Source organism: Gobio gobio (genome assembly GCF_949357685.1).
Source record: "Gobio gobio genome assembly, chromosome: 23".
Taxonomy (NCBI): domain Eukaryota; kingdom Metazoa; phylum Chordata; class Actinopteri; order Cypriniformes; family Gobionidae; genus Gobio; species Gobio gobio.
Window position 1 is genome coordinate 29,618,886 of NC_137119.1, and position 144,179 is coordinate 29,763,064.

Consider the following 144,179-nt stretch of genomic DNA (forward strand, 5'->3'; position numbering starts at 1 on the left):
AATTTACACCGTTTAAGAATAAGTAGTAGATTTAGCAGGCAAATATGGGAATATTACATCAAAGTTTTGCATACATTGAGACGTTTAAACAAAACCCTTCCCAGTGTCTCTACAGTTTGCATTCACGTCAAACACTTAAGTTATTTAAAAGTAACCAAATATGTGACACTCTGGTGATTATGCTTTATAATGACAGCTAGTGAGTAAACGAAACCCTAAAACCCGCTTATAGGTCCTCACAACACAAGAACGTGTTTTTAGAAACAATTACCTGCGATTTGCAGGCCCCAGGTAGGCCTATTTATTTGTGAAACAGCGGAAAATCCCGTTCGACGGCCTCGATCATCACAGCGCATCCTTCCAATTCTCGCGAGAACTTTCGGTTCATGAGCGCCACTGAGCGCAGTGATGATGGCAAGCTGGAGTTCGTAAAGCGACGGAGGCAAAACTGTAGTGAAGCGCCTTACGGCTGGGGCAACATCCACATCATCTCTTCCCCCTCTTACATTGTTGCCCCTGCCTTTTTTTACTCTTTTTAAGGAGGGGTAGGATCATTTGTCAGAAATATGCGTAGAAGCCGCGTTCCTCTTTCATTTTAAGTGATTATTTGAGGTATTTCCGACCCAGTGTGCTGCATCTCCGAAAGTAGCGGATTTCTCTTGTTTCCCCTCTGCGTTGAAAACATCCTAGACAAACACGCCGCGTAAACAAGTTCATAAATGGGTGAGTACAACGCATTTGGGGCAAGTCCGTTCATTGTTATGCTAGATTTTGAGCTCTGTGTGCTATTGATGTGTCATATAAAACATTAATGAAACTGATATCATTAGTGTTTGCATGATGCGTCCGTCGCACTATTATAACTATAGAAAGATCTGATCATTTCAAGATGTGGACACGTTTGCATGTTTCCCCCTCTTTGCTGCTCAAATATCATGAAGAGTTAAAAGCGGAATTTCATTTCCCTCCGAGGTTTCCTGCTCTCCTCCAGCTGTCCGTTATGTTTCTCTTTACAGATGTGGCTTTTACTACATTGTTTCATAAGGATGTAAAGGAACGCTCTTTTCATTATGCATATTATTTTATGCAATGCAACATTGCACTGCTTATCACATTTGGTCTGTTTCCTTTTTTAGATTACCTTGAATAGTTCTGAATAGGCTACATATCCACCCGATATGGTTTCTTTATGGCTAATACAGATTATTGTATATAGATTTATGTTGGAATGTCTGTTAATCAGCGAATTATTACACAACGATAATAGTTTACAAAAAACATTTAATATAGTAATCGACTCAGATAGTGGCAGACTGATTAATTGGTTGATATTACATTGTCAGTATCTGGCATTAACTGTATCTGAAGGAACTATGAAGATTAGCATCCACACCAGCTGATGATATCGTTCTGTTTATTTCAAGCTTGCTTGTCTGTCACTTTAAATACTTGAGCTTGTTAAAGCAAGATGGATTCTGATTGGCTGTCAGTGTTTTTATCATTCACCAGCTGTATAAAATCGTGAAAGTGATTCCAACGATATTGTTTCTCTGTTATCGTTATAGTTGTGGTGATAACTATAACAATAAAACTATATTAGCGTCCATACCAGCGGACAATATTGTTCTGTTTATTCTAAGCGCGTGCTTGTCTGTCACTTTAAATGCTCGAGTTGAAGCAGGGTGGATTCTGATTGGCTGTCAATGTTTTTTATCGTTCATCAGATGGATAAAAGCGTTCTGAGAGTGATTCCAACGAGATTGTGTCTCCGTTATCGTTATAGTTATGGTGGGAACTCTGCTATTCTTATATATTGAGAAAGATATTTAGAACAATATATTTATCGTTATCTTTATAGTTATTCTCCTTGGTGGGAACGGGCCTTTTAGCATCCACATCAATGCTATTTATTATAAGCAGCTGTAGTTTTGTTGTCTGCCCTTTTAAATCCTCAAGCTCTTTGAGCAGGATAGATTCTGATTGGCTGTCAATCAACTGGAATTAAAAAAAAAAAAAAAAGCTATTCCAATAATATCTTTTCACTGTGTTGTTATAGTTGTGATGTGGACTCTGCTATTATTTTAAATTTAGAATGATTTTTAAAGCGATATCTTTATCGTTATAGTTTTATCGTCTTTGGTGTGAACGGGACTTCGGTGTTGTTAATGGACAATGCACATTTTTTTATTTTCATATATTTCAGTGAATATTAAGTTAGTAAGTGTTCAATTAAGTTCAGTGGAATGTTTCCAAAAGGAAACTGGCAAAGTTTATTGCAATAAAAATGTTTTTTGAGATGATTCACCTAGAGTTTTCACTCCGATATACATCACAATACAGAGGAAAATATCTTGCTACTTGAATTTCATTGTGTTTTTAGGAAGAAAAGTGGGAATATCTGTAAATAACTTTGGTCAAACAGATTTTCTTTAGTTATTAAAGGCCACAAATGCTTCTTACATTGGGTTGCATCGGGTAACATCACAGTATGTCCTTTAAGTTGACTTGTTTGTACATTTGTTATTTCAACAGACGGCATCCCTTGACGCCCACAATCTCATCACAGTCAGTAACTGGGCAGCTGCAGCCAAAACTGTTTTCAGCATCTCAAAAAATAGTCATTGGTGGTGTTTTCTTATACTGCACTGATGATAAAACAGGGTGACAGACATTTTTGAGGAATGCCACACTATTGTGGGCTGATAGTCATAACTGCAGAGTCATCACTGTAGAGTAATCTCATATGTAAGACTATCGTACTGAGCCTATCATTGGCATTGGATTACAACCATTTATGGTTTACATTTAACAAACTAAAAGCAACTTCTTATCGAGTGAAGCTCTAACAGATGTACAATCCTCTTATGATCCGTTCTGTTTTAAGCACTCTCCCGTGATGAGCTCATCAAAACGGGGGCGTCTTTGACAAAACACCAGCGTGAGACAGTCACACACGTGTCTCTGATCTTTTGGCAAGATTCATCAAAGCGTTTAGATCAACAGGAATACGTGTTGAAAATTTAAACGGCGCAATCCAGGTTTTGAGCGCATCGCACATCACATTTGGTTACATTCTTTAGTGACTAAAGCCATCCGTGTACAAACCCACCAGAGTGTTTGTTAGGAAAAGGTTTGTTCATTTATGCCTAAACATAAACGGTAACGATATTAATGACCCAGGGCCAGCTGTGTGTACCAACTATTTCAAAACACAAATCAATGACACAAACAGGGCCGCAGGACTGATATGATCTAAAATCAATCTGATAAATGATCCACGCTCTGCACTAAATGTGGAAAAAATGTAAAACATGCAAAAAGTTTGTACCTTTTCTACACCTAAAGGGTGCATATTAGTAGGGGTAGTTTGCTCAAAAATGATTATTTGCTCACCTTCATGTTTTTTCAAACCTTTCTTCTGTGGAACATAAAAGAATATATTAAACCGAAACATCATTGACGTTCATTGTATAGGGACAAAAAACAACTGTCAAACATCTTCTTCTTTTGTGTTCTGCAAAATAAAGAAAGCTATGTAAGTTTGGAATGACTTGAGGGCAAATTGGTGATCCCTTTACTGTAAGATCCACCCTTTAAGGGGAAAATGTACAAAAGGTTTACTTTTGTAAACTGTAAACCCGAATAAGTTGTCAAAACTCAACAAATCTGAGGTAATTAGTTAAAAAAAAAATGTAAGTTAAGAAATTCAAAGTAAAAGTAAGCAGAACTGGCAGCTTTTAATTTTGTACTCATACATTTGAATTGCTTTTAACTTATAATTATTATATAATAAAATATTTTTGTAGTGGAAATTTAGCTAGCTATAACTAGCTAATTCAGCAAATGCTAGTTGGTACCAGTGCTTTGTTTCAGGTAAATTTAAGTTTGTCTAAATTAAAAGAAACCAAGTTTATGCAACTCGAAACAATTCAGATTACTTAAATAAAAGTTAATTTGATTGAACTAATTTGTTTAATTTGAGTTTGCCCTACTCAAACCAATTAATTATTTTGAACAGTAAGGCTTGTTCACACTGGGATTAACCTGGAGCTGCTGAAGTAACAGTAAAACACGACTTGGTGGCGATCAAGCACAAAACGGTCTTGACAAGCACACATTGATACCTAAGAAGGCGACGACGAAGAGGATGTGAGTAGACGAAGAAGATGATGCAATGAGGCAAGATGAATGTGGAGCTGCTGGTCTGAACACAAATAACTTTATTACGAACACCACAGCGACTACAAAAATCTTAAAAAGAGGGAGTTGTTATGGAGAGGAATTGCAGATCCAATAGGATTCGATGAGTTTGCATCGAATCCTATTTGATCTGCAATCAAATCAAAAGCGCCATCTACTGTCAGGAAGTGAATTTGCGCGTTCACTCGGCGAATCGCCAGTGAAAAGCGTGTGGGTATGAACACAAAAAAAGTCTCAAAACGCTGGTGATAAGTGCGCGCGATAATCGTCCCTGTGTGCACGAGGCTTTAGGGTTTACATTTTGAAATCGGCTATTTCTCGACACTCCCAAAGACACACATGTAAATATTTGGTTGATTTAAAGAACCCTGTTAAAAGGCCAAGCCTAAAAATAAATTATTTTCAGAATATTACCCACCCGTTATTTCTGATTCAGCAGTGATCATCCTGACTGACAGCATTTTTGAACCACAACCCATATTCTTAAAAACAAATGTTCCAACTTGGGTTTTTTTTTTTCAACTCTCAGTGAACAGTTCTTAAAAGAGCCATTTTGTATTTAAGGTTCTTCATGGACCCATAACTGCCAATAGAGAACCTTTATTTTTAAGAGTGCAGGAATTTATTTTCCCCTGTTTTGAATTAAACATGCTATCAGTAAGTGAATTCATAGTGATCAAGGGCTCCCTGTGAATCCTCATATCGCATGCAAGTTAATGAAGCCCTGGCTTCCTCTGTTACTGTTTTGGCCGCAAGCTCCAGCTTTGCTTTTCCTCTCAAGTGATGTGGTTTGCTTTGGATTCTGGGAAGTGTTGCACTGTACTCCTTCTTCAGTCTCTTTACTATCATGGCTGCTGTGTCATGCTCATTCATTGCCCTTTGGCAGAGAACAGGGAAGTGGTAAGAGAGGCATGTTTCTGTGTATGACAAGTTCCCGTTACAGAGGAGCATTTACACATCTACCACAAGTTCCTCCATGTTATGATGGTTGCTCTTTTTGTGCCAGTGGAAACATTGTAGTTGTTGACCAGTTGTTGATATATCACACTTTTCTGGCTAAAAGTGGCGGGTTTGGAAGATCTACACACATCCAATTTTTTAGTTTTTTGGTTAATAAATATTTCAGCTAACTGGCTAATTCTTTCCAATAAGAGTACTTTATGCTCCGTTAAACACATCTTACCATATTTAAATTCATTACTGCCCCCCCCCCCCCCCCTCCCCCTGCCCCCCAAGAGAAGCACAGAAACTGCTAATTCTGCAGATGCCTTCTAGGCATGCCTATGTTGAAAAATAGTATTCATTAATTCAGAAGAGTTATTTTGGATGGCATGGATGTAAAAATTGTCATTGTACCAGAGGGAAATACACAATATGCAGTAATAAAAAACATTAGGCTTTGTATCAGATGGAAAAATAATAAAGTTTTCCTCGTATAAACATAAGAAAGAAAGAAAGAATTATGTGTTTTGGAGCATGAGTAATCATTGGTTTCTTAAGTCTAAAGGAGATTGCTCCATAAAAGAATTTAAGTGCAAGACAGGCTTAAAGTGTCATGCGGTACTAGAAAAGATCCACCACAGCCAGTATAAGAGTTTTGTACAATATTGTGCAATAGCTTTATTCATCACATACAGTCAAAAACATCTGCTGAAAGAGCTTTTGGAGATGAATAATTTAAGTTGTGTTACACTCGCTGAACATTTCACTTTTAAATCATGCATTTAAGCTACGATGAAACTGTGCCTCTGCAGTATGCCCTAATATATCCGCATCAGGACATGCAAACAACCAAGTGCTTTGTAATGACAAGTACCTTCATGACTTATTAATGTGTTTGACTTTGGAGCAGTAAGTTTAAAAGAGAGATGTAAAATTGTTGTGTGTTAGCTTTAAGTAGTCTTATTTGTGCTCAGGCATTGAGCACAAGAGTGTTTGTCCTACATACTACTTCATTTAATGGCATGTTTTATGCTTCTGAGAAAAGTGCGTCATTTTGTGTCTTGCACCAATCGTATGTTAGTTTCTCTGAATTTCTGCATATGACCCAAGTATAACCCACATAATAAGTGGCTTGGCTGGCACATTTGGGAAGCTTGAACATGTGGTGAGCCACATGTGGTCATGCGTTTAAGTGGACCTTCCCCTTTTCTTCAAATATATAAAAATTTTAAGGGTCAAATCCCAAGCCTAGCAAACAAGAGTGTATGTGTCCATATTATTAAATAAAATATTATTTGTTTAAATCAATTACTTTTACAACTATATAGGCTATACTTCTTTATTCCCTTAAATCCCCTTTAATCCTTTATATATATTTACACTCACCTAAAGGATTATTAGGAACACCTGTTCAATTTCTCACTAATGCAATGATCTAATCAACCAATCACATGGCAGTTGCTTCAATGCATTTAGCGGTGTGGTCCTGGTCAAGACAATCTCCTGAACTCCAAACTGAATGTCAGAATGGGAAAGAAAGGTGATTTTAAGCAATTTTGAGCGTGGCATGGTTGTTGGTGCCAGACGGGCCAGTCTGAGTATTTCACAATCTGCTCAGTTACTGGGATTGTCACGCACAACCATTTCTAGGGTTTACAAAGAATGGTGTGAAAAGGGAAAAACATCCAGTATGCGGCAGTCCTGTGGGCGAAAATGCCTTGTTGATGCTAGAGGTCAGAGGAGAATGGGCCGACTGATTCAAGCTGATAGAAGAGCAACTTTGACTGAAATAACCACTCGTTACAACCGAGGTATGCAGCAAAACATTTGTGAAGCTACAACACGCACAACCTTGAGACGGATGGGCTACAACAGCAGAAGACCCCACCTTGAGGGTGCCACTCATCTCCACTACAAATAGGAAAAAGAGGCTACAATTTGCACGAGCTCACCAAAATTGGACAGTTGAAGACTGGAAAAATGTTGCCTGGTCTGATGAGTCTCGATTTCTGTTGAGACATTCAGATGGTAGAGTCAGAATTTGGCGTAAACAGAATGAGAACATGCATCCATCATGCCTTGGTACCACTTTGCAGGCTGGTGTTGGTGGTGTAATGGTGTGGGGGATGTTTTCTTGGCACACTTTAGGCCCCTTAGTGCCAATTGGGCATTGTTTAAATGCCACGGCCTACCTGAGCATTGTTTCTGACCATGTCCATCCCTTTATGACCACCATGTACCATCCTCTGATGGCTACTTCCACCAGGATAATGCACCATGTCACAAAGCTTGAATCATTTCAAATTGGTTTCTTGAACATGACAATGAGTTCACTGTACTAAAATGGCCCCCACAGTCACCAGATCTCAACCCAATAGAGCATCTTTGGGATGTGGTGGAACGGGAGCTTCGTGCCCTGGATGTGCATCCCACAAATCTCATTCAACTGCAAGATGCTATCCTATCAATATGGGCCAACATTTCTAAAGAATGCTTTCAGCACCTTGTTGAATCAATGCCACGTAGAATTAAGGCAGTTCTGAAGGCAAAAGGGGGTCAAACACAGTATTAGTATGGTGTTCCTAATAATCCTTTAGATGAGTGTATATACAAAATATATTTACAGGTTTTTTTTGATGATTTTGAGAATATAGTTTAAGCATCACTAAGAATATTGCAGTGATTTTAATGTTTATTTGGTCAGTTCAGATGTTTGAAGAACGTCATAGGTCTAGGTTCTTAGTTTCAAATGTCAATTTAACATTTAACAGTGTAAGTATTTAACAGAAATATTTTCTTTGAATGTTTGGATTTAATCTCAGTAGCAAAAAGTGTGATGCATATAGGAGGTTTGATTCATTTTTTAGATTAAATTCTTTCAAAGAGTTTTTTTTTGTGAATTGGTTCAAAACACTGATTTGTTTGTCATCAGTGTTCAGAAATGTCCTGAACACTTAAATGTAATCATGGATTTTCATAATGTACATTATAGGGCCCTATCATACACTTGACGCAATGCAGCGCCAGGCACGACGCAAGTGTTTTTTGCTAGTTTCAGCCCCGACGCAGTTTTAATTTTCACGTCCAGCGCCACGTTGTTCAATTAGGAATTGCACTCACGCCCATCTGTTCGCCCATGGGTGTGCTGGTCTGAAAACGAGGTGTGTTCAGGTGCATTGTTGGCGTGTTGCTATTTTGAGGCAACTGAAAACTATTTTTTGTGTTATTTAAAGGGCGCTTTAGTAATCTGCTCCTATAGGCGGGTCCACAATGCTCCTACACTCTGCTTATTACACACACAGGGATGCGTAGCAGCACACAAACATTTATAAATATTAAAAATAAAAGGATTCCTCTCTGGAGAAGCGTTCAGTCTTTCCGCTGGCTTTTAAAGGGAATGGGAGATGAGACTCAGATAGGTTTATTGCACGCTATGCCCAAAGCACACCCATGACTCATTAATACCACTTTTCCACCAAGGCAGTTTGAGTGCTGGCTCGGAGCCAGAGCCTAGTTTCAAATTGGTTCTTTGTCTTTCGACACCCAAAGCACCAGCCCTGAACCAGGAAAACTGGTTCTTAAGTAGCACCAAAACATTGCTGGTCTAGAAGTAAGAACCGCTTGTGTCAGGGGCTGGGGGCGGGGTTACCGTGACCAATAAGACGAACACAAATTTGTAACCACCATTTTTGAAATAGCAGCTAATCGAGCTAATAGCTGCTCATTTGTAATCTCCGTCTATACAAATTATGGCGAGCTGCACGAATGCGTTGAATTCGCTGTTTTTTTGATACCGATGTAGGATCGTAAAGCCATGTGCATCAATAGTAACGCAACGTTCACCATTGTTGATGGAAGGCTTGTTCGAGATGCATCGGCGCTGTGCAGACAGATCGCCATATGACAACAAAGTACAACAAGAGCATACGACTCCTTATGCTTTTGAATCGCTCTTGCGGTACTTTGATATAATACGCTGATCGATCTGCGCAGCACTGATGCATCTCGAACAAGCCTGGTGTGTTTGGGTTTCCCGCTGCCTCGCTAGCGTTGCTGAGAAAGATGAGACATATATACAGTGATGTAAGACCTGGCTCTGTGGTGGCTCTCTAGCATGTGGAAAGGCAAACCGGTTCTTAGAAAGGTTGTCAGTTGAACCGGCAAGCACTAGCTCTAGTCTTAACTAGCACCCGGTTCCAGCTGGTGGAAAAGGGGTATAAGATACTAGGTACAACCTTTTTAGACCATGCGCCGGGCGTGTAATAGGTCAGGGTGGCATGAAATGGTTTGTTCTGTGAAGGATATCAGCTTTGTCATGTTGGAGTCATTTTGAGCCGTTCATTGCTGTATAAAAATACTTTTGCCAATCTAATTAATTTAGTTCATCTCTGTTCCATTTAATGCAATCTAATACTGTAAATTTGATTAACCTTCAGGGAGCACATGAAGGGGCACACAGGGATGTGCAGCAGCACACAAACATTTTTAAATATTAAAAATAAAAGGTGTGTTCAGTCTTTCTGCTTACAAATTCCATGTAAATAGCGAAGCTGCCATGGTGCAAGTGCAACCGGCTTTTAAAGGGAATGGGAGATGAGACTCGGACAAGCCCTAAGTGCACCTATGCCATGCACTTCAGACCATGCGCTCAGATCGTTAAAATAGGGCCCATAAAGTTGTGATGTTTTTTTTCCCCTAATTTATGCAAATTGTGTAGACTTTGTATTAAGCACCGGGGTTCCAATGGCAGTGGTGATAGACGGTTGTGTACTTCAATAGTAATGTCTCTGGTCAGGTGTGGTTGAGAGTCAACTACACCCAACCCAACCATGTCGAATCAGCTGATTAATGTATATTCATTAGTGTTGTAGTACTCGAGACTGGTCTTGGTCTCGAGACCGGTCTTAAGACCATTTTTTTGAAGGTCTTGGTCTTGTCTTGGTCTCGGACTTGGAGGACTCTGGATTTTATCTCAAAGCCAGTCAAGACCACAACTGCAAGGATATCACTAAGTTGCCGGTGCATTGTCTGATTTAACATCATTAATGTGATTTGATGTAAAATTTACAGCTTAAAATGCAATCAAAAACTTCTTTGAAATATGATTTCTTTTGTTACTGTGCTGCCGGGTTCAAAATCAATGCAGCATTGTCTCAAAAATGCCCAAAATTAGATTGAGATTTAGTTTTTTTTATATAACATACAATATAATTAAGCAATATCGCAAGAGAGCTATTTTCATGAATATAAGCGTGATTGCAAATGATATTGATTTATAACAACTGCTTTGAACAAATCGGTTGAATAAAGGATTCTGTGACTGTTAAATAATGTTAATGTTTTAATGTTAAATTAATCAGAACATTATTTATGCAGGTGTAATTGTACCAATTCAGATGCAACTTCTGTGGCATGAATTTTATTGTTAGTAATTAGATTGGTAACAGCGCTATAGTGTCTTACTATTGTAATTGTATTTATTCATTAAATATAAGTCATTTCTCAGACAGTAGATATGGATCTTTTAGATGAATTTAAGGAGTGCTGGTCTGGTCTTGGTCTTGACTCGGTCTCAACCCCACAAAGTCTTGGTCTCGACTTGGTCTTTTTTAGGTGGTCTTGACTACAACACTAATACTCATATCAGTGTTACTTCCTCTGTTGCCCTGACAAATGCTAATGCAGTTGGTGAAATGGGTCAGGACTACGCCCGTGATCACAGCACCGCTCTGAATGTAGTGTGCTTGTGTTATGAGTCCGCCACATTTCGCAATGTTCTTTGTATCTGGGTCGTTTTCTACAGTTATATTTGGTCTCCGTTCCTTCCATCCACATTCTGAGGTGTGTAATAGGTCAGGGTGGCATGAAATGGTTTGGCTGTGAAGGATATCAGCTGTGTGATGTTGGAGTCATTTTGAGCTGATCAACTGAGCCAGTCCCACAGACTTGAGCATGAGCTCTTTGCTGTATAAAAATACTTTTGCCAATGTAATTAATTTAGTTCATGTCCGTTCCATTTAATGCAATCTAATACTGTAAATTTGATTAACCTTCTGGGAGTACATGAAGGAAAGGCAGACATCCTGCGTCAGTATGCGAGATTTACCAATTAAAATCTGCTATAAGTCACAAGCTCCCCATAGACTAGAAACAATGAGGGATTTTAGTTCAGTTCAATCACATCATTAGCCTAAAAGGTTGTTTGTACAATGTTGGAACCTTATTTTTCTTGTTCTGAATCAATGCAACCTAACAATAATGCGTGTATCTCTTAACGTTAACGATTTATGCAAATGGAGGGCAGTGGATTATGTGTATAACGCTTGTGACATGGGAATGGATCAGGCATACATGAATTCAGTGAGTATTACACATCGACTGTTTTGATGTTTAATGCATAAGCTCAGAGTTGTGCTGCTGTGAAAAGCGCGTCACATGCTTTCACTGAGGTCCTCTAAAGCAGACACTTGACTCACATCCGTGCAAATCAGTTGAGTCCAGACACACAGGCTAAAGGAGCTACTTAAGATGATGAGTATTTATAGCTGCTCAGGGAGATGACTAGCATGCAATGACGCTGGTAAACAATACCTCTAATCTTTAATGCACACACGTGGTGCAGAGGTCGTTTTGGATCATTCTGTGAATGGTGTTTGCTGCCACAATATGTTGTAGGTGGTTGCCAGGGTGTTGCTATGCAGTTGCTAAGGTGTTCAGAGTTGTTTTAGTGCTTGCTATTCAGGTGCTGTTGGTTGGTTACTAGTGAATTGCTATGTGTTTGCTTGGTTGTTGCTGGCTCAAGTGTCTATTATATTAGATATTATGTGAAATCTATCTGAATTTTTGTTTTAATCACCACCATGTGATAACTGTGCAGTTGAGTAGAATATATGGCCTGGTATTGGCAACTATCTTATGATATGATGCATATTGTGATTGTATATGTCACAAATCATTCCAGTGTGCTTCCAGTGTAAGAAATGAACTTTTCTATTAAGAGGCTAAATTAAGAGACAAAATTAAAAAATATATATTTTTTATTTATTATTATTTGTTTTAATTTTTTTTGGTGCATTTTTAATTTCATGGGGATTTTTTTTTTTGTGTTGAGTTAAATATTTTATTTAAAAAAATATTTTATATATTATTATATGATATTATATTTTAAAGAATATATGTTATATAAAATATTTGTTATACTTAATCAGATACTTTAATCAATAAGACGTTCCCAATAAATAGATTAAGATTTTTTCCTTTTACAGATAAAATTAAACCAACAAAAATCAAAGGAATCAAATGAATGTTTTCTTTATGGGGATTGTTTATTTTAAAATATTTTATCAAAAATATATATTGTATGAATTATATTTCAAATATAGTTTAAATAATATATTTAATTTTATTAAAAAAATATATTCTTCATTCTGAGAATGTCTCTCACAGATCATATTAAATCAACAAAAAGCAGAGGAAGTGTTTTTTACCCTCATATTTTGCATTTCTTACCCTGGATGTCACTAATAACTGAATCCTGATCCAGTCTCTCTTCTGACCAATAAAAAGAAAGACAAGAATCAACAGGAAACAGCTTTGTTGTTTCATTTCCATCATTCTAGTGTGTTGCTCTGTGTGAGTGTGTTTGTTTAGGTCAGTTGAAGAAAGGTCATGCTAAAAAGTCTGACAGAGACTGACATTTGTGGGTGTGACGAAGATTGAAGACAAACTCAAGTATTCTTGGTGTGGGGGTGTAAGTGTGTGTGGGAGGTTTTTTTTTTGGAAGAGGTTTCACCATAAACATAATAGCTGTGCTTTATTTCACATCTTTAGTTCTAATCCAAATTTCTAACAGCTGGAAGATGAGAGAGAGAGGATTGTGCTCAAAAGAAAAACAGAGATGGCCCGACTTGATGGTCATCATTCAGGATGTCATCAATGTCTAGCACAAAGTATCAGCTGTGCTAACTGATCGATTCATATGGATTAGTTTTAAAAGGGTCCTTGATTATGATTTCACTTTTTGAACTTTAGTTAGTGTGTAATGTTGCCGTTTGAGCATAAACAACATCTGGGTTGTTGATGTGACATGGCATTTTCACACAAGATAAAAATAAATATAATTAGTATTGTCATCATTTAAAATGCAGTAAATGGTTACACATTTCTTTGTCTTGCATGGACCCGTTGTTATAAAAAAACTGCTTTGTTATTAGATTGTGTACATGTTTGAGCCAAATCGCAAAACTGTCCTTTGGTGTGACTGTCTCAAGCATGGTTCAATAAATTACAACTTTTATTAATTAAAAAGAAAATCATACAAATGTTAAAGGTCCCATGGCATGGCATTTTTCTATTATTTTATAATGTTTCCTGAGGTGTACTTATATTGTTAGTATGATTTTTACATCATAAAATGTCATAATTTAGAAATAAAAGGCATTTCTTCTATACTGCTGTTTGCCCTGTGGCTGAATGCCCTGTTTCAAGAGGCGTGTCTGCTGTGAGACTTCAGTAAAAACGCCCACTGTTGTGATTGGCTGACATCTTTGCATTTGAAATGAGCGGAGGGGGCGTGGTTTAACGAGGTCTACAACGCACAAGCTGCTGCCAGAGAGACGGATGGACCTGAGTTCACTTCACATCAGTTCTCAGCATGTCTCAGTTCAGTGAACTGTTGTAGTTACTAGAATATACTTCAGGTTATTAGTTTATTTCTAGTCGGAAGGGCTGTCACTCATGTCAGAAAGTTAGTAACTTTAGTAAATCAGCGCTGACTGGAGACGCGAACCGTTTAGAATGATTCAGTCCGATTTGGTGAACTGGTTCGGGTTAACTAAAAAGAACCGATTCAAAAGAATGATTCGTTCGCGAACCGGACATCACGGAGACGGAGCGATTGCTAACAAAGTTATTTATAGTAACTACTGAGTTATGAGAGCGCTTTCTGTCAGCGCGAGTTTATTGTGTTTGTATCTGAGAGTTCTGAATAAACACGAGTCCCAGTCACGCCGAGTCCGTCTTCATCATTATTCTACCAACTTTGTAACACATGCAATGTACCATTACAGCGAGATGAACGAGTTAGTAAGTGTTGATTATAGCATTATTTTTAGATATGTTCTAATCATATGAAAAGCGTCAGTGACGCGCATTGAGTACACAGCGCAAACAAAGACACAACAGCAGTAATCGAATGTAATCCAGTTTATTGTGGGGAAAGCTGGCTAGCCTAGCCCGGATATGCTCACGCTTACCCCCCTTCTGCTTAATCTCGCGCCGCGTTTGATGCCTTCGCTGTGGGCCAGATGCAGTACTGGGGGTCGGTGATGTTGAAGGCCGACCAGTCAGTGCAGCCCGAGCCCAGCCTCGTTTATCTCTAAAGAGATGTGACTCTGCCGATGTTGAGCAGAAACTCATGACTGTATGCACATTGTAGAACAGATAGACGCGACGAGGACGTACAAAAACACTGACTCACAAGATAGAAAACACGAAAACACCGTTCTGTCGGGAGAGAGAGAAGCCGCAGTGTGTGCACGAATAATAAATAATTAGCTACACATAAGAAATCACTGATCACAGATCAGAAGGAAAAGACTTCTGTTTTCATTTGTACATCCAAACACTGAGAAACTGCCAGCATTTACTCGTTCACAAGCAATGATCTCTCGAGCGCTTGCATGGGCGTGCCAGATTCTCTGGGTGGAGGAAAGGGAGGTAACCGTTCCTGCTTGGACATCAAACCAGGAGACTTCAGGATTGGCTCGTCTGGCCTGTCATTTTCTCAAAGGCACAGAAAGACAGAAATGTTGAAGAGTAGCTATATACTTAAAAAATAAATAAAAAATAAATCACATTTTTTAATGTTGTTGATTTAACTCCTTAAAGTTCATGAGCGCGTGCACGGGTTGAGGCGCTATTTTTAGCACGAGTGTAATGTTTGTTAATAGATTTAACGTAAAAAAACATCATTAATCTTGACAAACTATATATCATTCTAAAGGTCTAACCCTCAAGCATTGAGGACAGACCACTGTTTTTCAGTGAAAAGCTTATAACGGCTGTATTTTTGCATCAATGTAAGCAATACACATCAACGATTTTATAAATAAAAACAGAGCACATACCTTTTGTGTCCTAATTACGAGCCACACACGCATCCACTGCAAACAATTCCAGAATGAATGGAAAGGTGAGGGTCCACTGAATAACATCCCATAGAGCATTTTTAATCCAACGAAACCATAATGGTGTAATATTGATGGTTAATCCTTTGTTTACATCGCATTTCTGCGGAGCGGAGTATCATACTAGACTGTTATGCAATAAAATAATGCACCAAAAACAGTCTCCCGGTAGCATAAAGTGGCATGGGTTTAAAGCTTAGAATGTTACGAACATTCTACAACTAACCCCACTCAAAAACATGCAAAGATAGCCGCGATATAGTCAAAAATATCCAACCATTGTACTCGTTTTGGCTGATGTCATGATGTGCTCATCCAATGATATTGTCTGTTTATCTGGAGCCAATAAAAGCATTGAATCGTCATGACTGACAGAAAATGTAGCCAATGAGCACACGATTCCAACGAGACCTCTCATGTGTGTATTTGTCACATGGGCGTGAATATTTATTCATTTGAATGTGCCAATGTGGCGCTATCTCCCACGAGATGCTCCGATTCTGACACCCCCCCATTTGACAGCTAAAAGCTAACGGGCTAGTAAACAAACTGAGGTCTCTTTGTAGTAACTGTTTGCTAATCTTACTAACTGGACGGAATTTATTATCCAATGGATCGTCAAAAGAAGTTTTTATTGTGCTGAAGATGTTTTATTTGAGCTCACTCGAAGCAGCTATGTGGAAAACCATTGAGGAGAGTCAAGACAGCGATGACGGTGCTTGTTGACAGAGAACTTGATCCAATAACATACCGGTGAGTTGCTATGTGTAGTTGTTTATGTATATTGAGAATGTGTGTGAGAATGTATTTATTTTATTGTTTCTGTGTGCTAGAAAAAATGCAATATACCAGTATGCATTATACATATGCTGATATTTTGCATTTTTCCTAGCACACATGGGGAAAAAGTATAAATAATTTTTCCCCATGTGTGTGTAAATAAAACATATATATATATAACACATGTAATTGTTTATATATATATATATATATATATATATATATATATATATATATATATATATATATATATATATATATATATATATATATATATATATATATATATATATATATATATATATATATATATATATATATATATATATATATATATATATATATATATTGAGACTGTATTTATTTTATGTTTTTCCTGTGTGCTAGAAAAATTACAATATACCAGTATAGATTATATATATACTGATATTTAGCATTTTTTCTAGCACACACAGAAAAAAAAAATATATATATATATATAATATATAAAATGCATTTTTTCCCCTATGCTACAAAAAACAAATTGACGAAAAAAGAAAAGTTCTGGACGGCCGACCATCTGTGTGATTGTTGAATGCTCACTGTATCACCGGCCATTAGATTGATTGTAGGACTGTGTGAGAATGTATGGGCCGCCGTCAATATGAATGCTCACTGTATAGCTGGCCGTTAGATTGATGCTTGGGCTGTGTGAGAATGTATGGGCCGCCGTCAATATGAATGCTGTCTAACCGACTGCCCATCAGTTTCATTGTTCATGGGATGGCCTGTAATTAGAGTGAATGATGACAGTGTGATTGTTGATTGAATGGGCAAACTATACAGAAATAGGACATGCAGTGCTAATTCTCTTTCCTTTCCTTGCCATTCTACAGGCATCAGGTTGAGTCTTCAGATGAGCTATGGCATCCAAGCACCAGCCAACCAGCAGAAAAGAGAAGAAAGCTTTCAGATTCTTCAAGATCTGCACTTGCTGTTGTAGACCTGAATCGGCCAGTAAAAGGCCAGTAAATGTTTTTTTTTTTACATTTGCAAATTGTGTGTGTTTTTATAGCTATATATTTATATTATATTGTTATTTATATTACTAGTTATATTTATAGTTATTATACTTATATTACTTGTTGTATTTTCAGTTGCAAAGAAGTTTAGCTCTTTTTTATTAATATTTCATTTTTATTATATTTTTATAAGTTCTGTTGTACAAATAAATCACTAATACAAAGTCTTATGGTTCTGCCTATTATTTTATAGTTGAAAAAGCATTCAAGCATCATATATGATGGCTAAAACAGCTTGCAGTACACTTCATAACATTAGGTTATCAAGTCTCCTGTAGGTTTCTTGGCACCTGGACATATTCTTAGAAAAAAGCATGCAGGAACCCCATTTTTCATGATATCTTCGTCAAATTTTAAATATAAACTGATGAGACTTTTGCCTTTCAATTCATTAACTAACTGGATTCCTCCAGGCTTATTTTCATATATTTTTACATCAAATAATAAAGTGTTCATTGTAGCACAAATCATCTTCAAGACACTTCAACTTCTATAACTGTTTGTCTTTCTAAGTTTTTTTCTACTTTAATGTTTGGGTAATAAACTCTAAAGTGTCTTCTTTTTAAAGATGTCTAAATTGTGCATGTAGTGCAAATTGTTCAGCAACTGCAATTGTTTTAGTTGGGAGATGTCATTTCTGGGGATGTGCCTCAAGCAGGCGGAGGGAGAAATGGAACAGACATAGTCTTGGAAAAAAGCTTGCAGGAACCACATTTTTCATTATATCTTCCTCAAACTTGAAATATAAACTGATAAGTCGTGTGGCTTTCAATCCATAACTGAACTGGATTCCTCCAGGTCTATTTTCATATATTTTTACATGAAATAATACAACATTCTGTGTAGTGCAAATAATTTTTGAGGCATTTCAACTATTATAATTTTTTATCTGTTTGAGAATTATCAACTCTGATTGCTTTTTAGTAGAGTCCCAAGTGTCTTCTTTCCAAAGATACCTTAATTGTGCCTGTAGCACACTGTTCTCAGGAGCTATAATTGTTTTAATTCAGGTAGGTCGTTTTCAGCTGTGAGCCCCAAAGTGGGGTTGCAGTTTAACAGGTTAAAGGAACACTCCACCGTTTTTAGAAATAGGGCTTATTCAACATCTTTCCTACATTTAGATATGTGGGCAAATGCATTTTTGTCTCAGTGCATGCATTGTTTTAGTTTGGCAGGGTCGCCGCTAGCTTAGCTTAGCATAATGAATGGAATCCTATGTTGCCAGCTAGCATGTCCCGAGTAAAAGTGATCAAAAAAAAAAAAAACAACCCCACCTAATTACTTCTTGTGGCCTGCGTATTCACAACGAGTACAAATAGCGATGCAGATTATTAGGCGATTTCCTAGGCAGATATTAACTTGGGACTATATTATGGGGAAGCACAGGCGAAGCACTGCTACTTGGGCGCAGAGATATCACGCCACAGTCCCACTCGCCACAGCACAGACACTCTATTTCAGTCGGCAGAGTGACATTTTCCACCACACTCACACCACCAGTTCGTGTTGGCTCTCATCCTCACGTCCTCCGGCTGTTGAGCGATCGCAACCTCCTCCTCCTGTCGTTCTATTTCCAAAGCACGCAGGCGTAGCTCCTCTTCTGAAAACTCTGGTTCATAGAGGTATGGTTCTGGATCTTGACTGTCTAAGAAGTAACCCTCTCTCACAAAATCAGCCATGTTCATCGCCATTCATGCCCTGTATGAAAAATAGCCAGCTACTATTCACGGATGTTGAATAGTATGTTGACGGAAGTTGTGGGATTTCATGTGTTGCGTGATATCTCTGCGCCCAAGTAGCAGTGCTTCGCCTGTGCTTCCCCATAATATAGTTATGATGAATGAAAATTTGACATTTATCTGCTTACCCCCAGGCCATCCAAGGTGTAGGTGTCTTTGTTTCTTCAGTAGAACACAAATGGAGATTTTTAACTTCAACCGTTGCTGTGTGTCACTTATAGAATGCATGTCAATGTCTCAAATATCAGACTTGTCACTACATAACTATGTATTTTTTCTTCAAAAATGGTGTTTTACAAAAAAAGCATTTTTTGGCTGCCTAAATGTCAACTACCCATCTGCAGATTAACGATGCAAAATTCAATGCAAAGGGAGATATTTTCTTTTACAGAAATAGTTTTTAAAGAACCACACAAACCCTAAAATTTACATAAACCCTGCCCCCGGGACCATGCAACAAAGGGGGCGAGGCCATGTTGGGCTGCTTTAGAAAAGAGGAAGAGTTGTTGTAGTAGAGCACATTTAGGAGTTTGCTCAAGCTGTCGCCCGTCTTTTCACATTTGTTGCAATACAGTACGTTAGGGCTGCATGATTATGACAAAAATTATAATTGTCGATTATTCCCTTAAAGTTGTAATTGCAATTGTTAAATATGATTATCACAATTTACATTGAATGATGTTTTGAATAGCTTTATACCTTTGTTTGAAGCAACTGCATGCCATATTTTATATAAAAATAAAAAAGCAAGCTGAAAACTCTTCCATTGCTTTTCTGTAGCATTAATCCTCAAATGTCAACTATACATTGGTTTGACTTTGAAAAAAAAAAAGTTAAAACATCCATGGTTCAATAATAGGGGCTTTTGCACCGGGTAGTTCTAGGAACTTAAGCATCAAGGTGGTTCCCAGAGAACTAAATGTTCCCCTAGAGTCATTTTCCTGGTTGCATTCGCACCGGCAGTAGGAACTCTAGCCGTGCTTGTTGTTTTGACTCATATTTTGACGCCGTGGTGGACATTTGCTTTGAGTCTATACACACCACACTCCCATTCTCCTTCTTCATTCGTTTATGATCTGTTTAACAGTCCTGTCTAATACAGAATGTTATTATGTCGAACTGTTATACAAAGAAAATAGACATTATATGAAAAAGTATTAGCGTTTGATGTTTGACATGCATGGTTGATGTCCAGTGTCACTAGCTGAGCAGAAATACATAATCATGTTTCGCTTGCTCCACTCAAAGTTGCGTTGGATTTTCTCCTTAGCATAAAGGTTACGAGGTCCATCTATCACTGTTTTCCATGTTAGTTACACTGCTTTTTAAAAATGGCGGGTGCTGGTGTTTCGCGTGTGTTCGACCAGTCAGTGTACACTTACGTCACTCGTAGTTCCTTTTGTGCTGGGTTAGTCCCTACTCTGAAGTAGTCATGATTCACCTCTCACAATGTAACGTGCTCTAAACACACCTCTTAAGCACACAGAATGTGTAAGTGGATTTTTTTTTTTTTTTGTAATTGCGGCTTCCGTGATCGTGATTAGAAATTAGATTAATTGTGCAGCCCTACAGTACGTAACACAAATGCAATAGCATGTCATAAAAGCAAGATGACAATATAAGTTATAACTGTAATTAAACTAAACTATATCTGTTTTATCTTCATGCAGCATATATTAGCTGCCTCAGTAGGCATCTTACAACAGTTCCCACACTGATTTATAGATTATCATGACAGAACATGCTAATCAATGACTTGAAGATAGTTAACTTCACATCTGCTACAAAAATTCATCAACTAGTTATTCAGAAACGTCCTGTTGCATTCTACATGTTGTCACTTCTTAGTGAGTCTCTCCATCATTGCCCGACTCTGGTTTGAACATAAAAGGCATAAAAGTTTCTGACATAATCAGAGTTTCCTTCTGGTAATTGGAGCTGCTAACACAAGCTCTTGAAGCTCCGCCCTTTTCTAGAAAGGGGGCCGGGGAGCATCAGCTCATTTGCATTTAAAGGGACACACAAAAAGGGTGTGTTTTTGCTCACCCTCAAAAGGTGACAATTTTAACATGTTATAAAAATAATCTGTGGGGTATTTTGAGCTGAAACTTCACATACACACTCTGGGGTCATCAGAGACTTATTTTACATCTTGTAAAAAGGGGCATAATAGGACCCCTTTAAGATCTCTTTATGAACTTTTCAAAGAGTCAAAGTGGTAGTTGTGTATAGCTGTCAATGGAGAGTACAGAACTGGCTCAGATTTTATTAAATATATCTTCATTTGTGTTCCGAAGATTAACGAAAGTCTTACGGGTTTGGAACAACACAAGGGTGAGTAAATGATGACAGAATTTTAATTTGTTTGGGGGAATTAACCACTATTTTAAACCAAATTTACAGTTTTTCCCAACAAAACAATGGCAAGAAAAGTCTGCAGAGATTCTATCTGGGCCTGATCAGCCATTAGAGATGATAAATTTCCATATAACACAGACTGTAGCATTTCTGTATTGTGTGTGGGTTTGTGCCGGTAGGTTTTTTATATCTGTCCATATGCGTAGGCGCGTTCCACCAGATGTTTGGAAGTATTCGGTACCTTTGTGTTTGTTATGGCTGCGGGCTGACCGATTTCTTTTATACTACCTCATGCTTTTCCCCCTTCCCAGCTCAGCAGAAAGTTCTACAGGGTCATCTGAGGGATCATATAGAATCATTTTATATATTTTTTGAATACCTAATGGTATCAAAAATACCATTATAATACCATCAAAAATACCCTTGTGCATGAAGAGATCATCCGGGTGGGTGGTATCCAAAATGAAACCTATAGTCAGAGTTGCCATATACACTCAAAAAAAAAAAGTACTATATGGCAATAAAAGTGGTTCTTCGTCGTAATCATAGAGGAACCACTTTTGGTGCTATATAGCACCATATCTTAACATGTTCTGTATATGGTAGCGGTGCTATATAGCACCTTAGTCAGTGGTGCTATATAGCACCTTATCAAAAGAATCGCTGAAGAACCACTGAAGCACCAAAATTGGTGCTATACAGCACTTAAAAAGGTTCCCCTATGATTACGAGCCAAGAACCATTTTTAGTGCCATATAGAACCTATTTTTTTTTTAGAGTGTAGAGAATTTTTTTTATAAAAGTCACAAAGGATGTTTGCAATGTCCTGCTGTTTGTGTCTGTGCAACATGCATTGCATTCAAGTGAAGCGTGGGTGTGATCTCGTCTTGTGTGGCATGGCTTGATGACTCATAAATGCATTATTGTGATGTTCTATCTCCATCTTTCACCCCCATCCTCACGGTAACCCCTTCTCACCATCATGACCTCATGCAAACACACAATTCAATTCAAACCCACTGGGAGGATGACATGCTCATCCTGCTCTTCCTTAACAGAAATGGCGCCTCTGTTGTTCAGTAGAGTTCAAAAAGCTTCCTTTAAATATTACAAGCTATAACACAAAAATATCTTGTCACTTTAATTTCTCGGTTCCATGTATTGTTGCTTTTGTTCCTGCTTTAATCTTACATAGAGGAATCTTCCTATCTGCAGTGAAAACATGATGCCTTCTCATGCTCCAGGGACCTATCAGCTCTTATCCTTACGGAAGGACTCTTTATCTCTATCTTTCACTCGCTATCTCAGTAAATGTGTTATTACTGTATATATATGATTATGTGATAAAGATATGAAATTATGATGTTGTCAGAGCACAAATGACTAATTAGCTTCTCTGGTAAGCATCACTATTTGTATTGCTCAATTGGGAATTTTTATGGTGCGGTATGTAATTTCTACTTCTAGTGGCACCAAATGGAATTGCAATAATAATAAATCTTTTGGAAGCGATTACACTGATATTCTCCAACAGGACAATAAAGCGGATTTAAAAAATGCTTTTACATTTATTTAAAGGAAAGGCCCGAGCCATATCTAGAGACCAGAATATTATAGAGACTTCGGAATAGGCTCTTGACTTTTTTGACAGTAAGCACCCACTAGATTCTTACATAGAAACCACCCAGAACATCCTAGAATCACCTAGCAATGCCCTAGAAACTATCCATAATAATTTACTATAACATCCTAGAAACAACCCAGAACACGTAACAGCATAGCAACACACTAAAAAAACATTCTAAAAACCTTAATCCCCACATAGCGATGCACTGGCAACCACACAGAACACCCTACAATTACCTAGCAACACCCTATCAACCATCCAGGATACCCTAGAATCACCTAGGAACAACCAGAACATGCAGAGCAGTATAGAAACGCACTCCAAAACACTCCAAGCACCTTAGTACCAACATAGCAATGCCCTGGCAACCACCCAGGACACCCTACAATTAGGGATGCACCAGTTGACCGGCCAAAAATCGGTTTTCTTTGTATTTTTCTGCCGATTTTTCCGGAAGTGTGCCCGTGTGCACATACGCCTATATTGCAATAATTCGCGAACATGTCACTTGTGTGTTACAAACGGAAACTGGAGAACTGAGGGAAGAGACTAGATACGCTGAAGGGAATGAAGATCCGCTTTCCTGCGCGAGCTGAAGTTGCGCAAGCTTACCTCTCCGCGCCCTGCACAAGCGTAGATAGTGAGCGTTTGTTCAGCTCAGCTTCTCACGTGTTGGATCGGATGAGAACGAAACAGACTAACTTGTGACAAAGCTGAAATACTTCTTTTTGTATTCTAAAGAAGAACATGCATGCACTTTTGAAATGAAATACTATCAGTTCTGTAGCCTATAGGATGATCATTTTTATTTTAACTTAAAATTAAATTTGATTAAAACTTAATTTAAAACTTAAAAACTTTATTTGATTTAAAAAGCACCTGCTGTAGCATCTTAGTTTTTTTCGTTGCACTAAACATTATTTGATTTTTGGGACAATTATATACTTTGGTTTTATTTAATTTCACTGGTAAAGACTTTTCTTCTTTACACTGAATTTAAAAACAAATGCTGATTTGAGTAACATCTTTGTTTGGTTTGCAGAGTATGCAGTTGTTGCCTTTAATTTCACCTTTCAGCCTTTTAATTTCCAATTCAATTTCCCGTTAATTTCAGATTGCGGACTTGTTTTCATTAGCCAAAAGCCAATTTAGCCTGTTAAATGCCAAATAAACATCTTGTTCATATATACTTTCATTCTTTTATTGTGTAAAAAAAAAAAAAAAAACGGAAATCCGTATCGGAATCGGACAGTTTTCTTGAAAAAATCGGTATCGGAATCGGCCATGTAAAATCATGATCGGTGCATCACTACCTACAATCACCTAGCAACACCCTAGAAAACATCCAGAATACAAAAGAATCCCCTATAAACAACCAGAACATGCAGAGCAGCATAGAAACACACAGAACACCCTAGAATCACCTAGCAACACCATTGAAAACATCAAGAACACCTTATACTCGCCTATCAAAGCATCAAAGCAAACCATCCAGTAAGCCATATAATCACCAACACCCTAGATAACATCAAGAACACCCTATTTTCACCTATCAATGCACTTCAAATCATCAGCCCTAGCAACACCCTAGAAACAAGCCAGGACACATAGCAGCATAGCAACATGCTACCAAAACTCCAAACATATTGCACACGCATGGAAATGCCCTGGCAACCGCCCATAACAGCATAGATTTGTTGCAGCAACTTAGGCAAGCACCACTACAAAAATCTAGTTTAACATTACTACATGGCAACAGTACCAAAAACAAGACTTTTGTGGGTTGCGTATGCTGAATTACAAGTCATATAAAAAGTATTTCCATCTCCTATAAGGTCATTGAGCTTTCTTTTTCATTGAATGGAGAAAGTTTGTGTCTACGTGAGTCTTGTACAGTAATACTGTATATCCTGCTTCCTGTGTGTAACTAAGACCTCTAAATCTCTCTGTTTGCTTTCCTCTCTCTCAGTGGAAGCCATTGTGGAGTTTGATTACCAGGCCCAGCATGATGACGAGTTGACCATCGCTGTCGGTGACATCATCAGTAACATCAGGAAGGATGAGGGGGGCTGGTGGGAGGGAGAGTTGGACGGTCGGAGGGGGCTCTTTCCCGACAACTTTGTCAGGGTAAGTGCTGAGCTCAGTAATTTGCTTTTGACCTTTCACTGCAGGAGGCAGTTGATGAATTCACAGCAAGTCTCATCCCAGGCCATCAGTTCTTTGCCCTAATTTAGCATGACCAAGCTATTAACACTAAATGTGTAAATGGGTGTGAGTGTGTTAGGACTGAGTGTAATAGAAAAAGCAATTATCTTGAAATCTTTCACACTTTTGGCAAAAACCAATACATATGTCTATATTTATATACGTACGTGTTCTGAAAAGATTAATTTCAGTGCAACCAATATTTCAATCAAACACCAATTACGACCAAATACACTACAGGTTTTTTTTTTTTTAAAGACATTATTAATTTTAAACATCAAGGATGCACTCAATTGATTAAAAGTGTCACAAATAAATGTTGTTCTTTTAAACTAATCAAAGATTAGTCAGCGTATTAGTATGATTTCTGAATGATAATGTGACCCTGAAGACTGGAGTAATGCTGAATAAATTACATTTTAAAAGATATTCAAATAGAAAACAGGTAATAATAGTAATAATATTCACAATATTACTGTTTTTACTGTAGATCAAATAAATGCAGTCTTATTGAGCATAAGATGCTTATAAAAATAAAAAAATCGTACAGAGCCAAAGCTTCAAAATGTAGTGTAGATGTTTAATGAAAGAAGCAATCGTAATAATCTAGTAATCTAATAATCAAGAAATGTTTTCCAGTTGTTTTACTAAATTAAAAGAATGGATTATATAAAATTATTTTTATTATATGAAGAAAAATAAATCAGAGAAATACACCTTTTAAACATGTAAATCTTTCAAATTAAAATAAGTATGATTTTTTTTCTATTAAATAAGTGATGCCATTTTTTTTTACATTGTTTTGAGTGATGATACAAATTATTTTTGAATCAGAGTTTTTAACATATTTACTTGATTCTCAGAAAATAATTTGAGCTTAACAATTCTTGGTAATTTTCTTATTCACAGTGTCACTTTTTTTATCCTGAGTAAAGTCATTGTGTATATTAGGGATGCTCTGATCATTCGTCCGCAGATCAGTATGGACCGATAATGACTTGTAGTGACTCAATTTGGCCGATCTCACAAACTGATTGCAATTTGATGATGAAAAACCATAAAAAAGTCACCGCCGACACACATGCTTAACTGTATACAGATGAGGCTTTTGCGCCATGTTTTGCTTTGTAACTTCACAAAACCACAGTAAATCGCAAATCTTTATTAAGAGCATTTCAAATGAGCCCACACACAATATAACATGATGCGTAGATCTTCAGAAAACCCTCACGGAGCGACATGACATGCTGCTTGGCTAAAGCCATAGGATTTCCGGGATCCTCTCATATCACGATCATGACGCAGTATTTTTCAACGCCTCTTGAAAGTTCAACCAATGAAAACTGGACCTCGGGTATGGTGGGTAGGGATGATGTGTCGATGAATGAATATTCGTTATATATCACCCAGCACTAGGTGTGTTCGCAAGTGTGTATGTTTGTGTTGACCTGGACTCAGCAGGCAACAATGAATGCCGACTGTCAGAGGATGGCGAGGTTGTTTGTGTCAGTGTGTGTGCATTGGTCACACTGAGCTGTAGCACTGCAGACGAACAGTAAGCTAATGTTGATATGGAGATAAAGAGATAGTATCTCTGTGACTTGTGTGTGCGCTCTCTCTCTCTCTCTCTCTCTCTCTCTCTCTCTCTCTCTCTCTCTCTCTCTCTCTCTCTCTCTCATCTCTCTCTCTCTCTCTCTCTCTCTCTCTCTCTCTCTCTCTCTCTCTCTCTCTCTCTCTCTCTCTCTCTCTCTCTCTCTCTCTCTCTCTCTCTCTCTCTCTCTCTCTCTCTCTCTCTCTCTCTCTCTCGACATCAATACATCAGGGGCATATTGCAGCAGGACACCTAGCAGGTTGTCATGAGCTCAGGTGTGAGAGTCCATGAAAGCTTGTTAGCATAGTAGCGCTATATACTTGTTAGCATATACTTGTTAGTGATGTGAGATCTAGTCACGCTAAGTTTTTTTTATTTATGCTTTATTGTAAACACACTACTGCAAATGTTGGTGTGAACATTAGTGAAAGTCACGTGGTTAGCAGAGATTCTCAAAGCTCGTGTTAGCAGGTATAGTTTTTATAACCGTGTTGCAAGATGAATCATTTTCTTGTTCTTTTAGTTTTAGTTCTTTGTTTATTTGTTCATTATGATATGCTCATAAATGATAGCATCTGAAGTTTGACTTTATCAAAGTTGGAAACTGTTCATCAAAAAAAACATAATTTTAATTAATTTTAAAAATCTTTTCTTTCTCTCTAAAAGCTCACTCAAGTTTGAGCCCACTAAAGACTATCAAGAGTCATTTGAAGTCTGAATCAAAACAGTCTAAATTTAGTCTCAAATCAATTAAAGGTAGGGTAAGTAGGATTTGGGTAAAAAACTTTTTTTACAAATTTGTTTAAACTTTCTTTATATATCAATACATAATTAAAATGTAAGTACTCTGAAAAAGAAAGTATGAAAATTGAGTGTCTGTAGACCTCTCACGACTGTTTTAAAGACAGCTCATTATTTCCATTCACTCCACCTTCTCCCTTCTGGGCTCTTTCCAAAGCCACGCCCCCAAAACACATGAACGCGCTACGCCGACCGCTCAGCTGAAAGACGCATTATTTACCTGAGACGAGCGGAGAAGAAGTGCATGTAGTGACATCATGTCAGAATCACATGTAATAAAAAATCTAACTTTATCATTATGAATATAAACAAATAAGATGTCTTTTAGTACTCACTCTCAAGCTAGAATACCGATACTGGTAAAGTTCTAAATACACACACAACACAGTGTCTACGACACACACAGATACAAGATAAAAACATCAGTAAACATAGGTAGAGAATATAAAAACAAACCAAGGGCCGAAATAAACGTGCAGGTAAAGTTCCTGGTGAACATGGTAAAAGAGTTTAGACAGAGGGTAGTAGCTAAAGCTAACTTAGTTCTAAAAAAAGTTCCTGGATGCGGTGTACTAGCTTTTACACATGCATTTTGTTATCTAAAGTTACATTTTGCGAAATTCAACACGACAGCGATCAACTTGAGCTAAGCATATTGAGTATTTATCATCTCTACTAATGGCTCGCTAGGTGTATAACATTGTAACTTTATGCTAAGTAATGTTATGTTGGCTATATTAGGCAGCTACGTGTGCTAGTGAGACATGCTTCATGAAAACATAAACCAAAAAAATGTATAATCAAAATGAAAGATTACCTGTCCAGCAGAAATACAGCCTCTTGAACTCAAACGGGTGCGCCAGGGTTGCCAGGTTTTCACAACAAAATCCGCCCAATTGCTACTCAAAACTAGCCCAAAACAAGCCCAATAGTGTTTCTCCGGTAAAAATCGCGTTTGGGGGGTAAAATATGTGTCTTTTTGGTAGGGCTGCCTGCTAAAATTCGCAAATCCCGGGGCAAAACACCACATAATTGGGGTCGCTTCAACCCGTGGACATGAAAAACAGCCCGCGGCAACAGTGTTTGAAGTAGCCCGACTTGGCAACAGTGGGGTGCGCGCATGTGGGCAGATCCTGGAGCAAAAGCGGCGGTAGCCATGGTAGCGAGAGAGAGTGACAGGCGCCCAAGCCAATCACTTGATTCGGCCCGAACTAAAATAATGAGCGGTGTTTATTGCAGATTAAAAAGTCTAGAGTCACTCGATTTTTATACTCTCTTTTTCAGAGTACTTAAATTTTAATTATGTATTGACATATAAAGACAGTTTAAACAAATTTGGACAAAAGTGTTTTAGATCATACTTACCTATCCCACCTTTAAATAAGAATTTGAATCAGATTTTATTTTGATTGATACAAATTAATCATTGAATCAGAGTTTTGAATTGAATAATTGAGCTTAACAACCAGACACTTTTCTGTTGTGTGAAAAGAAAAGATTGCAAAAGTAGTTGGAAGACAGTCTTAAGGAAACTAAATGGCCAAATAAAAAGTGCTTTACAATATCCATAATGTTGCTTTAGTCTTCTTTTAGTGTTTGTTTATTTGTTCATTATTATATGCTCATGCAAATTAAAGCATAAATCAAATTTGGCTAGGAACCATTCATCATCATCATCAAAGAAAAAAGAAAAGAAGTAGCACCAAACTCTTTTAGGAAAGTTTTTTTTTTCTGTCCATAACTTGTGTTGTTTGAGTCATTTGATGCATGAATCATCTAAATTTAGTTTCACAAATTGAGACCGTTGACTGTAATTTAAAAAAAAAAATGTTTTATATTGATTAAAGAGGACAAGATACTGTAGCTTGGAAGAAAATTTATTTTATTTTGATCCTACGACCTTTAACTTGTCTGTATAGGCCTATAAATGATGCAGTTATGCAGTGAGACTGCTTCGTAAGGTCACTTCCTCTTCTATGGTTAGAGGGAAGTATATACTTCCTCTGATGGCACTGGGGAGAATAGATGCAGTGAGGTGGTGAGAAAGTCTACCGGTGCAATTTACACACGCTTTTCTCAGCTTGAGCTTGACCAATGGGCGTTTCAGACAGCACTCAATCTAAATACATTAAAACAATCCTCATAGAAAGTTATTCCTTAAAAACTATTTCAAGATTTTCTGCACAGACTAGAAGCTGATTATAAAAAGTACGTAGAGAGAGATAGTTCTCCCAAAAACGAAAACTCTTAGAATGTCTTTCTAAATTTGTATGACTTTTCATATATTATTCAATATTTTTTTCATAAAATTAAAGTCAGTGGGGTACAGTGTTGCATTGACTTTCATTATATACAGTCAAACCAAAATGTATTCAGACACCTTCAACATTTCTCACATTATCACAGTTTATTTGCTATAGTTTAGAAAATGGTAATAAAATATGACAAGAGTGTCAGAGAGTGTCAGAACAAATTCATCTTGATAATGTCAGATAACTTTGATAGAAAGGTATGTAATGGATTACAATCAACCAATCAGCTGTCAGCTGTTCAATTTAAGTACACAATTAGATAATACCACTTTAGGTCAACCAATGACCAAACAATGCTGAATTTTGTTCAGTCTGTGGTGTAAAAGGTTGCATTAGCAAGGAAAGAAAAAACACTTGAGCAAAACATGGTCAGGTCAAAGTGTCTTAATAATTTTGGTCCCAAATTTCAATGTATGAAGAATTTTTGGGAAAATGTCAGTTTATTTTGCTATCCTCACTTACATAAATGAACTATAGTGTCCTGCACCTACTAGTAAAACATTATATCTGGTGTCTGAATAAGAACCATTCTTTAAAATATCTTCTTTTGTGTTTCACAGAATAACGTCATACAGGTTTAAGTTTGTCAAATAAAAGGCTACTAAATAAGCTAGATTGACGTTTCCAGTCTAAGACTGGTTTGCATAGTAACCATACACCCACATATCATGCGTTTTTTTTTTTTTTTTGTTTGTTTTTTTTATAAACACAATCTGACCTTCAAATGGATGCTCAAGAGTATTTGCACATTCCACACCCATTTTCAGAACAATAACACTAACGCAAAACGCTGATTTTGGCAGTGTTTCAGAAGCGATTCACGGTGTCTGCATACTAAAGCAGGGCCGGTTTTGTTATGTTCCCTCTGTGGGTTTGGATTGTGCTGAGTTGGGCTATCAGTAAAACGGTGCGTGAGTCAGATTTCCACCTGAACAGCTCAGAGCACACGCACATCATACGGCTCACAGTGGTCTTGGAGCAGCCGAGCGAGGTTGGAACATTTGCACTATCGTTATGTTTACGCTATTGTAAATTCATGCTCCGTGTTCACAGTTCAGCAGCTTGATGACCTTAAACATGTCGAGCAAAAACGAGATGTGTAAATGTGAGTCAACGTGCTGGTTTGTATTGAGGACCTTTCGTGAGGAAAGTTTTATTTCTCAGAGGTTGCTCTTTTGGCCTGTTTACATTAATGATTGCAAGCGGAGCCATTTTTGACTACATATGTGTTTCCAAAAAATAAATATAAATCCAATCATCTATTTTTACGCACTTTATGCAAACATTCCAAAGTTTATTCCATGATGTATTCCTTTATTTCATTCCATATTTTGTTGTACATTCTCTTCACCTCATTTGACAGCTGTTTTTGAGTTTGGTTTGAGTGATCAAATCACATTCAAGATGGATATCAATCTGTAGCACTAGCTATTGTATTAGGAAAAACACATTGTGTCCATGTTTCCGTTAATATTTAGGGCCCAAGCCCTGAAAGGGCGCAGAGCCCTATTGTTCTTCCTCTGTTTCTTATTATTATTATTATTATTATTTTATCGACTTCTCGGGCACTTTTGGGGCCCTTACCATGCTCAAAAACTCTTGAAACTTTGCACACACATCGGAATGCGCGGCCATCAGAGCCGGGCTGAAGCTGGTACCCGGGCGTGGCAGGGGGGCTCGACAGCGCCCCCTAAAGTGGGGTCTGAAAACTTGGTCTATATATCAAACACACTTGCACGTACATGTATGAAACTCGGTACACATATAGACCTCATCGGGCCAAACAACTTTCGTGCTCTAAGTTACGTGTCAGCCCAACAGGAAGTGAGCTAATATGGGTTGTTCTGAAAACACATGCTCTGGAATTTAATATACTCCTCCGAGGCCATTGTTTCAATCAGTGCCAAACTCGGTCAGCATGAAGTCAAGACACAGAGGATGCTAAATTGCGAACGGATTTTTGATATCTTAAAGGGTTTGGCCGTGGCGAAGCAACGAATTTATGGCGAGAAAAGGTAAACAGGAAGTGTGTAATAACTTGTGCAAACATTGACTGATTTGGATGAAACTTCAGCTGTGTGTTCGTTGTAAGAGGCCGATCACATGGATATGACTTTTGTGAGTCAAAGTTATAGCGCCACCAACTGGCAGCAGGAAGTGTGTCACTTTCAAAAATGCTTTGAATCACCATCTTATTTTCACACGATTGACTTCAAACTTCATCAGTATAATGTGAAAACATGACAGATAGAGACATATGAATGAATTCCTGATATTTCAAATAATGCTGCCATGGCAACATGTCAAAGTTTAATAATGTTTTTGACTGTTTGTGTGCCCTCCCCTCTATCACCAAAAGGGGGCAGTGTTGTATTATTTTTGAAACTCCCTTTCTCTCTCTCTCTCTCTGTGCTTGCTTATGTGATTTATGAGGACACAAATGTGTATGATGACATGGCTATTGGTATTACAACGTAGTGGTTAATGTGGACATGAACTATGACACTATATCACTACAGAACTCATTTTCTAAATCACATTTGAGTTACAATTCTTATCATCTGACAGCCGTGATTTCATGTACTCATTCAGACAGAACTCTTTTTTTAAAACAGAGGAGTGTGAGTGTGTTTTCTATACATGTGCTTTACAGAAGGTCATGTGCTGTGTTTGCAAAGATCACTTTTGACACATTTGTCTTTAAATTCATTATTTACTGACATAGTTCAAATTTATTTTTTAAAAAAATTCACATTATTTTCTACAAGTGTCTGTTTATAAGTGTCTTTTTTTCACAGAAAGTTTTTGTTTGAACGTGAATATTTGTATAATTCAGGGTCTGAGTTTTTACGTTCTCCTCGTAGGTGATTTATTCAATCTCCACCAAACTCGGTCAACGTGAAACGGAAGCTTAACGCATTAAAAATATTTAACGCAAATAACACAGCGTCCGTTTTTATATCAATTTTTGCTTAGCGTTACATGATCACGCTCCTATTCATGTACATGCTTCCAAGCGCGACAAGACACAAGAGAGCGCGCTGTATGCCAGTGTCCTGTCTGTGTGTGTGTTAGTGTCCTGTCTGTGTGTGTGTGTGTGTGTGTGTCCTGTCTGTGTGTGTGTGTATGTGTATGTGTGTGTGTCAGTGTCCTATCTGTGTGGATGCGTCTCATGTCAGCTATTCAAGGGACACTGACACACACACACACACACACACACACACACACACACACACACACACACACACACTCGATGCATAGATAGACTCGCGTCAGTTTCCTGCTCACATCGAGTTCTCTTTTGCCTAGGGTTGCCAACTCTCACGCATTTGGCGTGACACTCACGCTTTCAGGCTCTGTCTCACGCTCTCACGCTGCCCAACTTAATCTCACGCCAAATTGCCAAACCTGCTTTTGATATTAAACAATGTCTAAGCTTTTACATTTTTTAAAGTTTTAATGCGAAATTCAAACAATAAATAGCGTTTTGGCGCTAATATGGCATAACAGTTAAAGCCAGAGTGTTGAAAAACCATACGGAGTTGCGACATGCTCTATCATCTCCCGGCGGCGCGCGCAGTCGTGCTTCACAGAAATCTCAATACTTCTAGCGCTGTGTCAATACATTTGAATGGCTTGATACACAACAGCTCCACTTTACAGGGGTTTGCAGCAAGTTTTGGTAAACAGTACAGCATAGTGTGCATTGATTATTACATCAACCATACAGGATCGTTTTATAATGGAGAGTAATGCAACAATGTTAACATTAATGTTAATGTTTTTTATTGTACTTAGCCTTCAGGTATTCCATACTAATTGGTCATACTCATACTAATTGATGGTCAAATGTGACCATACACCTTAACTATTTTTCAATTAAATAAATGTTCTATATTTTAGTTCAATAATATTTATTGAATATTTTGAGGAGATCTTTTGGTACTAAATACTAGTTGTGCAATATTTATTGTCAATAATGACCACTTAAAATATTTTTCTTCTAATATTTGTATTATTTATATTACAATTAGTATAGTAATAAGGTTAAATTAGAGAATTATTTTTCAAAGAGGCAAATTAGAGTCATTTTGTGGAGTCAGCCTGTCATTAATGTTCATCAAAGAACAACGGGAACAGAGAAAATTGTAGCTTTAATGATGATTCATCTATATTTCATTTATTATTTATACAGTTAAGGAAGGTTTGATAACTATTACATTTCTGTATAACAGGGAAGGCCATGGGTAAATATAACATTTATTATTTTCATTTATTATTTATTTATTCCATTTATTATCATTTATTATTACTATACTCTCCTTGAAGTTTACTTCCCGCTACTTTTTCCCTCTTCCTCCCAACCACGCGGCTGCAACTGTCTTCTTCTTCTTCGATAGTAGCCTAAGCCAGTGTTTCCCAACCTTTTTTCAGTCATTTTATCATACGTTACGCTAGGGGTGTAACGGTACAGATTGCTCACGGTTCGGTTTGTATCACGGTTTAAGGTTCACCGTTTCGGTACGGTTCAGTATTTGCTATGTTCAGGGAAAAAAGGACTACTGTCAAATAAAACAAAAGAAAATAATAAGAACAAATCATTTAAATACAAGCAGCAGCACAAATAAATACTATTGAGCAAAGATACTAATAAAATAAACTATGCTTTTCAGGTTTTTTAAGGTACGTCTAACATTAGTTTTCAGGTAGGCCTACAGAAATTGATCAAATGTAAAATAACATTGCATATATGACTGTATAAATTAAAGATTAATCCTATTAAACTTACAAAAGTTATTCAATCAAGAGCAGTGAGTGATGCCCTTGTCTTTTGTTTGACATTAAACAGACAGCAGTAAAGGCTACTGCCCCTTTAAGACCTCGGATATGCGTTGTCTTTTCTGGACTGTATAAAGCTTACTTAAGCCATATACAGACTATGTCTGCTAGAATACTCATCAATATGTTGACATACTTTTTGCGTGAGTTTGTCCATTCAAGAGCAAGACTTGAAAGAGAACTCAATATTTGCGCGCTGAGAGACGTGTGCGCGCTCTCGGATGAGTGCACGGAAAATTTTCTCACAGTGCGCGCGACTTCTCATTCGCGTCTTCTGGCACTAAACCAGATAGTTGCGTGTTCTGAGTTAACACAATCAGAACGTAAAAATACGGGATATTTTACGGGAAAATACTAAAACGGGAAGACAGCGGGAAAAGAGCTAAAATACGTGAGAAACCCGGAAAAAACGGGAGGGTTGACAGCTATGGTGTGTGTGTGTGTGTGTGTGCGATATGTAGGCTTAGGGGTAGTGTAGGGGGATAGAATGTACAGTTTGTACAGTATACAAACCATTAAGTCTATGGAATGCCATCTGCCTGTCTTTCCCCTTCCCCCTCTCTATCTGTGTGTGTGTGTGGGGAGGGGGGGGGGGTCTCTCTCTCACCCTGTGAGTTTGTGTGTGTGCCTTTCTCTCAGTCCTTCCCCTCCCCCTCACTCTCACTCTATCATTGTGTGTGTGTGTGTGTGTGTGTGTGTGTGTGTGTGTGTGTGTGTGTGTGTGTGTGTGTGTGTGTGTGTGTGTGTGTGTGTGTGTGTGTGTGTGTGTGCGTGTGTGTGTGTGTGTGTGTGTGTGACTTTCTCTCTTGATCATAATTTAACCCTTTCATATAGGCTATCACAAATAACTATCACTTGAAATAAAAACGTCATGTGATGTGTTTGCCAAGATCACGTATGATGCACATGTCTTTAAATTAATTATTTACTGATATAATATAAATGTATTAAAACATAAATTTCACATGATTTTATAAAAGTGGCTATTTATAATAAACTTCCATAAAATGTAGACACGCATCTTACTCTTACCTGACACTGATATTAAAATCATCTTTGCAGTTTCTGTGATTTGGCTCCATTTATACATTTTTTATTAAAAAAATTTTATTGGACCACCCATATTGAAATTAAAGCATGTTTTATGGTGCATAAGATTGGTGCACAAATGGTAGCTAAGGTAGCTCAAAAACACATGAAGAGAAGTGTTAGAATAAAACAACATCAGCATTCGAATGGTATTCTGAACTCATTCCAATTTGACCTTTGACATAATCTGACATGAAATTCATATAAATTTAATTGATCTCATAGATGTGGCTGTTGTGGTTTGTGGTCATAGCAGCACCAACTGCTGCAGTTAATGTGGTGAATTCAGATGACTTTGACATAGTCCTTTTATGTTTTCCCATTTTAAATGCCTATTGCCTGCCGTGCACAGTTAAACTGATGCCACCGGGGTGGCGGTGCCACCGGCTTGGGCCCGTCATCGCTGCTCGCAGCTTTAATTTAATATTATTTCTGCTTAATATTTTGAAGCATGAAAAGAACGGAAATCTTGTGTAACATTAGAAATGTCCTTGCTGAATAGAAATACTTTTGAACAGTAGTGTGTTTAACTTGAGTAGCAAATACAATTCCTTAGGATACATATGAAAATGCATTTGAGATATATAAAATTAATGTGGATATAGTACAGATCCTTTGGTCTTGGACAATTTAATGAGATGCATTTGAGTTTTCTGACTTCTGATTGCCAATTTTGGTCAATCTGAGCAGAGTTTGAGATCTGTTGAGATTAGAGCTGGGTGATATGACCAAACATTTATATCACAGTATTTTTTTCCTCTAAATTATAATGGTTTCACGGGATATGATGGTATTTTTCCCCCTATACATGACTGGGTGTTAACCACTTTTTCTACTGATTGAGAGAGGAAATACTGCAGTAGATTGACTAGAATGCCCTATTTTACTGTCATGATGATGAGTGAATATTGTAGAAAAATTTCACACTAGAGTTAATGCAGGTTTGCAAAGCCCCACAAAATGATGCTGTGGGGAGACAACAACCAATAAAACACTTTTTGGGGCACCTTAAGCATTTTAAAAATCGAACCTAATATAACAACAAACTGCCAAAACGAGGGAGAAACGCAGAAGAACATTTAAAATGTCTAAGGATATTTTCAATACATTTAAGAGCACTACAGTCTCTGAACAAATGACACATGCAAGTTTAACACCAAAAGAATAAAGTAGTTACTTTTTTGCCCATTCTTCTTTGAATTGTCTATTTATTAATTTACATCATTGTCTTCTGTGTAGAATAATCCATCGCGTTCATGATCAGACGTACGGCTGTATCAGTGTCCATGTTTGCATACATTTCATTTGAAGCAGGCGTGATGAAATACACGCTGCTGGTTCGTGTTTAGAGCATTAGAGTATATGAAATATGTCCATAAAAACGTAACTTTAAACACGCTCGCTCCGGTCTATATCTATGCTACATGATCCATGTGGTGAGCGTTGTTAATCTCATCACCGCGTGTTGTTTGAATTCTCCGCTGTAATCAAGGGCTGAATCTGAAATCGCCCCCTATACCCTCAAATAGGGCATTATTTGAGGGGACAGCCATTTGGAGTGGTGTCCAAAACCATAGTGGACGTTATTGAGTGCACTCATTTAATCCCACATTGCATCGCAATAACAAGTGCACAGCCGATGTACACACAACGGCTGTCCGAATTCACTCACTCGTTTTCATTCACTCCTTCAAGTGAACTGTATTAGTGGACTAATGTAGGGAATAGTGAATGAGGGTTTAGGGGGCGATTTCGGATTCAGCCATAGGCTGTAATGCAATCTCAGCTGTGTCTTCACTACAGTGCAACAGTGAAAAGGGACCCCTCTCAAACAGTGTCGCGCTGCGCCGCGTTCCAAGCGCTGTTTAAGCGACATATACCGGTATTGCACTATAATCAAAATTCATATCATAACAAAAATAAACACCGGTATTCGGTATGAACTGATATACCGCCCAGCACTAGTTGAGATCTAATTTTTGAAATAATTTTTATTTTCTTGGGAAAAAAAGCAAGAAACCTGAGCAGAAGTCTCCATTCTCTTTGTTCAAGATATATAATAATTAAAATTGAGCATCTCCGGAGTGAATTTCTTCCCGCTGGGTTTGTGAGAAGGCAAGCGTGAACATTCAGACACTCATGGTGTGTCAGGAAATAAGCATCTGAAGAATGTGTTGAATTTTGTCTAGCTTCATTCCCAGACCCCCTGCTCACTTGAGAAGTGTATAATCTTACGTAATCTCTTATCAGATCATGGGTCGGACGGTCAACTTTGGGTAAAAATGCAGTTGAGCAGCTGTGACTTACAAACCAGACTTTTGAAAACAAAGTGCAGTTTTAGCTCTCTGGCGTCTCATGTACATTCTTCATTTATTGTTTTTATTTGTTTCGTGTTGTCTATTTATTTTAGGCTGTGCTTTAAAAGGAACACTTTTTTTTAGTTTCGTTTTTACTTTTAGTTTGTTTTTTTAATTTCTCTTTCATTTTCAGCATGCTAAATCGTAGTGTGCTAAAAACCCTCTCAGATAAGTTATGTCTCTAATGCACTCTAAAGATTCTACTCAACCACACTTATAACTAAGATAACCAGTGGACCATCTGACTCATTCTATTCTGATGTATTCATGGAAGTGTGCATTTATCTTTAAGAGAAAGAGACATAAGAAAGCATGTTGCCATCTACAGGTGTTTCCTGTTTGAGGTCTGCCACAAGTAAATCTCACCCTTATCCTGTTTGTCTGTCGATTTGTGCTCTGCCATGATGCTTGAATCGCTTTAACAAAGCTCAATCAGATCTCATGCAGTCTAGCTTTCCTGTAGCTCAAACACTAGAGCGTGGCGCTAGCAACGCCAAGGTCATGGGTTCGATTCCCAGGGAAAGCAAGAACTGACAAAATGTAAAATGTGTAGCTTGAAGACAATGTAAGTCGCTTTGGATAAAAGCGTCTGCCAAATGCATAAATGTAAATGTAAATGTAGCGGCCCGGTCAGTTTTTGTGAAGGGGGCTTCCTCTCTAGCAGATTGATTCAGTCATTCATGCACCCCAGCTTCCTGTTTTGGTGATGTGATAATAGGCAGATCATTTAGCCTCTTCTGTGATTTAATGGCCGATGTAATTTAGAATAGACAGGCACCCGTTCTTCACAAGCGCTCAATCATGTCTGGACTCAAGCCATCCTGCTTTTCTTCCTCTCTTTTTTATCTCATTCTCTGATTCAAGTCGACACAGCTGGCAAGGATTGTTTCAGTATCACGTTTTTAATTAAGATCAGATTATCTGCTATTCTCTGAATTGAAATAAGGAGATTATGCTCTGTCATAAATGACCTTTAGCCTTTGGTTTTTCTATCGCACTTTTGCTCTCTCCTTTTGGGTAATTGTTTCACTAGACTTAATTTTTATCTCATTTTATATTTTGGATTTTGGACTTCATATATTCTCTGTTTTTTTATTAATTATTTGCATTTTTTGGAAAATTATTGTTGTTTGTTTTCATCGACTAGGGTTTTGGTACCGTGAATATATGTTAACGTTTAGCAGTAAATTGTGACCACCATTACTCCAGCATCTCCAATGCATTTATGATTTAGCAGAACAGGCTTGATCTGCTCCGATTTTGTGTCAGATGGCCCACAACGCAGAAATATTTATCACTGGATTTGCCAAAGTTTGCATGATTCATGGCATTGAATATTTGGAATATATTCAAGAGGATGAGCTAAATGAGACTTTTCTTTGTTGTTGTCTTTGCAACATTTCACAGACAGTTGGCATTATTTATTGCTAATAAGAAATGTATTTATTTATTGGGATACATTTATTTTTATTTATTGTTGCAGCTGCACGCTGATTTATTATTCTAGCATCATCCATTTCAGAGTTACCTAGCCCTAGCACAAATTTGATTTGGTTGTTTCACATGTCATTCAGACACTCCTTATTATCTCAGGTTACCAGATGGATGGATGGATGGATTAATAAACAAATGTCCAGTCTAGTTTTCATCTTCATACCATAAACATTCTCTCCGTAGAGGTGCTTTACATTTTACTTGGTCTCTGAGCTGTCTAACTAAATCCTTCAAAACCGTGTGTATGTGTCTACATGCGTGTACTTGTTGTTTTTGTATGTGTGATTGTCATTTCTACCTATCTGTACTTTTGTACGAGTGTGTCTCAGCGCGGGGCTCTGTTCTCGCTCCACTGCACTAATAGTCCATGGGGCGGCAGCTCACGAAACTGTGTCACAGCCAATGAAGCATTTCACCCTGAAACGTGGAATTCTGTATCCCAGCATCCTGAAGCACTTGCTGATGTAGAGCATTTAACCTCTTAAAGTGAGTGGGAGGTTTTGGTGGTGTGCTAGATTCTGAGTTTTACGTCATTCATTGATCTCGTTCAATTCTTCTATTCTGGTCAGAATTGGTCTTTGATGCAGTCTCGTCATTGTGACAAATTCCCATCCACCATCTAACATGCTAAAAAATGTAAACTTGTTTCAGAGGATTTCACAAAGCCTTGGAAATGTTTGCATGTTTGTGACGATTTAACAAATGAACCAATTGGAGTAACCAAATGAAGTACATATTTTAAGACTAGGCATGTGCAAAGCTACTTTGGGTTGTCTGAACAATGAATTGCCTAAACAAATATTGCCCAAATGAAGCACTGAATAATTTGATTATTTTGCTGTATAAAAAATGTCCATTAGTCAATAGTTTAGCAATGTATGCTCGCACAGAAGTCACTTTCAAACCAAGCAACTTTCTATTGGTCAAATTTGGGAATTTTATGAAATCTGTGCAGGGGAATCTTTTGCCCTCACATGAAATTCCTGTCTGTGTGTATTCCGATTGAAAGGACGGGATTTCACCCATGAAAATTTTCCAAACAATGGTAAATGTACCTTAAAGCAGCACTAGGTAGGTTTTGCTCTCGGGGTCCCCCTACAGTTGTGAAACAGTATTGTCCTCTTCTACTGTCGTAAACTGTCATTCTACATCAGCGGATGCATCGCACGTGCATTTGTTGACATGACAACTATGATAGCCCTGAACACTGCAGGAGGAGATCACATGCAGGTGTTCTGCTTGCGTCACGTGTGAAATGTCTTCATCCCAGGTACAGTGGCATATGTTTCAGCAAGTCATATGAATATAATTTCATGGGTTTTATTTTTTTCAAACGCCAAATGATCGCGATGCTCACGTTTACAAGCCAGCGTCATTAGTAGCCTAGTCTATTGGTTCCCGTTTTACGGAATCTATATGATACTTCAATTCAATGTTTGAGTGGTAGGTAATAACCATATATCGTCAATATTATAATATCAAGCTACTATGAATCTGCAAATTTGAAAAATCGATTTGCATTATAGCTTGAGGCAAGACAAATAAACCAATATCACAGACATGTTAGGTATCCTAAAATATGATTTTGTACATCTTATATGTATTTACTTGCAAGAATGTAGCCCCTCCTCCTCCAGCTCACGCCAACGAGCAAACGCTGGCCCAATGTTGATCCTCGTCCTGCCTTTAATCCGATCACTTTCTCGTTTCCTCGTTTTACTTTCCTCCGACAAAACCTTTGCGTTCTTATTTTTCTGTGCTGCTTCGGCCATGACTATAACATTCGGCAAACAAATTATAGTTTGGCTCGCACGTCCGAATTTAAGGAAGTGGGGGTGGTGGTGGAAGTGACGTATATGCCGTAAAGCAGTCGAATTTTGTAGTTTTTTTTTTTCTCGGGTTACTACCCGAAACCCGAAGTTTAAAAGTACGATTAAAAACGATACAGACCCCGTCAGGCTATGGCAGACGTGTCATTCAACCTATTGTAAGTCGATGTATCATCACAAGAGTCTTGAAAATATATTATAAAGGTTGAAAAGTTACCTAGTACTGCTTTAAGACTTGTGTAAACAAACTTTATTCTGAAAGATCTAAGTGGAATAGAACCGAATGGAAAAGAAATTGGAGCATCAAAACAAAGACTATAGATATAGAAAGACGGTTCACTCCTATTACTCATGAATGGGAGAAACTGCAACGCGCAATATGGCGGAATATTCCCGCCTTCTAAAGTAAAAGAGCCAATCACTGATTGGTAAAGTCATTGCGTCACTGCAGCTGCCATTAGAAGCTCCGGTTCCCATAGAAACCTGAGACCCGGCTTAGGACTGCATCTGTATATTTAAAGATCCAAGTATTGGATCAATCTACCTCTACCTATTATTTAAGACTGCACATTGTGTCTGCAAGTTAGCTTGCTAGCTGCTAACTTGCTATATTAGCTGCAATATACATTTTGACCCTTTCATAATGCCTAATGCATACGTTAACATGCTAAATTCAAGCATTTAACATCAATATAAGGTAATTTCTTTAAAAAATATCTGACCCTATTGTTGTAGCTACTTCTTGTTTTTCGTGTTGTTCTATATTCTAGACTTAATTTATTTATAGTGTTAAAAACGGCTGTTGAGACATGTTTTGGTGGTGCACGGGAGCATGATAATGACATTTCCATTATCCACCTCCTGTCTTTAAACGTGAAATCTGTTTTTATGGGAATAAAACATTTTTTGTACATCATGCAGCCTGGTTTTCAACATGAGCGGGCCCGTGGCATTGATCAAACAGCAGCGCTAGCGTACCAAGGTCGTATACACTGTTGTGTATGAGAGAGCCTGTCATTCCCCGAAGCACATGATGACTTTCTTTCTCCTCCCAGTGTAGTGGAAGGCAGAGGAATGATGGGACGCTGTGGAAACCAGCTACCATTGACCATCTGGAGCAGACCAATGAGTGGGGGGGAGGAATGTAGATCACACACACACACACACACACACACACACACACACACACTTTCAGAGCTCTGTTAATGCTCTTGCTAACAGGAAGTCAGTGAAAGGGAGTCTCGTGACAGGCCTGAGTATGATCTCTGTGTGTGTGTGTGTGTCTGTGTGTTAAAAGAATAACCATCTTAGAGATTCATACACGAATAGTCAGTCAGTATGTTATGGAAGTTGAATGCTTTGTGGCCTAAAGTATGTAAGAATGTGCCCCTTCCAATCTGTTCCTTTGATAAACCCAGACTCTCTCTGTCAGGTAAGTCTGATTAGGCATCTTCTGTTCCCACGATGCATTGCAAAACCGCTGCCATGTTTATTTTTACAGTTTAAAAGGAAAAGGTCTGGTCTGGTCTGCTCTGTCTGTCTGTCTGTCTGTCTGTGTGTGTGCGTACTGTATCGTTTGATGGGGCGCACTGCAGAAGTTTGCAGCTACACACTGTGGTTTGACTCTAGCTAGGTTGAAGCCTTTAAGTTTGGCAGGAAGTGTGTATTAAAAATGTGAGCCTTTGCAGCTGCGTGCTGTAAAGCGAGATATGCACGAAACGACGGATTGTGATTGTCCCCTCCACAAACACCAGTTACCATCTTTTTTTCACTGTAACCAATGTTTTTTGTGCAAAATTCCTTTTTTATAGTGTAGAAAGTTTTAACTAACAATGCTAAATGGTTTCTGAATGGTTTTAATATAGCTATCCAAAGGTGTCCTTTAGCAAAAACACATTTTGTTTGCATGTTAGTAATGTGTTAAACTGTGTATCTTCAAAAATCAACAAGTTAGTGGATTGCCTAAATGACCAGTCGACTAATCTATTTTAAGGAGGTCTTGTGTAATAAGCTAGTTTGGGTACACTTAACCCCGATCAAACCAGTTTTTTATGGACACCACACGATTGCAATGCACCACACAACGCTTACACCTGAAAAAAAAACAACAACAAAAAAAAAAAAACGAGCGAGATATGATGCATGCAGTGGCCAAAGAGTTGTTTGAATGCTTTTGGCTGCATCGGCGGTGCATTAAAAATAATTTTGAGTATACAACTTTGTGTGTTATAATGCAAACTGACTAACAGCTAATGTACAGGATGTATAAGAAAAAAAATAGGTTCTATATGTAACATTAGTTAATGCTGTAACATGAAATAGCAATAAACAATACTTTTACACCATTTAGCAGCATTTATAGGGTAATGTTAAGTTGTGCATATGCTACTGTTCACAAGTTTGTTTTAAAAGTTTAAAAAAGTCTATTTGATTAAAATACAGTAATATTGTAAAATATTTTTACAATTTAAAACAACAGTTTTAATATATTTTACATTTATGATGCCTAATGCACTAGCAAAAGTTTTGCCAAAATAATCTTGACAAACTGTTTTTCCTAATGTGTTAATGGGTCTGCATGATCTTCCCCATTTTTCTTGCTCAAGTTTCAGTGTTTGACCTACTATGTGATCTCCAGCTGTACTTTGGCCCCTAGGGGCCTGGCTTTAATAAGTTGCCATGGCAGCGACACCATAAGGCATGCAGGTAGACCATCACACATATGCCATAGCATTTAGCAGCTTGGTGGTGATTATGGAGGTGCATATACCTTGTTATAACTTGTATTACACTCTCTAACCAAAACCAAAAGTGGTATTGGTTAGAATCAGGTCAACCTATTGGGGAGGAGCTCCAACAGCCACACAAACATTTTTATTCAGAAATGCATACTTGGATCTAAATAATTCCAGTTTTATTGAAGATAGTATGCAGTAACATTCAGATGTTTTCAGAGTTCATCAGCTCCATGCTGATGGCTGGCACAGGCCGATCCAAATCGAACAGTAGGACTTTGTGAGATGTGGAGTTTGGAGACGACCCATCAATCAATGGGCCTGCCTGTCTGCTAAAACACAGTGACTGAGAGGACTTAGCACACTAACAGTACAGTTAATGCTAGGGCTGCAACCCAATGCTGTCTTTCAGTGCAGATTAAACTCTATATGGTGTATGCTATAGAATAAGTGAAAGCGTTATTGATATAAAAATATTGATGAATGATTGCATTCACTTGCAATCTTTGTTGTGTTCCATTTCATTGACGTGCATGCATACACAAATATTTGAACTAAACTAAACTAGCACCAAACCAGCACTAACCATCCTGAACTAGCATGAAATTCTTCTGGTCTTTTCAGCAGGACAGTTGCAGTGTGTTCCTTTCATCATAAATAACTTGATAAGGAAGTTATGGCAGAGCGAATGGAATTTTGTTTTCAGGGTTTTTTCCTGGAAAGAATGTTTCTGGGACACACACACACACACACACACACACACACACACACACACACACACACACACACACACACACACACACAAGCAACACAATGCAGACATTTACAGGTTCCAGTGTAATATGCTGCTCAAGGTCAACTCTTATTTGCTTTTGAGGGCTCTGTCCTTTCAATCTGTCTGGTTATCTCCTGACTTCTGTGTGTGTGTGTGTGCTTGTGCGTGTGCGTGTGCGTGCGTGCGTGCGTTTGTATTACATTGTGGGGACCAAATGTCCCCACAAGGATAGTAAAACCTGAGATCACCAACATTCTGGGGACATTTGGCTGGTCCCCATGAGGAAAACATCTTATAAATCAGACTAAATGATGTTTTTTGAGTATGTAAAAATGCAGAATGTCTCCTGTGATGGGTAGGTTTAGGGGCAGGGCCAGTGTAGGGGGATAGAATGTACAGTATGTATGTCCCCACAAAGATAGTGAACCAGACGTGTGTGTGTGTGTGTGTGTGTGTGTACATATTCGTTCTAGCTCTCAGTGGCATTCTGTCTTCCTTATATTCCCCATTTTCTTTGGGGGAAAAATAAAGGTTTTAGCAATACATCACATGCATTTAAAATATCCATTGTTTGTCTTCCAAGAAAACAGACCAAAGTATTGATTCTGTTCTATTTTGGGCATCGTATTTGTGGGCAACATCTAATGGAAAAGGAGTATATTTGCATACACGATAAACCATAAACATTACAAAAACAAGTGAATTTCATCAAGGAACATTTTAGCAGTAGATGAGCAAACGCTGAATGATTTCACATCATAATTGTGTGATATCAGGAGAATCTTGTGGTCTTGTTTTAAGTTCTTGCGCATGTGAGTGGTCTGCTGAGCAGATGTTAAATGTATGATTTTTATGGTTGAATATCTCTTATGTAGCATTTTCTCTGATCCCTTTTCGTTTCACACCTAGACTGTTCACTGCTTTATTTCTTTCTCACACAATCATGAAAGCTGACTACTGTAACCTTATTTCATTCCCTGGGCCCTGGCTGATAACTTTTTAATTTAATATTTCTGCGCATTATTCAGAAAAGAAAATAGCTTTTTCCTTTGTGAGGGACACGTCCTGTTTTGTGTGTCATGATAAATTCTGATGCATCTTCCCATTTTTTTTAATTAGCTTTTTTTTTTTTTTACGCATTTATTATTTCTTGGATTTTTGAAACATATTAACTAGCTGAAAAATATGTGTTTTTAGTTGGATGTTAATATTTTGAACTAATTTAGATAGGTGAGGCTCTCTCTGCAGGATATGTGAAGATTTTTTTGTACCTCTAATGAAGTTTAATGATGGATGAAAGAGCTCATGAATCCATTTATACCTAAAAGTGGATCAAATCCACCAAATATACTGATTATGTTTGTTAACAGGACTTTCACATTTTGTTCTACCAGTATTAACCACAGATCATGTTATATTATAAATCCAAAACTGCTATTTGAAATGCCAGAGGGAGCCCATGGCTCAAATGCGAACTATCTTTTGTGTTTGGGAGCAAATTGAGCTATTTAAAGTAAAGCACAAGCCTTTCAATTATGTCCTGGCTTAACTTGTTTGTTTCAGAAGGAAATGTTACCACAGAAAAAAGAATTGCATATATTAAATCTTTTAAAGGGTTAGTTCACCCAAAAATGAAATTTCTGTCATTAATTACTCACCCTCATGTCGTTCGACACCCGTAAGACCTCCGTTCATATTCGGAACACAAATTAAGATATTTTAGTTGAAAGCTGATGGCTGAGAAAGGCTTCAGATAGGCCTCCATTGGCATTCAGTACACTTACACTCCCAAGACCCATAAAAGGCACTTAAAACGTCGTTACAAAGTCCATCTCACCACAGTGGCTCTACAATAATTTTACGATGCGACGACAATAGTTTTTGTGCGCAAAAAAAAATCAAAATAACACCTTTATCCAGCTTGTTATTGTCTTCCGTGTGTGCCTCCACGAAGCATGCGCGAGAATATGACGTAGCGCCAGCGTTCGGGAATCCATGAAATGCACACTTAAGCCCCATTTTGAGAACTACGCCGAGACCTAAAGCACGATCAATGTAGAATCCAACAGCTTAGACACGCGTGTCTTCCTCTGCTTGTAAACAAATCCCTTCTGTGTCATGTGTCCGAGCGCCGGATCTGCGTCATATTCTCGCGCATGCGTCGTGGAGGCACACACGGAAGACAATAACAAGCTGGATAAAGGTGTTATTTTGATTTTTTTTGCGCACAAAACTATTGTCGTCGCATCGTAAAATTATTGTAGAGCCACTGTGGTGAGATGGACTTTGTAACGACGTTTTAAGTGCCTTTTATTGGTCTTGGGAGTATTAATGTACTGAATGCCAATGGAGGCCTATCTGAAGCCTTTCTCAGCCATCAGCTTTCAACAAAAATATCTTCATTTGTGTTCCGAATATGAACGGAGGTCTTACGGGTGTCGAACGACATGAGGGTGAGTAATTAATGACAGAATTTTCATTTTTGGGTGAACTAACCCTTTAATGTGGACTTTAATATGAGTCAAAGATGGAGACATGAGTCTGATTTAAGAATGTAAGCTGTGCTCTTGAAAATATATTGTTGAGATTTATGATTGTCCATCTGCAGAATGACAACTTGATCTGCAAGTATGAAGCATCCAGCGAGCAGATAGTCTGCTCTTATTCCTCTAAATAAATAACCATGTCAGAGTGAGAGAGAGAGAGAGTAAAACGTGCAGAAAGAACTTGCAGCGAGAGCAGAGAAAGATAACATGCAGGAAATTGAGAAAGGATGACAGCTCTGTGTGAGCCAAGAGATGCTCGAGATCTTTCTCAGCAGTTCTCTTAACCTTTAGACAGGCCACGAAGTCAGATATCTTACATTCACAGTTCCTATAAACAGAATGAGAGAATAAGGAGGGTAGAAAAATCATTGTGCACTTTAAGTTACCATCACATATTGCCATCATATATTGTATTATGAACTCTTCATGACAGACTTGCGCTGCACATGTTGCACTTAACTGTATTTTCCTTTTTTGAAGTGATTCCAATCATATTTCAAGCAATTCAAAACCATCATAGCGAACAGTGCGCATCTGAAGAGTCTCAGCTGAAGGAAATAATTCATTATTTATCGTCATTAATATATTGGCCAAATTGTCTTATTGAGCCGATAACGATAATGATAACATAATATATGGTGGCCGATATATTGCGCATTCCTAGTAATAACCTTTTTGACCATTACAGGTTGCCGAGTTGTCCGAGAAAATGAACACATAACTTCAGATTTGGAATGAGGAGTATATTATAAACTACGATCAACTAGGTCATGCAAGGGCTTAACCAAACTCCCTTTCTGTAAAAGCTGTGTGAAAGTGATGAGTTTAGGGCAGATACATCACAGACAAGGCCCAGACTAAAATGCTTGTCTGAGTTGTTTTAACTAAAAGAAACTATATTAAAATATGTCGGTTTCATTGTTTTGTCTCAAGATATGTTTGTCTCCTAGTAATGTTTTTTCTTCTTCTAAGGAACGTTTATAAAAGCTACTTAAATGTCCTAATTGAACTAAAGCCTAATCCTGGCTTGATCTAAGCCCCGTCTGTGAAACCAGGGCGTATTGTTGTAAAATAATATTATTTCAATGCAGTAATAATAACACAATGATAATACAAATCTAAACAAGAAGATATTTTAAATTATTATTGTTGTTATTATTAATGTATATAAATATTGAACATGTTCATATTTATTTTTTTCCATTAGTATCAGTAGTAATTCTACCTTGATCAGCCAAATCATACAGTTTGTTTACAAGTTTAATGTAAGGTTCATGTATATTAAACTGAAAAGAACCAAATATACAATTCAATACTTATTCACAATTATTTGAGTTACAATTAATCACAGCCACATTTTCACAACCATGACAGTCCTAGTGGAGGGAGAGAGAAGAGCAGTACAGACAGAGCTGCTACTTCTGCTAACAGACGGACAAACAGATGGAGAAGTGTTTTAAAGCGGTGTGTGTGTGTGTGTGTGTTAGAGGTTGACTCTTAGTCACTGTACGGCCCATCCAGGAAATGAGCGCCTCTCTGCTCTGCTGCACTGAGGCCTATCACCGCCTCTCTGTCTGCCTGTCTCTGTCTTACACACACACGCGCACACACAGTGAATGAGAATGGACTAGTGCTCCCCCTAATGTTTCTGTGCATTAAATGCCCTTTTTCTATTTTAGGAGATAAAGAAAGACTCAAAAAAGGAGGTGAAGAAGGAGTCCAGTTTGGCCGGATCCAAATCTGACCTGTCCAATGGCAGCGCCAGCCCGAAATCAGAACCCAGCCTCAGACCCGCCAGGAAAGGTAGCGTATCTGATCTAAAAAGTAGTCCAGTGCTTATTCAGCACAATACACCCACACAAACACACCCTCATGTCTCACAGGACAGGATTTGGGGGCTGGTTAAAGTTTCTGTGGATCAAGGATTCAATTAAACAGAGATCTAGCTCCGATTTGCTTCTCGCAGACGAAAAGAGTGAAAAAGGCTTGCAAAGGCTCATCCTTCTTAAATGTGCCAAGTCACCCATATGGTTCCAGAATCTGTCCATCAGACCAGTCGTAACGGGATTATGTGTGATTGGGCCTTTAAGAGTAATTACAGTATTACTCTCCTCGGACCAGAAACCATTTACTCCTACCACTTCCTGTGTGTACGGTGTGTGTGTGTGTGTGTGTGTGTGTGTGACGCTACACAGTTAAGCATTATTAAATCACCTTTACACAGACAATTACATAAACTTCACATATTGTCTTCATTGTTATTAATCTGATTGGTTAGAGATCAGGTTGGCCGAATTAGTTGAGTATTTTGCCAAATTAAATTAAAATGCATAATTAAAAAATATGGATGAAAATACAACCATCAAAATAAGACACTTACTTAACTATTGATATAATATTAGTGATATAATCTTGTAAAGATGTGATAAAAATTCAGAGGCTGCGTCTGAAAACTTAGACTGCTGACTTGTTGCCTTGTTGCCCTATCAGGCTATGACTTTTCTGGCAGCGTTTGCGCATGAAGGTATCTTACGGAACTGACTTCTGAGGCAGCGTAACGTTTAGTTGTTAGAGCTTTGGTGATAACCAATCAAATATTTAATTAGTACAAATGTATTTAATTTTTTTGCTAGAAATTACATAACAATTGGAAAAGTCACAAATAGAAAGCACAGGATTGTGGGATACCAAAGGCAGAGAAGGATACATCTATGCTGCCTTCAAAAATCGATCAGATGAAGGTCTCTCAGGAGACAGGCGGTGAAACTAACATTGGATTCAAACATCCCTTGATGCCTTCCTACCTTGGATTTTTAAGCTTTTGGACGCAGCCAGTATATTTACGAATGTTTATTATTACTTAAAGAGATAGTTCACCCAAAAACATATTTTTTATTAGGGATGCACTGGTTGACCGGCCAAAAATCGGAACCGGAAGTTTTTTGCTTCTAGCGCGCGATCGGTTTTCTTTGTATTTTTCTGCCGATTTTTCCAGAAGTGCGTCCGCGTGCACATACACCTATATTGCACTCATTCGCGAACATGTCACTTGTGTGTTAAAAACGGAATCTGGAGAACTGAGGGAAGAGACGAGATACGCTGAAGGGAATGAAGATCCGCTTTCCTGCACGAGCTTACCTCTCCGCGCCCTGCACAAGCGTAGAGAGTGAGCGTTTGTTCAGCTCAGCTTCTCACGTGTTGGATCGGATGAGAACGAAACAGACTAACTTGTGACAAAGCTGAAATACTACTTTTTGTATTCTAAAGAAGAACATGCATGCACTTTTGAAATGAAATACTATCAGTTCTGTAGCCTATAGGATGATCATTTTTATTTTACCTTAAAATTACATTGACTTAATTTTCATTGCACTAAACATTATTTGATTTTTGGAACAATTATATACTTTGGTTTTATTTAATTTCACTGGTAAAGACTTTTTTTCTTTACACTGAATTTAAAAACAAATGCTGATTTAAGTAACATCTTTGTTTGGATTGCAGTTGTTGCCTTTAATTTCACCTTTCAGCCTTTTAATTTCCAATTAAATTTCCTGTTAATTTCAGATTGCGGACTTGTTTTCATTAGCCAAAAGCCAATTTGGCATGTTAAATACCAAATAAACATCTTGTTCATGTATACTTTCATTATTTTATTTTTTAAAATCGGTATCGGAATTGGCCAGTTTTCTTGAAAAAAATCGGTATCGGAATCGGCCATGTAAAATCATGACCAGTGCATCACTAATTTTTATGTCTATCTGCTTACCCCCAGGGCATTCAAGATGTAGGTGTCTTTGTTTCTTCAGTAGAACACAAATGAAGATTTTTAACTCCAACCGTTGCAGTGTGATAGTCTATAATGCATGTCAATGGAGATATTTTAGAGTATGAGAGCAATGAGAGTAAAAACACATAGACAAACGAATCCTTATTAAACCACGTGGCTCGTGGTGACACATTGATGTCTTAAGACACGAAACAATCGGTTTCTTCGAGAAACCGAACAGTATTTATGTTATTTTTTTACCTCTTATCGGATGAATGTCATCTAGTTTTCCCAGCGCCATAACTTCCGGCGAATAAGGTCAAAATACTAGCGCGATCGAAGATATATATACGTAGATGCCTCATTCGACCGATCCGCGCAGACACTAATGAGGAATCTATGTATATATCTATGATCTCGCCGGTATTTTGCATGTATTTTGACCTTATTTGCCGGAAGTGATGGCGCGGGGACGGCTGATGCAGATCCATTGAAAAAAATGAAATGCATTTTAAAATATGGATATTTTTCACAAACGCATCGATTCGCTTCAGAAGGCCTTTATTAACAACACGGAGCTGCGTGGAGCACAATATTTGATGGACAGATGCATTTTTTTATGGACGTCAATAACAGAGCAACTATTACAAAGCTATTATAATGTTTGGATTAGCCAGAACATTTTTAATATAACTCAGATTTTATTCGTCTGAAAGAAGAATGTCATATACACCTCGGATGACTTGAGGGTAAATCATGGGGTAATTTTCATTTTTGGGTGAACTATCCCTTTAAGTAAATAATATATATATATATATATATATATATTATTATTATTATTTTTTTTAATCTACTAGATGCTATTTTCACTGTTTTCTATTTAAGTTTCTGAAACAAAGAAACATTCTGTTTAGAGTCCTTAATTTATGTGTATCACCTGATTTTCAGACAACAGCACTAGTGTTGGTTCATGTGACTTTAATTTGTTTTGCAGAGAGAGATCTTGGTTTCCAAAGAAAATGTGAGTCAAAATATGTGTGTCTTATTGGTTTTCTGCAGAGTATTAATCATTTAAATATTTACGCAGTCTCAGTTGTGTATGGCATCAAGATATTAATATCGATAGGTCAAAGTTGGGATGCCCAGTTTCTCCAATCTGTAGAGAACTGAAACTCTGAGTATCTATTGTCAGAGGCTGAGTCATGAGCCACTGAAGTCTGTGTGTTTAGTGATCAGCACTGGAGCAAAATGTGTTGCTAATTGTTTAGCATAAACTAAAGAGAAGAGAGACACCTAGTGCTGGAATGTGTAATTGCTGCTCCGTTCTGTTATTTACTGATGTATCCACATGTATTTCATGTGACCAGGTGAGGCAATCAGAAAAAGGCGTTGCAAAGCTGCCTTTAGCTACACTCCACAGAATGAAGATGAGCTAGAACTGAAGATCGGAGATGTTATTGAGGTTCTGGGAGAGGTGAGTACTGTACAAGACTGTACTTTCAAATAAATGCTTGACCATCAGTCACATTATAAATATTTCGCAGATTGTTTCTACCAGATATGGAGTCTGTAATTCTTAAAACTGCCTTTGTGTGTTTTCTCGTCCAGGTGGAGGAGGGATGGTGGGAAGGCACTCTCTACGGCAAAACTGGGATGTTCCCCTCTAACTTCACCAAGGAGGTGTTGGCCGAGGCTGAAGATCTGACCCCACAGGACGACACGCGCAGCACACGAACCAGTCAGTCTCTACACCACATACTCTCTTGATCACATCTAAAAATGCTTCCTCATGGAGCATGTTTTTCTTCTTATTGAAGATATATTGGCTTATTGAAGTGGCAATTTCCCAGCAAACAAGCAGATGGTGAAACATGAACGTTTCATCCCATCGCATATGACAGTCGTGATTCACACCATTAAGCAAGCGACTCCCACAGCGATTTGCGACTCTTTGTGATGTTACAAAGTGTAATGAGGTTAAGTGTGGGGAAATCTCCACCTCCTCCCTACAGCTGATGAAGTCACTTAGATGAGTGGTGAAACATGGAAGAAATGCATCCAGATGCTTTAAAATAAGTTCTTACAAAATATCCAGCTACGTCTAACCTAGTCTCAGCCTCACACGTTGGCTGAATGTCTGATGCATATGGCACACTTATCTGGAAATACTTCAGGAGTTTTGAAGTCGTCATCTGATTGTTGTGCTCTTTAAAGGGTAACTAAACCCCAGCTAAGCACCCTCAAACGCAAGCAAAAGCACCCTCAGTTGGTTCTGTAATAATATTAGCGAAACAGATTTGCACATTTGGTATACAAACTATTATTGCTAAGAGGACCGACAGCCAATTGCATGCAGCAAGTTTCGGAAGTGACATCTAAATATAAATGACAGAAATATCCTCCTGAGACCCAGAATAAAGGTTTTGCCTCTGTAGAGGACATTATTAGCAAATTTATCTAACAACATACTGTGGTACGCTATATGATTTCAATGAGGAAAAAAATATTTGTTATATAAAAAAATTCATAATTTTATTATTTACTTATTTTTTTTTTAAGTTTGTTGCCTCGAGGCAGCATTGTACCACAACAGACACATTTAAACATTTGACATTTTCATGTAGAAAAAATAAATATATTTATTGAAAACATCAATTTCTTTAACCAGACACCTGAACAAACACATTTATCCAATGTATTAATGTATTAAAAATTTCATTTTAATAAAAAGTAACATTTCAAATTCAGCTGTTGCTCTCAGGCAACATTGTACCATCGTGGAACACAAGTATTACCAAACCATCATATCAAGTTATCATATCCATCTTCATCCTCTCTCTCTGCCAGATTGTCACTATGACCTCATCTTCCTCATCACATGACACCTCATCCTCACCCTCATCAACAGCCAGTTGTATTTTGTACCTTTTATAAGTGCTCTAGAAAATGTGCTGATCATAATATGTGCAGTTATAGTATGTGAATTACTATTCTTATACGTGCATTACAAAATCATGCAAAAATGCAAATATATTGAGAGAATTCTAGCTCTTTTCCTAACAAATATACTTTATTTGTATCCAACCCAGTACGTCTGGTATGGCCATATGCGATTCCATTGTGGTACAATGTTGCCTTGAGTTTTTTGTTATTTACTCTAAAACATTTGATGATATATAATGTAAAGTTCTTGAAAATACATCTTCACTTACCAGTGAAGGGGACTCATATTTTTTGTGGGTGATTAACTGGATGGAAATGAGTGAAAAATGCACTTCTCATTGGAGAAAATATGGAGCCATGTGACCTGTGCACATGTGCTGAAACAGGACCCAAACTGGATCCCTGCGGGTCATGTGACCACTTTTTTGCACTTTCATTGATTAGTATTTGAGTTCTTCTTCCCTGAAATAGGCTTGAACAATAACTTGGTGTTTAATTTTATTAAAAATAAACAAAAATAGACTATGTTGCCTGGAGGCAACACTGTACCATAGAGGGTTAAGTCCGGATATTCTTATGAAATATGAGACACTTTTATGATAATATTATTACACGTCTTTTTACATGACATATTGTCCCAAAACACATTAATATGCAAATTAGATACAGTGTATAAATGCATTGCATAGAATGGGAATGGCATTTATGGCCATGTTTACACATATTGCATAAAGTAAAATTGTATATCAAATTATTGTTATCTTTCATAACATTAAGAATCATCTTTATACATAGGTAGGATTTAAAAAAAAGCTTGAAACATAAAAATTGATTGGTGAATGAAAACAAAATCTATTCATGTCTTTTTTTATTTTCTCAATAAATAGTTCTGGTGTCCTCTACAGTGCAGGGGATATAACATATGATTTTTTTTTTTTTTTAGATATCCATTTGTTTTTTATGCTCCAAACAATATAATGACCCCTTAAATAACGCATTAAAGCAACGTAAAGGCAGATCAAGAGACAAAATATTTTTGAAATTGAAGTGATGACTTTTTCTCACTGTACACTGCTATGGTGGAGCCGTTGCTTAGCCTGCACTTCACTAGAGCACCCTCAGTAATTTCAGAAGCACCCTCAGTGATTTGATTCTAGAACCGGGCCTGAGCGGAGGGCGTGCACCTGAGACCCGCAGTGACGGATTGACTGACAGCTGTCTGACTCGCAAGTCGCAAAGATGGAGAATGTTGCAAAGCTACTGACGTCACTCCAGTCAGAGCAGTCATTCTCCCCCACCTTCACCTGAAGTGGAGGAGGGTGAATTGTCTGTAGACACAGACCCGGAGCCTTATCAATGCGAGCCGCTGGCTCAAACTGCGTTAACTCCCGATGCGACAATGCTAGCGAAGCAGCTGCGCAAGAGAACTGACCTAATCTATGAACAGTCAAATCCTTATACTGAATGCCACTAAAAATAGATCAGATACATACGATGTATTTTCATTCAAATTAATTGAATCAATAAGCAGTGCAGGACCAATAAGTTCAAACCTAATAGCCTATTATAAACAGGTATCCTCAAATAAAAGTTGGACTATATACGCCAGCACGTTACAGTATTGTTGTTCGTCATGTATGAAAATGATCTTTTGTACACATGACGGGCGGCAATAATATTGCAAGAAAAGCCTGACGTGTACTGACAACTGCATTATTTAACCATATTTTCTTCATTACAATGTTAAAGCAAGTGTCAAGTAAGTTTCATTCATAATGTTTCTACTTCATGTAACATGAGAGTTCATACTGGAGTGAAGCCGTTCTCATCATGACTGGGGAAAACATTTCTGAGGGCGTGGTGAGCTCGTGCCAGGGGCGTGGGTAGTGAGCCGTTGGAAGAACCATCATACGTCATGATGACCTACAACGTCCAATAGGAAAATTCAACTGCAGTAGTCACTATTCAAGAGCCTTAAGAGGGCAGCACTTAGACGGTTTTACACCATATATTATAGAATTAAAACACTTTATACCCAAATGTCAAAACATTTACTTGAATCAATGAACAGCACTAATTTAGGGTTTAGTTACCCTTTAAAGGTCCACATGAAAACAAATACTGTGACGGCGAACCCCCTTGTTGAAGAAGAACGCTGTCATGTTAACAACTTTGACAATGAGTGCTAACCATGATCAACTAAACGCTGGATTTTCAAAAGTATGTCAAGTTTGCGGCTCCATTGTTGCAGTAAACTTGCACAACATTCTTGAATGAATCATTTATAGATGCACGTCGGTATGTTATTGCAGGGACGCCGACTTTACATTTTCACACCCTTAAACATGGCGCAGGACAAAACAAACTGTGATTGGTTGCGTTACATGTCAGTCAAACGTCCTCTTGGGCGGTCCTTGACCATCCTTGATCTGAAGGTCTGGCTACGCTACGCGAGACTACATCTAAACAATCATGTTACATGCATCTTACCATTCACTTCCTCCTTTGCTATACCACAAATAATTAAATAATAATAAAAAAACAATCAAGACAAATCACTTGCTAGAAGAAGTTTGTTTTATTTGTTTAGCTGGATGTCATGTGACCATAAGCCAGCATCAGAGAACTGTGAACATGCAAATGTGTTGTTTACTTACTGAATTATTAACTTGCAATCTAAGGGGTACGAAATATTTTAGTTAATTTTTAACTAAATGTCGTTGTTTTGAGTTCACTGTTTTGTTTTTTTACTTTCAGTTTGATTAATATTATCTACACTACGTTCAAAAGTTTGGGGGTGGATATGATTTTATATAGAAGCCTCATGTACTCACCAAGGCTGCATTTATACTAGTGTTCATTAACTTTAGTTTTAGCTGTAACATTTACCCATTTACTTACCAAAATTCACCTACTGAAATGTTGGTATTATGACAACTGTGCACAGCACTATCTGCAGGGATCCCTGGACAGATCTACTCTAACAGTCCAGCTGTGAAGAATGCACATTCAAAGCTGCATGCAAATGCTTTCAATCCTCCTTTTAAACGTGTTTGTGTGTTTGCAGGTATAAAGGACAGCACCGGCTCAGAGAGTGATGGTGGCGACTCCAGTAGTTTACGGTCTGACACTGGCAGTGTGTCCTCCAGCTCTGAAATTCAGCCCAAAAAGGTTCGGGGGTTCGGCTTCGGGGATATCTTCAAAGACCAGCCGATCAGGCTCCGCCCACGATCCCTGGACATGGACAATGAGGCAGAGAAGGTGAGTTCGGAATATTGGAATCTGTGTTTTAATGAAGCAAACTAAAAGTGTATGTGCGTTTCTTAGATTTTACGAATCTCTTCCTCAGTAATTAAAGTCAGGCCGTCTCTATCTTGGTCCCCTGCGTTCACTCTGCCTTTGCCCCCACAGTCTCTTGTTCATTAAAACCTTCCTGCCTTCCTGTCCCACTGAGAGTAGCATGCATTCCTTTGCTCATTTCCTCATATTCTCTATCCATCATTAGCTCTCTTTATTAGTCCCACGTTTAATTTATGCCTTTCATTTCTTTTTCTTTTCACAGAAGTGTTAGTCTGTGTGGTTAAGAAGTCAATGGTTATGTGTGAAATAGCATACTATCATACTATGCATAATATTTCTGCAGTATACAGTGTGTACCATATTCATGTGAATTTTCTATATGCTTGGAGTATTCTAGGGATGCACAATATATCGGTACCATATTGATTATCACCCGATTATACATTTTTTAATTATGCATGATAATTTCCCATATTTTTACATATAAATTATCTTTCCCATCATCTAACACTCATTTAATGGTAATTCAATCTAAACAATTTCATTTAAATTTAATTTAAACAAAAATATTTTTTATAAATATTTATAAAAAAATATATAAAATAGTTATTTATTGCTTTTACAACACCTTATACAATGCCCTCATTGTTGTACCCATAAAGCAATGTGCTCTATTATTGCCCGTGATAATTGAATCAAAAGTAATATCAGAATTTTACACTGCCGCACATTATTACACAAACTTAATCACAAAATAATCATATTTACCTGAATTAAAAATGCAACATAATGAGGTCATGTGAGAACAAATGACCTTAATACTATTAAAAAATCCGAAATCCTTGTTCTTGTGGGGACATTTTTGGTCCCCATGAGGTAAACGTTGTTTTTTGAAAATGTAAAAATGCAGAAAGTTTCCTATGACGGGTAGTTTTAGGGGTAGGGTTAGTCTACGGGGATAGTATATACAGTTTGTACAGTATAAAAATCATTATGTCTATGGAAAGTCGACATTAAACATGAAAACTGTGTGTCTGTTTGTGTCTGTGTGGAGAAACATGGCACACACATGCTGAGCTGGTACATTCTGTCACTAAGAAAGGAAGTTATTGTCAAAGAATTGTTTATGGAACGTCTTCCGCACTTTGTGTTTCTCAGCCTGACTTTGTTTAGTCCGAAAGAAAAGGAAATCTCTCCAGAACTATTATTATATATTCCAGTGCTTAACTCTTCCACCTGTCTCAAGCAGAGACAATTTTCTACTTTGCAAGGCAAGTGATTATTGCCATATGAAAATGCAGTGTTTATAAGCTGAAGGTTTACCCACATACAAATTTACCACACCCTGACATGGCTCTTTCCATATCCGCCCCTCTCCTCCTCTCTTCCCCTCTCTCTCTCTCTCTCTCTCTCTCTCTCTCTCTCTCTCTCTCTCTCTCTCTCTCTCTCTCTCGCTCTCTCTCTCTGAGTGGTTTCCTGACTTTAGGGGCTGTTTTAAAGCAGAAGTCTGGCTTGTAAGAGTGTAAGAGACTGTCATGACTCAGGGGGGGGAGTGAACCGCGGTTAGACTGAAAGCTTGTTGGAGGTTCCTGTTGCAGACAGGGCTTGCGCACACAGTTTTAGGTACCCACACTGGATATTTCTTAAGGATTGTTTTGTCATTTTGAGCACAGACGAAGGTAAATAAGAAATGACCAATCTTTCTCTGAAACCCTTTCTTTATCTGTCTTTCTACAGTGTGTTAATGATGCTGAAACTGTGGCTTCCTCGCTAGAAATGAGCTGTTAAATACAACGGCCGCGATGTGTTTCGTTTCATGTGGCTGTGATTTGGTCTTCGAGACGATGCATTATGGGTGTTCGGGGGTGGAAGTCACTGTAGGGTCTTCACAGAGATGACATGAGGCCTTTGAGAAGAGCAGTGCAGCCAGATGTTGTAACGATGCTCCTATTATGTTGTTAAAACATTTGGGTGCCACATGGCGCTTGTTAGTCCGACTCCATCATGACTGCTCTAAATGAGAGGAAAAGGAAGAGAAGGAGAAGCAGGAAGAGTGGGCAAGTTTTTTTTCCTGAGTGAACACAGCGAATGTGTGTGTGTGCTCCCACATTGGGAGCGCGGGATGTTAAAGAGCTTGTTGTATGTCAAGTTGGATTGATTCCCTGCCATGTTTGTGGAAGGATTGTGGCTCCCCTGTGGGAAAGTGGCCAGATAAACAGAATAAAATGGACAGTATGCTATTCACACACTTATGTTTGAATTCACTGGGCCTCTGGCAACTTCCTTATGGCCTCCCAATCGCACAAAAGCTTTTGACTAATTCTGCAAATTGTTGTTTGTGAAATAAATGCGGACTTTTTTGTGAGACTGTTGGTGGACATAGCAGCCCCCTCATCAGGGTCGGAGTCAGGGTTTGTAGTTGCCCTCGTTGACAGCCATGCACTCTCAATAGTATTATTATTTTTAATATGAATTAATATTGTTGATATTAAATTACTTTTAAATGAATGTATTAGTGCTGTAAAATGATTAATCGCATCCAAAATAAAAGTTAGTGTACTGTGAATAATTATTATGTGTGTAAATATATATATATATAATGTATAAATACATATACATACAAAATTTCTTAAATATATACATATATGTGTGTGTATTCAAATATACATAATAATTAATTATACACAGTACACACGCATGTATTATGTAAACACACATCTTTATTTTGGATACGATTAATCGCAATTAATCTTTTGACAGCCCTAGAATGTATACATTTTTATGAATATAAAGTATCTAACATAAATGTATTCTATATAAAGATGTATAATATACAATATTAATGTATATTTATATTAAAAAATTACACTACTAGTACCATTATACGGTTTAAGATTTTTTTAAATAAAATATTTAGCAAGGATACATTAAATTGATCAAAAGTATATTTCAAATAAATGCTGATCTTTTGAACTTGCTATTCATTCTGAAAAAAGCATCACAGTTTCCACAAAAATATGAACTATTTTCAACACTGATAACTATAAGAAATGTTTCTTGAGCACCAAATCATCATATTAGAATGATTTCTGAAGGATCATGTGACACTGAAGACTGGAGTAATGCATTGTCGTCACAGGAATAAATTACATTTTAAAATAGAAAACAGTTGTTATAGTAACATCTCAATTTTACCTTTTTAACAGGTTATAAATATTTTTGCATTTTATTTTATCTTACTGACAAACATTTGAATGTCGTGTTCAATGTAGTATTTGATATAAGTATTTGATTCTCCTCAGCCTCAGATGGTGAAGAAAGTCGCTCCAGCTGTTGCCCAGGAAACAATGAAGGCGGAGCCTGACAACAAGGCCAAAGGTAACAGGATTAGATCACGCCTGTACTTTGTATTATTTAAATACCTAGATTATTCTATGCAAATATGAAATAATTGTATCTTGATGTGGCTGTGAAAATTTGAATTACAGCAAAGGAGTTTTGCAAGGTAATTTTCCCGTATGAAGGTCAGAACGAAGATGAGCTCACAATCAAAGAAGGAGATATTGTTACGATTATCAATAAGGTGAGTATGGTGATGATTACAACTCAAAATTGTTCTAAAACAAAAAAAAACAAAAAAAATGTATGTATGTTTGTATGAATGAATGAATTAATAATAAAATGAAATTAGATAATTAGAAATTAAATAATTAATTTGTACAAGTTATTAATTTTAATGGCCACACCCACTGTGAAATCTCATTGGTTCATAATTCCTCTCCAGATAACTATACAGTATATTATGCATCAAATATGTCCTGTTTGCCATTTCTGTTTTCAGTGTGGATGGACAAATTGTTACTGACATCATGTCTGGCTTGGATAGAACACGGATAGACTGCTGAAATGTGTGCTTTCTTTGTTTGTTGTTGTGTGTAGGAGTGTGCCGACGCTGGTTGGTGGCTTGGAGAGCTGAATGGCAAACAGGGAGTGTTTCCAGACAACTTTGTGAAGTTATTCATTCCTGAGGTAGAAAAAGAGGTGAGATCTTATTTTTGTCTCTCTCTGACACACTTCAGCTGTTTCCAACGGGGAGCTCCCGTCCTGTATGACAGCGGGCCTCAGTCTCTGAGCGAAAGGAGAGCTGTGGTGAAATAAACAAACACACACACACACACACACACGCTCCCCTCAGCCCTGTAGTTTTGCCTCCCTCCTTTACCCTTTGCCTGATTAAGCAGCATGTCCTTTGATGTTTGCTGTTTGGCCTGAAGGGATTGTGTTTTTAATGGGACAAATGTCTATGGTTAACGTATGTGTTTTAGTATGAGTTTTAAAGGGCGATCAGTGTGTTAATGAGTGTATGCGTGTGTTTTAATAGGTGTACTGTGTGTTTTAACTGTGCGTGTGCTTACAGAGACCTAAGAAACCACCTCCTCCTGCAGCACCAACCACTAAACAGATCACAGGTAAAAAAAAAAAAAAAAAAAACCTTTCCTTTTCTTTCTGCATTTTCTTTTCTGCAGATGTCAAAATGTGTAGTGTACAGGTAGAGTACCCTACATGGGGTGCTGTATCCCACAATGCAATACTCTCGACTTGACCCTTTTCCATTTCCAGTGTAACAAATGTTTGCAAGAAGGATTAAATAATCATTTATTTCTGTCACAAAAAAAATATTATATTAATTATATTATATTATATTATATTATATTATATTATATTATATTATATTGTAACAGTCTTCCAGCCTGTTACTTGATCTTTGATAGGCTGCAATTTTATTCCTCACCATTAGGGGGCGATCTAGTGGTGCTGGGGTTAGATTAAGTAAGGTGATCAGTAGAGGAAGAGGGTATGGTTACCTTGTAGGTAACATGCCAGCATGCCTTGCTGGTTGTTGTTTTGTGAAGTCCTTGTTGAGAAACGGTTGTTTTCATGCTCAACTGTAAGTAATTTATTTTCATTGTTTCATTTCATTGTTTAAGAAATGTATGTGGAGGCCAATTTTGGTAAAAGAGGCTGAACTGTAATTTATTTTGTTTGATTTATGCAGATAATTAACAGAAGCTGTTTTGTATTTTTGTAGAAGGATTTTTCTTGTTCCTTATATGCTTAATGCATATTTTTGTCAACTCTTTGTGGATCTGGGGAGAATTGTTACCACAGCTGATGGCTATAGACTAAAGAGTCTGCTCAAAGAAACACTTCTGGGGAAATCGACGAAGTTGGATGGAACTACAGGGTTGTTCATGGATTGCTTTTTCATGGGAGATCTTTGTCAACGAACAGGCAACTCTGGACATCATAGTAACAGATAAGACATTCTCTGACTCTTTAACTGTTGCACGCACCTTGCCTCACTCAATCACGCAATATTTGAAGGACACTATAATCTAAGTGAGGTGTTGCCGGAACGTAAACCTTGAGATGTGGATGTCATGTGCATTATTTTTTTTTTGGGTGTTGTTTGTTGGGGTAAAGAAGTAATGAGGAACTGTGAGATGATTTTGGTGAGAGGGTGGTAATATAAAAACAAAGAAAGAGTTTGTGGTTTGCCTTATTTACTAAGTGGTTTAAAATGTGTTAATGTTTATGACTCTCCCTAAAATCAGATGTATAACTAGCAATAGTTCAAAGTAGCACGTGCAGTTATAGATTGGCGCCCGAACAGGGACTCATTTACATTTATGAAACATTGTTTATTCTTATGTTAAATATGGCAAGCAAAAAAAATATTGATGAGGATGAGCGGGACCCGAAACTTGATTTTTCTTCGGGGTCATTTCTTAATAGAAGAGAGCCTATTAAAGAGCTAATTAATACATTTAGTGATCTTTATATAGACTCAGATGAAGAAAATGAAGGCATTGAGGCCGAGACTGTGGCTGACCCTGCTGATATCTTTCCACCTCCACCACCTCCTGATCCCGAGGACGAGCAAGTGCAAGAGTCACATGCATCATGGGCAACACTTATAGGACAACTGACTGCAAGATGTAGCACACTTGAAAGTCGGTTGGAGGAATTTGCTACTTGTACTGAATTGCAAGATAGGTGTAAAGCTATAGAGGAAAGAATGAGTTACCGTTTTGAACGAGAATGTGAAAGGGTACAGAATAAATTGCATCTAGAAATTCAAGACTTGGGCAAGTCCATGGTGGATTGTTTAAAAAGACGGGATGCTCAAATTGACCATAAGCTTAAAGATTTTGTGCCTGTAGTATCCACACCCAAACATCTAAAAATAAACCCGGCCATTCATGCTCCGGTATCCGCAGGGGGAAATCAAACTTACCATGTGTCGCGTAGTCAGCTACCTGGTCCAGAAAATATGTCCATGATGTCGTTACATCCCCCAGTGAAAGTAGACTTTCCAAATTTTAGTAATAGTGAAGAAGAAGATCCAGTTACTTTTATAGAGAGATGTGAAGAATACTTTGCCATCCGACCTCTCAGTGATTATGAGATATTTGCTTCTCTTACATCCGTGCTAAAAGGTACTGCTAAAGATTGGTGGCTGGCAGAGAAGAGGAATGTGCAGACTTGGAAGCAGTTCAAAAAGATATTCTTGCGGTCTTTTCTAAGTGAAGATTATGAAGAGGAAGCGGCTAGACGATTACTTGAAAGAAAACAGGGAGCAAAAGAAAGTATTAGGGATTTTGCTTACCATTATCGAGCTTTGTGTATTCGAAGGAACAAGGATATGCCTGAAAGAGAAATTGTGCACGCCCTTTTGAGGAATTGCAATCCCCGGTTAGCGAGTCTACTCAGAGGAACTGTGAGAGATGTGGATGAACTTGTGAGAATAGGCACGCAAATTGAAAGAGATTTTGATGAATCCAGAAGATACTGGAGTCAAGTCAGCGCAGAGACACAAAAGAGGAAAGCCAATTCTGCTAGAGAAACTGTACCAAAATCTTTCCCAGCTAACACAAGAGTCATGCAATCTGGGAAAGGTGTTTTTCAACCAGAGATGATCACTCTTCCTATCGTTATACGTGGTAGATATTTTCAAGCAATGATTGATACTGGTAGTACCTTATCCCTGATTCAAGAATCTTGCTGGAAACAATTACGACGACAAGAGCAATGCCAACCTAGCCAAGGACAATCTTTTTTACTAGCTAATGGTCAGAGACAGACTGCTATCGGAAAGCTAGAGTGGGGATGTGAACTTCAAGGGAGAGCAATGAACCTGACATTGTATGTTATGAAAGATACGGATCTGACGGTACCTATTATTCTTGGTATGGATTTTATGTTGGCCTCCGGGATCATTCTTGACTTCAGGAGATTTCAATATCGACTGCCACCATTGGAAGGTGCTGTGGAAGATGCAACTTTTCCTTTTATGTCTCAGGAGTCTGGGTCAACAGTACACTTCTATTTGGCTTTATCAACTCGGGGTACTTCAGACAAAACTCTGCAATCCATATATCAGCTTGTCCAAAACACTGATACCGAGCAACGGAACAAAGAGGCGCTGAAGGAGTTGATGCTGGGATGGCCAACAGTGTGTACACAGGAGGTAGGTCAGTCAAGCATAGTCAAACATCGAATCATTACAACTGATGAAGTACCAGTGAGAAAAAGACCTTACAGAATGTCAAGGGAAAAACAACAGTTTGTTGATGCAGAGATCAAAGAGCTGTTAGACAAGAAAATCATCTGTCCGTCAATTTCTCCATGGGCTTCACCAGTGGTAGTAGTGCCCAAAAAGGATGGGGAGTCAAGATTATGTGTAGACTACCGGGGTTTAAATGCAAAAACCTACCTGGATGCTTACCCAATACCTCAAATCCAGGATGTTCTGGAATCAATACATGGAGCGGCAGTGTTTAGTACACTTGACCTTAAGTCTGGCTATTGGCAAATGGAAATGGAACCAGAGAGTATCCAGAAGACAGCCTTTGTTACATCTGCAGGTCTATTTGAATTTTTACGCCTTCCTTTCGGACTCAAAAATGCTGCTGCTTCCTTCCAGAGGCTGATGGAGCATGTTCTTCGGGAATTAAGAGGAAAATGTTGTCTTGTATACATTGATGATGTGATAGTGTACTCAGAAAACGAAGAAAAACACTTAGAACATCTTAATCAAGTGTTTAGTTGTCTCTATAGTGCAGGCCTTACTCTGAATCTTAAGAAATGTCATTTTTTTCAGAGATCTGTTACATTTTTGGGACATATTATATCCGGAGAAGGGGTTAGGACTGATCCATCCAAGGTGTCTGCAGTATGTGAGTTTCCTGTTCCTCAATCTCTCAAAGATGTGCAACGTTTTTTAGGTTTGTCAGGATGGTATCATCGATTTATACCCACATTTTCAGAGAAGGCTGCTGCGCTACATGCTTTAAAACAGAAGAAATCTACATGGTCTTGGACTGATGATTGCCAAAAAGCTTTTGATACCATCAAGCGTGACCTAACCAATGCACCCGTGCTAGTTCCACCTGATTTTACCAAATCATTCAAAGTACAAACGGACGCTAGTGAAATTGGTTTGGGAGCAGTGTTAACACAGGATGCAGAGGGAGAAGAGCATGTAGTAGCCTACGCTTCCCGATTATTGCGAGGAGCAGAGAAATCGTATTCTGTTTCAGAAAAAGAATGTCTTGCAGTGATCTGGGCAGTGGAAAAATGGAGACCATACCTGGAAGGTCGACCCTTTGAGGTAATTACTGATCACTCTGCTTTGACTTGGGTGTTTCAACATCCCAAACTATCTTCAAGATTGACACGATGGACCATACGCTTGCAAGGTTTTGAGTTCACCGTTAAATATAGGAAGGGACAGTGTAACGTAGTCCCAGATGTACTGTCCAGAAGTTTGGATCACACTGCATCCTCAGGGATGTTAACAGTGCTCAAAGCCATAAAATCCTCAGTAAAGCCAGCAAACTTACCAGTAGACTTGTCCCACCTTTCTAGAGCACAACGTGATGATCCTGAAGTGCAGGAGCTTAGTAAGAAGATGGATTCCCAGACAAACAGTGATCCCACACGGGTACATTACGTTCGAGAAAACGGATTGTTATTCCGTAGTGTTCCTGGTAGTCTATTGGGGGAGAAGTTGCAATTAGTTATTCCAACATGTTTTCGAAATGAGTTCCTACAGTATGCACATGATAATCCACTAAGTGGGCATTTTGGGCGACTGAAGACACTTCTCAGGCTTTTGGAAGTCGCCTATTGGCCAAGTATGCGTGCAGACATATGGAAGTACTGTAAGAATTGTCAGATTTGCCAGAAATACAAACCTTCTCTTTCAAAGCTGTCCGGTCATTTACAGTCAACCCCTGTGGTGGAACCAGGTTACATGCTTGGTGTAGATTTGATGGGACCTTTTCCTAAGAGCGGCAAACAGAATGAGCATTTACTGGTAGTGGTAGATTACTGTTCCAAGTGGGTCGAATTGTTCCCTTTACGAACCGCTAAAGCACCACAAATAGCACGAATTCTAGTGGAAGAAATTTTCACAAGATGGGGAACACCTGCTTACCTGGTCTCGGACCGTGGCGCACAGTTTACCTCCCATCTCCTTAACCTGGTCTGTAAGCAATGGGGTGTAGTCCAAAAACTAACTACAGCGTATCACCCACAAACAAATCTTACGGAACGAGTAAATCGGACATTGAAGACAATGATGGCTTCATATGTGGATGATCACCATCGACAATGGGATAGATGGTTGGCTGAATTTAGATTTGCAATCAACAATGCATGGCATGAAAGTACTGGATACACACCTTCAGAGATTGCTCTCGGACGGAGACTAAAGGGTCCGCTGGAAAGAGCTATTCATCGGCCACCTGATCCTAACAATCCTGCTTACGTAGTAATAGAAAGACAAGAAAGTCTGATCCATTTGGTAAAGGAGAATGTAGAAAGAGCTCAGTCCAAGCAAAAACGCTACTATGATCAGAAGAGGAAACGGACACATTTCCAAGTAGGAGATATAGTTTGGGTCCGAGCTCATCCTTTATCTAAGGCAGGTGATGGAGTCATGGCCAAATTGTCTGCAAAATGGAAGGGTCCCGCCAAAATTGACAAATGTCTAGGTCCTGTGAATTATGCCGTTTCATTTATTGATGATCCGGGACATGTGGACACCTTTCATGTACAGAACCTAAAAACTTGCTATGGGTATGTCAACTTTTCTCCTGAGGGGAGGGATATGTAACAGTCTTCCAGCCTGTTACTTGATCTTTGATAGGCTGCAATTTTATTCCTCACCATTAGGGGGCGATCTAGTGGTGCTGGGGTTAGATTAAGTAAGGTGATCAGTAGAGGAAGAGGGTATGGTTACCTTGTAGGTAACATGCCAGCATGCCTTGCTGGTTGTTGTTTTGTGAAGTCCTTGTTGAGAAACGGTTGTTTTCATGCTCAACTGTAAGTAATTTATTTTCATTGTTTCATTTCATTGTTTAAGAAATGTATGTGGAGGCCAATTTTGGTAAAAGAGGCTGAACTGTAATTTATTTTGTTTGATTTATGCAGATAATTAACAGAAGCTGTTTTGTATTTTTGTAGAAGGATTTTTCTTGTTCCTTATATGCTTAATGCATATTTTTGTCAACTCTTTGTGGATCTGGGGAGAATTGTTACCACAGCTGATGGCTATAGACTAAAGAGTCTGCTCAAAGAAACACTTCTGGGGAAATCGACGAAGTTGGATGGAACTACAGGGTTGTTCATGGATTGCTTTTTCATGGGAGATCTTTGTCAACGAACAGGCAACTCTGGACATCATAGTAACAGATAAGACATTCTCTGACTCTTTAACTGTTGCACGCACCTTGCCTCACTCAATCACGCAATATTTGAAGGACACTATAATCTAAGTGAGGTGTTGCCGGAACGTAAACCTTGAGATGTGGATGTCATGTGCATTATTTTTTTTTTGGGTGTTGTTTGTTGGGGTAAAGAAGTAATGAGGAACTGTGAGATGATTTTGGTGAGAGGGTGGTAATATAAAAACAAAGAAAGAGTTTGTGGTTTGCCTTATTTACTAAGTGGTTTAAAATGTGTTAATGTTTATGACTCTCCCTAAAATCAGATGTATAACTAGCAATAGTTCAAAGTAGCACGTGCAGTTATAATATTATATTATATTATATTATATTATATTATATTATATTATATTATATTATATTATTCTATTCTATTATATACAAACATCAAGTGAATTCTGGCTCCTCCTTGTGTCTATTTATTGATCGTTGGAATCTATTCTGTCATAATATTGTTCTCTTGTTTATGGATATACAGTTTGTTGGTGGAACAGGTTTACTCAGAAATTTCTTGAAATATAAATAGTCAAGAGTTCTTTATAGCTTCTATTCAGAGGTTTTGAAACAGGAAATAGAAGTGAGATGCAAAGAAGGAACACAGAGATTACTCAGTAGTTATATTTCCAACACTACAGTAGTATATGGAAAAGTGATTGACAAATATTTGACAATTTTAGCATTATCAACCAATTTGTATCAATCAATATTGTTAAAACTGAGTGTTCTGTAATTTCAGTGATTTGCTTGTAATTAAATAGATTATTTGGGTGGCAAAGTCTGAGACCGCTAATGTAAATACTTATTTTTTTCCATCAAAAATCAGCATAACAATACAATTAATAGTTATATACATTGTATTTTAAAACCTGTTTTAAACTGTTGCATGCTACATTGTTTAATAAGACTTCATATGACCACGGTTATTTTTGTGACAGAAATAAATAATTAAAACCTTCTTGCTGACATTTGTCACACTGGAAATGGAAGGTTAAGTCAAGAAGTATTCCATTGTGGGATACAGTTATCCCACAATGCAATACTCTTGACTTTACCCTTTTGCTTTTTATGTGCTTTGTGCTTCAGTGACAGCAGCACTCGAGCTGCATGAACTCCACAGGTTTGTGTAAAACCTGATGATCATATTCTCCTTCATGATTTGAGAATGATGCGAAGAACATCTGCTTCAATGAAAGCAAGAACATCTGACTGTCTGTAAAAAGAGACACATGATCAGTGTCACAAATATGTTTATTTGATTAGTGACTTAAGAATTTCTTTATTTCACATTTCACGTTTCCTTAATTTGTTTTCTTTTTTTTCACTCAAAATTTCCATGTTTGAAATGAATTTTGAATCGCAGATGTTCAGTGTGTGCATGTTTCCAATGAGTCAGCTGTGCCCTGTTGAACCCTCATATTGTGTCTGTTGATCCCCAGACAAAAAGACAGAGGCAAGAAAGGTTCCACCAGAACGGCCCGAATCTCTCCCACACAGAGCTGAGGAAAAAGGTAGGCAACATCTCAAAACTGTTTTAATTTGCTATGGTCAACTCTAATTCTTAGTTATTTTGACATTTTACTGTGAAACTTGCTGCTTTGTGGGCTGTGCTGCCTTTCTCTAAAAGGTTTAGATTGACTTATGATTAATTGACGGATGTTGGAATATCATTTTATCTCTGCTTAACCTGACAACCCCTCTTTTAGTTTCCTGTAAACATCCTAGTATGTAATTTTATACCCTTTAGTAATGATGATGATGTCAGTGATGATGATGATGATGATTACATGTAGGTGAAGAGTCGAAGTTGGGTGAGTTTCCAAAGCCGTCCATCCCAGTTGTCCTCCCAAAGAAGCCTCTTCCCCCGAAGAACAACAACTCGTTGAATCGACCGTCATCCCTGCCACCCAAACGCCCAGACAGACCTGAGAGACCAGCTGTACCCAATATACCGTCAGTTTCACACACACACACACACACACACACACACACATGTACCAGCATCACTAACACATACTAGATTACAGAACACAAAACCCTACCAAGATTCTTAGCCCATTATACAACTATAAAAAATATTTTTGTTAATGCTGAATTAAGTCATTTATGAAAGTGTCTAATAATAGCAGGATAATTGAGATACACTACGGTATATTGCCAAAAGTATTGGGACACCCCTCCAAAACAATTCAGATGTTCCAATCTCTTCCATGGCCACAGATTTATAAAATCAAGCACCTAGGCATGCAGACGCTTCTACAAACATTTGTGAAAGAATGGGTCGCTCTCAGGAGCTCAGTGAATTCAAGCGTGGTATCGTGATAGGTTGCCACCTGTGCATTGAGTCCACTGTGCAATTTCCTCACTACTAAATATTCCATGTTCAACTGTTAGTGGTATTATAACAAAGTGGAAGCAATTTGGAACAACGGCAACTCAGCCACGAAGTGGTAGGCCACGTAAAATCACAGAGCGGGGTCAGCGCATGCTGAGGCGCACAGTGCGCAGATGTCGCCAACTTTCTGCAGAGTCAATAGCTACAGGCCTCCAAACTTTGTGTGGCCTTCAGATTAGCTCAAGAACTGTGCGTAGAGAGCTTCATGGAATGGGTTTCCATGACTGAGCAGCTCATCCAAGCCTTACATCACCAAGTGCAATGCAAAGCATCGGATGCAGTTGTGTAAAGTGCACTGCACACCGGACTCTATAGAGTAGTGGATGTGTTCTCTGGAGTGATGAATCACACTTCTCTGTCTGGCAGTCCGATGGACGAGTCTGGGTTTGGTGGTTGCCAGGAGAACGGTACTTGCCTGACTGCATTGTGCCAAGTGTAAAGTTTGGTGGAGGGGGGATTATGGTGTGGGGTTGTTTTTCAGGGGTTGGGCTTGGCCCCTTAGTTCCAGTGAAAGAAACTCTTAATGCTTCAGCATACCAAGACATTTTGGACAATTTCATGCTCCCAATTTTGTGGGAACAGTTTGGGGATGACCCCTTCCTGTTCCAACATGACTGCGCACCAGTGCACAAAGCAAGGTCTATAAAGACATGGATGAGCGAGTTTGGTGTGGAGGAACTTGACTGGCCTGCACAGAGTCCTGACCTCAACCCGATAGAACACCTTTGGGATGAGATGGCCTGGCTCGCAGTCTCCACTCTTTCTCGTCCTCACTAATGCGCTTCTAGAAGAATGGTCAAAATTCCCATAAACACACTCCTTAACCTTGTGGAAAGCCTTCCCAGAAGAGTTGGCCAACTTCATATTAAACCCTACGGAATAAGAATGGGATGCCATTAAAGTTCATGTGCATGTAAAGGCAGACGTCCCAAAACGTTTGGCAATATAGTGTAGCAATGAGAGAGCACAATTACCTCATCATAATATGATTACATCATCATACATAAGACATGATTAAATAAACCATGATGCATCATATCTTATTTGAATGTCAGATGATAGTATTCATGTTTAAACTCAGAACACTATTTATTTGGCATAAAAATGGAACTCAATTAGTGTCACAATTAAACACTAACAGATAACATTAAACTTTTAACAGATACATGTACACTAAATAATAATTAAAAACATCCTATTTTACATGACTGAGTCTCAAAGATTCATTTTATTTTTGAATGGATTCATTTAGAACCATCCAAATGACTTATATGCAGCGATTCCAATGAATCAGCAAGTCATTTCATTTTAGAATGGATTGATTTGGAACCTACCAAATTACATTGTGAGGTGATTCCAATGAATTAGTAACTCATTTATTTTTTCAATGGATTGATTTAGAACCATTCAAATGACTTCTGGCAGTGAATCAGGGAGTCATTTTGTTTTTGAACAAAATTTGAACTAGAATGAATCAGACTTCCAATGCTACATATTAGAAATCCTCTCCATCTCGTATCACTTTATTACTCCATTTGTCATTTCCAAGAACATTTGTGCTATTTTTGTGTTTTACTGAAGCTCATTCTGGTTTAAATATCTTTTGTACAGGTGTGACAGTCCGAAGTCTGACAGCAGTGGTGTGGCAGCAGACAAATCCCTAGATGTTGGTGAGTCCCTGTCCAGAGCTGCCATTCAATCCAGAATAACTCTGTCATTACTAATAAGTCTTATAATAATCCATATCTAATAAGATTACTACAGCTCTCTGTCCATCTCACTTCATTCATTTCCATTCTGGAGATTATTATGGTCTGGCGTGTTTTTTCCTGTGTCCGTGATGCGTATGCACGTGATATATATATGTGGTCCTGTGTGTTTATGTGTGTATTCGTGTGATGCTTGGCTCAAGAAGTAGAAGACTTCGACTCCGTCGTCTTATCCACAGAGAAGCTGAACCACCCGACCGTGTCACGGCCCCGTGTGACGGACCGGCGGCCACGATCGCAGATCTTCACGTCTGTGAGTGCACAGATTTTATTAGTGCTTTTGAAAATGAAAATTGTGTTGATGTCAAAATCAAACAGTGGCTTTTTTGATTGTTGGTGGTCAGCCTCCAACATTCGACCACTGTTGAATTTCGGTTGCCTAATAACAGGACTTTAAAGATATCAAAGTGTAATGATGTTACAATTTAACATTGTGTCAACATTAGCATTATGACGTTTATCAGATGTTGACCTTTGGTTACCATACCTCACAACTAAATATTGGTGTTTGATGTCAATTTGATGTCGGTATTAGACGTTTGAGTTTTGAAGACATTGAAAAACAAACAAAATATCAATGTCAACTGTCATCAGTATTCTACATCAAATTGACATTAGCATTAGACATTGAATTTTGGAAACCTAGCTGAAATAAAATACGTTTTTTAATATTTATTTTATTTCAGTTAATGTTTATTTTATTTCTAGTAACAATGTTTTTTTATGGATTTAGTTTCTGTTAACTATACTGTAATAACACACATGCTTGTTTGTTATTTTTAACTACGGTATTCAAAGTGTGGTCAATCACTTTTGTTTTTATTTGTTTTTTCACACCTATCAGAAGCAATCAACTGACAAAGTGTCATATATTTATGACCTTTCAAGTGTCAGATCAGTCAGATATGATTGTGCCATTTGCTATGTGTGAACGTCACATTGGCTTACCCTGCTCCGCCTGTCTATGGGTTATCTGGTCACTTAAATCTCTCTCTACTTCCTAGTCCTCTCTCTCTAGTCCTGACCTCCTGGACTCCCCATCTCCAGAGGAGGAGAGGAGAGACAAGGAGATGGGAAAGGAAGAGCAGGACTCATTCACTCCCAAAACTCTTGACAACTCCAAGAAGATGCCCAAGGCAGTGCCAATCATAACAGTAAGCCCCTCCCCCCTCCCAGTCACCCCTCCCCTTTACACCCACCTCTCCTTTTGCATGCACATCCCTGTCCTGCCACAAGGGAGCACCCTTGTCAAGCATTTTTATGTACAGACACAAAAAAGTATTACTTTTGGATACTTAAGTCACACTTTTAAATGATTACTTTAAAATGTCATATTTGTTATATAAAGAATTCTTTTTAAAGTGTGTCTTAAAGGGATTCCCCCTAAATTAAAATTCTTCCAAACCTGTAAGACTTGCTTTCTTCTGTGGAAAAAAGAAGGATATTTTGGAAAATGCCTGGTTTTTTTGTCCATAGAATGAAAGACAATGGGGTCCAACAGAGCAGTGATGGCGTTTTTAGTTTTTTTTCACCCATGTTCAACAAAAACCCAATAGTATTTTTTCATTGCCATTTGGATTATTGCTGAAAATAAGCTTTGTGACCATCAAAAGTGTATGATTCTTTCACATTTTGTTCATCATGATAATCTTCAATGATAACCTAATCTTGGAAGCCTAAATACAACTGGCAGAAGTCAAAAGCAAAACATAAGCTATAAACAAACTACACTCTGGTCACATGACTTCACCACCATTAAACAAACTACACTCTGGTCACATGACTTCACCACTCCAACAACACTTTAAAGAGAACAATTATAAACAGTGAAGATGTGCAAGCAGTTTATAGAGAGGAGATGAGTTTACCTGTTCGGTGTGATGATGTTTAACCGTCCCATTTAGCCACTTGTTAGCAACTAAAGTCAAAGCTTTAAAAACAAAATCACAAGGGGCTGTTACTAATGTATTGTATGTTGTAGAATAAAGCGTGTGAATATCCTGAGCTTGTGTTCACCACAGACCTTATTTCAAGCATTTAACCAAAAACCCATTGACTTCAGGATAATGGAGCCGGAACTCGTTTTTACTTCCAAAAATAAGTCGTCCCTGCAGCACTCTATTTGTTATTTTGGACCCCATTGACTTTCACTGTATGGATAAAAACAGAAAATATCTTCACAGACGAAAAATAGTTATGCTGGTTTGGAACGACATGAAGGTGAGTAAATATTGATAGAATTTAAATTTTGGGGTAAACTATCCCTTCAAGTGTCCAAATACTTTAATGTGCCATTATACACACACGCACACAGAGACTGAGGCCCGACATGGAAGACAAACGTCCGAGAGTGATTGTTTGATAAGCTCTTGTTCTGATATCTCATGGGGGTTTTCCCCAGGTTCCTGAGAAATCGTCTTTACCCCCTAAGCCAAGTGCCCCTCCATCCTCTTCCGGGTCTAGTGGGGCTTCTCTCCACCAGGGCGCTGCTGGTCTGCGGCCCCATTCCCCTTCTGTTGACGCCAGAGGAAAGAACGAACATAGTGCCTCCACGCTGGAGGAACTCAAAGCACAATTACGAGACCTGAAAGGAACTGTGGAGCTCATGAAGAGCCAGCACAAGTATGAACCAACGGGATTGGGTCGGGGGTGTCCAATCCTGCTCTTGGTGGGCCACTGTCCTGTAGAGTTTAGCCCCAACCCAAATGTGAGACACCTGAATCAGCTAATCAGCTAAAATCTTACTAGGCGTACTAGAGACTTCCAGGCAGGCAAGTTGGAGCTAAACTTTGCAGGACAGTGGCCCTCCAGAACCCTGGTATTGGTGAAATAGAGGAATTAAATAAATAATAAATGGTTGGAAGTAGATGTGGGATGAATGAGTTGATTGATTGATGTCTGTTTAGAAGGATGTGAAATGTGTGTAATTCCCAAACTTGTTTTATCAGACAAGAAATCAAGCAGTTGGTGAGTGAACTGGACGAGGAGAAGAGGATTCGTATTACACTGCAGGTGAGGGGCTATTAGATCACTAACCAGGTGCAACACTATAAAGTGATTTAAAACTATATTAACCAGCCTAACATTTATTATTATTATTTTTTTTTTTTAATATGATATTAGCTTATATACAGTGGTGGGTAATGACGTCAGAACCCAGAAGACTAATCCGCTAGTGGTTTCTTCGAGATTTTATTATTGTTTTTTTTTATTTTTATGAGTAAAATAAAGCCTGTGGTAAACATAACTTGACTATACTTTGACATTTTGTTCTACAATCTAAACTGCACACACTCACACCCAAAAGTCTTATCTAGTTACTTATTAGAAACATGTTTTCAAAAAACATAACTGCTTCAAATTGTGTGCTTTCTGTATGGGTGTTTCATTTAGTTGTAGAGCAAAATGTCCAAGTATTGTCAAGTTATGTTTACAAATGTTGTTTCAATCATTTTTAGTTAATTTTAAGTAAATTATATAAAATAAGTCTCAAAAATTCTGCAAATTAAAAAAAGATATATTCTTACCATTCAAAAGTTTGGATAAGATATTCAGATGAGATATTCATTCAGCAAAAACACATTAAATTGAATCAAATGGGACATTAAAGACAAACATATGTATATTTTTCAATTGAATGCTGTTCTTTTGAATTAAAAAAAAATAAGAATAAGAAATATTGACCATATTAGCATATTCGAATGATTTCTGAAGGATCACATGACACTGAGATAGAAATAATATCACTGGTTTTATTGCTTTTTGGCTTTACTGACTATTCTGACCAAGAGGAACAGTACTTTTATTTAATTTATTAAATTATATTGTTAACTAACTAAATTTCACATTCATAAGTGTAAATGTACTAATAAGAAACCTTTGATTTTGATTTTGTCGACTGAACTATGTGTATATATATATATATATATATATATGTATGTATGTATGTATGTATGTGTGTGTGTGTGTGTGTGTGTGTGTGTGTGTGTGTGTGTGTGTGTGTGTGTGTGTGTGTGTGTGTGTGTGTGTGTGTGTGTGTGTGTGTGTGTGTGTGTGTGTGTGTGTGTGTGTGTGTGTGTGTGTGTGTGTGTGTGTGTGTGTGTGTGTGTGTGTGTGTGTGTGTGTGTGTGTGTGTGTGTGTGTGTGTGTGTGTGTGTGTGTGTGTGTGTGTGTGTGTGTGTGTGTGTGTGTGTGTGTGTGTGTGTGTGTGTGTGTGTGTGTGTGTGTGTGTGTGTGTGTGTGTGTGTGTGTGTGTGTGTGTGTGTGTGTGTGTGTGTGTGTGTGTGTGTGTGTGTGTGTGTGTGTGTGTGTGTGTGTGTGTGTGTGTGTGTGTGTGTGTGTGTGTGTGTGTGTGTGTGTGTGTGTGTGTGTGTGTGTGTGTGTGTGTGTGTATGTGTATTTATGTATTTATGTATGTATGTGTATTTATGTATTTATGTATGTATGTATGTATGTGTATTTATGTATTTATGTATGTATGTGTATTTATGTATTTATGTATGTATGTGTATTTATGTATATATATATATATAGACAGTATCAGAGGCTCTTTGAGTAGCTTTGAAAGCTTGTGAATTTTATAATACATTTATTTGATTTTTAATCACTATGTATATTTACTTCCCTCTGGCAACTATTTTATTAGTTGTCATTTGTTTTTCTATCTCTTCTTTTCCTTTTCTTCTCTTTGATATTGTTTCTTGATACAAAATTGTAAAACAAATTGTTAAAAAAATAGTTTTGTCCACGTGGAGATTAAAAAATATTTTGTTTATTTTTGTTTATTTTTATTTTTTTTAATAAAATAAATGCAAATTTGGTGAGCATAAGAGACTTCTTTCTAAAACATTAAATAATCTTAAATCTTAACATGTGAAGTATTGTTTATGTTTTGCATGGCTGTGTTTAACTGATACCACTTGTTTTATGCTGTGTTTTAGATGGAAGTGGAGCAGATTAAGAAATCCCTGTCTAAATGAACTCAAGCATGCTGGATGTATCAGATGAAGGATCTGGCTGAGGTTCCACACCACAGCCCAAGTAGATTGTGCCAAAAAGAACAACAATGTATCAGAACAATTACTTAAAGAAAACAACTGTTTACCCCCCAAATCACCTGTACTCTTTCTGCTTTCGTTGTTTTAAGAAGCTTTTTTTTTTTTGCGTGTTATGCTCAGACTGGGTGCTGACTCACAGACCCGTTGCCCGGGTGTGGCCTTACTGTGGGTCATGTGATTAAAGGGTGCCGATGACCCACACCTGGAGACAGGTGATAGCGGTTGCCATGGGGATTTGCTGGTCTCCTGCACAACTGTGACACAGCTACCCCATCACCCACTCTGGTACTGCCTCTGAACGCCAGACAGAGAACACATCAAATGAAGGAGAAAGCAGTGTGTTTTACTTAAATACTCTTCACCTTAAGTTCTTTTCTTTTGACTTGGAGGCCTTCTGTTATTTTTTTTTTATATATATATGCAAAGGTGCGTTTAATTTCACACCCCTTGCAGTTTCCACATGCAGCAACCCCACATTGAGGCCTTGTTTATTTGGAGCGTTCCAAACTCTTCTGTCTTTCCTATTTCTTTTACGTTGGTGATGACAATGAGAAAACTCAGTTTGTTTTCTTGACTCTGTTATTTCTTTGAAATCTTCTATATATACTTTTATATTTTAATGTACTAAATACAATTATGTGTGCAGATTTTATTAAAAAAAGATACTTCAAAAATGTGTTTTTCTGTTTCTTTGTTTATTATATACAATCATGTCCTCTAGGTGGTGCACCAGAGTCTCAAGTATGTGAATCTTATCTTATTAAAAATGTATAATTCATAATTTCTTTTTAAAAAACTGTAATGAAAAAATGGCAATCATATAGACCGCAAGACATGTTTTAAATGTGGTGCTTAAAGTAATATGTCAAAGATATTGTAATAAATAATAAATAAATGGTCTAATTTAAAAATTTGATTAAAAATTAAATAGTTGAAATGAGGCATATGCAGTGGTCAGTATCTATCAAAAGTGGTCCAAGAAAGGAACAGTGGTGAACCGGCGACAGGGTCATGGGTGGCCAAGGCTCATTGATGCACATGGGGAGCCAACGCTGGCCTGTGTGGGCCGATCAAACAGACGAGCTACTGTAGTCCAAATTGCTCAAGAAGTTAATGCTGGTTCTGATAGAAAGGTGTCAGAATACACAGTTCATCGCAGTTTGTTGCATATGGGGCTGCATAGCCGCAGACGAGTCAGGGTGCCCATGCAGACCCCTGTCCACCGCCGAAAGCTCCAGCAGTGGGCATGTGAGCATCAGAACTGGACCACGGAGCAATGGAAGAAGGTGGCCTGGTCTGATGAATCACATTTTCTTTTACATCACGTGGATGGCGGGTGTGTGTGCGTCGCTTACCTGGGGAACACATGGCACCAGGATGCACTATGGGAAGAAATCATGCCGGCGGAGACAGTGTGATGCTTTAGGCAATGTTCTGTTGGGAAACCTTGGGTCCTCCCATCCATGTGGATGTTACTTTTACACGTACCACCTACCTAACCATTGTTGGAGACCATGTACACCCTTTCATGAAAACTGTATTCCCTGGTGGCTGTTGCCTCTTTCAGCAGGATAATGCGCCCTGCCACAAAGCAAAAATGGTTCAGGAATGGTTTGAGGAGCACGAGTTTGAGGTGTTGATTTGGCCTCCAAATTCCCCCGATCTGGCATTCAAGCATCTGTGGGATGTGCTGAACAAACAAGTCCAATACATGGAGGCACCACCTCGCAACTTACAGGACTTAAAGGATCTGCTGCTAACATCTTGGTGCCAGATACCACAGCACACCTTCCGCGGTCTAGTGGAGTCCATGCCTCGACGGATCAGGGCTGTTTTGGCAGCAAAAGGGGACCAACACAATACTAGGAACATAATGAACTGGTCATAATGTTATGCCTGATTGGTATATGTATATATGGTTTTTTGTTGTTGTTTTTTTATTTAAATTATTAGAATATATTAAAAAAAAAAAAAAAAAAACATTAATTTTAAATTTCATCATCTTGGTCATTTTTATTAACCCACCAAAAAAATATTTTTTATAGAAAATAGAATTACTAAAAACTTAATTTCCCATTCCAGAATAAGTCTCCATCCAAGCATCAAACAGCTGATCTGTGATGAGATTTTAAATTCTTATAAATCTTTTCAGATAGGACTGTTATGTAACATTTCAAAGGTCATGTATATGTGAGATGTTTTATGAGAGGAAGGTCATTGTAAGTTCAGCTCCTAAACAGATTAAGATCACACACATCAAGCGGCTCAGATACACACGAACATTCAGTTGGCCCTCAGAAGCGCACACCATCTGCAGCTGGGCACTCACATTTAAGACATCCACTGATATCATTCCATAGGCATCTGCTGCTCTTTATGGTATTTGATCTAGTAATTGAGGATCAAGTCTCCTGGTTGCTGGCCAGTGAGGCCTGCAGATGATTGTGTCTCTACGGACGGTCACATCACTAATGATGCACATACAGTGCTCTGATCAGGTAAAACCAGGAGATGTGAGCCCACCTCAGAAATGCTTACGAATCCAGTATGTAAATGATGTTTGGGTGAATCATTTGAAAAAAAAAAAAAAAGTATTTTGCATTGGATAATGCATTATATTTCTTTAATACTTCTCATTTCTTTGATAATGCATTCATGTAAAAGATAAAATATCAATATTTGCAGGCGGAAAGACCTTTTGTCTGCAAGAGTAAAGTTTGTCTGAATGAGGAACTACTACGTGTAGTATTTCAGCATTTCACCACAACCACCAGTTTTTCAATTTGTTTCAGTCAATGATGCCACTATGTTGACAGAGTTTCTGAAGAAACAACCCTGTGTTGTAATTGATATATATATATTAGAATATCATCAAAAAGTTGATTTATTTCACTAATTCCATTCAAAAAGTGAAACTTGTATATTATATTCATTCATTACACACAGACTGATATATTTCAAATGTGTATTTCTTTTCATTTTGATGATTATGACTGACAACTAAGGAAAATCCAAAATTCAGTATCTCAGAAAATTAGAATATTACTTAAGACCAATACAAAGAAAGGATTTTTAGAAATCTTGGCCAACTGAAAAGTATGAGCATGTACAGCACTCAATACTTAGTTGGGGCTCCTTTTGCCTAAATTACTGCAGCAATGCGGCGTGGCATGGAGTCGATCAGTCTGTGGCACTGCTCAGGTGTTATGAGAGCCCAGGTTGCTTTGATAGTGGCCTTCAGCTCTTCTGCATTGTTGGGTCTGGCATATCGCATCTTCCTCTTCACAATACCCCATAGATTTTCTATGGGGTTAAGGTCAGGTAAGTTTGCTGGCCAATTAAGAACAGGGATACCATGGTCCTTAAACCAGGTTCTGGTTGCTTTGGCACGGTGTGCAGGTGCCCAGTCCTATTGGAAAATGAAATCTGCATCTCCATAAAGTTGGTCATCAGCAGGAAGCATGAAGTGCTCTAAAACTTCCAGGCATACAGCTGCGTTGACCTTGGACCTCAGAAAACACAGTGGACCAACACCAGCAGATGACATGGCACCCCAAACCATCACTGACTGTGGAAACCTTACACTGGACCTCGAGCAACGTGGATTGTGTGCCTCTCCTCCTTTCCTCCAGACTCTGGGACCCTGATTTCCAAAGGAAATGCAAAATGTACTTTCATCAGAGAACTTTGGACCACTCAGCAGCAGTCCAGTTCTTTTTGTCTTTAGCCCAGACACTTCTGACGCTGTCTGTTGTTCAAGAGTGGCTTGACACAAGGAATGCGACAGATGAAACCCATGTCTTGCATATGTCTGTGTGTAGTGGTTCTTGAAGCACTGACTCCAGCTGCAGTCCACTCTTTTTGAATCTCCCCTACATTTTTGAATGGGTTTTGTTTCACAATCCTCTCCAGGGTGCGGTTATCCCTATTGGTTGTAAACTTTTTTCTACCACATCTTTTCCTTCCCTTCGCCTCTCTATTAATGTGCTTGGACACACAGCTCTGTGAACAGCCAGTCTTTTTTGCAATGACCTTTTGTGTCTTGCCCTCCTTGTGCAATGGTCGTCTTTTGGACTGTCAGGTCAGCAGTCTTCCCCATGATTGTGTAGCCTACAGAACTAAACTGAGAGACCATTTAAAGGCCTTTGCAGGTGTTTTGAGTTAATTAGCTGATTAGAGTGTGGCACCAGGTGTCTTCAATATTTAACCTTTTCACAATATTCTAATTTTCTCCATCCATCCATCCATCCATCCATCCATCCATCATCTTCCGCTTATCTGGGGCCGGGTCGCGGGGGCAACAGTCTAAGCAGAGACGCCCAGACTTCCCTCTCCCTAGCCACTTCCTCCATCTCCTCCGGGGGAACCCTGAGGCGTTCCCAGGCCAGCCGGGAGACATAATCCCTCCAGCATGTCCTAGGTCTTCCCCGGGTCTCCTCCCGGTGGAACGTGCCCGGAACACCTCCCTGGGAAGGCGTCCAGGAGGCATCCGATATAGATGCCCGAGCCACCTCAGCTGGCTCCTCTCGATGTGGAGGAGCAACGGCTCTACTCTGAGCTCCTCCCGAGTGACCGAGCTTCTCACCCTATCTCTAAGGGAGCGCCCAGCCACCCTGCGGAGAAAGCTCATTTCGGCCGCCTGTATCCAGGATCTTGTCCTTTCGGTCATGACCCACAGCTCATGACCATAGGTGAGAGTAGGAACGTAGATTGACCTGTAAATCGAGAGCTTCGCCTTACAGCTCAGCTCCTTCTTCACCACAACAGACCGGTACAGCGACCGCATTACTGCAGAAGCTGCACCGCTCCGTCTGTCAAGCTCCCGTTCCATCCTTCCCTCACTCGTGAACAAGACCCCAAGATTCTTGAACTCTTCCACTTGAGGCAAGAACTCTCCACCAAAGTGAAGTGGGCAAGCCACTCTTATCTGACTGAGAACCATGGCCTCGGACTTGGTGGTGCTGATTCTCATCCCAGCCACTTCACACTCGGCTGCAAACCGTCCCAGTGCACGCTGAAGGTCCTGGTCTGAGGTTGCCAATACTACAACATCATCTGCAAAAAGCAGTGACAAAATCACGTGGTCCCCAAACCGGACACTCTCCGGCCCTTGGCTGCGCCTAGAAATTCTGTCCATAAAAATTTTTAACCGAACCGGTGACAAAAGTCAGCCCTGCCGGAGTCCAACATACACTGGGAACAAGTCTGACTTACTGCAGGCAATGCGGACCAAGCTCCTGCTCCGGTCGTACAGGGACCGAACAGCCCGAAGCAGGGCACCCCGGACCCCATACTCCCAGAGCACCCTCCATAGGGTGCCACGAGGAACACAGTCGAATGCCTTCTCCAAATCCACAAAACACATGTGGATTGGTTGGGCAAACTCCCATGAACCATCCAGCACCCTGGAGCTGGTCCAGTGTTCCACGACCGGGATGAAAACCACACTGTTCCTCCTGAATCTGAGGTTCCAGTATTGGACGAGTTCTACTCTCCAGTACCCTGGCATAGACTTTCCCGGGGAGGCTGAGAAGTGTGATCCCCCTGTAGTTGGAACACACTCTCCGGTCCCCCTTCTTGAAAAGAGGGACCACCACCCCGGTCTGCCAGTCCAGAGGTACTCAGGGCGGATCTCATCCACCCCCGGTGCATTGCCACCGAGGAGCTTATTAACTACCTCTGTGACTTCAGCTTGGGTGATGGACGAGTCCACCTCCGTGCCCTCAGCCACTGCTTCCTCAATGGAAGACGTGTCGGTGGGATTGAGGAGATCCTCGAAGTATTCCTTCTACCGTCCAACGATATCCCCAGTTGAGGTCAACAGCTGCCCATCTCCACTGTAAACAGTGTTGGTAGGGCACTGCTTCCCCCTCCTGAGGCGTCGAACGGTTTGCCAGAATCTCTTCGAGGCCAACCAATAGTCTTTCTCCATGGCCTCACCGAACTCCTCCCAGGCCCGATTTTTTGCCTCCACAACTACCCGGGCTGTAGTCCGCTTAGCCTGCCGGTACCTGTCAGCTGCCTCAGGAGCCCCACAAGCCAGCAAGCCCCGATAGGACTCCTTCTTCAGCTTGAGGGCATTCCTTACTTCCGGTGTCCACCACCGGGTTTGGGGATTGCCGCCTCGACAGGCACCGGAGACCTTACGGCCACAGCTCCGAGCAGCCGCATCGACAATGGAGGTGGAGAACATGGTCCACTCGGACTCAATATCTCCAGACTCCCTCGGGATCTGGTCAAAGCTCTGCCAGAGGTGGGAGTTAAAGATCTCTCTGACAGGGGGTTCGGCCAAACGTTCCCAACAGACCCTCACAGTACGTTTGGGTCTACCAAGTCTGTCCAGCTTCCTCCCCCGCCATCGGATCCAACACACCACCAGGTGGTGATCAGTTGACAGCTCCGCCCCTCTCTTCACCCGAGTGTCCAAGACATACGGCCGGAGGTCAGATGAGACGACCACAAAGTCGATCATCGACATCCGGTCTAGGGTGTCCTGGTGCCAAGTGCACTGATGGACACCTTTATGCCTGAACATGGTGTTTGTTATGGACAAGCCATGACTAGCACAGAAGTCCAATAACAGAACACCGCTCGATTCAGATCAGGGGGGCCCGTTCCTCCCAATCACGCCCCTCCAGGTGTCACTGTCACTGCCCACGTGGGCACTGAAGTCTCCCAGTAGAACGATGGAGTCTCCAGTCGGAGCACTTTCCAGCACCCCTCCCAGGGCCGGGTACTCCGCACTGCCGTTCAGTACGTAGGCACATATGACAATGAGAGACCTGTCCCTGACTCGAAGGCGCAGGGAAGCGACCCTCTCGTTCACCGGGGTGAACTCCAACACATGGCGGCTGAGCTGGGGGGCTATAAGCAAACCCACTCCAGCCCGCCGCATCTCACCATGGGCAACTCCAGAGTGGTAGAGAGTCCAGCCTCTCTCAAGAAGTGTGGTTCCAGAGCCCAAGGTGTGCATCGAGGTGAGCCCGACTATCTCTAGTTGGTATCTCTCGACCTCCTGCACAAGCTCAGGCTCCTTCCCCGCCAGCGAGGTGACATTTCACGTCCCTAAAGCCAGTTTCCGTGTCCAGAGATCGGGTCGTCGGGGGCCTCGCCTTCGACTGTCGCCCGATCCACTATGCACCGGCCCCTTATGATCCCTCTGTAGGTGGTGAGCCCACGGGAGGGTGGCCCCACGTTGCTTTTCGGGCTGAGCCCGGCCGGGCCCCATGGGGGGAGGCCCGGCCAACAACCCTCGGCCATGCCGGGCGACGTCTCGGCCCTTGGTTTTTCTCTAACATACTGTGCTTCTGAACCGCTCTTAGTCTGACCCGTCACCAAGGACCTGTTTTCTTTGGGAGACCCTACCAGGGGCATATAGCCTCGGACAACATAGCTCCTAGGATCATTTGGGTACTCAAACCCCTCCACCACGGTAAGGTGACAGTTCAAGGAGGGGATTCTAATTTTCTGAGATACTGAATTTGGGATTTTCCTTAGTTGTCAGTTATAATCATCAAAATTAAAAGAAATAAACATTTGAAATGTATCAGTCTGTGTGTAATGAATGAATATAATATATAAGTTTAACTTTTTGAATGATATTCTAATATGACCAGCACCTGTATACATTTACTTAGTGGTGACATTCGTAGAATCATAAATTAAAACTTTTATTGAAAATGTCAATATATTTGTTTTTATTTATCATCTATTTAATTTGTTTACAGACTAGGTAGACATAATTAAAAAAATAAAGTTTTTAGGTTGGTGTTTAGAAAATGGCTTCTGATATTATAAGTTGACAGAAATTCACATTGTATGTTCAATATATATATATTCAATATATATATATATATATATATATATATATATATATATATATATATATATATATATATATATATATATATATATATATATATATATATATATATATATATATATATATATATATATATATATATATTTAAAGCTAATTATTATGTTTAAAAATATAGCCTAATAAATAGATGGTGGAATAAACTCAAAATATCTCATTATTTATTGTGGGAAAAAGATTTACATCGACATACAGCTGTCTCTCGGTTATGACGTCACTTCCAAGTTCCCCACAACAAACATTTTTGAGGTTTTTGCCTCCAGAGAGGTATAAAAAGTTAGTGTATCTGTTTACCAAGAATGCAACCGTGTCACCGAAGAGTGTGAGATCAAATGTGAGACATGTGATGTGTAAAGAAAACCAAGGTAAATAGGCGTATCGTTTGTGAATATTTTACAGACATTTTCAATTAGGCTACGCGGTAATTCAGTCAAATTATGCAAAAACTAAAAATATTAATTATGTGTAGGCTATTAATGAGTCATAAATTGCTAGATATCTATAACATAGCGAAGCAAAAGCAGTCGGTCGCTTTATTACAAAAATGTGTCAAATGCAATTTCCACCACAGCAGTTACATCACTTGAAACGTGATGGAAATGACAGAAATTCAGGGGGAAAATGACCAAATTCTTTTGAATGTGCACTGTAAGTGAACGTCTGAAGGTTCAATTAGGCAAGGTATTTTGTTTACTTCCAGTTTCTCGATTCTGAAATGAAATTAAAATAACAGTTGCACGTAAACCAGTTTGGCGAGCTGGAGTCCTGGATGCATGGTGCTCTGTTTGCCATGCGCGTATCAGTACGGACAAGTTTTATATTTAGACATCTGCTCCAGATGATTCAATAGTGACTGTACATGCAGTAACAACCGCGAGACGTTCCACGCTCTCCAAACTTGCGCAGTTCTTCTTCTCTTATGAAATATACTTACGCCTGAACGGAAGGACACGCGTTTGAGGAAATGATCGGATCAGTTTGCAGAGAGGGCAGGAGGAATGACTTCCTCAAATAGGATGGTAATGTGTGTCTTTGGAGACATCGAGTGCCCGGTGCGCCTCAAGTTTGTCTGACTTTCTGCACTTTCCGCGTTAATTCACAAGGGCTGCGCGTTTTGTATAATTGCATAACCGCTGGCGCAAACGAGATAAAACTGGACCGGATTGAAATATGTAGTGATGCGCGCCGCTTTAATGAATCGCAAGACGCTGGACGTCACAGCCACGCGCCTTTCCGTGCCACAGGTGCGCACTCAACTTTGGTTATTCATTATTGATTAACGGCGCAAAGAAAAGGAGGAACGCGCAGAGGGACAAAACAATTACTCGCACTATGGAGATCATGTCCAATCAACCTACAGCAGAGGCTGGTGGCGACCACCCCGCAGCGGTTTCCATGTCTGCAGGCGTGGAGAGGGCTGATGTGACCAGCCCGAGTCCGGTGACCAAACAGAGGTCTCTGCGGGCGGTTTATGTGCTGAATGATGGACTGAAGGCAGTGGCCGCGAATAGCCCGGAATCCGGGGCGCTCCAGTGTCTCCAGCGCGCCTGCGACGCGGAGAGTGCCATATTGACTACAGTGACTTTTGGACGATTGGACTTTGGGGAGACAACAGTGCTTGATACCTTTTATGACGCAGGTGAGTTCGCATGGCACTGCAGGGCAGATTTGGGGCATGGGTGCGCGAGGCTAAAGTTCCAGAGACCCCAAACACTATACCCTTTGGGTGTCTACCTTATCTGGCGCACCCAGTTCAGTTCTTGGAGCCTCTAATAACGAGCTGACGAGAGGAATCCTGTGTGCTGGATTAATGTGTAATTTTGGGGAGCCTCCTGGACCAGGGCTTCCCTAGATAACATCCAGCCCTGCAGGATGGTGCATCTCTAGAGGAGTCATGGGTCATGTTAGATTTAGAGCGTGGATGTGCCATTGAATTAAAATACTTTGTAAGAATAATACTATAGTACTAATAGTAATATCGTGCAAATAAAATAATAATAAAAATACATTTACATAATAAATAATAAAAATAAACAAAAGGGCATAAAACATCAATATAAATAAATATGAAAACATTTAAATAAATGGTGGTGCTGCACTACATATGCAAACACATTCTCTTATGATAATTACATAAATTAATATAAGAAGTAAATATTAGTAATACCATGTAAATATATTAATTAAATAAAACATGAAAAAAGGCAACAATTATATATTTTTTAATACATAATATTTTATAAAACTGTAAATATAGACAGTGTAGTAATACAGAACAAAAAGTTCCTTAAAATGCAAGATGTAATGTGATGTTAGGGTTAGGGTTCAGTGGGCTTTCCCATGGCAATCTCTTTCAAGGGATATTAGGAGTGCCTTTGGGATCTTCAGCCTCCAGCACATTCCTTTCCTGGAATTTACTCGTCAGGTCTAGTATGAAGTTTCTCTCTCGTGGGCGTGGCGGCACACATTACTCTGGGTGATTGAAATAATGTTTACATATGAGCTTTTGGAGGGTGAGAAAAGGGGAATGTTTTTAAGTTTGATGCTGTTAACGGCGTGCATGCAACTGTTCTTTTCTGGATGCACTTTCATGCATGCAGAATTTGCTACTGCATGGCTCATTTGCAGCACTTTTCTGGGGAAAGAATAAAATCCAGAGGATGAATAAAAGTGCATTGAAGAGCTAAAACTTTGAATTCTAGTTGTGCAAAATAGAAGTGAACAAGACGGGTTTACTCTCTATATACAGTTCTATTTTTTTTTTTGTAATTGCATTTTCCTCTTCTCCTCTTTACTTAAACTGTGAGTCATGCATCAGCTTGTGGTTACATCGAGTCTGGTCTTGTATTTTGGACCTTACACTAGTGCATGGCTTTCAAACTAGATTTCAAATGTTTGCATAGTTTCAATAGAATAAGCACAGATTATGTTTGACTGGAAAAGAACAAATATGACCATATATAGTAGAACAAATATGCCCTTAGTACTAACTTTAAACAGGTTATTTAAAGATTTTATAGTGTGTGGTTTAATGGAAAGTCATAATAAACAAAAGAAGCTCATAAAATTAGTGCTTGTTTCTTGAGTAAAAGACACTGTGACTGATGCTTAAAGTGTGCAAAACTATAGTGTACTGCACCATGGTCTCCCCGTGTGCTTACTGTGTCTCTGATTGATTCCAGACATTGCAGTTGTGGACATGAGCGACGTCTTCAGACAGCCATCCCTGTTTTATCACCTCGGTGTGCGTGAGAGCTTTGACATGGCCAACAATGTCATCCTCTACCACGACACGGACCCTGACACGGCACAGTCCCTTAAGGTGAGAGTCTAAAACACGCTCATAAACAATATATGTTTACCTAGGCTTCTGTTGTTTTTAAAGAGGACCTATTACGCCTGTTTACAAAGTCTTGCTTTTGTTATTAGGGTCTACTAGAATAGGTTTTCATGCTTGAGTTGAATGTTCAAAAAACACCTTCTTTTTCACATATTTTACATTGTTGTCCCACCTCTCTTCCCAGTCTGTCAGTAACGCTTTTAGTTCAGGGGCCTCATTTATAAATATTGCGTACGCACAAAACTGGCCCTGAAAGAGGCGTATGCCGCTTCCAACGCAAAAGTGGTGGATTTATATGAAAGTGTGCGCACCTGTATGCAAACTCTGAGCCATGTGTACAGACATTTTGGAGACAGAGCAGTTTTCTGATGGCAGATGAAGGGAAACCACTTTAAAGGTGCACTATGTTAAAAAAAATCAGTAAAATATCCAAAAACCTCTAGGCCAGTGTTATATATTTTGTTCAGTTGAATACTTGCAATAATATCCCAAATGTTTCCAACTATTTGTAAATCGCGAGAAAATTGCTATTTTTACCAAGGAACCGACTCGGTTTCCAGTTTTATTTTGCAGAAACGCTTTACTCTTCCTGCAGTGTGAACAAGTGTCATAGCAGCCGCCAAGCGAACGCACAGAGTAACATAATTTTCAACACACTCCGATGTATCTAGAATGATAAACAGAGCTGCGTTACCTCATACTCATGACCGGGAAAGCGAAAATGGCGCCGGCAACTGTGTCATAATAAAAGTCCCGCTGCTCGCGAGGCGTGTGTTGCGTTCATCTTATTAACAATCGCTCCGGTGGCCTTGCTCAGCTCCCACAACACTCGGTCCTGCTCTCACTACAGTAACGTTAATAATCGCATCCATGAACATGATTTCTGCCTGAGTCCTATCCCGATTCTTTTCCACCAGCTGTCAGGTGAAGACCACATGTCCCAAGATTCTGCGCTCAAACTTGCCGTCATCAAACTACGCCTTTGTTTTGAATAGGCGACCTCTATCGGACGGAAAAGTTACATACATGAGTCCTAATCATAAATACAGTGCATGTTCACAATAAAAGTTTAAATAAATAAAAGATGATTTAAACTGATATATCTGATACACACATTTAGATTAAATATGTCATTCTCATTAATGGAGTTAAGCACTTAAATTACATAAAATCATTATCCAGAAGTTACAAAAAAAAATTATATTCTAATAAATAAAAATATTTTTTGTGGATGTGACGCTTTTGAACACTTTTCCTGTGTCATACTGTGTTTTAATGTTTTAACTACAGCAAGGATTACTTGGCGTATGATAATAGCAGAATTTTCTCGTGGAAAATATTTTTACACGAATAATGATCAATAATGCGCAATAAGGCCTATCTGTTTCCATTAAAAATATAAAGCAATTAAAAATACTATTTGGCCAGTGGAAAAGATTGGGGAAAACTTTCTCTGAAATGTATTTTATACTATTTTGATTTATTTATTCAAAAACAAAGCAAGGACAGGCTACTGAATGATTCTTAGCAATGTAATGTAATGGCACATCCATATCTCATCTTTTCCTAATGTCTTGTACCGTTAAACATGATACCACGTGGATGAATATGCATATGCAAGTGATATGCAGATGAGGCAATGCATGGTAAATTTAGGCGGTGTATGCTCCATATATGGTTATTTCTGGGAGGAGACGGGGTGGAGACACATGTACGCACAATCTTCCGCTGACTGGGATTTATAAAGGGAATTTTGCGCAGGTTCTGGCGTACGCATGCCATGGTTTTTTAAATCTGAAACCTTTTGTGCGTATGCAAAATCTTTTGTGAGTACACACACTTTTAGGATGAAATCTACGGAAAGTTTTATAAATGAGGCCCCTGGTCTTTATGAAACCCCTCTTTCCGAAAAGCACAATGTGCTGTGATTGGTCAGCTGGACCAGTGTGTTGTGATTGGTCAACCGTTTCTGAAATGCCACTCCCCGTACCATTACTGCAAGTTTCAACACAACTCAAACAGGCATTGCCTCTTTATTATGCCTTGCGGAATTATTTGTGATGTGTACGTTCCCAGAAGAAAACTCTACAAAGACTACATTCAAGGTGTTTCGGGGTGTTCAGAAACAGTGCGCACTAATATTTGCAGTGTTTGCAGTAATTCGCTTTGTAGTGGACTTGGTGCTTTATAACTTTGCAGACCTTTTTCATGCTCAACAGCAACATTACACACTAGAGAAATGTACATCATTATGAATCACCTTTAAAGGTGCTGTGTGTCACTTTTTTGATGTTCAATGATTTTAAGAAAGCCATATGCAGTTGGATTTTCCCTAAAAGAGTAAATCCTGTGGATCTTGGTCATTTTGTTTGAGAGGCCAACCAAGTAATATTGATGTAATTAATAGTTTAAGTTTGAGGCAACCTGTTTGCATAAACAATGGATGATTTGGAGGGTGTCTAGGAAACCTGTTTGGTAACAGTGAGTATTTTTGCAATTGTTTACTGCTGATTGCAGAAAAATGAAGTGCTGTACCTTTAAATAAAGCTATTTATAATTACTACAGATAATTTAGACTAAGAATGATCCAAAACCACAATCTTACCTCTTTATTAATTTAAAATAAAAACAAAAAAAAAACATTTAGTTGTTCTCTTTTAAGGACATCCACAAAAAGAGGCTAATCTCTTATTTAGCTCATTTCTAGAAAATATATGTTTATTCATTTAAAAAAAAAAATTTGCCCTTAAAGATGTCCACAAAAAGAGTCTTTTTTAGTTATTTTCTGGGGACAATTTGTATTTAATAAAATGTATGTTTCTTATGAAATATATATTTCCGTCAAAACTTTTTCTAAGTGCCACCACACAATTACTAGCAAGGATTGATGATGGGAGGTTAAAGTTTCGAGCCCTCCGGCTCTTACATTCACTTATAGTATCTTTGTCAACTGAACAAATAGGCCGCCCATACACTATACCATGGCCTGACCTGCTATTCTCAGCTTAGGAAGGAGTTTATCTTTTCTGGGCACTGGACAGTAGCTGCCAGAACAACACGGCCTGTATTCAAACTAAGGCATGCAGTCAGCCCAGGACAGCTGCACATGGCCACGTTGCCACAGAGACATAGGAAGGCATGTCTTCTAGCATACTGAAATGATGACAATCACGCGATCTGTTTGTGTATTTGTTCATGTTCTGTCACGCGGCTGTGTACAACTGATTCAGTCCGGTTTCATTCACTGCACCACATGGCCATCAGTCATGGAATAAATGTAAGAAATGGCATGACAGCCACATTTTTCCAGGTGGTTTGGGACTTATAGTCCTGGTCCTTAATTGGTTGAGCCACGTTTGAAGCCAGAGTAAATTACTCATACACCTGTGACTGCATTACATAAATATCACTGCGCCACTGTGTCTCTGTGCAGCTTGTTCTGAAGAACTATATTGCTTGGCGGAAGAGTTGTGTCTGTGTGTTTATTTTATGAAAACTTGCCAGGTATGTGGAACAACACCTCTCAGCTGTTCTAAATTCACTGTAAACCATGGCTTCTTGAGGCTTATTGCTTTAGTATGCATGTATTTTTTGGGAATTGAGTAATTCTTTTCCTTTCTTTTTTTTCTTGCATAGGACATGGTGGCACAGAAAAACACAGTAAGTATCAAAAGGACGTAATCTGATGAGGTTTGGAGTCCGTTGTTGCTGTGCCAAGAGCTTTGTGTATGAGACTATTTTTGGAGCTCTTATGACATACGTTTACGAGTTCCTCTGTGTCAGGACCCTAAAATATATCCTCCACTTCAGATGGTGGGCAGATCATTTCCTGAACTCTTCTTTGTGCATATACAGTACACTAATCTGTGAGTGGACACAAGGTTCTGGTGGGTCGCCGTGTCCCAGGCGGGATTCTGATGAACCCATAAGGGCTCTCAAGGTGTCATGGCACTCTGAGTTAGTGGTTTTGATAAAGGAGAAGGTCATTGAGTGCCAGTCTTTAAATAAACATTTTATGTTGAATGGGTACAGAGAGTCTGTGGAAAAGATGGATCTGTGTTAACTTCTTAACATCCGTTTTGTGAACAGAAACGAAATTCATTGTTTGCTCTTTAATATTCATTAAGGAATTATTCAAGCATCTTTCTCAGGAATAGTTAACCTAAGAATTCTGTCATTATATACTCAACCTCATGTTGCAAACTCTTGTTCTGTGGGACTGGACTGTGCCTCTGTTTACTTATGCTGACTGAAGCTTTTTCATAAAAGTTATCCATAAGCCTCATGGGCTTCTGGTGTCATGTGATAGCTTTGTGTAAGGAACAGGGTGAAATTAAATCTGTATTATTTTTGGGTGACATTAACTTCCAGTAACTTGATCACTGTGTGAATAATAATTCATGAGTAAATTATAAAAAGACCAATGAACTGGATCAGCCAATTCATCATGGGAGGAGAGTATTTAAGTGAATCATGCAAGGGGATTTACTAAGGGTTGTGCTGGTCAATTTACTTGTATTTGCGCCATTATTTACTGCCCAAAAAAGCATGTTTTAAACCAGATGTTAATTTGCGCTGCTCTTGGTAGATTGCGTTGGTCATTATGGAAATGATCAGGCTGTGTCCTTTAATTTGTGTGTCATCAGTAGATCACACGCAGAAGTTTCCACTCCTATCTGTGCTTTTTTTGGAATTGCGCTCTCATGCTAGTTTGCCCTGTTTTGTAAATCTGGCCCTAAGTGTCCCCACCTAAGTAAGCCAGAGGCAACAGTGGCAAGGAACCCAAACTCCATCAGGGATACAGAATGGAGGGAAAAAAAACCTTGGGAGAAACCAGGCTCAGTCAGGGGCAGTTCTCTGGCCAACGAATGAACGCGAACGAACACCATGTCATTATGATTGAGGCTGCATCAGAGCCTGAATCGTGATACTTTTTCATTGTAAATGCGTGGAAAAGTTAGTTGAACCAAAAATGAAAATCCTGTCATTTAATCACTCACCCTCAACACCAATGCAATCGGAGAGCTTTCTCTCCCTTTGTTGACCGCTATGCAACTACCAGTTCATAAAGAGATCGTAAAAATAATCCATATTAATTGAACGGTTGAGTCCAGATTTTCTGAAGAGACACGATCACCTTATATGATGAACAGATTTGATTTTGTATTTTATTCACATATTAACATAAACAGAAGCGCAATGAGCTGGCTTGATGTGCAAGAACAAACCTCATTGGTTCTTGCAGAAGCTCAAACGTGCTGTGTAACACAGGATAAGGAACCTTATTGGTTCTTGCTGAAGCTCAAATGTGCTGTGTAACGTGAGAATGAACCTCATTGGTTCTTGAGGAAGCTCAAACGTGCTGCGTAACACGAGAATGAACCTCATTGGTTCTTGCGGAAGCTCAAACGTGCTGCGTAACACGAGAATAAACCTCATTGGTTCTTGCGGAAGCCCAAACGTGCTGTGTAACATGACAATGAACCTCATTGGTTTTCGCACATCAAGCGAACATGCTTGAGCTTCCGTTTACCACAGCTGATGTGTGCGTTGATGAATGTTTATATGTGAATAAAAGCCTAAATGCAATCTGTTCATCATATAAAGCGCTGGACTAAATGTTGGACTAAACCTCTCAATTTATATGGATTAGCATTCTGATCTCTTTATGAACTTTTAGAAGCGTTAAAGTGTCAGTTGTGTAGCTGTCAACAGAGGGACAGAAAGCTCTCAGATTTCATCAAAAACATCTGAAAATGAACAAAAGTCTTATGGTTTGAAACAACACGAGGATGAGGAATTATTGACAGAATTTTCATTTTTGGGTGAACTAACCCTTTAAGAAAGAAGGTCTTGTAGATTCTTGTAACAACATGAGGGTGAGTAAATGATGACAGAATGTTTTGGATGAACTTTGCCTTTACTTTTGTCTTACTCAATCTCCTGTATTTCCTGTCTTCAATTAATACTGTGCAGTGAAGTGTATATTCTTTACCTGTCACTCTATTTTCCTCTTTTCCTTTCAGTTCCCTTCACTGTTTGCTCTCCTTTTCTTTTTTTCTCTCTATCTCGTGTGTTACCTGGAGTAGGCTGCAAGGCCAGTTAAAATAGGCTTCCCATGGGTCCAGTTGCCACCTGAGTACAGGGGCTCCAGCCTAAGGAACAAAGTAGGTACTGCGAGTGTGCTAGTGCATGCTGGGAAAATCCTGTATTCATGTATTGGTATGAGAGTGATCACTGAAGTCTGCCACTATCTGCCTCACATCGTCTCAGTCTGGCCGACATGTCGATTTTAGGAATTAAAAGCTCCGTATCAAAGTCAGTGAGTTATTTCTTGCTGAGAAACAGCTTGGTTCGTTTGAAATGATTAATCATTTCCATTAAGTGGATCCAAAAGGCTTGGTAGTATTTTTCTCTTTTTTAGACCCTCTAGCATCCCCACATGGCCCCTTGGACTTGGACATTTTAAAAACCACAATGCTTTATCTGGAGAGTCTGAAAATGTTTAAATGAACCCAGTCCTAACCATTTAAATAGTCTAGAAGTGTATGGTGACTTGGTGACATTTGTCTTGAAAGACGCTTTATGTGACCTCTTGCATTTGAGGTGTTGATGTGGCAGATGTGCTAAAATGTGCATTGGCCACCTCTTCCATTTCACTCTGAAATTCTGGGACAGTACATGATCACAAAGGTGTCAACAAGGTTTCATTGGCACTTCACGTCTCTTGGCTGCCGGCTGCCGAGTACATGGTCACTAACAGCCAGAGATTTCTGACAGACAGTTTGTATTTTTACACAGAGGTACAGACTTATGCTATCATGAATTATATCACAAGACGTCATATTCCAGTGTTCTTTAAAGTGCTCCACCAGCAAAGAATAGATCTGCATTGCGTTTTTCACAGATTTAGATTTTGTTTCTCTTTCTTAGGCCTCCAGTGGGAACTACTATTTCATCCCTTACTTGATGACGCCCAACAACGAGTACTTGTGCTGTGAGAACGTGGCCCAGCGTAGAGCATCAGAGTACATGCAACCCAACTGGGACAACCTTCTAGGACCTCTGTGCGTCCCGTTGGTGGACCGCTTCGTCAACTTACTCAAAGACATTCACGTCACGTCTTGGTATGACTGCTCACATTATGCTCACACTTGGCAGGATGCCCACTCTATGGTCTTGCTTTTAGACGATCCTCTACAGGGTTACGTAGCAATGCCATGTTTTGCTGAACATAAATCAAGCAAACATCTTCAAATTTGTGATTGTTAAAAAAGAAATTTGATGACATCTCATTGTCCCTAAAGTGAAGAAATGGGACTCAACCCAAATGGGATGTAGCAGTCAGATTATATGAAGACAGACATTCACAAGTGCATGCAAGATTTATTAGGAACTCCAGTGCCTTCTAACAAGCGTTGGGGTGTCCTTTCACCTAGAGCTCTGATATCAAATTTTAGAACTCCCGCAGACTGTAGTGCCAAGATTTCAGCATCCTGTTACATACAGTTTGGCTATGGGTAAGAAGTCTTACCCACATTTTAGCTGGCCAAAAACACGTAAAGTACAAACAAAATTAAATGTTGCATGATGTTTAGATGCATCAGATGATTCCAAAAAGGGTTTTTTTTCCCTACGCTGGCATTTCTGTATTTGGTTGCATTGTGAATATTCGCATTGCGTGTCTGTATTTGGTTGCGTTGTGAGTATTTGCAGCACGTTTTGTCAAACTGTTGAGGATGTTTTCTTAATTTGCTGGTGATTTTTCCATTTACATGTGTTTTCTTCAGTTGAGCTCTCTCGCCCACCGTAGCTTTTGAAGCAATGCCGTAGGAGAATTTTTTTTGAAGAACATTTTAATAATCTAAAGAACCTTATCCCACTATAAAGAATATTTTGTGGAATGAAAAGGTTCCCTGGATGTTAAAGGTTCTTCATGGAACCATAGACGCCAATAAAGATCCTTTTTTTTTAAAGAGTATATCTGAGGCTTAAAGTACCTGCAAATCTATCAATGTACACTAAATCCTGTTATATCTTCCTCCCTGGCAGTGCTTCATACAAAGACACGCTCCTGAACGACATCCGAAAAGCTCGAGATAAATACCAGGGTGAGGAGTTGGCCAAGGAGCTTTCCCGGATCAAACTCCGCATCGACAACACTGAGGTTTTGACTCAGGACATTGTGATGAACCTCCTTTTCTCCTACAGAGATATACAGGTATATAGCCTACTGTAAACCAAAAACATCTAAGCATTAAACAACTTTACAGCTGGTTTTATTGGTCTTTGGTTTGTGTTTTCAGGACTATGATGCCATGGTTAAATTGGTACAGACCATTGAGATGTTGCCCACCTGTGACTTGGCCATCCAGCCCATGATTCAGTTCCACTATGCTTTTGCGCTCAATAGGTGACCACAAATCTGCATTGTGTGGTATATTCTCCTATTCATATGCTTGGCAAACAGACATTTAACTTATACAGCCCTTTGATCTCAGGAACACATGCATTTATATTTGTGTGTGTGTGCGAGCGCAGACGAAACAGCCCTGGAGATCGAGAGCAGGCTTTGCGTGTGATGTTGCAGGTTCTTCAGTCATGTGAGCACCCTGCACCTGATATGTTCTGCTTGTGTGGGCGCATCTATAAGGACATCTTCCTCGACTCTGACTGCAAGGACACCAAGAACAGAGAGAACGCCATCCAGTGGTGAGTGAGTTAAATGAGCTGCTCGAAGCTCAATCTGTATTGTAAAAAGCGCTATATTAATAAAGGTGACTTGACTTGACCCACTGATGTTATTCATTTATTTATTTTAATTGAGGGAAATCCTTTAGTTTGGGCTCCGGTGACTTTTACCAGGAACAAATATCTGTATTAAATACACTAAAATACCTAGAACATCCTAGCACCTAATTTAAGTATGCTAAAAACATCCTGACATACTCATTAAATGTGCTAAACACCCTAGCAACTACATTAAAAACAACCAGAATGCACTAGCAGCTGCATTAAATGTGGTAGAACACCCAAGTAGGTGCATTGAATATGCAAAGAACACCCTAGCAGGTGCATGAAATGCACTGAAACACACCATAGCAACCACAGTAAATCTGCTAAAAACACCCAGGACACCCTACAAACTGCATTAAGTGTGTTAAAAATTCCCAGAACACTCTAACAACCGCATTAAGAGTGCTAAAAACACCCAGAGCACCTTAGCAGTAAATACACAAACAACTGTCAGAACATCTTAGCAGCTTCATTACGTGCTCTAAAAACACCCAGAACATCTGCATAAAATGCACTAAAAATCACCCTAATCTAGCAGCCGCATTAAAGGCCCCGACATGCTTACGGCGAAGTTCTTTTTTGTTCTTCGCTTGGGGGTAAAAATACATTTGAAATACGTGACCAGCTGTATACTGTTAGCGAACATCCCAAAGCTGCCACCACAGCTGAGAGCTACATTTAGATAAATAAATACAGCTGCACACTTACACACAACAAAAATGAGAAAACAACAGCAAGCATTTTTGAAATAAATCATAAGAAAAATATCTGATCATGTGGATAAGCTCTGCAATTTGGCACTCCAGTAAAGTCACATCACTATTTACAGTCTATTTACAGTATATAGCACTTTAAACAACAGATTGGTTAAAAGCAAACAGCATTACCGTATTAAACATGAAAAACAATGCCAGTATCTAATTTCATCGGAAGTACAACTTCATTTTCTTCTATATTTTCTCCGGTGTGTTCATGGTTTAACCTCCAAACAAACTTTGTTTTGGAGGGAAAAACATGAAATTACTATTTTGTCCAAAATAACGTCACATCAGTTCGTTCTTCAATTTCGCTTGAAGTATATTGGGGCTTTGAATGTGCTAAAACACCCTAATAATCACATTAAGTGGGTTAAAACACCAAGAACACCCAACCCTAGCATCCACATTAAATGTACTAAAACGCCCTAGTAATTACATGGAAAAGCCCTGGCATCCACCTATGACACCATATTATTGTGGCGGTAACTTTTGCACAGTCTTTAGAAAATGTTAATGTGTAGTTATTTTGTGTCTGTGTGTTGTAGGTACAGAAAAGGCTTTGAGCTGCAGCCCACTCTCTATTCAGGCATTAATCTGGCAGTCCTGCTCATAGTGTCCGGACAGCAGTTTGAGACTTCAATAGAACTCCGGAAGATCGGTGAGGAGGAGCGCACTTCCTGTATCCTGTTTCTCCCAGTCCATTCAATTCATAAAGGGCACAGCTCCCTTCTTCTCACCTTCTTTCTCTCTCAGGTGTGAGGTTGAACAGTCTGCTTGGCCGTAAAGGCAGTCTGGAGAAGATGAATAACTACTGGGATGTGGGGCAGTTCTTTACTGTCGGCATGCTTGCCAATGACATCCCCAAAGCTGTCCAGGCCGCAGAGAAACTCTTCAAACTCAAACCACCCATATGGTACATATACAGTATATTTGTAGAATATTTAGGCCTATTCTATATGTTAACTTTAAGAAATAGAATACAGATGCATTTCGCCAAAATGCTGGAAATACATCCTTGTTCTTCCAAGGACAATTTCTTGTCATAGCTCAACTGTCATTGCTAAAATGGCATAATTAGACTTGAATGCAACTCTCATTCATTTAATCTTTCAGGTACCTGCGATCAGTCGTCCAAAACCTTCAGTTGATTCAGCATTTTAAGAAGCAGAACACTGAGCATTCTCCTCTAAGAGAGAGACTCAACTTCTGGATGGACATTATCGTGGAGGCCACACAGGGAACCACAAATGGCCTCCGTTTTCCGGTACTAAACCGCCTCACATGAGTGTCTTATCCTGGACCACAACTGTATCAACCAAACAGCATTTAATAGACTTGTCCCTTCTTCCATTTACGCAGGTGTTGATTCTGGAGCCGACTAAAGTGTACCAGCCCTCGTACGTGTCCATTAACAGTGAAGCTGAAGAGAAGAATGTTTCTATATGGCACGTGTCCCCTTCTGAGACGGTCAGTGGTTTATGTGACGCCATGTTTGCTGAAAAATGTTCTTTTGTGTGTTTATCATTGCTTGATTTTCCTAACTGCTGTGGTCACAGAAGGGAATACATGAGTGGAACTTCACAGCGTCATCCATCAAAGGCATTAGGTGAGAGTCTTTCTCTCTGTCTCTACCTTTTTCTTTTTTTATAGGTAATATAATGTACAATATTAATATCGGCCATTAAAGGATTAGTTCAATTCAAAATGAAAATTTCCTGATAATTTACTCACCCCCATCTCATCCAAGATGTTAATTTCTTTTCGACTGAAGAAAGAAAGACATGAAGTTTTTTGAGGAAAACTTTTTTTTTTCCATATAATTGATTTCAATGGCAACCAACAGGTTGAAGGTCCAAATCAAGGCAGTTTCAAAGGGCTCTGCATGATCTCAGCCGAGGAATAGGATCTTATCTAGCGAAACCATCGGCCATTTAAAAAAAAATAATAATAATAATAATATGCTTTTTAAACTCAAATGCGCGACTTGTCGACTTGCGCGATATGTCATGAAGAAAAACAACACCAAAGTTGTGCATTTGAGGTTAAAAAATATATAAATGTTTAATTTTTTTAAGAAAATGACCAATGGTTTTGCTAGATAAGACTCTATTCCTTGGCTGGGATCGTGCAGACTCTCTCAAGCCCATCAAAGCCCTTTGAAACTGCATTGATTTAGACCGTCAACCCATTGGTTGCCATTGAAGTCCATTATATGGAGAAAAACCCTGTAATGTTTTCCTCGAAAAACGTAATTTCTTTTCAACTGAAGAAAGAATGAACATCTTGGATGAGATGGGGGTGAGTAAATTATCAGGAAATTTTCATTTTAAAGTGAACTAATCCTTTAACTAAAAATGTTGTTTAAGCAGCAATTCTTCCATTTAGATGTGTTTTATTTATGATGTCAGAGATGTGAAACAAACCTTGCATCCTTCCATTCACTAGCATCTCAAAATTTGACGAGCGCTGCTGCTTTTTGTATGTCCATGATAACTCGGACGACTTCCAGATCTACTTCTCCACAGAGGACCAGTGTGGCAGGTTGGTGTTCCTAAAGTTGATGTAAAATATAAAAAAATGAAACGCAAATGTGATGTTTATCAAAGTAAATTTTGCTTATTATTATGGTTGAATTAGATCATCGAAGGTCAGCAGCAAAGACATTGGTTAATAAAGTGAGATTAAATACATAAAGTATATTTGTGTAATAATTTAACATTGCAGGTTTGCAGTTCACTACTGTTATTTGTTTTGAAGAATACTGAATCTGTTTTTTGCAAGCGAGATGAGTAAATGCATGCCCACATTTAGTCTAGAACTACAATAAGCATCATGTTTACACAGCGCACACAACACTTACTCCCGATTTCTCTCAACATGGGGACAGGAAGAGGGGTGTCAGTCAATAAATGGGAAAAGAAAGTAACTTGTATGAGTTACTTTAATGGTTACTTGAAAAAAGTTATCTGCTTACTGATGTGGGAATGGTTGTCTCCTGTTTGAAGGTTCTGCTCCATGGTGAAGGAGTTGATCACAGACGGATCAGGAAATGCTGTCGAGCTGGAGGGGGAGGGAGACGGGGACACCCTGGAGGTGAAAGCTTTATACACTCAAAACGAGTTTGTTCTTGTTGGATTTGTTTGGATTGGTGTGCTCAATTCCTGACTTGATCTGCAGTACGAATACGACTACAATGAAAATGGCGACAGGGTGGTTCTAGGTAGGGGAACGTACGGAGTGGTCTACGCAGGGAGAGACCTGAGTAACCAGGTGCGCATTGCCATCAAAGAGATCCCAGAGAGAGACAGCAGGTGAGATATTTATGACAAGCCGTCTGAAAAGGCCTGCATGTTGTGTTCTGGATGCTGGTGTTTCCATCAGGGAAAATGTCTGGGTTTTTTTGTTTTTTTTTGGTCCATACAATGAAAGTCAATAGACTGCAATGTTGCTTGTTCCTAACATTCAGAAGAAAGCCATACAGGTTTTGAACGACACTATACTTTTAAAGCAGCAAAACCCTTTTACTTTTGTAATGTAATTCTGAGCGAAACAAAATTTGAATGAATTGAAGATTAATTGGTCAAGTGTAAATAGCAACTAGATTCTATTTACACTAAGAGAAAATAACATAGTGTAAATATCGTCTATCGCTATGAAAATAAGTGCAAATAGCTGTAGATGATATTTAATAAGTGAAATGGCATACTAAGTGAAAATAGTTATATAATCTATTTACACCATGTTAAAGTAGCAGTTCTTTGCAATATGTGTAAATAGTAATTACATGCAATTTATACTTTATTTTGAAAGATACATATTATTTGCACATCAGTATTGCTGTACATTTAACAGGATGCAATAATAAGAGTGTAAATTCTTATATTTATTAAAATTATTCAATGGATACAGCCTTAATGGGACCATAAAAGCCCTCGCTACCCCTACCCAATAAATACTTTTATTATTATTAAACATTTCATTAGGCAATTTATTTCCACTTTTAGAACATTTTCTTAATTTTAATTGAAAGAAAATGCCTTTCCGATGTGAGATGTGATGAGAAAAGGGAGAAGAGGGAGCTCTGCAAAAGGCGGATTCGAACCCGGGTCGATCGTGTCAAAACCTTGTTCTACGAGCCTTGCGCTCTTCTGACAACGCCACTTAAGATGTATAAATTTGTGCGTCTTTTTTAATCTGGCTAGGCCCAACCAGGCATTGTTAAATAGCACTTACCAACAAGGCACGGCCTTTTCAGGAGGGAAGATGAATAAAGAAAGTTGTTTTTTCTCTCTAATGTAGTTCTACAATATTAAACCATAAGTGAGTTCACCTATACAGTGTTGTTATTGTTAACTAAAACTATTAAAATGTTTTTTTTTTTTTTCATTGAAATGAAATAATAAATGAGTGTTAGAAAAATTAGAAATGTTGCCATAGCAATTAACCGAAATGAAATGACTTTAAATTGAAGTATTAAACTTACTATACTATAACCAGCATTTAAATATTTAGTTAAAATGACAAAAGAAATGACTAAAACTGAAAATATAAAAAGCTAATTTGAAATATTAATAAATACTATAATAGTATTTAAGTAATTCTAAAATAACACTTTTACATACAGGTATTCCCAACCACTGCATGAGGAAATAGCCCTCCACAAGTACCTGAAACACAGGAACATTGTCCAATACCTGGGCTCTGTGTCAGAGGATGGCTATATCAAGATCTTCATGGAACAGGTCCCTGGAGGTACATGTGTAGTTTCTGAAAGAACAACATTCAGAATGTCTTTTCTACTTTAAAAATGATTCATCATCTCTCCTCCACAGGAAGTCTGTCAGCATTGTTACGTTCAAAGTGGGGTCCTCTTAAAGAAGCCACCATAATATTCTACACTCGGCAGATCTTGGAAGGACTTCGTTATTTGCATGAGAACCAAATCGTTCATCGGGACATCAAGGTAACAACTGTGACAAACCTTTTTGGTCTAGACTTGTGGACAATCAAAACCAGAAGTGCAATGCCCGTTCATCTGTCCACAGGGAGACAATGTCTTAGTCAACACCTACAGTGGCGTGTTGAAAATCTCAGACTTCGGCACGTCCAAGAGGCTGGCTGGAGTCAATCCCTGCACCGAGACGTTTACTGGTATTTGTTTCACTTTCATCGTCTTTTGTTAGTTACAGAATGTGCCCTACATGTGACCCTCTCGCCTGTTCCATTTGACCCGTGCTGTGTGTCATGCATCATGATGGTCTTGCCAGGTCAGAGTTTTGGGCTTAAAGTTCAGTAGCTCATTAGCCCCTCCAAACAGGATCCGAGGGAGTTTCATTCTTCCCCTTTAGGTGTCAGGGCACCTCCTCCATCCCAACACTGTCAGCATAAATTAATACATTTTAGAATGGGTTTTCCAATATCAGTTTTATCAGGATTCATTCTCAGAGGATTAAGTAAGTGAGTCCGTGAGTTGCATAAATAAAATATTATGTAAGAAGTATTAAAAACTAAATAATGTATTGATTAATAAATTATTATTGATTTAATTACATTTAAATAACTTAATTAATTGATTCATTAATAATAACTGCTATTTAATTCATAAAAATAATAAATAATTAATCATTAAAAATATGTCTTAATAATTAATGTATTTAACTATAATCATTTGACAAAGAAGTCTCTTATGCTCACCCAGGCTGCATTTATTTGATCAAAAATGTAATAAGTTATATTATGAAATATTATTGCAATTTAAAATAACTGTTTTCCATTTGAATTTATTTTAAAATCTAATTTATTCCTGTGATTTATTCCAAAGCTGATTTTTTTTCAAGACACGTTGTTGTTATTATCAGTTGTATTTTTGTGGAAGCCATAATACATTTTATTCAAGGTTATTTGATTAATAGAAAGTTTAAAAATAGCTTTTATTTAAAATACAAATATATTGTAACATTATAAAGTTCTTACTGTCACTTTTGATCAATGTAATGCATCCTTGCTGAATACAAGTATTAATTTCTTTAAAAAAATATTAGTGGCCCCAACATTTTGAACAATAATCTATATAGCTACCTTTTTATATTTTAGAAAGGGTCTCCTCAATATTTGAAAACCCTTGGAAAATGACCAAAATGGCTGTTGATTGTTTTGCTATCCAAACCACTGATGTGGACCTGGTCACCTCTCCAGAACTTAGATAACTCTTATCTCCTGACACCAAAATAGACAGCGTTCCTTCTAGTGAGGTGAGTGATTATGAGTCCTGGTCACTGGTAACATGAGAATGTCTCCTGTGGGAGAGTAATTAGATTAGCATAGCGTCTGAGACAGGAGTGTGTTTGTGTTTCATTAGTGACTGCTGAAGCATCAGAGCAGGTGCGCTCATCCGTCCTCCCTCTCGCCTTCCACTGTCATCGTCATCACTTCTGAACTTCTCTCCTTGATTTATTTTACTTAGTTTAACATCCTGTCACAGCACATTCTTATCTAATGAAGTTCTGCTGTTCTCTGGTAAATCTCTTTCCAGGCACGTTGCAGTACATGGCCCCCGAGATCATCGATAAAGGCCCTAGAGGTTACGGGGCACCTGCTGATATCTGGTCCCTGGGCTGCACCATCATAGAGATGGCGACTGGCAAACCTCCTTTTCATGAGCTGGGAGAGCCACAGGCTGCCATGTTCAAGGTATCAATATATTTCCTTAAAAATATAGAAATGAAAAAAGGGAATGCACTGTATATTCCCAATAAATATATCTTTAAAAAATAGAAATTATTATTATAATTATTATAGAAATTATATCCTTTAACTCCAACTTTGATTAAAAAAACTAAAATATATCAATAGCAACACAGCACAAAAGTATGTACATATGTATGGTATGTATGGTATGTATGGTATGTATGTATGTATGTATGTATGTATGTACACCGATCAGGCATAACATTATGACAGGTGAAGTGGATAACACTGATTATCTCTTCACCACAGCACCTGTTAGTGGGTGGGATACATTAGGCAGCAAGTGAACATTTTGTCCTCAAACATGCACTGTGCCAGATTTATGTGGGGGTATAGACCAATATGTGGGGGTGCTAAGAAAATAATCAATATCATGACGTCAGAGTTACTTCATAAAGAAATTGTCTGTTTTTTTTATTTATTTTTTATAAAAGCAGCTATGGTACACACCACATTCATCAGAAGTGTAGTTTAAAATGATATATGGTCAAAGAATAGGCATATTCAACAAAACAGATTTTTTTATTTAGGTGTTCACAAAACAACGACAAAAACCTTTTACATGCAAAGGTGAAAGACCATTGGCAGATAATTTAGCTTGTTTTAAGCAAAAACTCACTTCATTTTGAAAACAAGAAAAAATATATTTTGTCATTTTACTTATCTAGTAAATGCATCTTGATTTAAGAATGTTTAGATATTTAGACTGGAAACAAGACAAAAATACTAAGTAAGAAGAATTTTTTGCAGTGTGATTGCGTTTAGATGAATAGCCTATGTGAATATGTGCTGCACACTTATTAAAAAAAAACACAACAAATATGATCTATAAGAAATGTAGGCTATTAAAAACAGAAAGACGTAGCCTATCGTTTCAGTCTTAAAGGCCGTGGAAACAGGCAGGTTTCGTTACGCACGTCAATACATTCCCGACGTTCTTGGTTGGTTTGCTTCGCAAAAAAAAATCAAAATAACGACTTTATTCAACCTCTTCTTGTCTTCCATGTGTGCCTCCACGACGCATGCGCGAGAATATGACGAAGCGCCACCGTTCGGGAATCCATGAAATGCACACTTTAGCCCCATTTTGAGCATTACGCCGAGACCTAAAGCACAATCGATGTAGAATTCAACAGCTTAGACACACACGTCTTCCTCTGCTTGTAAACAAATCGCTTCTGGGTCATGTGTCCGAACGCCGGATCTGCGTCATATTCTCGCGCATGCGTCGTGGAGGCACACACAGAAGACAAGAACAAGTTGGATAAAGGCGTTATTTTGATTTTTTTTTTTGCGCACAAAAACTATTGTCGTCGCATCGTAAAATTATTGTAGAGCCACTGTGGTGAGATGGACTTTGTAACAACGTTTTAAGTGCCTTTTATGGGTCTTGGAAGTGTAAATGTACTGAATGCCAATGGAGGCCTATCTGAAGCCTTTCTCAGCCATCAGCTTTCAACAAAAATATCTTCATTTGTGTTCCGAAGATGAACGGACGTCTTACGGGTGTCGAACGACATGAGGGTGAGTAATTAATGACAGAATTTTCATTTTTGGGTGAACTAACCCTTTAAGCGTGATCACTTAGAGTAGATCACTTAGAGTCACTTATGTAGAGAGAGCATTTTCTTGTGGTGCCCTACGCGCTACTGTGCGTAGCCACATGTCTGTAGCCTAATGGCCTTCGATAAGGGCATTTCTCTCTCTGACTCCTCTTTCTTTTCTCCTTTTGGACCCCATCAGAGACAGAGTTTCCTACCTGCACTCTGTATTCTTTATCAAAAAACTGTACCATATAGAATCGTGATAAAAATTTATGTTGATAACGATATAAGCTCTGGACATTTTTACTCTATATAGATTACTCTAACACCCAATCACACAGCAGAAATAAATGCGACAACAGCCAGTCAGCGTGCACCTTTTAACTATTATATTATTAATGTAGACTAGACATGTATTAAATGTATTAAAGGAGTAATGGAATATTATTACAGTATTTTTATTTAGCTATAGAATTTGTGCATTTATAGGCTACTAAATGTTTTTAGGCCACTGTCTTTCACACAAATACCATAGAAACCATGTAGCCTAGATACATTTTACCATGGCAGTGAAGAGCTCTATGCATATTTTTAACTGTGGTAATCATGATCTAAATCTATGATACTATGGAAGACCAATGGTTCATCTGAATAAAACTCAGTCATATATTAAAATCTTACCATATAAAAATGACGTTGTTACAATTTTTACAGATGTCCGTGTTTTTGTTGATGAACATTAATGTACATCTAACTCCTAACTACTACTACTGTCAACTCGCGGTCAAATGTGCATTTCTAAGACAAGACATGTAATATTATTAATAGTGCAGCTGAAGATAAATGCCAAAATCAAGCATTTTCATGACTAGAAACAATATCACCCGTTAGCACATGCAGAAAGACATTCATTTTAATATTAAGACATTTATTTAAGGAAAAATGACTGGAAAAGTGTAAGGAATTCAAAAACATGAAGTGTTTGTCATATTCTGACAATAAAGAGAAGTTTAAAACCACAATTAACAGACTGGTTTCTATAACTTTCACTTAGGAGCAAAAATCTGCCTTTTAAATTTGAATATCGACTGATATGAAGAAAAGATTTTATCGAGATAATTTTTTGGCCATATCGCCCAGCCCTAGTCAAGCGTAAGGATTTGAGCAAGTTTGACAAGGAGCAATGGCTAGACGACTAGGTTAGAGCATCTCCAAAACTGCAGTTGTGGGGTGTTCCCGGTCTGCAGTGGTCAGTATCTATCAAAAGTGGTCCAAGGGAAAAACAGTGGACCCTGTACCGGCGGCAGGGTCAGGGCAGGGCGGCCCGAGCTACTGTAGCTCAAATTGCTCAAGAAGTTAATGCTGGTTCTGATAGAAAGGTGTCAGAATACACAGTGCATCGCAGTTTGTTGCGTATGGGGCTGCATAGCCGCTGACCAGTCAGGGTGCCCATGCTGACCCTCTTTCAGTACGATAAGGCGCCCTGCCACAAAGCAAAAATGTTTCAGGAATGGTTTGAGGAGCAATTTGGCCTCCAAATTTCCCAGATCTCAATCCAATCGAGCATCTGTGGGATGTGCTAAACAAGTCAGATCCATGGAAGTCCCACCTCGCAACTTGCAGGACTTAAAGGATCTGCTGCTAACATCTTGGTGCCAGATACCACAGCACACCTTCAGGGGTCTAGTGGAGTGCATGCCAATTTATTTGATCAAAAACACAGAAAAAAACTGTAATATTGTGAAATATTATTACAATTTAAAAGAATGTTTAATTATTTATTTCTGTGACGAAAAGCTGAATTTTCATCAGCCATTACTCCAGTCATTTGGGTCTTTTAAGGTACTATAAAAAATAATATAGAATGTGTTTGTGTGTGTGTGTGTGTGTGTGTGTGTGTGTGTGTGTCTGTATGTATATATGTATCATTTAAGTGTATTTATTTATTTATTTGGTCTTTATAATTATAAATATATAATTATAAGAATAATATTCAATTATTTGTTTATTCTTAAAATTATAAATAAAAAATAAAATTATCCTATCCTCTGAATAGAAAAATGATGGGTCATCGCAGAATGTTTTTTGATTTGTAGAGATGCATTGTTTTTTGTTTTGTTGTAAAATATCATATATCGTTCATATTTTTCAATAGGCTATTAATCCGTTCATCTCGGTTTTCTTTGTACCAGGTGGGCATGTTTAAGATCCATCCGGAGATCCCAGAGTCTCTTTCGTCAGAGGCCAAATCCTTCATCCTTTCCTGCTTTGAGCCTGACCCAAATAAACGTGCGACGGCCGGGGACCTGCTCAAGGATCTGTTCCTGCGTCAAAACATTAAAGGCAAAAAGAACAAGATCGCTTTCAAACCCTCAGGTAACGTCTCTTACCAAGTCTAACGTGCTTTCCACAGCTGTGATAATAATGCGACCTGGTTTGACCCTTCTGGTCATATCCATGGTGTGTAAGGCATTTTGAGTCTGTGAGAGAGCGCACACTGCTCGCAGGCAAACACACAGAGCTGCCAAACCCCCCCATAGCCCAGCATTCCTGCTTCTCGACGCTGTCTGGGATACTCGCAGCAGGTCCGAACTGCTCTCAGCCGGCCGATTGCAGTCCAGATTGAACTCGCACAAGAGATGGGTAGGAACAACAGGACCTGAAAAAGGGGAGGGGTCCGAGGAAAACCAACAGTACGGCCTCATGCTACCATCACAAATTGTTTCCATCCTGCCGCACGTCAGCTACCCCGCTGTCCATGAAAAGCATTCTCAGGGTGTGGTTTTTCACACAACCATGCACAATGCTGTCTTACAAACCACTCCGATTTCTCTTTGATATTGACAGAAAACAACAATATTAGTGAGTGACGAGCTCTGTTCCAAATACTAGTGAGCTGACTGTCTGTCATTTAAGCTTGTGAGTGACTCTCTGAACAACATAAATGCCTTTTTGCACAGAAGCCTTGGTTGATTTTAATAGTTTGATATTAGCATGTTGCTAAGCTAATGGCTTGATACTCTAGTAAGCATAATGGTATATAGCCTACATACGTATTTGTAATATTTTGTATTATTTTTGGTTCAACTTTTTAATTACTATTTTTGTTAATACTTATTGATATTAAATTAAATATAATTTTGAATGCATTACCGTTCAAAGGTTTGGGGTCAGTAAAAATGTTTTTGAAATAATTTGTCTCTTTCTCACCAAGGCTTCATTTATTTGATAAAAAATACAGTCAATTTAAAACAACTAATTTTTTATTTGAATACATTTTAAAATAGTTTTCATCATCACTCTTAAGTGTCACATGATCCTTCAAAAATCATTGTAATATGCTGATTTGTTGCTCAAGAAACATAGATTATTATTATCAATATTAAAAAAGCTGCTTAATATTTTTATGGAAACCATGATAAGTTTTTTTTTTTCAGGTTTCAGTGTTCTTTGATGAATAGAAAGTTCAAAAGAGCAGCATTTATTTGAAATAGAAATTTTTTGTAACATTATAAATGTCTTTACTTTATCACTTCTGATTAATTTAATGCATCCTTGCTGAATAAAAGTAATTTCTTTAAAATAAAATAAAAATCTTACTGACCCAAAACTTTTAAAACAATAGCGTGTAATTTGCCATGAATTTTGCACAATTATCTTGAATTTATTTTTTCAGGTTATTGCAATTGGTTTCTGGAAAATGCAATTTCCGTGAAGCATACATGCTACGTTACCTTAAAATTTGGTCCAAAAAAAAAGTTTCTCTCACGCCAGGTTCACACATACTCCGTTTGCAGTGCGCAACTGATCCACAGTACAGATATAAAATCTGTCATAGAGGTATTCACGTTTAAACACTCAATTTAAACAACGTATTCTTCAATGCATTTCTGCTAGATTTATACATTAAGTTACTCAAGCAAGTGGCAAAACATTTTAACATGTACTTTTATGTTAAAGTCACAGACATTTTAAATTAACTAACAATTGAGAAAAACATCTCCCTCTCATGACCCCATGATCTTTATCCTGCGGGCCATTAAAAAACTTGTTTTTCCACCTCCACAAAGATACGAGTGCCATCCAATATGTCACCTTGTTGATGTAAGGTGTAGTTTTCCTTGCTTTACCCTTGGCAAAAAGCCATATGTTGACTCTGGAACACACAATAGAGTTTAATTATATGCAATTATTACATTTTTGTGTCGATCCATTTATGTTTTTCTAATGCGAACAATGTGTGCAGCACAGCAAAAAAAATGGATTCGGTGCGTAAACGCATTGCCGGACCGCATCTGTGTGCATTGTGAACGCTCTAACCTGTTAACATTGGCACGCAAAAAAACGCACTGCAATCGGAGTACATATGTGTGAACCTGGAGGTATATTTTGGAACAGCCTTTGCATCTGGAGCATGCAGATGATAACTCAATATTTCCTTCTCCCTTCACGCCATCCAATCGGCTGCTTGGATTCTCTGTGTAACAGTGTGGCAAGGTTTGTGTCTCCCATCTATGTGTCCTTGTGTGTTCCTGAGGACCATCAAATCATAATCATTGATGTTCTGCTGGTTTCTGGTGATTGTATTGATACTGAGTGCATGTTCTTTGTGTACTCTGGTTCTTTGTGACGTATCATTTTCCTCATTCTTTGCAATTTTCTATGCTTTCTGTTCTCAGTGATTTTAATATTACTATTGAGGCTTTCTGGAAAAGTTTTGAGTATTAATGTAATATTGTGGGTAACACTTTACAATAAGGTCCCATTAGTTAATGCATTAACTAACAATAAGCAATACATTTGTTACAGTATTTATTCATCTTTGATAATGCAAGTTTTAATAAAAATACAACTGTTCATTGTTAATTCATAGTTAATTTTAGCTTAGGTCCATTAAAAAATATTAACAGATACAGCTTTTCATTTAAATAATGTATTCGTAAATGTTGAAATTAACAAGATTCAAGATTCAAGAGTTTTATTTGTCACATACACAGTTATATACACAATATACAACTGGCAGTGAAATGTAAACAGGTCAGTAACTAAGTTACTTTAACAGTAACTAAAATTAATAAATGCTTTATAAGTAATTTTTCATTGTTCATTTTAACTAATGCAGTAGTTAACTAGCATTAACAAATCAAATCTTATTGTAAAGTGTTGAGCTATTATAACAATGTTGTGCTATTATATTGTAATAGAAACCCAAATGGCAAGTTAAAAATTAAATTATATTAAATTAAATTTGGGCTGTCAGTCAATTTATTTAATCCAATTAATTGCAGTTAATCTCACATATTTGCTGATTTAAAAACCCTAATAAAATATATATTTATATTAATGTGGAAGTTTGAATTAATCATTGAACAGGTTTTACAAAGTGGGACTTTAGACGTAAATAAATTGTTTGTTTATTAGGTATGTGTATAGAGGTATTTATATTGTATATTTATGTCTATTGTATAGTCTATTATTATTAATTGTTAATTTTTCATTGTTTTTTTTTAATAACAGTAAAATGAAAATGTTGAATTGACAGCCCTAATATATATATATATATTTTTTTAATTAATTAAAAATATAACTCTTGACTTTATTCATATTTATTTAAAGGTTTTTCCACTTAAGCTTGGGAAAAAAAGCCCTAAAATGGTGGTAAACTCTGGTCTGAGTCGTCTGACTGAATGAGTTCATATATATGTGTATGTATATGCATATGCATAACTGTGTGTGTGTGTGTGTGTGTTTTACTCCATTTAGACTACATCCGCAGTGTTTCGTTACCAGTACAGCTGCAGACGGAAGCCACAGGGAGCAGCAGCAGTGAACCGGGCTCCGTGTCTCCAGACTGCGACTCCAAACAAGACGTGTTTTTTGAGAAGAAAAAACGCTCTAGCTCCGAGAACCTCATCAAACCACCCAACTCAAACTTCCTCAGGTGAGCTCAGAGAGCACTAAGGTGAAAGTAGAGCCATCATCAGGGCTAATAAGGGTCCAAAAACCGGTCCAGACGAGTTTAGGTCATGCACTGTTCAGCGATAACTGTAGTTGCTTAAGTGTGTATATGTATGAGATTATTTGAGCGTTGGATTAGCGTCTGGAATGTTAATGACGTGACCGTGTTTACGGAGCTTGAGTACCCGCGGCCGCTTCAGCTCTCAGCCCAACAGTAAATCAACTTCCTGGGCATGAAGCGCTGAGGCCTGTCCTGACAGCTAGTGGACTCCTTGGAAACGTTGTTTAATTAACACAAAGGAATGAGGAGACAGGTGTGCTGGGCCGCGGTTTCTGGGCAGGTGTATGTGTGTAATGAGATAATGCCTTTTACAACAGGTGCTCTCTGGTTGCTCATAAAATAATCCCGTGAACACTTTACTGACCACTTCTTCACCTCGGTTTCAACGCACACACTAAATCACAGAGCTGTCACACATTAACCACGTTTCCTCTTTCCTCTAACGAAATCAAGTTCTTAATCACCACTCCAGATTTATTTATACTTTGGCTGCCAAAGTTTACTTTTCAGATACATTATGTTTTACTCCATTAAATTCACTAATTGATATTTTAAAGCTCAAAAAGTTTGAGATCTACGAGCACAACACTGTTTATAAAATGTAATAAATAATGCTGCAATTTATTTTTAATTCTATTTTTTAATTCAACCTAATATATTTTAACTAAAAAATGTACATTTATAAAATAATTCCAAATATTAATTAATATTTATATTATATTATATTATAAAAATCATTAGATTAAAGTGTTTTAATTTATTGATAGCCCTGCCTTAAAAAAACATTGTTTCGGTGCCATACAGAATGTGATGGCATCGGCTAGTAATACCATGGTACAGAATGGCTACCATTTTTATATAAACCATTTTCACCGGCTTCCACTTGTGCTCGCCCACACACAACGGTCGGAAATGATCGAGACATGATTTCCAAAATTAATAAAAATGCTGCCAAAATTCAAGACATGATGAAAATAGATAAGATGTCCCTGTATGAGTTCTTGTTTTTAATATTTAGGCAATACCACACGAGCAAGAGTGCTGTTTTTTCCTGAATATCAGCACGATTGCAAATGTGATATTGATTTTATACAACTGTTCAATAAACAAGAAGTTAGGTGACTTACAGTTTAAACTATTTTTGTAAAAAGAATATTTTAATAAGAGTAGAATTAATAAGATTAGTATGCTTGTATATAGCTCCGAATTCAGCAACTGTCACTTGCTTTGTGTCTGAATGAATCAGCCGTTTTAAACAAATCGTTTGATGGAATGGGTCATTGACTCACCCATTAAAACAATTGTTTGCCACCACCTAATGACAGTTTTAGCTTCATATTTACAAGTATCATTTCCCATCATTTTATTTTTCTATCAGCCTGCGGCTGATAAAATCATACCTGCGATAAGATTAACTATCGGAAATAGACTGTCTGCACTTGCTGTCAAACTCATTTTTATGGGATTACTGAATAAGGACAAACTTGTCTGGGCTTTTGCAGCACTCTGTCACCAGAAAGCCTTCTAATTCCTATTAAAACCCTTATTTATCCCTGTTCTCTCATTTTTATTTATTTGCTCTCAATGCCTCGTCATAAGATAACATTGTTAAAATGTTGAGTGTTACGATCATTTATCTGAGACTTGGCTAAAGATCCAAATGCAGTCTTTGCTGAGGGTAATCCATAGAGTAGTCAAAAGCAGGCAAAGGGCCAAGATAGAGATCAGTATAACACAACCCAGTGTAAAATACAAAGAACCAGGCAGAAGAAAAGAACACAAGATCCAGGAGAAGCAAGACAGTGGCAAAAAAAGATCCACTCGGATGCTACTGTGATGCAAAAAAGCCAAACAACATGTCTGTACGATGTTCTGGGGCTGAGATATGGCTTATTCATGTTGCAATATGGTTGCTAGGGTACTCTAAATGATTGCTAGGGTGTGTCTATACCGTTTTTGAGGTGATATTTAAAGACTATTGGCCAGTCTGAGTCAAAAGAGCCCAACTCTGTATTTCTACAATGCTCTGGTGGTGAGATATGGCTCGTTAATGTTGATATATGGTTGCTAGGGTGCTGTAACTGGTTGCTAGGAGGTGGCTATGAAGTTGTTATGTGACTACTTATTGGCTGCTTGATAGGCCGATTCAAATGAGACCAGCCCCAAGTCTCTGTGAAGTTCTAATAAGGAGATATGATCACACAAACCTTTTCTCCATGTTAAGTCTATGGGGACTTATTGGGACGATTTTTTTAGCATGTTTAAAGAATGCACGGGAAGATACCACTTAAATAAGCCAGAGCAAACAAGGTAACAATATACAAGTGTGCTGAATGAGTACAGGCAAAGGATCATGGGGAATGTAGTCCTTAATTTGTCTGGCTATCACCAGACCAAAATCAATTTAACATTGGTCTGGGGAGTCTGCTATGTATTTTCTACTGCACAAGAGGCGTGATAAACGAGCATAAATTAAATGACTTTGTACGCAATTGGATAGTCCTTCAACCAATCAGAACACAAGAGGCGTGATCGACGGGCAACGACCATGATCGTTGGTGATCTCTACTTGATCCTTTGCCTGCTTTTGACTACTCTTTGGATTACCCTCAGCAAAGACCGCATTTGGATCTTTAGCCAAGTCTCAGATAAATGATCGTAACACTCAACATTTTAAAAATGTTATCTTATGAAGAGGCAACGACCCATCACTTCTCTATCCGTCATCTTGCTAAACCCGCCAATAGGACGCCAGGTGGATAAGCCAGTCTGTGATTGGTTCCCGCAAAAGTGTAACAGAAGTAGTAGAAATAAATGTACAGGTTTCCAGACTGAGTTGCAGGGCGAAATCAAATCGCTGGCAGATCAGGCTGGGTTTACCCAGTCTAGTCCTTAATAGTAACACAGAGACAAAAGGAGTGCCCTCTGGAGGAGCTCATGGGCCCTCCAGCTGGAGGATGTGACACAGAGATAATAAAGCAATTGGCTTTATGCTGGACGTCACATATACAAACAGGAAAACAGGTCTCATTGCATCCACTTGTCGGAGAAAGTGTTAATAGCAGTACAACCTGACGGCGATATCTATAGGTTTTTAAGGTAATCAGCTAACCTAGCTAGTTCTTTTTATTGTTGCTGTTTTATTTGGTTTAAACATCTAATTGTTACTGGGAAGAAGAAAAATAAAAAACTTTTAGATATCAATCTGCATATGCGATGAACATTGCTTATATTCATCTTTGCTCGCTCTTTTGAAGGAGGCTCTATAAAACGGTTCTATATTTAATGAAGCGCATACAAAAGATCTAAACCGGAAGCGATGAGACCTGTTTTACAGAATACGGAAGTTTGTTGCGCATAACCAATACAATATTTTCTTTTTCTTATTGAGGGGTGGAGGGGGCTCTGACTGTTTCTTTGAAATGGGAATACAGAAGGCCGTCTCTGTATATCATACTAGAAGGTACTTCTGAAAGTGCCATGTATATTTCCAAAAACACTGTATTACCATAGTAGAAGTGAAGAACCATGGCGTTTGTAAGCGTATATATACACAAACATTCAGAAATGTTGAACATTTATACTTTTATTCTGCAAGGATTGATTCAATTTATTAAAAATGCTGTTCTTTTGAACATTTATTTATCAAAAATCTTGAAGAAAAAATAAATAAATAAGAAGAAATGTTTCTTTAGCACCAAATCAGCATATTAGAATGATTTCTGAAGGATCATGTGACTGAAGACTGGAGTAATGATGCTGAAAATTCAACTTTGCCATCACCGGAATGAATTATATTTAAAGTATTTTGAAATGGAAGGCTATTTGGATTCATATGATCTCTCTGAATGAAGTTTTAAATGTATGTGGTTCAGTGTTCCAGATGAGAGTCCTACAGCAGAAGACCGCAGCTCTCCAGCCTCCTCTGAGAACAGCGACTCCGGCCTCTTCCTGCTGAAGAAAGACAGCGAGAGACGCGCCATACTCTACAAGGTCCTCAATGAGGACCAGGATAAAGTCACCTCCAACCTCATGGAGAACCACATTCAGGTGTGTATCCCTGCGTGTTTGTCTGTGTGTGTTAGTGTGTGAATTGTCTGAATCGTGCAATGATTATTGTGTCCTCGACTTTTAGGGTCAGGAGGAGCTGAAGCTGTCAGTGGACCACATCAAACAGATCATCTGCATCTTACGGGACTTTATACGTTGCCCAGAGCGACGCGTCATGGCAACAACCATATCAAAACTCAAATTGGACCTGGACTTTGACAGCACGTCAATAAACCAGATCCAGCTTGTTCTGTTTGGTTTCCAGGATTCTGTGAGTGGACTGCAGTATAAATGGCATTATTTTGTAATGCTGCTACAGTATACAATCTCCGTGTCTTTCCCAGACATGCATCCCAGACTGATGCACAGTTGATAAAATCTTTTTATCTCTATCTCAAAATAAATTTTGTAGCTCTTTGTTGAAATTTTTGCTTTGAGCTTATTGTGGAAATGTTCTTTCTATCTTTCTATCTTTTGTTGCCACCAACGGGGGAATTTCAGTGTTCCATAATCGCACAACACATACATAGCTGTACGTCAAAAACATGTGATTTCTTCTTTTCTCTGTAGTGCTAAAAATCTTGGAGCAATTTTGCCACAAAAAGTAGATAAGACTCTGATAAAGAGTTTGAATCTTGTTAGTGCCTCATTTCTGTTTGGTTTGAGTGTGATGACATTATTATCCTTCGTCTTTCCTCACTGTTTGTGTCTCAGGTGAATAAAGTGTTGAGGAACCACCACATTAAACCACACTGGATGTTCGCAATGGACAACATCATCAGACGGGCTGTGCAGGCAGCTGTTACGATTTTAATTCCAGGTGTGTGAGTGATAGAAAAAGAAGGAAAACCAGAAACAGGAGGACTGAGACCTTATTCAACAGTTTATCTCTCTCTTCTAGAGCTGCAGACACATTTCGGGCCTGCATCAGAAAGTGAGGGCGCCGATAAGGACGCGGATGAAGTAGATGAAGAGGATGATGGGGAATTTGGATCAGTGGCACGAACGACGCAGGAAGATCAAGCCCTCACATCTGGAGTCAGCACCCTGAGTTCAGTTATATCCCATGAGGCTCAGCGGCCACAGAACCCGTTGGGAGTCCAGCTCGGACGCCTCAAACAGGAAACTAGCAGGTACACACCGCAGTTCCTTTATAAAACACTCAAAGTCATTTTTACCGTCCGTTATGGAAGCTTGTTTCCGCAACGGAATAAAACGATTTGAAAGATAATTGCGACTTTTTATCTCACAATTCTGAATAAATTCTCAGAATTGTGAGATTATATCTCACAATTACGTGTTATAAAGTCAGAATTGTGAGTTTAGCCCCCGGTTTCATAGACCAGTTTTAAAGGGGGGGTGAAACACTCATTTTGAGTCAATCTCATGTCAATCTTGAGTACCTATAGAGTAGTATTGCATCTTTCATATCTCCGAAAAGTCTTTAGTTTTATTATATTTATAAAAGAAAGATAGGCTCTACCGAGTCTTTCCGAAAAAAGCCGAGCGACTGGGGGCGTATCGTTCGGCGGAATCGATAGCTAACAACACAAAGACATTTCAAGACCGTGAACCTTAATCGCTGGGATTGCTCCATCTTTCAGCATTAGACGAGCTACAAATCCGGGGTTGAACTGTACCTTGTTTATAAACCATCGTCGCCGAAATTCAGGGAACAAACAAACACTTGCACAACTCCTGCTCCGGAAAAACAAACTCCATCCACTGTCCCATTAATGCTGGGTTTTTTGGGCAGTTGTGCAGGGTTGTCTTGCTTTGGTGACATTGTGGATTCCGTGAAGTCCTGTGACTGCAGCGCAGCCGGCTTGCTCTCTTGCTGTAGTCGCGCGCGCGCGCCCTTCCGGGAGAAGAGCCCATACGGCCCGTACAAGGACATTCCGCCCCATCTGACGTCAAATATACCCATACTCGGAAAAAAAAACTTTCTGATACTTATGAGAAACCGAAAGGAGTATTTTTGGCACAGAAATAATCCATCAAACGTCCAACTTTTTTTAAAAAACTTTGTCCATGTTTAGGATGGTAATCCAAGTCTTTAACAGTGTAAAAAGCTCACTATGCATGAAACCGCATTTCACCCCCCCCCCCCCCCCCCCCTTAAGCTAGTCCCAGACTAAAATGCATGTTTGAGCTGTTTTAACTAAAAGTAACTTGCCCTGACAGATCTTAAAATGTGTCAGAAGATGCACACCAGTAATGTTTTTCTCAAAGGCATGTTTATAAAAGCTACTTAAATGTCCTAATTGAACTAAGGCCTAATCCTGGCTTATCTAAGCCCTGTCTGTGAAACCAGGCATATCTCACAATATATTTTGCAATAGAGAAAAAAGTCAGAATTGCAAGATAAAAGTCGCAATTACCTTTTTTATTTTTTATTCTGTGGCGGAAACAAGTTTCCATAATCCGTTTCTATGCAAGTGAATTGAAAAAAAGACTCAAAATATAACTAAAATAAAAAATACTTGTCATAAATATTTCTTCTTGGCAATGGATCATTATTTTTCTACAAATGCCGTTTTAAAGCCATTTTACTCACCAATGCTGCATTTATTTGATCATAAATACAGTAAAAACAGTAATAAATGTAAAATATTATTACAATTTAAAAGTTTAATATTTTTGTGGAAACCTTGATAATTTTTTCAGGATTCTTTGATGATAAGAGTTCAAAAGAATACCATTTATTTTAAATAAAAATCTTTCATATAATATAAATACATTTACTGTAATTTTTGATTATGCTAATAGTGCATCCTTGCTGAATAAAAGTTTTAATTTCTTTAAAAAAAAAAAAAAATCTTGATCCCAGACTTTTTTAAATGAAATATTACAATTTAAAATATGTTTAAAAAGTAGTTTAATATTTTTGTGGAAACTTTGATAATTTTTTCCAGGATTCTTTGATGATAAGAAAGTTCAAAAGAATACCATTTATTTTAAATAAAAATCTTTCATAAAATATAAATACATTTACAGTACTGTCATTTTTGATCATGCTAATAGTGCATCCTTTGCTGAATAAGTTTTCATTTCTTTCCAAAAAAATATATTGAAATGGTAGTGTATTTTATATATTTCAAAATAGATTTAGATTATATTAGCAATAAATTCCATTATGATAGTACTTTTTACTTTGTTTCTATCATATTTGTGAAAAACACGTATATAATTGTGCTTTTTTATACAATCTTGTTTTACTTTTAAGTTTAGAGCTTGATGGTGATTTTATGATGTGTTTTTTGTTTTGTTTTTGGAAGTGTTCTGTGTTCTGACATACATTTCTTGTTAAATTTAGTTGGTGAAATGTGATCTTTTCAAGACTACAATTTGTTCATAATGCTTGAATAGTTTGAGAAAGTGTTTCACTGTTATGTCTCCCCCTGCAGGCTGCTAGAAGAACTGGTACAGAAAGAGAAGGAGTATCAGCAGGTACTGAGACAAACTCTCCAACAGCGGGTACACGACATCGAGCTTATCAGGATCCGACAGCAGTCTGCTTCAGGTTAGTTGTGCAACAAGATAACACACACTTATTGATTTAGACTCGCTTATTCTGCCATTCACTTTATTTACACTGAAATCATATGTAGGCCTGGACGCAATAGTAATAGGGAAAGTGTCAACTCACCACTATCTGATTTCCCGTGCCCCGTTCTGACCTCTGGAGTTGTTTACAACCAGTTCATAGAACAAAGCAAATACAAGATCTGTTAAAAAACAAAAACCTAGCGAGTCGCCATGCTGTCTAGTGCCTACGTAGGCAACCTCCTAAATATATAAACAAGGAGGCAAAGTCCTTTCAATGTTTTTTTATAAATCAAATGTAAATGTATGTCCTAGTTAAACTTAATGGTGTCACATTTTACTGGTTAAATAACATTACTTTACATAACATTTAAAAAAAACAAATACAATTATATTTTGTCTTTTTACATTAACAATGTAATGTTCTATTTATTAAATTAAATTGTAACTCTTTTTATGCATTCAAAAAATCTAAAATAATAAATAAAGGCAATTTAAAGGCAATGTTAAAGGCAAAAAAAAAAAACTTTCCTTTCCTCTTTCTCCTCCTTTTTTCCCTCCCTACTCTAGCCTGTGCTACACTGAGCAATGTACACGGCCTCAGTATTTCAGGCACTTGTTGCGCTTGCATTAAATGCATTTTAATGTTTGATTTTGATGTGGGAAAGCGGTAATATGTGACCCTGGACCACAAAACGAAATTTAGATTTATACATCATCTGAAAGCTGAAAAAATAAGCTTTCCATTGATGTATTTGGCTGAGATGCAACCATTTCAAAATCTGGAATCTGAGGGTGCAAAAAATTTAAATATTGAGAAAATCACCTTTTAAAGTGTATTGTTGGTTATTGCCACAACTATACCCGTGCGACTCATGACTGGTTTTGCGGTCCAGGGTCACATATCTAGGTGACTGAGTTGTTTACTTACTTTTTAATAGTCTTCCCATTAACACCATCATTTTGTTCATTCAGACTGATTTGCACAAGAAAACAAAAGGCGGGATTTATCACACGAACCAATCATATGCAACCATAACAACCATATCCAATCATAGTGCGATATTCCTTCATCTTTTCTTTGTCTTCATCAGAGATACCCTCCAACCCCTCTATATTTCACATTGCTGCGCAGTCTGAGCCTGACAAGAAGCTCACTGATTGGCTGAAAGAGCAGGGTGCCGACTCCGAGACCATAGATAAGGTGAAAACATACTGAACACTGAATCAATCTGTGTGTGTGTAGTGTCTTTCCCACGATATGACTCACTGTTTAAGATTCATGCCAAGTGCTTGTGGTTTCTGACAGTTTGCTGCAGAAGATTATACACTCAATGACATTCTCTGCGATGTGACTAAAGAAGACCTTCGCTGCCTCAGGCTTAGGTGAGGGTTCAGTTTGATTCAGTTTCATTTAATGATTCATTGTTTATAATGCTCATTTGCATAAAGAGGCCCAATTATTTGATCATGCAAGCCATTGATATGTAATAAATAATTTAAAAAATGAAATGTGTGTGTGTATATATATATATATATATATATATATATATATATATATATATATATATATATATATATATATATATATATATATATATATATATATATATATATATATATATATATATATATATATATATATATATATATATATATATACAGTGAGGAAAATAAGTATTTGAACACCCTGCTATTTTGCAAGTTCTCCCACTTAGAAATCATGGAGGGGTCTGAAATTGTCATTGTAGGTGCATGTCCACTGTGAGAGACATAATCTAAAAAAAACCAAAACACAATGTATGCACAATGTTCCAAAAACACAATGTATGATTTTTTTTTAAACTATTTATTTGTATGATACAGTTGCAAATAAGTATTTGAACACCTGTCTATCAGCTAGAATTCTGACCCTCAAAGACCTGTTAGTCGGCCTTTAAAATGTCCACCTCCACTCCATTTATTATCCTAAATTAGATGCACCTGTTTGAGGTTGTTAGCTGCATAAAGACACCTGTCCACCCCATACAATCAGTAAGAATCCAACTACTAACATGGCCAAGACCAAAGAGCTGTCCAAAGACACTAGAGACAAAATAGTACACCTCCACAAGGCTGGAAAGGGCTACAGGGAAATTTCCAAGCAGCTTGGTGAAAAAAGGTCCACTGTTGGAGCAATCATTAGAAAATGGAAGAAGCTAAACATGACTGTCAATCTCCCTCGAACTGGGGCTCCATGCAAGATCTCACCTCGTGGGGTCTCAATGATCCTAAGAATGGGGAGAAATCAGCCCAGAACTACACGGGAGGACCTGGTCAATGACTTGAAAAGAGTTGGGACCACCATTTCCAAGGTTACTGTTGGTAATACACTAAGACGTCATGGTTTGAAATCATGCATGGCACGGAAGGTTCCCCTGCTTAAACCAGCACATGTCCAGGCCCATCTTAAGTTTGCCAATGACCATTTGGATGATCCAGAGGAGTCATGGGAGAAAGTCATGTGGTCAGATGAGACCAAAATAGAACTTGTTGGTCATAATTCCACTAAACGTGTTTGGAGGAAGAAGAATGATGAGCACCATCCTAAGAACACCATCCCTACTGTGAAGCATGGGGGTGGTAGCATCACGGGCGACTGCACTGTATTAAGGAGAGGATGACCGGGGCCATATATTGCGAGATTTTGGGGAACAACCTCCTTCCCTCAGTTAGAGCATTGAAGATGGGTCGAGGCTGGGTCTTCCAACATGACAATGACCCGAAGCACACAGCCAGGATAACCAAGGAGGGGCTCTGTAAGAAGCATATCAAGGTTCTGGCGTGGCCTAGCCAGTCTCCAGACCTAAACCCACTGGTGTAGTGCAGGCTATACACAGGTATACGGCGTATACCCACTTCTTTATCAGTCGGCATTGCGTATACCCACTTTTAAATCCCCTCTGATAAACAGATTCAGCAGTGTTCTGCATTAGCCATGACAGTCCAGCACATCATTTATAATTATATGTATATAACGCTGTATCACAAAATTACAATTCAATTACTATTCTTTATCGATTAACTTGCAGGAATCGTGCTGAATGACATACAACAGAAGCGCTCTCTCTCACGTGCGCTCTCTCTCTGTTGCACGCGCGATCAGTTCTCCTTGCGCCTGAATGGTCAAATACACACGCACACAGATGTCAAAATGTCCATCGTGTGGAGTAGCCTCTCTCACAAGAACACAGTCGGTTATGGCTTAAGTGTACGTAAACAGGTGGGTAATAACTGGATATGTGTCAGAATATTACGTCGATTTATTCAGCAGCCCAATTAAATACCTGTCTGTCATTTTAATCAAACAACTACAGGTGTTAAATAAATGTATACATATTAAATAAACCGGAAATTTTTTTTTAAATTTTTTTTTATTATTTAGGCTGTAATTTGCTTCTTTGTTATTTTATATAGCCTAAAAAATAACTCATATCATATTAAATTTCTCATATTAGCCTATGCTCATATTGTCCATCCCTTGCCCACCTGCACATACCAGCTGATATGCAATGTAGTCTTGATTTGGGTGGTCACTCTGCATTTGAAAGTTTGAAAAGGTTTTAAATCTTCTAAATCAAGTAAAATGACTCAAAATCATGTAGTTTAAGCATGCCAAAGTCAACTTAAATCATATAAAATGTAATTTCCAAACAGCAAAATTGTGGCCAGTGAAAATGCTGAGTGGCTAGTAACTTTGGAAAACCACGTGCCACAGTGACTGCTGAGCAAAAAAGTTAATGTCAAACCCTGTATAATAGTTTAACATATTGTTTTGAATATATTGTTGAATTCTTTGAAAGATGATGATATTAAAAAAAAAAAAAATTAATCTCTGACACCATGCTTGCCTCATCTTGAATATATCTTATATTCATTCATTAGGCCTGCATAGGACCAGTAATATTTGCAAATTGCAACTTAAACTTATAATGTTGGCACACTCAGGCCTACACTATCTGTTGCAAATGCCATTCCAAGAGATAGTTCACAAAATAAACTACTGGCAGAGACTACTTGCAAGGTGAGAGAATAGTTGTTTGACAGGTTTTGAAAACCCCTAGAATAAAGAATAGTCAAAATGTATAATTATGTAGTTGTCTCTATTGTCTGTATGCCAGTATTGATGGCAAAATCTGCACCTCCTCTGTGGCTAATATTAATGTCATAGTGATCCTTACTCCGTGAAGTCAAGCAGCAAAAGTCAAGAGACAATGTGCAAATACTACTGGCTCATTTTCGGGTGAACTAAATATGCAAGACTAGTCTTACATGTCACTGTTTATAACACAGGATGTTCATCTATTACTGGGCCACTTAAAAAAAAATGGGGGGCATTAATTAAGAGTATACCCACTTCTCCAGGCACCACTACACCACTGCCTAAACCCAATAGAGAATCTTTGGAGGGAGCTCAAACTCCGTGTTTCTCAGTGACAGGCCAGAAACCTGACTGATCTAGAGAAGATCTGTGTGGAGGAGTGGGCCAAAATCCCTCCTGCAGTGTGTGCAAACCTGGTGAAAAACTACAGGAAACGTTTGACCTCTGTAATTGCAAACAAAGGCTACTGTACCAAATATTAACATTGATTTTCTCAGGTGTTCAAATAATTATTTGCAGCTGTATCATACAAATAAATAGTTAAAAAATCATACATTGTGATTTCATTGCGATGACAATTTCAGACCCCTCCATGATTTCTAAGTGGGAGAACTTGCAAAATAGCAGGGTGTTCAAATACTTATTTTCCTCACTGTGTATATATATATATATATATATATATATATATATATATATATATATATATATTTAAATAATATTTGCACGTGTATACTATATATATATATATATATATATATATATATATATATATATATATATATATATATATATATATATATATATATATATATATATATATATATATATATATATATATATATATATATATATATATATATATATATATATATATACAGTATACACGTGCAAATATTATTTAAATATATATATATATATATATATGCACGTGTGTGTATTGAAATATACATAATAATTATATACAGTACCACATATATTTTGCATTTATTTTGGATAATAAATGCATAATATATGTAGTACTGTATATCATTATTATGTGTATTTTAATACATACACATGCATATATATGTAAATAATATTTGCACGTGTATACTGTGTATATATATATATATAACTTTTTCTTTGTAAATATATACATGCGCGTGTGTGTGTGTGTGTGTGTGTGTGTGTTTATATATATATATATAATAATTATACACAGTACACACATATACCATGTAAACGATTTGACAGCATGCATATATATTGTGTGTGTTTATAATAAATATAATATCTATATACACAGTTTTTAATGTTCTTGAAAGAAGTCTATTATGCTCACTAAGGCTGTATTTAATGTGATCAAAGATACAGTAAAAACAGTAATATTGTGAAATATTATTACACTATACAATAACAGTTTTCTATTTGAATACATTTTCAAATGTAATTTTACATTTTCTCTAGTCATTACTCCTGTCTTCAGTGTCGCATGATCCTTCAGAAATCATTCGAATATGCTGATTTACTGCTTAAAAAATATTTCTTATTATCAATGTTGAAAACACTTATTCGTGGTTTTTAGTGTGTTTGTGGAAACCCCAAACATTTGAACGGTCCGTTCTTTCGTTCATTTATTCATTTAAAATCTACAAGTAACAGAATCTGCCATTGCATGTTTTTTATTTGTATTTTGTGTTTGTGCACACCATAGGGGAGGAGTTCTGTGTCGTATCTGGAAAGCCATTCAGAGACACCGAAATAAAGGACTTCGAAAGGTCAATAATGACGAGGGAAATTCAGAAGGATGAAAGCAGCAGGAAGTTGCTGATAATGGACACCTGAGCCAGCATAATGCATCCTCCTCACACATCCCTATAACGAGAGACTTGTAATTATGTCATGCTCTCTCCCGGTTGGACACGTTTACTTGTCTTTCAGCTATGACCTAATGTTTTTGTGGTATTTTTTGTATATGTTTTCAGCCTCTCCAAGATTTACATCTAATTTCCATTGAATTTCAATAGGAAAACCCATGCGGATGAAGCGGCTCAATCTAGGAAAGACTGTACTTTCCGCCTTTTACAGAGAGGTGTTGCCTGTAACGAAATGACCCAAGTGACTTGGGAATGGGCCTAGAACAGCTGAGGAGAGGGTGTTACCTACTTAATGTAGGACTTCAGATCATGCCATTTAAAAATGTATTTAGGTTTCTATTTGTTTTAGTGTACAAGTCTGGAAAATGTGTTGTTTATTCTAAAATATGACGCAACTTACTTTTTTGAGGGACTGAATATGGACAAAAATGACCACAGACCTCTCGGACCAGGGCTAAGGAGCCTCTTTTAGATGTATTTTATTAAGTTTGGATGTTATTACCCAAGTATGTAGATAAATACTTAAAGGAACACTCCACTTTTTTTGAAAATAGTCTAATTTTCCAAGTGCCTTAGAGTTGAACAGTTGAGTTTTACCGTTTTTTAATCCATTCAGCCGATCTCTGCATCTGGCGGTAGCACTTTTACCATAGCTTAGCATACATCATTGAATCGGATTAGACCATTAGCATCGCGCTCAAAAATGACCAAATACTTTCAATATTTTTCCTATTTAAATGTTTACTCTTTTTGTCGTGTACCAAGACCGACGGAAAATGAAAAGTTGTGATTTTCTAGGCCGATATGGCTAGGAACTATTCTCTCATTCCTCCGTAATAATCAAGGAACTTGTGCAGCGGCGCAATAATATTACGCAGCTAACTTCCATCAACATAACCAACGTGACAACCTGCTTGCACAGGGAGCGTGCCTTGTAACCATTGAGACATTTGTGAGAGACGATTCAGAAGATATTTACTTTGGGGCAGATCTAGAACAGTAATATGTGAAATATGAGAAAGCTAAGACGGTGCTTATTTTGAAGACTGAGAGAGTGTGCGCAGGGAAGGGCTCTCTGCTCGTTCTCTCTGTCACAAGCGCAGCATTCATCTACATCAATCATTAATCACAATAACCAATCAAATAAGGCTTTGGCGGGACAAATAATTCGGCCGCCAAATAATTTTCAATGCAAGAAAAACCCTGCGCACGCTCCGTATTTTGTACCATAGAAACTGTAGATAAACAATACCGACAATTCCACACGTTTATTTTAATCCAACTATACACTACCTCATCAGGGGCCTCATTTATAAAACTTTGCGTAGGATTTGCGTCAGAAGTGGCGTACGGATGAAACATAGGACGTGCGTACGCACAGAAATATTCAGATTTATAAAACTGTGCGCACGCACATCCTACGCAGTTTTCCCTTAATAAATCACAATCAATTCTAAATGTAGCGCAGCTTTTGCGGCTTCATGTCACGCCCATAGTTGCCCATACATAGTCCGTGAAACGCCCACAAGTTAATATTCATCGATTGCGAAATCATGGCAAACACAGAGAGGAAATTAAAAAAACGTAACTTCACTCAATTTGAAGTAGAAGTTAACGTTGGCGAGGTGGAAAAGAGGAGAAAAATGTTGTTTTGGAGGGCACAGTGTGGGCATTACTAATGCCAAAAAGGCACTTGAGTGGCAAAAGGTTGCAGACGCCGTAAATGCTGTAGCCTCACAACCTCGGACCGTGGCCGAAATAAAAAAGAAATGGTCGGACATCAAAGTCGAGGCAAAAAAGCGTCTAGCGCTCTATCGCCAGAGTGTGTCTTCTTGCTGTCTGAAGATGCGTTCACTCCGAATCCTTCCATTTGCCACATCTTCTAAGAGCGCAAGATCAGCCATATTTCCATCCATTTAATTGAATCTGACAAGCTACAGATGTCGGTTATCATCTACGTGGAAATGGGAAATAATTCAGTGCAAATGTAATGTCTTGCAGCTTTCTTAATGGTTGAGTCATACGTTATTTTATCAAAAATAAAACTAAAGGCATATGCATGAATACCATAATTCCGTAGCTGATGAAGAAATTTTACTATGAAAACAACTTTCCCCAGTGGACAATTAAAGGTCCCGTTTTTCGTGTTTTTTTTGAAGCTTTGATTGTGTTTACAGTGTGCAATATAACATGTGTTCATGTTTCGCGTGTAAAAAAAACAGTATTTTTCACACAATTTACTTATCTGTATACCGCTGTTTTCACTGTCCTCAAAACGGCTTGAAAGATTTCCCTGTTCTATGAAGTCCCTCCTTCAGAAATACGTAACGAGCTCTGATTGTGCCAGCGGTTCCCGTGTTGTGATTCGACAGCAGCTTAGGGCACGCAGAGCGCACGTTACCGGAAAGGTCACGCCTCTCACCATAACGGGGATGCATGCGCTCAATGATCTCGAAGTACAGCGTCCCTGGGAAAGCCAAACAAAGGTGACTTGACTCCGGGATGAAAATAACAGCGTCTCGACGACATGGCAACAAACAAACTATACGAACGCAACCGAACGCAACACTTCCTATTCTCCACGCGGGAGCAACAAGACTACGCCCCCTTTTTCGCGTGTTCTTGTGGGCGGAGGTTAGTCGACATACTGCTCTACTGACGTAATTAAAGCAGGAAATACCAGGATGTAGTCCTAACCAGCCGTTCGCTGTAGGCTTTGAAAGGGAACTTCTGTTAAATAAAATATCTCGCTTGGCATTGAACTTTGAGCTTTATAATTTTACAGGTATTATAAATGCTCTAACAGCAACATTACACACTAACTAAAGTTTGAAAAATGGGATCACGAAGAACAGGACCTTTAATCAATCTATCTATCTATCTATCTAATTGCATCTATATCTGCTCCGCCAGACGGACACATTGAAGAGAATATCATTTTTGTACATTAGCTATTTCGTTGTTTACCATATTTATGAGGATGAATTGCAATGCATAATATGCCAATATTATTGCAGAACATATTTCACTTTTCTTTTTGCAAATATGTGTTAATTTGCATTTCTGTTGTAATTTTCGTTTGATTTTGTTTGTTGTAGGCTACACTGCAGATCGATCAAACGGGTGTTCGTGTAGGCTGTTAATTGTAAGACTTGCTTTGTGAAGTCTTCATGTTATTTATGAGAGGCATAGCCATTTCTTTTACACAACGGTCTACAGTTTCACACACTTTCACGTGTTTCTTCCATCTGCCGATGGTGTCGCCATTTCTCCTTTCACCCATTTTTGTGCGTACGCCTGGGTCAGAGCTTGCGTGAAGGACCGCACATTTTCCCGTCAAGTTTGCTTTTTATAAATACCAATTACTGCGTAGAGAGCGGTGTACACCTTCTTTTGTGCGTACGCAACGTTTATAAATGAGGCCCCAGAACTCTACAACAACGTTATATACTGTATAAACCAAATGGTCGAGCAAACCCCCACACTCAGTGATTACATTTCACAGGTAGCTAAAGACAACAACAGTGCTTTTTCAATCTGGTTATTCAAGCTAACTAAAAATAATCATGTTATACTTACAGCCATAGGTGGATACACTTGGTCCTGTCTGTCCTTTGAATATTGTTAGGATGGCAATATCCTTTAGACGCCGTACCGAGGTACGGGTAACACTGTCCATATTTTCCAAATAGTCATCTGGTCCAAAATGCCAAAATGCTTCTTGATTGAATCTACCGGTGTTTTGATATCCATGTTCAGCGCAGCTAACCACTGATTCTTTCGTTCCTTGTTTTTCGTTGGTACAAACTTCGTGCCGGTCACATTGGAAGTTGGCTCGGGACTACTTTCAGGCGCCGTGTAATATCATTACGCCGCTGCACCCATCGGACGGCAGCAAAGTTCCTTGATTATTACGCAGGAATGAGAGAATAGTTCCTAGCCATATCGGCTAGAAAATCACAACTTTTCATTTTCCGTCGGTCTTGGTACACGATGTAACTACAGAAGAGTCAAGTTTTAAATGGGAAAAATATTCAAAGTCTTTGGTCATTTTTGAGCGCGATGCTAATGGTCTAATCCGATTCAATGGTGTATGGTAAGCTATGCTAAAAGTGCTACCAGCAGATACAGAGATCGGCTGAATGGATTCAAAAACGGTAAAACTCAACTGTTTAACTCTAAGGGACTTGGAAAATTAGCCTATTTTGTGTTCCTTTAAAGGGTAAGTTCACCCAAAAATGAAAATTCTGTCATTCAGTACTCACCCTTATGCAGTTACAAACCCATAAGACCTTCATTCATCTTCAGAACACAAATGAAGATATTTTGAAGGAAATCTGAGAGCTTTCTGACCCCTCCATAGACAGCTATTTAATTCAGTGGTTCTCAAACCTGTCCTGGGGACCCCCCACCAGGGCACATTTTGCACGTCTCCCTCATCTAACACACCTGAATCAACTCATCAGCTCATTAGTAGAGCCTGCAATACTTGAATTGGGTGTGTCTGATGAGGGAGACATAAAGGCTGCGTCCGAAACCTGGAAAATGCAGCATATTTGTATCCTTCACTGCCTTTGCTATCCCACAATCCTGTGCTTTCCATTCTGTGACAGTTGAGCTGGAAAAAAAAGATGGCGTCCGAAAGTTGCATTCGCTGGTCAGTTTGTGTGTAAATGTAAGTTTTTTTTTTTACCAACATTTTCTACTTCTGATGTCATTTCTAGCGAGTAATTACTAATGTAGTTATTAAATATTTGTTAAGTTCTCACTAAAGCTCTCTCTATTTTGCTGTAGATCATTAAACTGTTACACTGCCTAATAAGCCAGTTTCGTGAGGTGCCTTCATGCACAAACGCTGCCTTACAAGCCATTGTCTGATAAGGCAGCGGGGCAGCTGCCTAGGTTTTCGGACGCAGCCAAAATGTGCAGTGGTAAGGGGTCCCCAGGACAGGTTTGAGAACCACTGAATTAACACTTTTTTGTGTGCAAAAATAACGACTTTATTCAACAATTTCTTCTAAGAGTAAAATGTAAGAGTCTGACACAGGCTAGAAGAAATTGTTGAATAAAGTCGTTATTTTTGTTTGTTTTTTGCGCACAAAAAGTATTCACGTCGCTTCATAGAATTAAGGTTGAACCACTGTAGTCACATGGACTATTTTAACAATGTTTTTACTACCTTTCTGAAAAAAAGTGTTAATTATATTGCTGACTATGGAGGGGTCAGAGAGCTCTCAGATTTAATCAAAAATATCTTCGTGTTCCGAAGATGTACGAAGCTCTTACCCGAATGTCGTTCCAAACCCATAATTAATGACAAAAATTTCATTTTTGGGTGAACTAGCCCTTTAAATAAAAGTAATCTCATCATAACATTCAGTTACAACGTCAGTTACCATGAGACAATGATGATACTTACCTGTACATCAACCGTCGCTCAACTTTCATTTTTTATAAAAATATGTGCAAGACCAGTCTTGCAGAAAGCAAACCCCTCTGGCTTTCTTAAACCGCCATTGACGGTCCACAAACATGTATCCTATTTCTTAAGAATAATGAGACCTGTTGTGTCTGTAGTTGTTTGTATTCAGGTTAATTCAGCCTTCATGTAGTCTGATACAGAGCAGATACCATGACCTGAAGATGCAATGAATCAGTGTCTTGATTCACACATTCTTATTCTTTTGTTTTATATCTAATCTGTCATGTTTCAACGTTAAAGCATCTCATGCTGAACTGTTGTGTGGGAACGGTGCTCGAGTGCCAATGTTCCGTCTGAGCTATATTTAAATTATTTCTCAACTGTGTGCGCTGAAAGTGATGTGATGATAGATGATGCCTTTCTCTGACAAAATGATTTTTAAACTGGATATTCAGGCTGTGCTTCTCTGAATTGCAAAACTCTTCAGGTGGATAAAGTTCAGACGTGCAACTGAGTTACTGCAATGTCTGAACAGCAAATTGTTTTTCTGTAAAATGTAATGACGAAAGTTATTAGATAAAGTAATTTGACGGCCTTCAAATATTTGGCATAGTTTGGAAACTAAGCTATGGAAAACGTTGCAATCAAATCACTGGGAACATTCTTGAAATAGAAAGACATGCATTTAAAAATCAATAAATATAAAAGAGTTTAAAAAAAGACTATAAAATTAAATGAAACATCTGATTTTTTATAAGGACCGAAAACATTGTTATTGTAAGATTTCCTGTTCTGCATAATATAAACTTAAAGGGTTTGTTCACCCAAAAATGAAAATTGTTATCATTTACTCGCCCTCATTTTATCTCCGCAACGCTTTATCGTATTCAAACAAAACTTGGTACATGTCATCACAAGCATGACCTGAGGCAACATGCAGCGTTTCAGCGCAGCGCCATCTACTGGTCCGGAGATACATTGTTTTTTTATATTTGCTTATGACTATTTTTGCCAACATGCTTCTCTGAATTGCAAAACTCTTCAGGTGGATAAAGTTCAGACGTGCAACTGAGTTACTGCGTAAAATGTAATGACGAAAGTTATTAGATAAAGTAATTTGACAGCCTTCAAATATTTGGCATAGTTTGGAAACTAAGCTATAGGAAATGTTGCAATCAAATCACTGGGAACATTCTTAAAATAGAAAGACATGCAATAAATATAAAAGAGTTTAAAAAAAGACTATAAAATTTTATGAAATGTCAGATTTTTTATAAGGACCGAAAACATTGTTATTGTAAGATTTCCTGTTCTGTATAATATAAACTTAAAGGGTTTGTTCACCCAAAAATGAAAATTGTTATCATTTACTCGCCCTCATTTTGTTCCAAACCACTGACTTTAATTAGGGGCCAAGCACCAAAGGTGCGAATGCAACTATTGTATCGGTTGGCGTTCTTCTTCTTATTATTATTCTTCCATTTCTTCTTCTTCTTCTTCTTCTTCTTCTTCTTCTTCTTCTGCTCTTGTGTCTATGGCAGCCCATAGAACCTTATGGTAAAAAGTTGTAAAATTTGGCACACTGATAGAGGACAGTCTGAAATGTCACCATAGCAAATTTGTAGTCTCTAACTCAATCTCTCTAGTGCCACCACCTGTCCAAAGTTGCACTCATGCTATGCTAATAACGTTTGAACCCTAAGGGCTAGAAATAAAATTCTATGCACCCTATGACGTAATTTTCCGCCATGAAAATTTTCATAAAAACCTTCTTTTGCGAACTTGTCCTAGACGGTTCGTCCGATTTGCACGAAAATTGAACCAGATCATCTTCAGACCATGCTGACAAAAAAACCTTGCAATTCAAGTTGATTCATCAAATCGTTTTCTATAAACACGTAAACAAATTTTACGTAGCGGTTGTGAAAATACACTTAAGGCTATATCTCCGCAACGCTTTATCGTATTCAAACAAAACTTGGTACATGTCATCACAAGCATGACCTGAGGCAACAAGCAGCGTTTCAGTGCAGCGCCATCTACTGGTCTGGAGATGAAACATTTTTTTTTTTTGCTTACAACTTCTGAACCCTTTGGCCAAAAATCATAAAGGTGGTCATGTTAGATTTGGGACGTCATGCCGAGTCGACTGATATCCAATTTTACCATGTCGGCCATTTTGAATTATGTGAATTAGCATCTAAAATGCTGTATTTTATGAACACATGAACGGATTGTTACGAAAATCGGTATGGGTCATCAGCACGCTGCCCTGAAGGAGCCCAAGAAGTTTCGAAAACAGTGCCGCCTACTGGATAATAATTTTTCAAACGCTGATAACTTTGGCTCTGATTGACTTATTTTCATGGGGGTAACCTTTTTTGTCTCCTGAATCCTTGCCGAGCCCCACGATACCAGACTTGCCAGGTTTCGGTGTATGGTTTATGCAGCGTGGTAATTTAGCGCTTAAAAAACATTAGCTGATTTTTTCGAAACCGCTAATCCGATCGAGACGAAACCAGCGTCAGAATTTCGGAAACATAGGCCGATAGCAAAACGCTAATACCCAAATTTCAAAATATTGATATGAAGGGGTAGTAAAATCCAATCAAAGTCAGGTGTCAGTCATTTTTTATGTGTTTTTTCATATAAATGTCTATAACTCCAAAACGAAATTAGATATTTTCACCAAAGTTGACACACACATATATGGGCTCACTCTGAAGACGCATATAACAAATTGTAGGATTGTGCCTCTTGGTGGCGCTATAATAGAACAAAACATGAAATTCCCACAGACTACAATGCATTTTTAAACCTTTTTGGCTAAAATCATCTTAATGCGTTTAATTGCTCATTGCTGCCGTTTATCTGACACTCCCAGCCATTTTGGCATGTCTTGTCTTCTTCTTTGCGCTTGGCCCCGGTATTGCTGCTTGCAGCTATATTAGTATTACACATTTTGCTTCCCTACTATGGAAGTCAATGGGGTCCATCAACTGTCTGGTTACCAACATTTTTCAAAATGTCTTCTTTTGTGCTTAACAGAAGAAACTCATACAGGTTTGGAACAACATGAGGGTGAGAAAATGATGACGGAATTTTCATTTTGGGGTGAACTATCCCTTTAAGGAAAGTATCAGGTATCCCTTTGGTGTTTGTTTGTTTTATGTCAGTGACACAAATATACTTTTTGCATAATTTTGCATATATTCATTCTCAACTGCTCTCTGGAAAAACGTCATGCTTTGGAAAATGAATCAAATTTGAAAATCTTCAGTTGATCTGTTTTTCATTTCTCAATCTAAATGAAGATAAAACTAATCGTTAGCATCCCAACTATTCATTGGCATTAGACAACAAAAAAATTAAGTCAAGTTCAACGTAATTCCATCCAGTCATAATGTCGTTTTTCTTTTACAACCGCAGTCTGTTCAATAAAAAAGTACTATAATATAGTGATTTGTTCTCACAGTGGGTCTTGATTTAACAGCCAACTGTACAGGAATTTCTTTCAGAAAAAAATAGCTTAAATTTCCGCCTAGGCCTCACACGATGGTATCATATGACTTGGAAGCCTTCGTGCACATGTCATGTTTTTATGATTGCATGTTGTTTTGGCTTTCTTTGAATTTAAGAGATGGTGTCACTGTATGGAAAATAGGATGTATGTACAGATTATTGGTATGTAATTTATTTGTTCCATGGTGGATTATAAGCCATATGTGTTTGGAATGTGACGCTTTGGAACATGAGGGTAATTAGATGACAGTGTTTCATTTTAAGGATAACTTTACTTTAAGACCGGGGATAAAAAATGTGTCATACCTCTGAGATAAAATATGAATGAATTGATGATTTGCTGTTGTCATTCCAAATCAAATGTAAAACGAGTCAGAAATGCGGAAAGCCTGGTTCTTTTGTGACATTCTAATTTAAGTTGTGCACACATTAGATTGAACACAGTTGTAAATGAGAGGGACCAATGTGTAAACAACTTTTCAGTGAAATGAAATCATCTTGTGTTTGTGTATGAGCTCATATTCGATCCTCAGCTATCCAAATGAAGTGGTTAATGAGGATAGTGTTTAGGGAATTACTGTAGGAGGAAATTTTGCTCACTATTAAACAGGTTTTCATTATAATTGACTGGCATATGGCAATCGCTCATATAGTTGACGCAAAACAACTGCTCATATCCACCTTATTTTGCAACTCTGAAGTAAGCCACTTCCTGTAAATGTGTGAGCATTTCGACTCATTTGTTGCTATAGGCGAAGAATAACGTGTGTTAAACATTAAAATTATTTGAGCTACAAACCAGTGTGTTTATGATTATTATAATGCATTGAATAATGTAATAACATGTCAGGGAGAGTGGGGTAAGATGAGCCATTTTTACTTATGTGGTCTTCAAGATATAAGAAACATGTACAAGCATAAAGTAATTTCAGGATGTTTCCTATCATTTTAAATGATCAGAATGCATCTATGACAAAGGGTTCTAAAAATATATATATTTTTATAAAAGAAAGTGTTCATGTGGCTGAATGTACCCTAGGTTAGGGGTAAGTTGAGTCAGTGTAACCTGCACCATCTGGGTGTCTAACAGAATCTGAATCAAACATATAATGTTTAATAATCAAATTTCCTTTTATAAATAGCCATATTTCTTTACATAAAAATAATTTAACAAAACCAAAAGAAGTTGTAAAAAAAAACATTTTTTTTAACACCAACATTGTAACCTTCCCAAAAACCGACTAAACAGAGTTTGTTGAGTAAAAATACATAAAAACTGAATTTAAATGTCACTGAAACTAATAAACATTTATATTACTTCTAATATTTAAAGCATTAAATGCTTGTCTTGCACCTCCATAATCTGTCTGACTTACTCCACCACTACTCTCCTGCACGGTCCCTCAGATCATCTGAGCTTGGTCTTTTGTCCACTACTCGTTTCCAGTTGTCCACTGTAGGTGGTAGGTCATTTAGTGTCAATGCTCCTAAATTATGGAATTCACTTCCCCATTCCACCATTACGTAATATCTCATCTCTGTTTACCTTCAAGACCCAGCTAAAGACATCTATTTCATTTGTATTTTGAATAACGTGGCTACGTAAGACCTGTGCTTGTATTGTGTATGTGGGTGTGTAAATGTACTATTGTGTATGTGGATGGACAAATGTACCGTCTAACACTATGTAAAGTGGCCTCGAGCTATGGAAAGGCGCTATATAAATAAAACTTATTCTAGTCAAAAGGTTCTTGGCATGGTAGCTTTTCTGCAATGTTGAACATGTTAGGCCTTTGGGGACTACAGTTGGAAAGATATATATGATTAAGCATCTTCTGGTTTTTTTTTTTCAGGGAAGGATTTGGTGTACTTTTACATTGTTCCTATCAGATAAATTCAAACTAAAAATAATAAAGATAAACTAAACCAGTTGTATAACATTACATTGAAATTATACCAGTTTATACTTCAGAGATTTAACTTCATTACAGTGCTTTATGGAGGGGTAAGTTAAAATGCAGCTCAATTTACCCCACAGCGTTTGGCTCACTTTGCCCCATAGCCGCCATCTTGGACAAGCCTTGCTATAGCTCACCAATTCAGGCTAATATTTAGCTATTAGACCCGTACAAATTAGCTTTGATGTAACAGCCATTACATCTGTTATGCTAAATTTTTACTTTAACAAGCCAAAAACAGTTTTTAAAGTAAATGGGTGCCGTCCACTCCCACGTGTTTCTCCTTTTCACAATCTGGCGGAAATGATGGGCGGTTCCAAAATACATGGACACATACAATAAAAGTATACGGTTGCCAAGATAAACGAGCTGGGTCAACTTACCCACTAGCTCGTCTTACCCCACTCTCAGTATAATGGACTGTTTTTGTACAGGTAAAATAAAAGTAGATAACACCAAGCCTTACACATTCCAGTTACAAATGGTCACGCCCGCTCTTACATTAAAAATAAGGTGAATAACTGTTTGCCTAAGAACCATCCATGACGCATTCAGAGTGAGACAAATTGACACTTATCTTATCTTACGCCACACATCCATTTTCGCACGCAGAGGAAAATCGTGAAACAAATAGGACACTGTCACCGACAGACAAGATAGAGCAGGTTACTTTTGATGTGAAACAAATTCTGTCAATTCTATTACGAACATTATTAAAACAACAAATACTGTTTTGGCGTTCGTAAATGTGACGTGACATCGCTTTAGGCCTCAGTTCAAGCGGCGCGTGAACCTATCATCTTTTACTCTTTACTTCTAATGAATTAATAGTAAATGAATACGAATAAAAATTAGAATTTATGTTGAAAGATACAGGACAACTTACCTAACTGTATATGCCTCATACCATAGGCTATGTAATCGATCAATTGGTTTTTTAACCGTGGAAAGATGTCAATAAAACAGCTGGAGAACAATTTCACTTGACGTCACATTTACCTCAGGAAAGCCATTTAATGATCATGGCATGTTATTTGGCTAGAAAAATGAGGTATTGAGAGGAGTATTTTGCTAAATATGTGCACTATATTACATATGTATTATATTTTACTCATTAAAATACTAATGTTTTAGCCTAATAAAAAAGCACATATTTATAATTTAAGTTGTTCATTCAGGGTTCTCTGTATGTTTACAGCATTATGTGAGAGATTTTTTTTTTTGCTGCACTAATAAAAACCTATACCAATTATTGTACCATGTAAACATTGTAACATATTGTCACAGTAACTGTTTTGACTATCACTATACACTTATTGTGATGCAAGGTTTTTTTTTACACCCCCCTTACTAAAATGTCTTACTCCGAGCTAAATTTAAAAGTTGGTACAAATCTAAGAAAGTTATCTGAAGAGTAATCTAAGTAATCACTAAGAAAGTGGAACTAAAAAGCAAAAAACATCTCAAGTCAACGCAAGGGCAAAACAAACACCTTGATCTATGCACAGATAGTGTCAGTATTCATGTACTGACAAATGTGATATATCTACTGTATATAAAACATCAGGATGTTTATCAAACGAGTCATTCATACGCATACATCCAATTGTTTGGTCTATTGCATTCAGACGGACTTTTAACTGGAACTCTTTCTTTTTTTGTATCTCTACTTATGTCAACAAATATGAATACAGAACTGAATGCGTTGTGTTGGCCTTAATAAATGTCACTTCACGTTAAGGAAAGACACCTGAGCAGGTGATCTGTTTGTGACGCATGAAGACCATTTTATGAATTATCAATTTAAGAGTTAGCCAAGATACAAAAATGTCTGGCATTCAAACATTGATCATGGAAATAAACTTGGTATGCAAGCTATTTCCACCAAAGATAAACATGTAAAGATATCACAGACACCAACAATGTCCAAGAAGTAATCCAAGAAGTGTGCTGCAAAGTGCCTTCTTCATAGTGTTGCTGGCTTCTTGTCTGCACTCTTAAAAATAAAGCTACCAAAAGGGTGTTTTTGCAGCGATGCCATAGAAAACCCCTTCTGGGTTCGCCAAAGTGAACAATTTCCTTAAAGGATTAGTTCACTTTAAAATGAAAATTACCACATGATTTAGGCCCCGTCCACACGAAGCCTTTCCTTATCCGATCTTTTTTTCCCCCTTGTTTCAAGAAATATCTGCGTACACACGAGAGCAATGAAAACGACTCAAAACTATGAAGTATACATGCCAGGCCAGTTTGTGGCTAAAAGATCTAAAAACGGAAAAGAGGAGTTGTGGCTAGAAGGGGTACAGCAATGGTAGGAAGTGAGGCAAAATCTCACTATAAAATTACAATAAATAAATATTTACCAGATGTGTTTAATTAACGCCTACACCCTATAATGCAAATACAGCAATTAAATGACGCAAAATTGATGTGCAAATGCCCAGTGTCTCTAGTTGTATCCCTTGCTAGTCTTTCCCGCGCGAGACGTAGTGTGATGACATCACCGTTTCACAAAATATACGGATTGGCTGTACACACGAAAACGCATGGCTGTCGTTTTCAGATTTATCCACTCTGGGAATCAAAAAATATTGATTTCATGCTCCCAAAACGCTGAATCGGCATGGACGAAACGCTGATACGGTACAAAATTTTAACGTACAGCTAAGTTTAACAGTGTTAAACTAAAAAAAAAAAAAATGGACCCCGTCACTGCCATTATAAAGCTCGTAAGTGTCAGGATATTTATTAATATAACTCTGATTGTGTTCATCAGAAAGAAGAAAGTCATATACACCTGAGGATGAGTAAATCAAGGGGTAATTTCCATTTTAAAGTGAACTACCCCTTTAAAAGAACCTTTTTTTTCTTAGCGTGAAGAACATTTTAATAATCTAAAGAACCTTTTGTGCAATGGAAATGTTCCATGGATGTTAAAGGTTCTTCATGGAACCGCAGATGCCAATAAAGAACCTGTAGTGTGAAGAGTGTGTGCTTTTAATAAATGTTTAACAACATGCCTTCAGCCTCAGAAGACACCAGACTTTGTACAACCATGATCTCTTGCTAGGAAAATTCAAATGGTAATAAATGAGTCATCATGTTAATATTTAGCTGACCAGGCATTTTTGGAATTAGGACATTTTCGAAGGTTTTTCAAGGACTCTGGTTAGGTGAACATCAAGATGAATAATCATTTTAAGTGTTCTATATTGCATGAATCGTGCAGTTTATACTTTTTTTCAAATGGCCAAAATACATTTATGGCAGAATATGTATTATATATTTAACATAGGCTACATATACAATACATGATACATTTTACTATAAATATATAATATAAGAACTATATTTAGTGGCCATATTTGCATAATACAGTAATATGCATGCAAGAAATGTACAAAAATTGTCAAAACGCATTTAATAATCTTTCTTCAATTTAATATCAAGCTAAATTTTCAATGTTATTTTGAAATGTTTACATCTAAGTACTTGTTTTCAGACGTTTTTTCCATTGTATTTGCCTTGTTCTATATTTGCATGGTTTTTTTTAAGCATAAGCCTCACTAAATGTAGTTATTTATACATCAGCTTTTCTGAATGTTATTTCCATGTGAAACATGAGCGTCTCACCATCTCTTTTGTCATACACAGAAAAATATTCAAATGATTTCCTGGGTGCTATTTATGGCTCTGAAGGACATCTAAATTTAGCACCTTTCTAATTTAAGACTTCTGCACAGACAAAGTACATGGCCATATAGCTGAAATAGGAGGGACAAACCCTAGTGAAATCTATTTTAAGCCCAGACCAAAAACTGATAATTTGATCATTTTCCATAAATAAAAAATAATATTAAAGGTCACATCTAAAATTAGCCAGTGCTATTTTTTTCACACAGTGAGTTATTCATTCATTTCTGCAGATTTTACCTCAACTTAAATTGGAATTGGTGACACTGTGGAATAAAATATTCAATGTCAAAGCTATCATGTCTGCGTCATCAGCGCCGTCACTTCGGCTGTGTGCTTTATAGAATTCAGAAAATTCTAAAAATTAGCATGACAACTGATTTCTTGCACAAAGCACCTGCAGTAAAGAAAATGAACCACATAAATCAAAGGAAACGTCTCCATGTAAGACTAGAAGCACTTTAAAATCGGCATAATGCAAGTCGATTGAAAAGGATGAAAAGGATTAAAATCGCATTCAAGCCTTGAAATCGGAGCCTTATTGTGAAGTTTTGTTAATCCAGGTTAAACTACAAATGAATTATAGGTATGTTCATTAAAGAGACAGATCACTCAAAAATGTAAATTCTGTCGTCATTTACTCACTTTATCCATACAGTGAAACTTAGCGGTTCTAAGCTAACACTAGATCCTGTTGATTTTCATTGTATGGGCCAAAACAGTGACATTTTTTAAATTTTTTTGAAAATATCTTCTTTAGTGTTCCATAGAAGACAAACGCTATCCCTTTAATACCCTAGACCAGATGAACATGCAAGTTAATCTTTTATTTGTGTGTGACTGAGTCGGTTCATTTGATCATTCATTCAGTATCTGCTGCACGTCAGTAGAAACAGAAGTTTATAATTGCTGAGATAAAATATGAATAAAGAATACGTAAAATAAGGTGTGGCCAACTGTAAATGCTTACGTTATTGTGGTTGATAAGTCCAAAGGACTGATGAGTAACTGTGTATTTAGGCACATAAGATAAGTCATAACAGCTTTTACTTTTTTATATGATACAAAAATGTGTGTAATAGAAATCATCCAAAATTAATCTAACATCAGTTGCATTCATGATACATTGTTGACAAAAATGGCTCTTCATACATTTCTTCAGTGTTAGTTATTGTAATGCATTACAATATTGCATGAATATTTGCGTTACTCCCTAAAAAAGTTACTTTTTATGGAAAGTAAAGTGTTACAGTACTTTTGTTCTCATCAAGGATGGGCCTGTTTATTTTTAATAACAAAAAAAGTTATATTTTTGGCAAATGTAAATGCCCTTTAAAACCAAAAGTGACATAAATGAGCCTCAGATGAGCCTGCACAGTAGAGGGCGCAGCTCAAACAAACCTGCACAGCAGAAAAATAGGACACAGGAGAAGGTTCAACATAGGCTGTGTTTAAGTCCAATTTTTTTATGCCCTTCCCTCGCTAACTTCCCTCCGTCTCGTTCACCCGGATGTACACCGGATGCTTACGTTGCACGAGTGCCCACTACTGGCGGAACCTTTGCAATGTGTTTAAATCATACACTGTAAAAAAATATGGACGTAGTGTCCGTGATGTCACCCATAGGATTCTGAAGAGCAGTTTTGAAGCGTAAAGTAGGACGTTGCCATCTTGGCAGAGCGTCATCGCGCGTCACTCCCGGATAACAGAAAATGGGGAAAAAGGCGGGATGTGGGCGGAGCTGAGGTGACGCGATGACTAATAGACAGCAGATAAATGGCTATCCACCTGTCACTCAAAGTGGCCACGCCCTTAATTATGCAGAACTTTAAGGCTTTATATAAAGTAAACGAATGAGATATAAAAAAAAAAATCACCCCACTCACAGTTGTCATGAAGGGCAAAATTAGCCGTATAGACCAAAACCACATTTTGTACCAGGCTGTAAACATGTTTTTTTCTGCTGTAAAGTTGGGCATTTTAACATGGGGCTCAATGAGATTCTGCTCCCTTCTGGAGCCTGTCCCTAGCGGCCAGTCGATGAATTGCAGTTTAAGTCACTTCCGTATTGGCCTCAAGAGAAACTGGAGGAGGTTGCCGCTTGGTTTAAATGGAACACCCTAAGCCATTGATCATTTGGAATCTGCTATGGCACTGATTTAACGAAGTTGAATGCGCTACAAAATGTGCTCAGGGAAGTTTGTGAGTGTGTCTAAAAGTGGAGTTAAACGCAGCCATAATACTTCAGCAATAAAAACCAAAAAAATGATTATCTAAAGTCTTTTTTGCTGATTGGTTTGGTTGAATTGGATCATCAGATGTCAGCTGCAAAGGCATTGGTTAATAAAGTGAGATTAAATACATAAAGTATATTTGTGTGTTTTTTTATATATTTTACTATTGCAGGTTTGCGTAATATTCTGAGTTTGCAGTTCACTATTTTTATTCATTTTGAGCAATACTGAATCTGTTTTTGTGCAAATGAAAAGAGGAAACACACATTTAGTCTATATGATAGGCCTAAGGTTTACAGCGCATACAACACCTCTGCGCTTACTCACGATTTCTCATGTGGACAGAAGAGCTATCAGTCAATACATGGGAAAAGAAAGTAACTTGTGTTGCTTATTTGAAAAAGTAAACAGATATTTAGTTGTAAATTTAAAAGTAATGTGTTATATTACTAGTTACTCAGGAAAAGTAATCTGATTACATAACTCGCGTTACTTGTAATGCGTTACTGTTACTGCATTTTTGTCTGCATGCAAGGGTGCAACATGATAATCTGATGAGTATTTATATGTAATTTATGTCAAGTTTAGTTCTATAACACGTATATTTACTTGCATTTACATTTGAATAGGCAGCATCTAAAACATATATACACATTAACTTTACAGACAAAAAATGTGTATGAATCTTAATCTAATCGATTAATATTTAATTCACGGAATCAGTCGGTTGATTCTATTAATGATCACAGGTCCATTACAGTAACAACTTATGTCTAATAGGCCTGTTTAAAAAGCTTTTGGACAAACAAAAGAGTTATTACATCGGAACTCTTATTTTCAAGCATGATATACATGAACTTCCTAGGGTTGATATCAGTTAAATCTATCAGAGGAATGTGGTTCTGAAAGCAGGAAGTAGTTTACAACAGTCTCACACCTGCTCTAATCTGAGGAATTTCAAAAGGTGGCCGGTGGGGGGGTTAAACATAAATTCCAAAGGTGGGGGAAAACCCAAATCTAGGGCTTAAAAAGAGCCATCTCGCTGAAATCCAACAAATGCTCTTCAGATCTTTCTCTGGATTACCACTCTCTTAATAACACTTTATGTGATAATGGAGCACTTCCAAAGTTCGAAGTTAATAATAAAAATATTTACGATGGCTTTCGTAACGCTCCTGATTTTT

The 144,179-nt window shown here is 38.1% G+C and overlaps 3 protein-coding genes across 11 annotated transcripts in view; all 3 read left to right on the top strand.

The window, feature by feature from the left end:
- The first annotated feature begins 381 nt into the window (after positions 1-381).
- Positions 382-78,167, top strand: sh3kbp1 (SH3-domain kinase binding protein 1). Of its 6 annotated transcripts, none has more exons than XM_079806500.1 (19): positions 382-723; positions 24,864-25,021; positions 49,147-49,270; positions 52,231-52,257; positions 52,604-52,710; positions 52,845-52,974; positions 57,247-57,440; positions 60,782-60,857; positions 60,968-61,062; positions 61,419-61,520; positions 61,897-61,948; positions 69,709-69,780; positions 70,063-70,222; positions 72,276-72,334; positions 72,580-72,686; positions 73,438-73,587; positions 74,835-75,055; positions 75,382-75,445; positions 77,374-78,167. In XM_079806500.1, exons 1-19 carry the CDS (start codon positions 720-722, stop codon positions 77,410-77,412), a joined length of 1,941 nt encoding a protein of 646 aa, XP_079662626.1. In that variant the 5' UTR covers positions 382-719; the 3' UTR covers positions 77,413-78,167. The 6 variants fall into 6 exon arrangements, with proteins under 6 accessions (XP_079662626.1, XP_079662625.1, XP_079662627.1 ...); XM_079806499.1 differs by having other exon boundaries at positions 389-723; positions 72,577-72,686; positions 77,374-78,160; XM_079806501.1 differs by having other exon boundaries at positions 389-723; positions 72,583-72,686; positions 77,374-78,160.
- Positions 78,168-86,352: 8,185 nt separating this feature from the next.
- On the top strand, positions 86,353-128,201 carry map3k15 (mitogen-activated protein kinase kinase kinase 15). 4 transcript variants are annotated; one of them, XM_079806508.1, is made up of 30 exons: positions 86,573-87,008; positions 88,552-88,691; positions 92,346-92,369; positions 94,799-94,876; positions 95,643-95,836; positions 96,762-96,930; positions 97,016-97,122; positions 97,251-97,421; positions 98,809-98,921; positions 99,017-99,176; positions 99,377-99,527; positions 99,623-99,730; positions 99,820-99,869; positions 100,709-100,804; positions 101,269-101,356; positions 101,441-101,574; positions 102,888-103,015; positions 103,096-103,226; positions 103,309-103,414; positions 104,796-104,953; positions 108,747-108,930; positions 112,318-112,495; positions 116,449-116,623; positions 116,709-116,894; positions 117,338-117,443; positions 117,525-117,756; positions 120,031-120,146; positions 121,264-121,373; positions 121,479-121,555; positions 126,004-128,201. In XM_079806508.1, exons 1-30 carry the CDS (start codon positions 86,702-86,704, stop codon positions 126,098-126,100), a joined length of 4,074 nt encoding a protein of 1,357 aa, XP_079662634.1. In that variant the 5' UTR covers positions 86,573-86,701; the 3' UTR covers positions 126,101-128,201. The 4 variants fall into 4 exon arrangements, with proteins under 4 accessions (XP_079662635.1, XP_079662634.1, XP_079662636.1 ...); XM_079806510.1 differs by lacking the exon at positions 86,573-87,008 and adding an exon at positions 88,097-88,171; XM_079806509.1 differs by lacking the exons at positions 92,346-92,369; positions 94,799-94,876 and having other exon boundaries at positions 86,353-87,008.
- A 15,858-nt stretch (positions 128,202-144,059) lies between these two features.
- The window catches only part of ccl20b (chemokine (C-C motif) ligand 20b), a 2,454-nt gene continuing 2,334 nt past the window's right edge, over positions 144,060-144,179 (top strand). Inside the window, exon 1 of the mRNA XM_079805534.1 lies at positions 144,060-144,179. This exon is cut by the window's right edge and continues 19 nt beyond it. Within this exon, the coding sequence (XP_079661660.1) occupies positions 144,108-144,179 (72 nt within the window). The 5' untranslated portion in view covers positions 144,060-144,107.

Bases quoted from the DNA above. Each gene is read 5' to 3' on its own strand.
- sh3kbp1 (XM_079806499.1), top strand. The intron at 25,022-49,146 runs GTAAGTGCTGAG...TTTCTATTTTAG, and splicing joins TTCCCGACAACTTTGTCAGG to GAGATAAAGAAAGACTCAAA. The intron at 52,258-52,603 runs GTGAGTCAAAAT...TCATGTGACCAG, and splicing joins TCTTGGTTTCCAAAGAAAAT to GTGAGGCAATCAGAAAAAGG.
- map3k15 (XM_079806508.1), top strand. From the start codon at position 86,702: ATGGAGATCATGTCCAATCAACCTACAGCAGAGGCTGGTGGCGACCAC. The intron at 101,575-102,887 runs GTGAGATATTTA...TTTTACATACAG, and splicing joins ATCCCAGAGAGAGACAGCAG to GTATTCCCAACCACTGCATG. The intron at 116,624-116,708 runs GTGTGTATCCCT...CTCGACTTTTAG, and splicing joins TCATGGAGAACCACATTCAG to GGTCAGGAGGAGCTGAAGCT.